The sequence below is a fragment of the Cervus elaphus genome, chromosome X (genome assembly GCF_910594005.1).
Source record: "Cervus elaphus chromosome X, mCerEla1.1, whole genome shotgun sequence".
Taxonomy (NCBI): domain Eukaryota; kingdom Metazoa; phylum Chordata; class Mammalia; order Artiodactyla; family Cervidae; genus Cervus; species Cervus elaphus.
Window position 1 is genome coordinate 39,155,885 of NC_057848.1, and position 121,896 is coordinate 39,277,780.

General features: G+C 42.6%; 1 long non-coding RNA gene and 1 pseudogene across 2 annotated transcripts; one reads left to right on the top strand and one right to left on the bottom strand.

Annotated features, from left to right (window-relative positions):
• Positions 1 to 58,123: 58,123 nt before the first annotated feature.
• Positions 58,124 to 81,377, bottom strand: LOC122689476 (annotated as a pseudogene).
• A 7,597-nt stretch (positions 81,378 to 88,974) lies between these two features.
• On the top strand, positions 88,975 to 118,614 carry LOC122690091. 2 transcript variants are annotated; one of them, XR_006339971.1, is made up of 7 exons: positions 88,975 to 89,098; positions 99,249 to 99,364; positions 100,778 to 100,893; positions 111,963 to 112,078; positions 112,801 to 113,008; positions 115,722 to 115,829; positions 117,770 to 118,614. It is a non-coding gene; the product is annotated as an uncharacterized LOC122690091 (long non-coding RNA). The 2 variants fall into 2 exon arrangements; XR_006339970.1 differs by lacking the exon at positions 88,975 to 89,098 and adding an exon at positions 89,105 to 89,323.
• Positions 118,615 to 121,896: the final 3,282 nt, after the last annotated feature.

The window sequence follows — 121,896 nt, forward strand, 5'->3', positions numbered from 1 at the left end:
GCCTGTATATTATCACCCTGCTTATTTAACTTTTATGCAGAGTACATCATGCAAAATGCCAGACTGGATGAAACACAAGCTGGAATCAAGTTTGCCGGGAGAAATATCAATAACCTCCGATATGCAGATGACACCACCCTGATGGCAGAAAGTGAAGAACTAAAGAGCCTGTTGATAAAAGTAGAGAGGAGAGTGAAAATGTTGGCTCAAATTTCAACATTCAGAAAACTAAGATCATGGTATTTGGTCCCATCACTTCACTGCAAATAGGTGGGGAAACAGCGGAGACAGTGACAGACTTTATTTTCTTGGCTCAAAAATCACTGCAGATGGTGACTGCAGCCATGAAATTAAAAGATACTGGCTCCTTGGAAGAAAAACTGTGACCAACCTAGACAGCATATTAAAAAAATAGAGACATTACTTAACCAACAAAGGTCTGTTAAGTCAAAGCTATGGTTTATCCAGTAGTCATGTATGGATGTGAGAGATGGACTATAGAGAAAGTCTGTGTGCAGAAAGGAAGACCTAAAGCAGCCAAAAAATATATATAATTTAAAAAGAATGTTTATAAAAGAAAGAATAAAAATAAAAAGACTAATTAAAAAGTGGGGGGTCAAAAGCTGGAATAAATATTTTACCAAAGATCTATGGATCACAAAGATACACATGAAAAAATATTAGTAGTCATGTAAGGAAATAGCCACCTAAGTCCAAGACCCCAGAGAGGCCTATACGGGATATCTTAAGGCTAAACACACCATGACACATATTAAACTAACAAAAATTAGCAAGGGAAGTGTGACAAGAAATGAAGAGGAACCCCAGGGACAGGAGGATTCCACCCCATTCACACTTGGGACTCACAGGGGAACACTGTACAATGACCCAACAATGTCTTTGGGTTGATGGGTAGCTGCAGTTTAGCAGTTTAGTTTTCTGGAGCTGATTTTGGTTCCTGCTCTGGCGCTGCTGAGATCCAAGGGAGGGATCTGCATCACCTGAGGAAGAAATGTGGAAAGGGACTGAATCCAGACAAAGCTTAACCAGGCAATGGGCCAGGACACCTTGCAGCTGAGGCTGATGAGTGGACAGACATCCCTGACCAAGGATGGGCTGGATGATGAGACCAAGATTCAGAAAGGTCTGCAGATGCCAGCAGGGTGGCTGAGGCTCAGTCATCCAGGGAGCACCGGGTCCACAGCAAGAGGAGGGAGACAAAAAGGCAAGTTTCACCACCCCCACCTGTGGGCGGTTCAAGTCAGCACCACCAACTGGAGCCAGGAGAGGAGAATCATCTTTCCCTCAGGGATCACTGAGGCCACTATGAGGAACAAAGTTGTGCCATGTTATAGATTCCCCCTCCAACATTACCCCGAGCCTTGCAAGGGACACATAGCCTTACCCCGTTGCTGAAAAAAGTAGAGAGCATTTTCACCAGAACAGACTGAGCATTTGTATCTGTGGATGTTGAGTTGGTTGCATGCAACCACACTTTCCAGGTTAAAAGTAAATTCAGTGGGAGTTTTCCCCTTACTAACCAGTATGAAGGGTGAACACTCATGGTAAAGATCAGATCAGCCAGGGAGAACAAATACACTGAAGTGCCCATGGAGTCTGAGGTGCATACACTGAGACTGTGATCTCAGCAACCTGCGCCCCTCACCACCACCCTGGCTCTTCCCGTGAACATGGGTTGCAGAGGCAGAATGGGGCTCAGAGGGAGAGGAAGTCTTCCTGGAACTCCACTGCTGCCTTGAAACCACCAAACTCTAACCCTCCTCAACGTGAAGACTCACCTGTGAGGATCATTCCAATTCTCCACTCTGTCTTCTAGACAACGTTCCTGATGATTCTTAGGAATTTTTGGAGCTTACATCTTGGTCTCTTTGGTTTGGTGAACAGAAAATAGCACACCCTACAAGCACACAACCCTCTACTTCCAATACCCTGTGCCTTAGATTCTTTTCAAGCCGTGCTTCTTGAACGTGAAGACTCCAGGAACATCCTTACCTGGTTACCTCTCAATTCCTCCTTCATGTGGCTATCCACAGAACATCCCCTTGCTAATGTCTCCCAAGAGTTCCATGGGCCTAACCATGGTAACCAATGCTATACTGGCCAAAGACACATTCCGTTTTCAAAACCACTTTTCTTGGTCAGAGTCTGTGACAGAAGCCCACCCTGGCTTTCCCCCTACCTCTCAGTCAATTACTTCTACGTCTCCTTGTCTGTCCACTTACTTTGATCCCCTCCTAAAGCTTGGTTTCATTTTCCTCTGGTTTCCAACCTCTGCCCCGTACTCTTCCATTCTATATATGACCCTTGGGTGACCATGTCACCCCCCAGAGCTTTTACCAATCTGACTTGTTTTCATCAGTATCCCCTGTGTGCTGATGGCTTTTCCTATCACCAAATCCACCTAAGACATCTCAACTGGGCCCCAGATCCCTCACAGGCTGAGATGCATGGGGCATCAGCACTCAGATGTCCCATAAGCCCTGTAGACCTGCTAGTGGCCCCAGGCCAACATTCCCTGTCTCATGCATGGCACTGCCATCCACCCAATTCCTTAAACCACAATCCCAGGCATACTGCTGGGTGTGATCTTCACCGTGCCATGACTTCCCCAGAGCTGCTCTGGAAAAGGCTCACCCGAGCTCTCCCTGTTGCCACAGGTGGGGATCAGTTCCTCTGCAAGGCCCTGTTCCTGCAGACATGCTCTGAAGATGTCCTGAGCACAGGCCATCACCCTCTTTTGGATCTCTGAGAAAACCCAGGCACTGTAATACACCTGAGAGGTTGAAAGCCCTGTCTTTAACAAGACAGTGAGTCAGGACACAGCAGTGTAAGCCCATCACTGGGAAATGTGCCAAAGAATATCCAGAAGAGATCCCTAAAGGAGAATATTTAGGAAGGTGGGTCTCCATGGGTGTACACCAAACAAGGGATTGCTTAACTGTGTTTTTCCCAGTAGACATTTTGTTCCTATTTGTTCTTCATCTGAACATGGGAGTTAATTTGATAACACAGGAAAAAGTTTAGAACTGCAACTGAGCACAGGCAGCAGATAAGCTGACAGATGTAGATCCTTCTACATCTACATCAACAGCTACAATTCTCAGCCATCTTTAATCTTTGAAGCACTATTCTGATCTGTTGCATGAAATTATCTCCACAGTATTTTGGAAATTTATTCAACTAACTAGGCATAAGGGATCCCAACAAGAACTAAAATGCTCTGAGTTTCATTAACAGCAGGGTTTAAACTGTAAAACTTTGGATTCAGGACAGGCAGCAGAGCCAGCACAAGGTCAGTTTTCAAACAAGTATTAATTTGGGCAAGTTGTCCGTTTCCTCAGCCTAAGATAGCCGTCAGGTCATGATGAAAGCCTGCTTTCCTATAGAGAGGAGTTGCAAATTTTCGATTTCCTCTTGTAAGAATGGGTTCTATTTCCATAGCTGCAATCTCAGCTTTCATAAGAGAACTTTTTCAAATAATGCTCACACCAGGGCCACATTTCAGAACTACTACTTCAGACTCTCTGGGGGTGTCCTGCCAACATTGGCTCTTCTAAAGCCTCTCCAGGGGAGATTTGATGCACAGTTTAGGTTGAGAAGCACAATCTCATGATGCTTCACCCATCCTGGTTTTAAGTAGAATCCTGAACTGAGAAGCCATGTTTGCTACTAATGAAATTTTTTTAAAAATTGCAATTACTTGTTTTTCCTTCTGAGAGGTATTTTTGATGTATTTATTCACAGCCATATTTAGGACAATTTCAATGACTCAGTGGTGTGGTTATGCCCCCAAGTCCCTTCCTTACCAGACACTCAGGCAGATGAGGGGAGAGGGAATGCACCTCAGTCCTGGGGGCAGAAGGAGGATGAATGGAGTTCCATTGTCTTGGTTACTGCTCTGCTGAGGATCCCTCCTGGGTTGCTGAGCTCAGGCAGGGGCCTCACACCTGGCTACAGGTATTCCTGTGAGCAGAGGCTGGAGCTAAGGGCTGAGATCTGTTACCAGGGGAATGGAAGCTGGGCTCATGTGATTTGAGAAGAATGGAAAAACAGCTAAGTAGAATTTCAGGTGCAGGGTGAGTTCTGAGAGCCTGTCCAGAGCCATTGACATGTGTTCACACAACGGGCAACTGTGCATGAACACAGAGACACACTAGACAGGTGTGCTCACTGGGGATTCTGTCCTGACGTGCACAGCGACTGTTTCTGGAGGGAGCATCTAGCACATGTGGAGGAGGCTGGACTCAGAACGTGGAAGGAGCAGGGGCACTCCTTGTTGTTACAAAAGCAATGGCATTTCCTTTCCCACATACCTCACTTGGACATCTGCATTAATTTCCTAAACTGCTTTACTGAGGTATATTTACATATTGCAAAGCACACCCATTCGATGCATCCAGTGCAGTGACTTTTAGTAACTTCACACAGTGGTGCAACCACCACCACAGTGCAGTTGTGGAACACTGCCAGCACCACAGAAAGGTTCTGTGTACCCATCAGCAGTCAATCCCCAATAGGACCTGCAGGCCCAGGCAGCCTCTCATCTAATTTCTGCCTCTGTAGTTTTGCCCTTTCTGGTCATTTCATACAAAGGAACTCCTGCAGGAAGTGGCCTTTTGTGTCTGTGTTCTTTCACTTAGCATAATGCTTTGGAGGCTCACCCATGTGGCAACAGAAAACAGAAGTTCATCACTTTTCATCCATCATGCTATTCCACTATATGGGTACAGAATACTTTGTTCACCACTCTCCAGCTGACAGACATTTAGGCTGCTCCACTGTTTGGAGATTGCAAACAGTGCTGCTGTGAAAGACATGTAAGGACAAGTATTTGTGTGGACATAGGTTTCATTTCTCATTTCTCCACATTTTCATTTCTTGCTTTGCACGGTGCACATGCTAGACACTTCAGTCAGTGTGGAATAGAGGTGGTTGAAGCAGACCTCCTATCCTTGGTCTGGATCTCAAGAGGAAAGCATTCACTCAACATTACTACATGTGGTGTGACGAGAGCTGGATATTTCTTGGGGATGTTCTTCAGCACAATGACGACGATCCCTTCTATCCCGAGTTGGTTGACCATGTTTATTGATTTAGTTAGTTACTTATTTATAGACTAACAGGTCTTGAATTGTGTCTTGAATTGAATGCTTTTTCTTTTTCTGTCAAGATGACAGGTGGTTTCTGTCCTTCATTATACTAATACACTGTTTCCCATAACTGAAGTTGAGTGTTGATCTAATACTGCAACCCTGGGATAAATCTTGTGCAACCCTTCACAAATGTTTCTTGATTTGGCTTGCTAATACTGTTTTGAGGGTGTATGCATCACTATTCATGATAGATATGGGTCTGTAGCTTTTTGGTGATGTCAAGTCTGGCTTTGGTAGTGGGGTGATATTGTTCTTATAGGATGAGTTAGTAAGTGTTCCTTCCTCCCTGCTATCTATTCAGGAAGAATCTGTGAAGGATGGGTGTTATTTCTTCTTAAAACATGTGATAAATTTCACTAATGAAATCAGGAGGTCGATGACTTCACTTTGTGGGAAGTCTTTAAGCATATGGTTCAATATCATTGCTTGCTACAGGTACATTCAGATTTGATATTTGGCCACTGCATTTCAACCAACTCCCATCCAGTATTCTCTGGGATGTTGGTTCCTATGGCTCAGACTATGGCCTACAATTTGACATGCTGGACATCTGCACATCACAGGAATTCTGGCTCCTACTCTGCAACTGGGGAGAATACACTGTCTCAGAAGTGACCCCCAGATCACCAACACCCAATAGGCAGGTTGGGGATACAGATTTTGAGGTGGGAAAGGGGTGGCACTGCTGATACCCTCATTCCCCCCCCCATCCATATTCTGGGTGCCCTCATGCAGGATGTGGGTAATTCTGCAGTTGGGACTGGCACAGCAAGCACCCAGAGTATCCTGTCCCCTCCCCCACCATGTCCACTTTACCCTACCCTGATCCTTCTCACTCCTCTCGTCTCCTAGCAATGCACCCTCAGAGGTGATCAATGATGCACTCACCACCACATCTAAGTGTGTCAGATCTCCTCTCTGCTTAATGACTAAACTCTCGAGGGCAGTGATGGGCCATTCAATTGCTCCTCACCTCCATGTCTCAATAGCCAGTCTGGCAGGGCATGGGGGTGAGGGGGCGGGTTGTAACAGATATACTGAAAACCTTCTTGATTCACTAAAGGATCAACCTGGGTTGGCTGCTGGAGTGAGCCCATGGCATCCCCACCCTGGGGAACTTGTGCCAGGTGGGGATGCCTATCTATGCCCCAGTGCATTGTGGGTAGCATCAATGACCTATCTTATCCAGACTTGGTGTGCAACCAGCTGTGGATGGACACTGAACTCACTGGGTCTTCTCACTTCACTCCAGCCTTTACAGAGGGTACAGCTGGGGATGTTCTGTCAGAAATAAACCTGTGCTCATATGGTCTATTACTCTATGATAAAGGAGCCAAGAACATACATTAGGGAAAATGTTGTCTCTTCAATAAACATTTAGGGGAACACTGGACCCCTTTCTTATACAGCATTCAAAAATAAACATCAACAACAAAACTTTAAAGATGAAAATTTTAGACCTTAAACCATAAGACTCCTAGAAGAAAACTCAGCCAGTATGCTCTTTGACATCGGTCTCAGCAATAGTTTTTTGACTTGTCTTCTCAGGCAGGAGCAACAAAAGCAAAAAGAAACAAATGGGAGTTCAACAAACTAAAAAGCTTTTACACAGCACAGGAAACTGTCAACAAGACCAAAAGGCAACCTACTGAGTGGGAGAAGATATGAGCAAGTAATATATATCCAAAAAGAGGTAGATATCCAAAATAGCTAAAGGACTCATAGAATGTATTATGGAAAAGACCCAAAACCCGATTTAAACCTGGGGCAAAGCACTGAACAGACATTTCTCCAAAGAGATACAGATGGGCTATAGACATGTGAAAAGATGCTCAACATCTCATCATCAGGCATTAAAAAATCAAGACCACAATGAGTACTCCCTCATACCTGTCAAGTAGCTATTATCAAAAAGACAGCAAGTAACAAATGTTGGTGAGAATGTAGAGCAAAGGAAACCGGCATGTGGTGTGGGTGGGAATGTACAATGGTGCAGCCATGATGGAGACAATGAGGGTTTCCTCAAAAACTGAAAACTGGAACTACCATCAGATCAGATCAGTCGCTCAGGCATATCTGACTCTTTGTAATCCCATGGACTGCAGAACACCAGGCTTCCCTGTCCATCACCAACTCCCGGAGCCTACTCAAACTCATGGTCATCATGTTGGTGATACCATCCAACCATCTCATCCACTGTTGTCCCCTTTTCCTCCTGCCTTCAATCTTTTCTAGCATCAGGATCTTTTGCAATGAGTCAGTTCTTTGCATCAGGTGGCCAAAGTATTGGAGCTTCAGCTTGAGCATCAGTCCTTCCAATGAATATTCAAGACTGATTTCATTTAGGATGGACTGGTTTCACCTCCTTGCAGTCCAAGGGACGCTCAAGAGTCTTCTCCAACAGTACTGTTCAAAAGAATCAATTTTTCGGTGCTCAGCTTGCTTTATAGTCCAACTCTCACATCCATACATGATTACTGGAAAAAACAAAGCTTTGACTAGACAGACATTTGTTGGTAAAGTCATGTCTCTGCTTTTTAAAATGTGTCTAGGTTGGTAATAGCTTTTCTTCCAAGGAGCAAGTGTCTTTTAATTTCATGGCTGCAATCACTATCTGAAGTGATTTTGAACCCCCCAAAATAAAGTCTCTCACTGTTTCCATTGTTTCCCATCTATTTGGCATTAAGTGATGGGACTGGATGCCATAATCTTGGTTTTCTGAATATTGAGTTTTAAGCCAACTTTTTCACTCTCCTCTTTCACTTTCTTTCTTTTTTTTTTTTCACTAGCTCTACTTGGCTTTATTACTGAATTTTCTTTTCAGTCCCATCAATCAGCTTATTCTTATACCAAAATCTTACTTTTAATGATTATGTCTTTTTTTTCTTTTTTTTATTAGTTGGAGGCTAATTACTTCACAACATTTCAGTGGGTTTTGTCATACATTGACATGAATCAGCCATGGAGCTACACGTATTCCCCATCCCGATCCCCCCTCCCACCTCCCTCTCCACCCGATTCCTCTGGGTCTTCCCAGTGCACCAGGCCCGAGCACTTGTCTCATGCATCCCTCCTGGGCTGGTGATCTGTTTCACCATAGATAATATACATGCTGTTCTTTCGAAACATCCCACCCTCACCTTCTCCCACAGAGTTCAAAACTCTGTTCTGTACTTCTGTGTCTCTTTTTCTGTTTTGCATATAGGGTTATCATTACCATCTTTCTAAATTCCATATATATGTGTTAGTATGCTGTAATGTTCTTTATCTTTCTGGCTTACTTCACTCTGTATAATGGGCTCCAGTTTCATCCATCTCATTAGAACTGATTCAAATGAATTCTTTTTAACAGCTGAGTAATATTCCATGGTGTATATGTACCACAGCTTCCTTATCCATTCTTCTGCTGATGGGCATCTAGGTTGCTTCCATGTCCTGGCTATTATAAACAGTGCTGCAATGAACATTGGGGTGCATGTGTCTCTTTCAGATCTGGTTTCCTCACTGTGTATGCCCAGAAGTGGTATTGCTGGGTCATATGGCAGTTCTATTTCCAGTTTTTTAAGAAATCTCCACACTGTTTTCCATAGTGGCTGTACTAGTTTGCATTCCCACCAACAGTGTAAGAGGGTTCCCTTTTCTCCACACCCTCTCCAGCATTTATTGCTTGTAGACTTTTGGATAGCAGCCATCCTGACTGGCGTGAAATGGTACCTCATTGTGGTTTTGATTTGCATTTCTCTAATAATGAGTGATGTTGAGAATCTTTTCATGTGTTTGTTAGTCATCTGTATGTCTTCTTTGGTCACTCTCCTCTTTCACTTTCATCAAGAGGCTTTTTAGTTCTTCTTTGCTTTCTGCCATAAGGGTCATGTCATCAGCATATCTGAGGGTATTGAAATTTCTCCCAGCAATCTTGATTACAGCTTGTGCTTCATCCAGCCTGGCATTTCACATGATGTACCCTTCATGTATATTAAATAAGTAGAGTGACAATATAAAGCCTTGATATACTCCTTTTCCTATTTGGAACCAGTCTGTTGTTCCATGTCCAGTTCTAACTGTTGCTTCTTGACCTGCATACAGATTTCTCAGGAAGCAGGTCAGGTGGTCTGGTATGCCCATCCCTTTAAGAATTTTCCACAGCTTGTTGTGATCCACACAGTCAAAGGCTTTGGTATAATCAATAAAGCAAAAGTAGCTGTTCCTCTGGAACTCTCTTGCTTTTTCAATGATCCAGCGGATGTTGGCAATTTGACCTCTGGTTCCTCTGCCTTTTCGAAAACCAACTTGAATATCTGGAAGTTCACAGTTCACGTACTGTTGAAGCCTGGCTTGGAGAATTTTGAACATTACTTTGCTATCGTGTGAGACAACTGCAATTGTACGGTAGTTTGAACTCTCTTTGGTATTGCCTTTCTTAGGGATTGGAATGAAAGCTGACCTTTTCCTGTCCTGTGGCCACTGTTGAGTTTTCCAGATTTGCTGACATACTGAGTGCAGCACTTTCACAGCATCATCTTTTAGAATTTGAAATAGCTCAATTGGAATTCCATCACTTCCACTACCTTTGTTTCTAGTGATGCTTCCTAAGGCCCACTTGACTTCACATTCCAGGATGTCTGGCTCTAGGTGAGTGATCACACCATCGTGATTATATGGGTCATGAAGATCTTTTTGTCCAGTTCTTCTGTGTATTCTTGCCACCTCTTCTTAATATCTTTTGCGTCTATTAGGTCCATACCATTTCTGTCCTTTATTGTGCTCATCCTTGCATGAAATATTCCCATGGTATCTCTAATTTTCTTGAGATCTCTAGTCTTTCCCACTCTATTGTTTTCCTCTATTTTTTTGCATTGATCCCTGAGGAAGGTTTTCTCATCTCTCCTTGCTATTCTTTGGAACTTTGCATTCAATGAGTATATCTTTCCTTTTCTCCTTTGCCTTTAGCTTCTCTTCTTTTCTCAGGTAATTCTAAGGCCTCGTCAGACAACCATTTTTGAATGTTTGCATTTATTTTTCTTGGGGATGGTCTTGATCACTGCCTCCTGTACAATGTCATGAACCTCCACCATAGTTCTTCAGGCACTCTGTCTATCAGATCTAACCCCTTGAATCTATTTGGCACTTTCACTGTATAATCATCAGGGATTGGATTTAGGTCATACCTGAATGGTCAAGTGGTTTTCCCTACTTTCTTCAATTTAAGTCTGAATTTCACAATATGGAGTTCATGATCTGAGCCACAGTCAGCTCCCAGACTTGTTTTTGCTTGTTTTGTTGACTAACATGTAATTACACTTCTTGGTATTTTTCTGAAGAACAGAAGAAACACTAGACACAAAAGATATATGTGCTCCTCTATTCACTGCAGCATTATTTACAATAACCAACATATGGAAGGAACCTAAGTGCCTATCAATAGATGAATCAAAAAGGAAAAAATGACATACACACACACACACACACACACATACACACACACTAGAATATCTCAGCAATTAAAAAATGTAATCTTGTCATTGGTGACAACATGGATGGACCTAAAGGGTATTATGACAAATAAAACTAGGCACACAGAGAAAGACAAATGCCACACAGTTTTATTTATGTGTGGAATATCAGAAATAAACTAAGAGAACACAGGAAACAAAACAGAAATAGAGTCAGAGACACAGAACAAACTGGTGTTTACCAGAGGAGGAAGGAGTAAGGAAATGTGTAAAACAGGGAAGGGATTAGGAGATACAAACGTCCAGTTACAAAATAAGTCATGGGAATGGAATGTACATACAGGGAATATAGTCAATAATCTCGTAATAAATCTCTATGGTGACAGATGGTAACCAAACTTATCATAGTAAATCATTTCATAATGTTTAAAAATATGGAATCACTTTGCTTTACCCTTGAAACTAATATAATATCATATGTCAACTTGGGGTTTCCCCAGTGGCTCAGCAGTAAAGAATCTTCCTGCAGTGTTGAAGCTGCAGGGGGTGTGGTTTTGATTCCTGATTCAGGAAGATCCCCTGGAGAAGAGCATGGCAACCCACTCCAGTATTCTTGCTTGGAGAGTCCCATGGACAGAGGAGTCTGGTGGGCTACAGTCATATGGTCACAAAGAGTTGGACATGATTGAAGTGAGTTAGCATGCATGCACAAATGGCAACCTTACTGAAGAAATAAACAGTATGGTCTCTGAATGGATGATGCTAAGATCTGTGGGTCACATTTCCTCTGACAACTTATATGACTGTGAGCATTCCCCTTACCTCCCTGTCCTCTGTTTTATCACCTCATCAATTAGGGTTGAAACCTTCCAAAATGATGGATCTATGAAAGTGGATTAAATAAGGTGACAGAATGAAATATATTAAATGTGGTCTGATATCTGGTAAGGATGAACAGCCTTGAAATTCCATGTTACCTCTGCTAAACATACCCACAGTGAGTAAATTCAGGCCTCTGAGTTTCAAGAAGAAAACCCTGGCCTGACTTACCTTCTCCCTTGAAGCTGGGAGACAAGTCTCGCAAGACAGGTTGAGCTCTGAAGCTCTCTGATGAGATCACAAGTTCAGACTCCAAAAATTCACCTGTTCTCAAGCGCCCCTGTCTGCAGAAGACTTGCAGATTTCTGCAGAAATATAGCTCTGGGGACTAGCTGAGAGCACAAAAAGACAGAGAGCAGAATTCATTTTCACTTTTGAAGAATCTCATGGGCACTTGCTGGGTACACAACACTGGGCTCTAGGAAAAGTAGATTTCATCACTCGTGTCTCCTGCAATGAAAAGGGAAGCTATTTGTTTTTAGGAGAAAGGTGTTTGTGAATCACAGTTCTGAGAAAAGTCTTATATTCAGAGTATGTAAAGACTTTTAAAATTACATAGGAAAAAGTGTAGTAAAGGAGGACTGATCCTTTTGCCAGGGATTGGGGTGTGGAAGGCAAAACCAGAAAGGGGCAGCACCTGGGCGTTTTTGGGGTGATGGACGTGGCCAGGGTCCATGGTGGTAGTCACTGGATTCTCTCTGGGTGTCAGTGCTCAGAGAGCTGTACACCCAAAGACAACCAGGCCAGGACTTCCCTGGTGGTCCCGTGGTAAAGAATTTCCCTGCCATATAAAATCAATACACAGAAATCCCTTGCTTTCCTATATGCTAACAATGAAAAATCAGAAAGAGAAATTAAAGAACGAATCCCATTCTCTATTGCAATGAAAAGAATAAAACACTTAGGAATAAATTTACCTGAAGAAACAAAAGACCTGTATACAGAAAACTATAAAAAAAAAAAACTGTTGAAAGAAATAAAAGATGACACAAACAGATGGAGAAATGTACTATGTTCTTGGATTCAAAGAATTAATATAATGAAAATGACTCTACTACCCAAAGCAATCTATAGATTCAACACAATCCCGATCAAACTACTAGTGGTACTTTTCACAGAACTAGAACAAACAATTTCACAGTTTGTATGGAAGCACAAAAGACCTGAATACCCACAGCGATCTTGAGAAAGAATGATGGAACTAGAGGAATCATCCTTCCTGACGTCAGACTATACTACAAAGCTACATACATCAAGACAGTATGGTACTGGCATAAATACAGAAATATAGATCAATGGAACAAAATAGAAAGCCCAGAGATAAATCCACAAAGCTATGCACAGGTTATCTTTGACAAAGGAGGCACAGATATACAGTGGGGAAAAGACAGTCTGTTCAACACGTGTTGCTGAGAAAACTGGGCAACTATGTGTAAAAAAATGAAAGTGGAACACTTTCTAGCACCATACACAAAAATAAACTCAAAATAGACTAAAGACTTAAATGTACGACAAGAAACTCTAAAATTCTTAAGAGGAAAACATAGGCAGAATCCTCTCTGACATAAATCACAGCAAGATCCTCTACAACCCACCTCCCAGAATTCAGTTCAGTTTATTCACTCAGTCGTGTCTAACTCTTTGCAAACCCATGGACCACAGCATGCTAGGCCTCCCTGTCCATCACCAACTCCTGGAGTTTACTCAAACTCATGCCCATTGAGCCAGTGATGCCATCCAACCATCTCATCCTCTGTCGTCCCCTTCTCTTCTCGCCTTCAATCTTTCCCAGCATCAGGGTCTTTTCCAATGAGTCAGCTCTTCGCATCAGGTGGCCAAAGTACTGGAGTTTCAGCTTCAACATCAGTCCTTCCAATGAATATTCAGGACTCATTTCCTTTAGGGTGGACTGGTTGGATCCCTTTGCTTTCCAAGGGACTCTCAAGAGTCTTCTCCAACACCACAGTTCAAAGGCATTTATTTTTCAGTGCTCAACTTTCTATATAGTCCAACACTCACATCCATACATGACTACTGGAAAAACGATAGCCTTGACTAGACAGACCTTTGTTGGCAAAGTAATGTCTCTGCTTTTTGATATCCTGTCTAGGTTGGTCATAAGTTTTCTTCCAAGGAGTAAGCATCTTTAATTTCATGGCTGCAGTCACCATCTGCAGTGACTTTGGAGCCCAAAATATAAAGTGTTCCACTGTTTCCCCATCTATTTGACATGAAGTGATTTGCCATTACCTCCCAGAGTAATGGAAAGAAAAACAAAAATAAACAAAAGGGACTTAATTAAACATAAAATCTTTTGCACAACCAAGGATACCATAAACAAGGTGAAAAGACATCCCTCAGAATGGGAGAAAACAATAGCAAATGAAACAGCTGACAAGAATTAACCTCCAAAATATACAAGCAGCTCATACAGCTCAATACCAGAAAAACAACAACCCAGTCAAAGAGTGGGCAGGAGAGCTAAACAGGCATTTCTCTAAAGAAGACATACAGATGGTTAATAAGCACATGAAAAAGTGCTCAATATCACTTATCATTAGAGAAATGCAAATCAAAACCACAGTGAGGTATCACCTCACAGTGGTCAGAATGGCAACCAACAAAAAGTCTACCAACAAATAAATGCTGGAAATGGTGGGGAGAAAAGGAAACCTTCTTACACTCTACGTGGGAATGCAAACTGGTATTGAAGAAGGAATTCATAGGGCCTGGACTCCATCTGAGGCTTGTCTGTGCTGATCGCGCTCAGCCACCTCTCCAGTGGACTCTGAACTCGCTGCTTAGTGCCTGTGGGAAGGACAATGAAAGGAGAACACCCCCTCCGGACAGGGGAACTTCGAAGATCGTATCCAGGTTACTCATCACCTAAGAGAAATATACCGTAATCACGCCTGCATCTGGACAGGTCATAATTTTTTTCTGTATCTATCAGGATGTAATCACAGGCTTATCGATTATTAACTGGTTGGAACATGACCATGGGCTTATTGATTATTAACTGTTTGGAATGTAACTGCGAGCTTATTGATTATTAACTGTTTGAACACATAACACGTTAATGAAGGGGTTATTGTAGTTGTATTTACCCTTCCTTTGTTTATGTAAGTTTCAAGGAATTTGGGGTGGTGGGTTTGGACACGTACACATGGGGTATAAAAGATTTTCACAAATGCTGGTCAGGGTCCTTGGCTAAGAGGAGACTCTGCCTTGGGCCCGCCTGTGTAATAAGCTGCACTCCACTATCTGCATTGTCCTTCTGAGTCAGTTTGTTTCCCAGAACGCATGGCTATAAAAGTATAGCCACTCTGGAGAAGAATGTGGGATTCCTTGAAAAACTGGGAATAGAACTGCCGTATGATGTAGCAATCCCACTGCTGGGCATACACACTGAGGAAACCAGAACTGAAAGAGACACATGTACCCCAATGTTCATTGCAGCACTGTTTACAATAGCTAGGGCATGAAAGCAATGTAGATGTCCTTCAGAAGATGAATGGATAAGCAAGTCATGGTATCTATACACAATGGAATATTACTCAGCTATAAAGAAGAACACATTTGAATCAGTTCTAATGAGGTGGATGGACCTGGAGCCTGTTAGACAGAGTGAAGTCAGAGAGAGAAAGACAAATAGTATATATTAATGCATATATATGGAATTTAGAATGACAATAGCAACAATCCTACAAGCAGGGCAGTAAAGGAGACAGAGACATAAAGAATAGACTTTTCAAGTAGGTAGGAGAAGGTGAGGGTGGGATGATTTGAGAGAACAGCAGTGAAACATGTTCATTACTGTAAATAAAATAGATGACCGGTGCAAGTTCCATGCATGAAGCGGGGCACCCAAAGCCGGTGCTCTGGGACAACCCAGAGGGAGAGGGTGGAAGGGGGGCTCAGGATGGGGGGACACATGTATACCTGTGGCCAATTCATGTTGATATACGGCAAAAAGCCATCACAATATTATAATTATCCTCCAATTATATTAATGATTAAAAAAAAAAAAAAAAAAGAATCCACCTGGCAATGCAACAGGCAAGCATTCGATCTCTAGTCCAGGAAGATTCTACAAGTTGCGGGACAATTAAGCCTGTGTGTCACAACTACTGAACTTGTGTGCTACAACTACTGAAGCCCAGGAGCCTAGAGCCTGTGCTCCGCAACAAGAGAAGTACCTGCAATGAGAAGCCCATGCCCCGCCACCAGAGAGTAGTCCTCCTTCTCCACAACTAGAGAAAGCCCTCGCACAGCAACAAAGACTCAGTCCAGCCAATGATAAACAAATAAATAAGAAAGAAAACCAGGCCAATTTTACTGTATGTTAATTTGAAAAATCCAATGGTAGATATTGAAGTAGGTGCATCTCTCTGTATTCCTTGAATAATCATATCTTGGGTGAAGCTAACAAAAATTACACCACAGGCTATATTAAAACCTTAGATCAGCTTCCCAGGCACTGCTCTTTTCTAGAGAGCTACTTTTCTCAGAGAACTGTTACTTAGCAACTTTAGTAACCGGACCTGCGGCCTCCAGTACATTCAAGGGCAGGAAACAAAACACATTAGGAAGAAAGGGTTCAAATCCTATGAGTTGCCTGTGACCACAGGCTAGGAGGAACACACATCCCAGAAAGAGCCTCTTCAGATTTCAGTAACTGAAACTTGTATGTCGACCACTTAGTTCAATTCTTTAGGGCTACTGCTGTCCCCTTATACGAACACATGGTGTGAAACATTTGGAAAATGACCTGAACCCAATCACTCCCAAATACTTTTCACATGTCACAGGGAGTCTCTCGCAATGATATTTCTTCACATACAAAGCCAATTCTCAGATAAAGAAAAGATTTCACACACACTCACACACACACACCACACTCACACACACTACACTCACACACACACACACACCTTGTGAATAAACACTGAGATTTTACAAACTGACTTACAACCGACCATTCTCTTCTCTCTTCTCCCTCCATCCACTCTGAGAAATGAATATTTGACCATGCTATCTGATTTGCCCACCAAGTTTCTCATAAAACATACATGATGTTGTTCCTCATGAACCTATACACAAGACATCAACAGCAGCCAGCCCGATTGAAGTCAGCTGCCTGGGGGCAAGGAGGTGGCTGGGGCAATAAATTCATCATCTCATTTCCTTCATCACCCCATCCCATTTCATTCCCTGAAGTCACTTGGCCCATATGAATAAAGATCTCACAACAAATCTCTGCTTCAGTCACCACTGCCTCAAGTTTCCTTCGTTATCTCATGTGGTTTCTGAGGCCAGGGAGCAGATTTTACTTGAGATGAGTAAAGCTAGACAGCCAGCCTATTGGCCAGAGATTCTGTTTGGGAGGTGATGTCTCTCAGTGTACTGCTTCCCCACGGTGATGAATAAAGTAAAAGTCATCTTGGTTTAGCTCTGGTGCCCCGTTGTTCAGATGTTAGCCACTAGATGGTGGGCTACTATGGTACTTTGTCTGTGATTCACACTGTAATAATTAGACTTTAATAGAAGTGCATAATGGGGGGAGGGGCGGGCAGCAGGGTGCGGGACAGTCTGTTCATCCAATCAGTTGAAAAACCTTAAGAGCAGTGACTGAAGCTTCCTGAGGGTGATACAATTTAGCCTCAAGAGTACAGCCTGAGAAACTCTGCATGAGATTCAAAGTTGCTGGCCTGCTCTGCAGATTTCACAATCTGGATGGCAACTTGGATTTCCAGCCAGCCGACTTGCCCTAAAGATATCAGAACTGCCAGCACCAACGAGTCCATGATCCAATTCCCTAAAATATGTCTCTCTCTATTTGGTTGTGTTTCTCTGCAGAAGCCTGACAGATACCCCCAATATGTCACATCTTACTCAGTCCAATCCAAAGACATTGACTGAGTCACCGTATTACCCCACACCAGGTGCTGTGCATTGAAGAAACTGATAGAGGGTACAGCCATTTATTTAGTGCCTTCCCCCTGCCAGGTCATGGGCGCTAGGTGTTTTACATCTGTTATCTCCGGTAGGTCTCCCAAGAAACCTCACCAACAGGTAGAGTTATTGCCATTTTATAGATAAGCAATTTGAGCGTGAAGGAGCCTGACTGGGCTGGTAGGGGCTGCACTGGAACACAGCTTGAGTGTTAACTGTGAACTGTGAGATGGAGGAAGATGACATGGGGAGAGGAGTTTGGGCACAGGCCCCAGAGAGTTTCAGTGCCATGGGGGAACAGGGAAACATCACACCCTTGTTATCAGTCCTGGGCATCCCCTTGCAATATAAGCAGCCCCAATCCATCTGAGAACAAAACTGCCATGTACAGAATCATGCATGCAATAGAAGATCAAGTCCGGTGGTGGTTTCCAGGTGGGAGATGTGTAACAGAAAAGCCAGTCTCCTGCTGAGGGTTCATCCAGCTGTGAGGGAAAAGCTTGAGGACTGTGGCTGAGAAAGAAAGAGCCTCTAGGACTTAGACACAGATATCTAATGTGACCTTGAAGTGCTTCCTGATGCTTGAAGGTAAGGTCTGACCTGCGACCTGCCCCATGGCAGCTCAGTAGTTGTTACAACAGGGAACAAACCAGCACATTTCTACGAACCTCATTCCATATTCACAATTAAAATCCGCTTAGTTCATGTTGTCATTAAGAATAATTCACCCGTTTTCAGGTGAGATAGTATGGCACAGCAGGCCAATTTAATTTCGCAAGATGATATGATAACAAGTGGCAGAACTGGGTTGAAAGCAAGGTTGTCTGAATCAGAGCTAGTGTCCTTAGCCACAACACTATAATGTTTCCTCATAAAAGGAAAAAAAGTAAAAATTTAAAAAAGGAAAAATGAAGGAAGAAGAATAAAAGGAGACCCAAGATGCTTACTATATTTGGGCATCCACTTTGGGCTGCTAGTGAAGAGAAAACTCCTCAAAGTGGCCTAATCAGAAAGGTAACTGACAATCACACAACATGAAGTTAGGAGACAGCTCAGGCTCAGGCACAGAGTACATGTGCATGGAGAGCAGTGGGAGCACAAAGGAGGGCACTGGGGAGGGTAAGGAGTACAAGCAGCTATGGAAGCAAGAGGAAGATGAGGAGAGCAGAGTGACAGAGCTCCTGTGGACTTGCCCAAGGACACTGATCAGCGGGTTCAAACCATCCATCCTACTGATGGCAGCCTGAGTGGAAGCTACACCTCTCACCAGTGAAATAAAGTAGCCTGGCTCTCTGAGCTGTATTCATCCAACAAGTATCCCCCCAGCGCCCACCTGGTCATCAATGCCCTCAGCACAGTGCTGAATGCAGCCATAACCTAGGAGACACCTCAGCCTCAGGATGCAAAGGGTTGTCCAAAACACAGAATAAAGGGCAAGCCAAGTGGGAAGAGACGGACACTAGACAGTCCTGTCAGAGTGGGGATAGAAGACAGGATGTCCCTCACCCACTCGAAGGAACAAAACCTTGAGCCAAGTATTTTCAGGGCTCAGTCACTGACAATTCAGTTAAGAAATGGCTGCTACATGAAAACTTCCCCAAAATGCAGAAGGAAATAGCCACCCAAGTCCAAGAAACCCAGAGAATCCCAAACAGGATAAACCCAAGGCGAAACACCCCAAGACACATATTAGTCAAATTAACAAAGATCAAACACAAAGAACAAATATTAAAAGCAGCAAGGGAGAAACAACAAATAACACACAAAGGGATTCCCATAAGGATAACAGCTGATTTTTCAAAAGAAACCCTTCAGGCCAGAAAGGAATGGCAGGACATACTTAAAGTTACGAAAGAGAATAACCTACAACCCAGATTACTGTACCCAGCAAAGATTTCATTCAGATATGAAGGAGAATTTAAAAGCTTTACAGACAAGCAAAAGCTGAGAGAATTCAGCACCACCAAACCAGCTCTTCAACAAATGCTAAAGGATCTTCTCTAGACAGGAAACACAGAAAGGTTGTATGAACGTGAACCCAAAACAACAAAGCAAATGGCAACAGGACCATTCTTATCAATAATTACCTTAAATGTAAATGGGTTGAATGCCCCAACCAAAAGACAAAGATTGGCTGAATGGATACAAAAGCAAGACCCCTATATATGCTGTCTACAAGAGACCCACCTCAAAGCAAGGGACACATACAGACTGAAAGTGAAGTTCTGGAAAAAAATATTCCAAGCAAATGGAGACCAAAAGAAAGCAGGAGTCGCAATACTTATATCAGATAAAATAGACTTCAAAATAAAGGCTGTGAAAAGAGACAAAGAAGGACACTACAAAATGATCAAAGGATCAATCCAAGAAGAAGATATAACAACCATAAATATATATGCACCCAACATAGGAGCACCGCAATATGTAAGGCAAATGCTAACAAGAATAAAGGGGGAAATTAACAATAAAACAATAATAGTGGGAGACTTTAATACCCCACTCACACCTATGGACAGATCAACTAAACAGAAAATTAACAAGGAAACACAAACCTTAAATGACACAATGGTCCAGCTAGACCTAATTGATATCTACAGGACATTTCACCCCAAAACAATCAATTTCACCTTTTCCTCAAGTGCACATGGAACCTTCTCCAGAATAGATTACATCCTGGGCCATAAATCTAGCCTTGGTAAATTCAAAAAAATTGAAATCATTCCAGTCATCTTGTCTGACCACAATGCAATAAGATTAGATCTCAATCACAGGAGAAAAACTATTAAAAATTCCAACATATAGAAGCTAAATAACACGCTTCTGAATAACCAACAAATCATAGAAGAAATCAAATAAGAAATCAAAATATGCATAGAAATGAATGAAAATGAAAGCACAACAACCCAAAACTTATGGGACACTGTAAAAGCAGTGCTAAGGGGAAGGTTCATAGCAATACAGGCTTACATCAAAAAACAAGAAAAAAGTCAAATAAATAACCTAACTCTACACCTAAAGCAACTAGAGAAGGAAGAAATGAAGAACCCCAGGGTTAGCAGAAGGAAAGAAATCTTAAAAATTAGGGCAGAAATAAATGCAAAAGAAACAAAAGAGACCATAGCAAAAATCAACAAAGCTAAAAGCTGGTTTTTTGAAAAGGTAAATAAAATTGACAAGCCGTTAGCCAGACTCATCAAGAAACAAAGGGAGAAGAACCAAATTAACAAAATTAGAAATGAAAATGGAGAGATCACAACAGACAACTCTGAAATACAAAGGATCATAAGAGACTACTACCAGCAGCTCTATGCCAATAAAATGGACAACTTGGAAGAAATGGAAAAATTCTTAGAAAAGTATAACTTTCCAAAACTGAACCAGGAAGAAATAGAAGATCTTAACAGACCCATCACAAGCACTGAAATCGAAACTGTAATCAGAAATCTTCCAGCAAACAAAAGCCCAGGACCTGATGGCTTCACAGCTGAATTCTACCAAAAATTGAGAAGAGCTAACACCTATCGTACTCAAACTCTTGCAGAAAATTGCAGAAGAAGGGAAACTTCCAAACACATTCTATGAGGCCACCATCACCCTAATACCAATACCAGACAAGGATGCCACGAAAAAGAAAACTACAGGCCAATATCACTGATGAATATAGATGCAAAAACCCTTAACAAAATTCTAGCAAACAGAATCCAACAACATATTAAAAAGATCATACATCATGACCAAGTGGGCTTTATCCCAGGAATGCAAGGATTCTTTAATATCCACAAATCAATCAATGTAATACACCACATTAACAAATTGAAAGATAAAAACCATATGATTATCTCAATAGATGCAGAAAAAGCCTTTGACAAAATTCAACATCCATTTATGATAAAAACTCTCCAGAAAGTAGGCTAGGAGGAACATATCTCAACATAATAAAAGCTATATATGACAAACCCACAGCAAACATTATCTTCAATGGTGAAAAACTGAAAGCATTTCCCTTAAAGTCGGGAACAAGACAAGGGTGTCCACTCTCACCACTACTATTCAACATAGTGTTGGAAGTGTTGGCCACTGCAATCAGAGCAGAAAAAGAAGTAAAAGGAATCCAGATAGGAAAAGAAGAAGTGAAACTCTCGCTGTTTGCAGATGACATGATCCTCTACATAGAAAACCCTAAAGACTCTACCAGAAAATTACTAGAGCTAATCAACGAATACAGTAATGTTGCAGGATATAAAATTAACACACAGAAATCCCTTGCATTCCTACATGCTAACAATGAAAAAACAGAAAGAGAAATTAAGGAAACAATACCATTCACCATTGCAACAAAAAGAATAAAATACTTAGGAGTCTATCTACCTAAAGAAACAAAAGACCTATATGTAGAAAACTATAAAACACTGATGAAACAAATCAAAGAGGACACAAACAGATGGAGAAATATACTGTGTTCATGGATTGGAAGACTCAATATTGTGAAAATGGCTATACTACCCAAAGCAATCTATAGATTCAATGCAATCCCTATCAAGCTACCAACGGTATTTTTCACAGAACTAGAACAAATAATTTCACAATTTGTATGGAAATACAAAAAACCTTAAATAGCCAAAGTAATCTTGAGAAAGAAGAATGGAACTGGAGGAATCAACCTGCCTGACTTCAGACTATACTACAAAGCCACAGTCATCAAGACAGTATGGTACTGGCACAAAGACAGAAATATAGATCAATGGAACAGAATTGAAAGTCCAGAGATAAATCCATGTACCTACGGACACCTTATCTTCGACAAAAGAGGCAAGGATATACAATGGAAAAAAGATAACCTCTTTAACAAGTGGTGCTGGGAAAACTGGTCAACGACTTGTAAAAGAATGAAACTAGAACACTTTCTAACACCATACACAAAAATAAACTCAAAATGGATTAAAGATCTAAATGTAAGACCAGAAACTATAAAACTCCTAGAGGAGATCATAGGCAAAATACTCTCTGACATAAATCACAGCAGGATCCTCTATGACCCACCTCCCAGAATATTGGAAATAAAAGCAAAAATAAACAAATGGGACCTAATGGAACTTAAAAGCTTTTGCACAACAAAGGAAACTATAAGCAAGGTGAAAAGACAGCACTCAGAATGGGGGAAAATAATACCAAACGAAGCAACAAAGTATTAATCTCAAAAATATACAAGTAGCTCCTGCAGCTCAATTCCAGAAAAAATTCCAATCAAAAAATGGGCCAAAGAACTAAACAGACATTTCTCCAAAGAAGACATACAGATGGCTAACAAACACATGAAAAGATGCTCAACATCACTCATTATCAGAGAAATGCAAATCTAAACCACAACGAGGTACCATTACACGCCAGTCAGGATGGCTGCTATCCAAAAGTCTATAAGCAATAAATGCTGGAGAGGGTGTGGAGAAAAGGGAACCCTCTTACACTGTTGGTGAGAATGCAAACTAGTACAGCCTCTATGGAGAACAGTGTGGAGATACCTTAAAAAACTGGAAATAGAACTGCCATATGACCCAGCAATACCACTTCTGGGCATACACACTGAGGAAACCAGATCTGAAAGAGACACGTGCACCCCAATGTTCATCACAGCACTATTTATAATAGCCAGGACATGGAAGCAACCTAGATGCCCATCAGCAGATGAATGGATAAGGAAGCTGTGGTACATATACACCATGGACTATTACTCAGCCACTAAAAAGAATTCATTTGAATCAGTTCTAATGAGATGGATGAAACTGGAGCCCATTATACAGAGTGAAGTAAGCCAGAAAGATAAAGACCAATACAGTATACTAACACATATATATGGAATTTAAAAAGATGGTAATGATAACCCAACATGCAAAACAGAAAAAGAGACACAGATGTACAGAACAGACTTTGGGACTCTGTGGGAGAATGAGAGGGTGGGATGTTCTGAGAGAATAGCATTGAAACAAGTATTCTATCAAGGGTGGAACAGACCACCAGCCCAGGTTGGATGCATGAGATAAGTGCTCAGGGCTGGTGCACTGGGAAGAACCAGAGGGATGGGATGGGGAGGGAGGTGGGAGGAGGGATCGGGATGGAGAACACATGTAAATCCATGACTGATTCATGTCAATGTATGGCAAAAACAACTACAATATTGTAAAGTAATTAGCCTCCAACTAATAAAAATAAATGAAAAAAAAAAAAAAAAGAAAGAAAGAAATGGGTGCTACAATGGTTACACACTAGGAAGGGGAAAGGTGGGTGTTACTCTGGTATAATAAGGTTCTGGATAATGTGGGGATAAAAGACACAACCAGCCCTGGACCAAAAGAAAACTGAGGCGATCGGTTTGCTCTAGCCACTCGTTTCATATATATTGTTTGCAACAAACAAATTGACAGCATAACAACAGCTGCATTGCTCTGTGTACCTCACCTTATCATCACTCAAAAGATGGTAAACGTGTTCTGAGCACCTGTGGGGCACCAGACTCCCAGACTGATGCTTTCCAGACTTTGCGCCCACAGGAATGTTTCATGTGGGAAAAGGGTCCTCAAGGAGTTCACAGTGGGCAGGGAGCCAGACTGGAGTCAATGGTGCAACAAGTGTGATGAGAGCCTTGGCCTCGGGAGCCAGCAAAGGCTGGGATCAGACGGTGACGAATGGGATTCGCCTGTGGATGTGATAGTATATAATATTATTGTCCCCATTTCAGACAAGGGAACCGAGGATCAGAGAGGGTGAGCATCTTACTCAAGGTCACACTGCTTGGTAGTGGTCCTGACCATTTTTCATCTATGTCTGCTAAAATTCATTACATATGCAATATTCACTACACCTCTCTCTCTCTCTCTCTCTCTCTCTCTCTCTCTCTCTCTTAATGTCGTCACCTATTTTAACTCACAATCACCACCTTATACATTCCCTTGGCTCTGCATCCCCCTTTATTAGATAAATAATCTACTGAACAAAGTATAGATTTCCTGTTAGCATATCCAGTCTCTCTACTGTATAAACAAAATTTCCTCGCAGGGCACATTGGCCCCACCAAAACTGATGGTTTACACTGGGTTTTTGCTGCACCCATATGCAGGGTAAAGAAAATGGATCACTTAGATCTGTAGTTTTACTCACCTATTTCACAGAATCTCAAGCATAATTTTAAATGTAGCCAATATGCAAGTAAGAATAGTAGAACCATGGCTTTCCTAAAATGACCACTCACGAAAGAGTTCATTGAATGTCAATATGTTCTAGGCAGGAGATTAAACCCCTTTCATAGGGAGTTGTGGAAATTCTTTCCCTTCAGTTAAGGAAATCCTTTCTTTTTATACATTTTCTTGGTTGCTGATTCCCTGAGAGATTCAAGCAAGCAAAGCCACTACACTTTTCACTTTTTGACAAAACAAACAAGCAAAGCAAGCCTAACACACAGGCACACAGACATATGTAATACACCTAATAGAGATATGTCAAATATAAGGCAATTGTATTGGAAATACAAGGGCTTCCCTGGTGGCTCAGTGGTAAAGAATTTACCTGCTAATACAGGAGACTGGGGTTTGATCCCTGGGTAATGAAGATCCATTGGAAAAGGAAATGGCAACCCACTCCAGTATTCTGGCTGGGAAATCCCATCGACAGAGAAGCCTGGTGGGTACAGTCCATAGGGTTGCAAAAGAGTGGGACATGACCTAGGGACTAATCAACAACAATTGAAATACAAATGGAAACCCCTAATGAATTATATACCCAAATTCCTGACCTCAGCAGAGGTCTACTGTCCAGGATCAGCTGTACTGCAGAAAACCAGACAACCAGATACTTTCCTTTTTAAATTACTATACACTGCCTCTTGTCCATTCATGAGATGAATGTTTGCAAAAGCATTGCTCAGGAACACAGGGCTCAAGGAGCCTATTAAAAATATGTACTTATTCCTATGTCACATCAGGGTCTGACTCACACACTTGGGAAAGGATGCCTGTTCTAATTTCAATACCCCTGACCAGTAATGCTGAAGAAGCTGAAGTTGAACAGTTCTATGAAGACCTACAAGAACTTTTAGAACTAACACCCAAAAAAGATATCCTTTTCATTATAGGAGTCTGGAACACAAAAGTAGGAAGTAAAGAAACACCTGGAGTAACAGGCACATTTGGCCTTGGAGTACAGAATGAAGCAGGGAAAAGGCTAATAGAGTTTTGCCAAGAGAACACACTGGTCATAGCAAACACCCTCTCCCAACAACACAAGAGAAGACTCTACACATGGACATCACCAGATAGTTAACATCGACATCAGATTATATTCTTTGCTGCCAAAGATGGAGAAGCTCTATACAGTCAGCACAAACAAGACCGGGAGATGACTGTGGCTCAGATCATGAATTCCTTATTGCTAAATTCAGACTTAAATTGAAGAAAGTAGGGAAAACAACTAGACCGTTCAGGTATGACCTAAATCAAATCCCTTAAGATTATACAGAGGAAGTGGGAAATAGATTTAAGGGACTAGATCTGATAGACAGAGTGCCTGGTGAATTATGGATGGAGGTTCCTGACATTGTCCAGGAGACAGGGTCCAGGAGACCATTGTCCAGGAGACAGGAGATGGTCCAGGAGACCATCCCCAAGAAAACAAAATGCAAAAAAGCAAAATGGCTGTCTGAGGAGGCCTTACAAATAGCTGTGAAAACAAGGGAAGTGAAAAACAAAGGAGAAAGGGAAAGATATACCCATTTGAATGCAGAGTTCCAAAGAATAGCAAGGAGAGATAAGAAAGCCTTCCTCAATGGTCACTGCAAAGAAATAGAGGAAAATAATAGATTGGGAAAGACTAGAGATCTCTTCAAGAAAATTAGAGATACCAAGGGAACATTTCATGCAAAGACAGGCTCAATAAAGGACAGAAATGGTAGGGACCTAACAGAAGCAGAAGATATTAAGAACAGGTGGCAAGAATACACAAAAGAACTATACAAAAAAGATCTTCATGACCCAAATGATGACTATGGTGTGATCACTCACCTAGAGCCAGACATCCTGGAATGTAAAGTCAAGTGGGCCTTAGGAAGCAGATTGAGTCCCACAGGCAAGGAATATTCAACGTGTCCAAGCTGCACCCATCCCGGTCACTCCCCGCACAGCTTTACCTCCTTTACTGTTGCCTGACTCAGTTGTTCAAGGCTGCCTTCTCCCCAGCTGCTTAGGACAGAGATGCTTAAAGCCATCCTTGTCTGCTGCCTCTCTCTCACCGCACTCTCAATCATCATCACCTCTCTGCCTCCTAAGTCTAAGTAAGATCCTGTTCTTTCTCTCCATCAGCACAGTGAGTTCCTTAGGCCAGGTCACCCTCGTCTCTCTCCTTGACAAGCACCATGTTGCCTAATAACACACAGTTCATAAGCAAGGAAATGTCATGTATCTTGCCTGAGATCATACACCTCAGAAGTGGAAGCACAAAATGATCAGCCAACTTATGTAAGACCAAACAGCTGAAAAGTGTGGAAGCACCTAGTGGTTAGGCAAATTTCCATGGTCACACAGCTCAGATATGGATGCACAAGAAGTTTTGGTACTTCCCCAAGACCGCTAGCTCAGAAGTGTAAGCATAGGGAAGTTAGACAACATGCCTCGTGTCACACAGCTCCTATATGGAAGCACAGAAATGTAAGGCAACTTCCCTAGGCCACATAGCTCAGCTGTGGAAGTCAGTAGTGGTCAAGCAATCTACCTAAGATATCAGAGCCCAGAATGGAAGGAAAGAAAAATCAGGCAAATTAGCAAATATCATGGAGCTCAGATATGGAAGCACAGAGAGGTCAGGCAACTTACCTAAGTTCACACAGCTCAAAAGTGGCAGCACAGAGAGGTTAGCAAGCTTGCCTAAGATCACACAGCTGACAAGGGGAAGCACAGAGAGAGCAGGCAACTTGTTAAAGTCACACAGCTCACATATGGAAGTACAAGAATTTAGGAAGCTTGTTGAAGACAACACAGCTCAGAATGGGAAGCACAGAGAGATTAGGGAACTTGCCTAAGATCACACAGCTCATAAGTGGAGTAAGGAGATGTCAAGCAACTTGCCTAAGATCACACAGCTCATAAGTGGAGTAAGGAGATGTCAAGCAACTTGACTAAGATCATACAGCTCAGAAGTGGAAGCACGGAGAGGTCAGGCAAATTACCCAAGATCACATCACTCATACATGGAAGCACAGAGAGATCAGGCAACTTACCTAAGTTCTTACAGTTCCGAAGAGGAAGCAGAAAGGTTAGCAAAATTACCTAAGATGACACAGCTCAGATGCAGAAACACAGAGAGTTTAGGCAACCTGCCTAAGTTCACACAGCTCAGATATATAAGAACAGTGCATACAGGCAACTTGCCTAAGATCACAGAGTTCAGAAGTGAACATACAGAGAGGTCAGGCAAACTGCTTAAGATCACACAGCTGAGATATAGAAGCACAAATAGGTTTGGCTACTTGCCTCTGATGGGATAGGTGCAATCTCAAAAATGACAAAATAATCTCTGTTCATTTCCAAGGAAAACCATTCAATATCACAGTAATCCAAGTCTATGCCCCAACCACTAATGCTGAAGAAGCTGAAGTTGAATGGTTCTATGATGACCTACAAGGCCTTCTAGAACTAACACCTAAAAAGATGTCCTTCTCATCATAGGGGACTGGAATGCAAAAGCAGGAAATCAAGAGATACCTGCCATAACAGGCAAGTTTGGCCTTTGAGTACAATATAAAAAGCAGGGTAAAAGCTAACAGAGTTTTGACAAGAGAATACACTGGTCATAGCAAACAAACTGTTCCAACAACACCAGAGATGACACTGCACATGGACATAATCAGATTGTCAATACTGAAATCAGATTGAATATGTTCCTTGCAGCTGAATATGGAGAAGCTGTAAATATTCAGCAGAAAGACCAAGAGCTGAGCCTAGCTCAGATCATGAACTCCTAACTGCCAAATTCAGACTTAAACTGAAGAAAGTAGGGAAAACCATTAGATGATTCAAGTATGACCTACATCAAATCCCTTACGATTTTACAGTGGAAGTGACAGATAGACTCAAGGGATCATATCTGATAGGCAGAGTGCCTGAAGAACTATGAACGGAGGTTCCTGACATTACCTAAGAGGCAGTGATCAAGACCATCCCCAAGAAACAGAAACATAAAAAGGCAAAATGTTTGTCTGAGGAGGCCTTACAATAAATGAGAAATGAATAGAAGTGAAAGGCAAAGGAGAAAAGGAAAGATATACCCATCTGAATGCAGAGTCCGAGAGAATAGCAAGGAGAGATAAGAAAGCTTCCTCAGAGATCAAGTCAAAGAAATAGAGGAAAACAGTAGATTGGAAAAGACTCAAGATCTCTTCAAGAAAATTAGTGATACCAAGGGAAAATTTCATGCAAACATAGGCACAATAAAAGATACAAATGGTATGGACCTAACAGAAGCAGAAGATATTAAGAAGAGGTGGCAAGAATACACAAAAGAACTACACAGAAAAGATCTTAATGACCCAGATATCCATGATGGTGTGATCACTCACCTAGAGACAGACATCCTGGAATGCAAAGTCACGTGGGCCTGAGGAAGCATCACTGTGAACAAAGCTAGTGGAGGTGACAGGATTCCAGTTGAGCTATTTCAAATTCTAAAAGATGATGCTGTGAAAGTGCTGCACTCAATGTGCCAGCAAATTTGAAAAACTCATCAGTGGCCACAGAACTGGAAAAGGTCAGTTTTCATTGCAATCCCAAAGAAAGGCAATGCCAAAGAATGTTCAAACTACCACACAAAGGCACTCATCTCACACACTAGGAAAGGAATGCTCAAAATTCTCCAAGCTAGGCTTCATCAGTACATGAACTGAGAACTTCCAGATGTCTAAGCTGGATTTATCAAAGGTAGGGAAACCAGAGATCAAATTGACAACATTCATTGAATCATAGAAAAAGCAAGAGAGTTCCAGAAAAACACCTACTTTTGCTGTATTGACTAAACCAAAGCCTTTGACTGTGTGGATTACTACAAACTGTGGAACTTTCTTAAAGAGATGGGAATATCAGACCACCTTACTTGTCTCCTGAGAAATCTGTATGCTTGTCAAGAAGCAACAGTTAAAAGCGGACATAGAACTACAGGCTGGTTCCAAATTGGAAAGGAGTATCACAAGCTGTATATGGTCACCCTCCTCATTTAACTTATATGCAGAGTTCTGCATGTGAAACAACAGGTTGATGAAACACAAGGTGGTATCAAGATTGCCGGGAGAAATAGCAATAACCTCAGATATGAAGATGACACCACCCTTATGGCAGCAAGAAAAGAGGAACTAAAGAGCCCCTTGATGAATGTGAAAGAGGAGAGTGAAAAAGCTGGCTTAAAACTCAACATTCAAAATGCGAACACGGTGGCATCCAGTTCCATCACTTCATAACAAATAGATGGAGAGACAGTGGAGAGAGTGACAGACTATTTTCTTGGGCTCCAAAATGACTGCAGATGGCGACTGCAGCTAGGAAATTAAAAGACGGTTGCTCCTTGGAAGAAAAGCTATGACAAACCAGGAGAACATATGAAAAAGTAGAGACACTACTTTGCTGACAAAGGTCAAATCAAAGCTATGGTTTCTCCAGTAGTCATGGGTGGATGTGAGAGTCAGATCTAAAAGAAAGCTGATTGCGAAAGAATTGATGATTTTGAACTGTATTGTTAGAGAAGACTCTTGAGAGTTGCTTGGACTGCAAGGAGATCAAACCAGTGCATCCTAAAGGAAATCAACCCTGAATATTCATTGAAAGGACTGATACTGAAGCTGAAGTTCCCTTACTTTGGCCACATGATGTGAAGAACTGACTTATTGGTAAAGACCCAGATGCTGGAAAATATTGAAGGCAGGAGGCCAAAGTGATGACAGAGGGTGGGTAGGTTGGATGGCATCACTGACTCAATGTACAGGTGTTTGAGTTGGTGATGGACAGGGAAGCCAGGCATGCTGCAGTCCATGGGGTCATAAAGAGATACTGCACTTAACTGAACACAGCACAGATAAGGAAGCACAGAGAGGTGAGGTAACTTGCCTAAGATCACAGAGCTGAGAAGGGGAAGAAGTAGTTGTCAGGCAACTTGTGTAAGGTCATAGAGCACAGAAGTGGAAGCACAGAGAAGTTAGCAAACTTGTCTAAAATCAGAAAGCTCAGAAGTAGAAGCACAGAGAGTTCAGGCAACTTGCATAAGATCACACAGTTCAGAACTGGCAGTAAGGAGATGTCAGGCAACATGCCTTATATTGTCTATTTTGATTTTCTTATATACTGACTAGATGTTAACCAAATCCATATTAGTACCAGTTGTAGTTGATTTGTTTACATACCCTGAAGTTTTACTTACAAGCATATATGTATTTTATCAGAATCTTGACTTTATTATGTGTCTTCTTCATATTGTTTTGATAAACTATATGCTCATTATTCAAGTTTTTTAATTGTCAGATGGTTAGCACATTCTTCATTACTACCCTTCTTGGGAATTGGGATGAGGATTGATATTTTGCAGTCCTATGGACACTGCTAGGTCTTCCAGATTTGCTGACACATTGAATGTAGCAACACGATGGCATAATCCTTTTGGGAACTGCATAGTTCCACTGGAATTCCATCGCATCCTCTAGCTTTATTAACAATAGTGCTTCCTAAGGTCCTCTTGACTTCACACTCCAGAATGTCTGGCTCTGGGTGACTGACCAAACCATCATAATAATCAGGTTCATTAGGATCTTTTTCATACAGTTCTTCCGTGTATGCTTTCCATCTCTTCTTGATCACTTCAGCATCTGTTAGGTCTCTACCGTTGCTGTCCTTTATTGTGCTCATCTATGGCCAAAATGCTCCCTTGATATTTCCAGTTTTCATGAAGAGATCTCTACTCTTTCTCCTTCTGTTGTTTTCTCCTAGTTTTATGCACTGTTCATTGATGATGGTCTTCATGTCTCTGGGTGCTCTTACTGGAATACTGCCTATAGTTGGATGCACCTTTCCCTTTCTCCCTTGGTTTTTGCTTCTCTTCTTTCTTCAGCTATTTTAAAGCCTCCTGAGATAATCACTTTGCCTTCTTGCTTTTCATTTTCTTTAGAATGGCTTTGCTCGCTGCCTCCTGTACAGTGTTACAGTCCTCCATCTGTAGTTCTTCAGGCACACTGTTAACTAGATCTAATCCCTTGAATCTATTTGTCACCTCCACTACATATTCATAGGGGATTGGATTTCAGTTGCACCTGGCTCTGCTAATGGTTTTCCCAGCTTTCTTTAGTTTAAGCCTGAATTTTGCTATGAAAAGCTGATGTGCAGAGCCACAGTCAGCTCCAGGTCTTATTTTTTCTGACTGCATACAGCTTCTCCATCTTTGGCTACAAAGAATGTAATCAGTTTGATTTCAATATTGACCATTTGGTGATGTCCATGTGTTAACTCGTCCTTTGTGTTATTCAGAAAGGGTATTTGCTATAATGAGTGCATTGTCTTGGCAGAATTCAGTTAGCTTTTGCCCTGCTTCATTTTGTTCTCCAGGGTAAACTTGCCTGTTACTCCAGGTATCTCTTGACTTCCTAGTTTGGAATACCAATCCCCACTGATGAATACATCTGTTTTTGGTGTTAGTTCTAGGAGGTCTTCTAGGTCTTCATATGACTGATCAGCTTCAGCTTCCTTGGCATCTGTGGTAAGGGCATAGACTTGAATTACTTTGAGGAGAATGAAATAAAAAAATACACCACACCTAAGTTAGGGGATGTAGCAAACTAAATACAAATAGGCAACCATAGGAAAAAATAAACATTAGAGCAAAATAAAGGAAATAGAGAATAGAAAAATGACAGAGGTACTCAACAAATGAAAATTTTGTTATTTAGAAAGGTCTAAATATTGGCACAACTTTAGCTATATTGATCAAGCGAGGAAGAAGACTCAAATTACTAAAATGAGGAGTAAAACAGGAAAACATATTACCAACTTTTGAGAAATAAATATCATTGTAAAGGAACAGCATGGCACTAATTAGAAAATTTAGTTGAAATGGATAAATTTCTAGAAATACACAAATGACGGAAATTGACTCAAGAAGAAAATGAAAATTTGAATAGCAAAGTGATAGAATTAGTATTTTTAAACATCTTGCCCAATCACCTCACAAAAGTCCCCCTACCATAACTAGACACAGATAGCCTCACTGCTGAATTCTACCTTACATTTAAACCAAAAGTCATGCCAATTGGCCACACATGCATTCAAAATGTATCCATAGAAGTGGAAAGGGACATTTCCCAGCTCATTCTATGAGGCAGTATAACTTGAATGCTAAAACTAGAGGCCAGTTATTTTGAAGAATTCTCTTTAACTTTGCTCCATCCAGTATTTGCTCATGATGAATATCATGTTTTTCATCTTTGACAGGAAAATGGTGGAAATGATACCGTGTTCATATCATCTCATTCTATCAGGTGGTTCATGATTTCAGTGTGTCCCAATATTGATGATGTTCCCTTGGATCACTTGATTAGAGTGGTTGCTGTCAAGCTTCTCCACTGTCAAGTTGCTTTCCCCTATGTTGTAATTAAAATATTCTTTTCTATCTTAAAGTATATAAATATTTTATTCCTCACCAAACTTTAGATTTATTTATTTAATTAAATTTATTTGATTAATAGTCTCTTATTTTACTAAAGGTATCATGAATTGTCACTATCATTATTTATTTTGATATTCATATTGTTCCAGCCTCGGATAGTGGGGACCTCCTTAAACTGGGCTTTCTGTCCTTTTGAAATCTCCCCATCATTCTTTGAACAATTTGATCCTTTTGGTACAAGATATTCTAAGCATGCCTTGTACTTTCCCTGACTGATTCATGGAATGAACAGTTTCTGCAGGAATTCCCAATATTTTTTAGTGGAAAATGAAATTTAGAATCCAATATATGAGACTTGTATGTACTCATTATTTCCCAGTTCCTCTCATTTGACAGAGTCTGGAAAGTGTACATGTGTGTGTGCATGCTTGTGTGTATGTGTATCCTCCCTATATAGCTCTGACTCGGATATCACAAAATGCTGGATTGTCCTCAACCCATGTGAATGCCTTTCTCAACATGTTCAGACGCTGGCACCCACTCCAGGCAACCCTTTTATAGATATACCCCCTTTACCCTGCTTGGGCTTTGATATTCTGCACTGGGTTACCCCCATGTACCTGCACCCATGTGCAGATACTCTCCTTGTTCCACGCAGCCTCTAACTGCCCACACAGGACTGCCCCACTTCCATGCCCTTCTCCTCTTGCTTGGCATCTGACTTCCTACATGAATCTGCCTCCTCTATGTGGATTTTCTCTTCTCTGGACTTAGGCTTTTACTCTGCATGCCTGGCCAGCCTCCTATTTAATATCCTCTGGACTAAACTGACTCTTGTGGCAGGCTTCTCTGCTCTGTGAAGGCCTCTTAATCCCACTTTGGTACTGAATACCCATGAAACGTCCTAGCACGGATATCCTGTTTTCTCTGCTCAAGTTCTCACATCTCATACTACACACCTCCCTTCCCTGTTCTTGTGGATCTTATCGTTTCATCCTATTTGAGTTCTGACTCTCCATACTAGGCTACTCTGTCTGCATGGATATCCTCTTCACCCCTACCATCTCATCTGGCCCACTATAGCACTATGCCCCCATGTCATGGATGCTTGTGCTGATGGATCTCACCTAATTGCTTTATGATTAGTTGCTTCATACTTTGAGGTATAATACCAAAGAATGACTTACTAATTTATTATGTTGCTCATCCTGTTATAGTTTTGGCCATTGGAAGCTCATTCCTGTCTTCTTTGACATAACCCCATTATTCCAGGGCATTTTTTAGCACTTCCTTTTTGATACAATAAGAACCCCTGGACTCCTCTTCTATATTTCTTCTCTGAGCCCTACAATCAGTAATTTCTCCTAGAAGCCTGGTTTCTTTTCTTAGAAAATAGTATTAGGAATGAAGATCTGTGCTTATTTCTACATCATTGTTTCTTTCATATTTTGGGAGTATCACTTCTCTTTGACCCTTTCAGCTAACAGAACAAAGAACTATATGTTATGTATGCTCATGTGCCATCTATTTAACTGTTAATTCAAGTATGCATGTGTAACAGTATCAAGATCGTTAACTAAACTAACTAAACTCTCTGGTAACCCTACGAGAGAGAACACTAACAACTAGATCAAGTGCTTTTATCTTGGCATTCAGTCTTGCAAACTCCAGTTCATTTCCAAAGGTACTTAAGTCAGGAGATCTTACTGAGGTGGTTGTATACATTTGCAATATAATTATATTGTTTAGTCAAATTCTGTATTCCATTCTTGATGCCAAAAATTTTTTTAGTATACATACATTGATTCGCTTTTGGTGCTGTAAGATTCTACTGGTTTTGACAAATATGCAGTGTCATGTATTTACCATAACATCATACAGAATAGTTCCACTGCCCTTAAACATCCTCTATGCCTGGAGAGAAGGAAATGGCAACCCACTCCACTATTCTTGCCTGGGAAATCACAGGGAAAGGGGAGCCTGGTGGGCACAGTCCATGGGGTCTCATAAAGCCAGACACGACTTAGCAATTTAGCGCAGTCATTTTTAGGAACAGTGTAGGCCACAGAAAACACATCAGTGGCTCCTAGTTGGTGGCCTCTCCTTTACTATCTCTTCTCCACTTGGCCCTCTGCTCCACAGGGTCATATGCCCATGAGTCTGCTCTGCTCACCCAGTGTCTGGATTTTACAAATGGAAAAATAAAAATAGAAGATGAACTCACCCTCCCAGTAGAGCACCAGGTTCAGAAAGAATACACTGGCAAAGAGATGACATTCTGTCATTCCCCACCTCTTTTTCGATTGCCCGCTGGAAATGTTGCCATTTCTCTTTAAGCCCTACTTCTAGTTGACCTCTGCAAGCCTCCTTATCCTGTGTCCTGAAGTCATCAGAATGGCCACATGGGTTCTGGCTGGGGAGGGGCCCTCTGTGACATCACCAAGGGCTCAGCCCTGACTGGTCTTCTGTCTCCAAGTGCCTGGGCAGACCAGAGCACCAGGGACCTTTTCCTCTCAGCTTACCATGTGGTCCCTCAAATGGTTACTGTGCTTATCCATGGGTGTTACCTATGTCTCCACCTTAATGTTTACTTCTCTGAGAGAGAAAGCTGAAGAATTCCAGGGGAAGGTCCTGTGCAGAGGGCACTTTTTAATTTGGCAGAATCTACCAGAGAATGCCCAAAACTAGCTTGAGATCACGTTGCTCTGGATTTTCTTCACTGTGCTGATGTACCTGACAGTGGAGTTGGCAGGAGAGAGCGGCTAGAGTAATGTGCAGAATCCTCTTGCCCATCAGAGCAGTTCATTTGGCTCTCCCAGAAAAGGAAAAGGAATCTCCCAACAAAGACTACATGTTCCAAACCTTAATCCTGTTCGTGATAGACCTTGTAAAATTTGTGTCCAGTATGTGGAATCTGAAACTCGCCACAGCAAACAGTAATTTCCTCAATCCTTCCAATGTCGACGTTCCTGTAGATGCACACAATATCACAGTATGTGAGCTCTGGGGCAACGAAGAATCCAATTAAGTGGATTTGTGCATCAAAGTGGGTGAAGAATTGTAGAGCGTTGACATACCTTATCCAAAATAATAAAACTATTCTGAAGCAAGAGGGAAAAAAGCCTCTGACATTTTTTATTCGCTCTACAGTTTTACTTTTTCCAGAATGTCATATAATTGGCAGCATGCAGTGTGTAACCTTTCCAGATGAGCTTATTTTACTTAATAACATTCATTCTGGTTTCATCCATTTCTATTTGTGATTTTATAGCTCATTTCTTTTTTATTTTTGAGTAATATTCTGTTATGTTGATGTACCGTAATTTGTTTATCCCGTCATATATTAAAGGACACTTTAAGTAAGTAAAGTTGCTCAGTCATGTCCGACTCTTTGTGACCCCATGGACTATAGCCTACCACGGTCCTCCATCCATGGGATTTTCCAGGCAAGAGTACTGAAGTGGGCTGCCATTTCCTTCTCCAGAGGATCTTCCCGATCCAGGGATTGAACCTGGGTCTCCCATATTGTAGGCAGACACTTTATCGTCTGAGCCACAAGGAAGTCCAAAGGACACTTTGGTTGCTTTTAATTTGTGTGTGTGTGTGAGACAGAGAGAGAGAGAGGATATAAACTAAGCTGTTATAAAATTCATGTGCTTTTTTTTTTTTTTTTATGTGGGCATTAGCTATCAAATCAATTGGTGAACTCTCCAGGAGCATAACTGTTAGATCATGTGGTATGACAATGTTTAGCTCTGTAAGAAACTGCTTCCAAAGTGACTCTACCATTTTGCATTCCCACTAACAACGAATGAGAGTTCCTGTTGTTCCTCATCTTTGTCAGTAATTGATTTTGTCAGATTTTTCTATTTGACCATTTTAGTAAATATGTAGTGGTATCTCACTGTTTAATTTCACCAGTCTACTCTAAAAAGTTGTCTTATTTCCATATTTCCATTGCAGCATGTCTATTGTGTTTCATTACCATAAATTCTTCAGGAGTTTTATCTTTAATCTGAGATTTAAATAGATCTTCTGCTCACCAGAATTCTGCTGCTGTTTATACCATCACTGATTACTTTGCTTAATTAGTCTTCTAATTATTTTTTCATGAAGGACTGATAAGTTAAAATCCTGTATATTGGAAAATATTTATTTTTAATTGAACAACACTGACAACACCTTCTTTTACTGAGTATTGCTTTGTCCACTAATGTTTAGTGCCTCCACACAAAAGTTTAAGTTCAGCATGAACTTCTCCCACTCCCCCCTTTTTTTTGGTTTGTTTTGATTCTCTTATATGCTTACTAGATGTTAACCAAATCTGTATTAGTACCAGTTGCCATTGCAACTGGACATTTACCCTGAAGTTTTACTACAACCGTATATATATTTTATCAGAATCTTGATTTTATTATGTGTCTTCTTCATGTAGTTTTGAAAAACTATATGCTCATTATTCAAGTTTTTAATAGTCTGTGCCTCTTCTCCATTGAGATTCAAATGAATCCATTTATATAATTGAAGAAAATATATTAAAAAGAACAGTAAATTGTTTGCTATTGGTAACAAAATAAATTTTCTCTCAGCATATTTTGTAATGATGAAAGACCAAATGCTTTTTCATATAGTCTATAAACAGAGAAGATAAATTAGCAATCACCTTGATCAAACATCGATTTATAGAAAATCTAATGTTTGGTTTTAACTAGTTTAACTAAGATAACTTCAGTTGTCAACATTCTTGCTTATCTGTCAGTAAAGAGAATGTGCTAGTTCTCTTGGGAGGAAGACTATTTTAATTAATAGTTTCTTATGCTTTTGATTTTCAAGAGAAGAGAAATCTTAAGACACTTGTTTTCGAATGTCTGGTACTGTGCCTAATGAAGATATTTCTAATTCATATGTTATCATCAGTAAAATGTACATTCTGCTTACTTTCAACACAATTTAAAGTGAGTTATGTGAAAAGACATATTTCAGTTAAATATGTTTGGGATTGACATGTACACACTGCTCTATTTAAATTTGATAATCAACAAGGACCTACTCTATAGCACAGGGAACTCTGCTGAATTGTCTGTAAAAACCTAAATGGGAAAATAATTTGAAAAAGAATAGATATATGCCTAACTGAATCACATTGCTGTACACCTGAAGCTAAAACAACTTTACTAACAAATAATACTCTAATATAAAGTAAAACATTAAAAAAAAAGAAAAACTTTCACAGAAGAGAAAAATAGAAATATAAATTAAGCAACGTTGAAGATGAGACAAAATATTATTATATTTCACAGTGTCCTAGTTTTATCAATATAAATATTAGCCATTGTTTAAAATGGACAGAAATTAATGCAGCATTACTCTTTCACATGAAGGCATATAAATATATATACAGATATAGATATAAGCATATAGAGGCATTTCTGTCAACCATTCATCTCCTTTTATGTAGCTCCATTATAAAAGAATCCGTGTTTGTTATCTCTCTTAATACAGAGGTATCATTTGTTTTCATACATCAGATGTTTTTTAACCAACTACTATGTGGTAGAGTTTTTCAGGTACTGGAGTTACAATGGAAAAAAAAATTACTTCTCATTGAATTTATATTTTATTCCCTAGTTAGGTATGGAATCAGAAAGAATAACTACTTGTTCTATATTTTTAATTTTTGTTACTAATATAGGAAATCTGAGACACTGTGGAACTGATGTTGAGAAAGTCATGCTCTGAATTAATTCTTGTTATTAATCAATGCAGGGTTTAAAGTAGACATGGTGAGTTTTTAGCCAAATGCTCAAAATATACATGGTCTCATGTATTTTAAATAAAATCTTCTTTTTTTTAAGTTGAAGTACAGTCCATGGGGTTGCAAAGAGTCAGAAATGACTGAGCAACTAAGCACAGCACGTAGTTGGTTTACAATTTGGTTTTTTTGTTTGTTTGTTTTTGCTTTTTTTAACTTTTTATATGCAGCCTTAACCATGTTATTGAAGACAGATTTCTTTTGTCCTGATGGCTATCTCTTGGTAGAATCTTAATAAGTTTGAGACTAGAAACAATGACCTTCCTGAGATGCATGTGGTCTTACTTCTTTGGCACATTTCCTATTGGATATTTTAAGTTATAGAAAAATAGCAGAGTAATCTTCTGAAAAATGATAATACATCTTATTCAGGATTAACTCTGGAACTTCACAAAAGAAGCCTATTTTCCTGCTGCTAATTTTTGCATGCCAAAAAGCTCATATCATTAGTCATTTCTCTGGATTATATCCTTGCAATACTTAACTGAACTGAGTCTATGAATTTGATGATTTTCAACTAGAAAATAAGATCATAAGGGAATGAGACACCAAGAAAAATGTGGGGTTGGAGCTAGTTTTGAGTATAGGTATAGGCCTAGGATACAAGATGTTCCATAGTATTTCAAAAACATGTGGGAGATACTAGTTTTGGAAGGACAAGCCTTGTGTAGTTTTTAAGGTTGTCTAGTGTTAGCTCATTTCTTGCTATGCAGTCAAAGTAAAAGTGTTAGTCACTCAGTTGTGTCTGACTCTTTGTGAACCCATGGACTGTAGGCCACCAGGCTCCTCTGTCCATGGAATTCTCCAGGCAAGAATAATGGAGTGTGTTGCCATTTCCTTCACCAGGGGATCTTCCCAAGCCAGGGATGGAACATGGCTCTCCTGCACTGCAGGCAGACTGTTTACCGACTAAGCTGCCGGGGAAGCCGTTGATACACAGAAGAATCATTATATCTTCATCCCCCCCCCCAAAAAAAAATAAATAAATAAAAAGAAAGTTAAGAAAAAGCTCATTTCTTCAGTCTCAAGAATGTGAGACAACTTTAAAAAACATGACCTTTAAAGACTAGCTCCAGTTTTTTACTTTCTTTTTTTTATTTTTTTTTCATTTATTTATATTAGTTGGAGGCTAATTACTTTACAATATTATAGTGGGTTTTGCCATACATTGATATGAATCAGCCATGGAATCTCCACAAGCTCGATGCATGAGACAGGGTGCTCAGGGCTGGGGCACTGGGATGACCCTGAGGGATGTGATGGGGAGGGAGGTGGGAGGGGGGTTCAGGATGGGGGACACATATACACCTATGGCTGATTCATGTGAATGTATGGCAAAAACCACTACAATACTGTAAAGTGTCGGGAGCCATTATGGGAGGTCCCGCCCGTGACGAGGTCATGAAGAAAATACCGGGCAGGCAAGGCCGTCCGGGACCCCATCCATGACGAGGTCACGAGGAAAAAACCTGACAGGCAAGGCCGTCTAGGATAAGGGACCCTCCAGGTTGGCCTCAGCCTCTACCCCACCCTGTATCCTCCCCCCTTTTCTGCTGCTGTTCTTGTTTGCCCTGCTGCAGATTCTTGTGTTGCCTGCCAAAAGCTCTCCTGCTCCTCTTTCACTGAATGAGGACCAACTTAAAACCTTAATTAATAAATCTCCTGGACGCTGGTACCCTGTGAAGGGGCCAGGGATGAAGGAAATGCTTCAATTCAAACCCTTTTGCTGGCATTCTGGCTTGTTTAATAAATGTGTGCTCTCATTGCACAAAATGCTCATAATTGTTCTAAACATCCTAAGCACAGTACGCTAACAAAAGAAACTATTAAGCATAGGTCCCTCCACGGGGTGAGAAAAGCTCCACAAATATTATAGCCACAAATGTGTCTAATAAAAAATAGTTTAGATAGAGATTAGCTCGTGACTTCTTGCAGGTAATTAACTTTTAGACTAAGAGCCTGTTTTGTGCCATATCTGCTGTTTTTGCAATCCTTTGCATTTTTGTTCTGTAAAAAATGTAATCCTATCTAGTTCCCATGGAGATGACACCTAATAGAAAGAAAATAGAATAACCACAAAAAAGACAGGGTCAGCTACTGAAGTTGCTTAAAGTTGCACCAGGTGCAAGCCATAAATTGTCAACAGGCCTGAAAGCCAAAAGATATTATACATAGAGATTAACCATAAAAAGGGCCCTAATAGGCACAGAGCCCTTTGGGGGGTGAGGAAGCCCTATTAGAAAATACAAAAAATATTGTTTTAAAAGTGGTTATTAGATCAATGGTTGATTGATGTTAATGTGCTGAGGTTGTGCAGTGGAAACTATTGTTAATATAGTTAAAGATATAGTAAAATAAGAATTTAGCCCTAGTGTAAAAACAATAAGATAATTATTAATTTTAACCAAGAGTGCTAAACAGGGGCTGCCTCACCAGAGCCACAGAGTCTTTGTGTGTTAAACTTTTTAGATAAATTTAGCTGAGAATTTCTGCAAAAAGACTGTCTTTTATGTCAACAGGATTGCATTTCTATTATGTTACAACTTGCTGTACCATGAGACTGCCACTTTTCTGTTTTCTGCTAACCTCAAGGCCAGAAGATAATGTACAAAAAATCTATGGGAAAAGACTCTCCTAAACAAAAAATATACAGAGCACACCTGGTTTCGTGAAGGACAAGCTGATATAATGTTAAACTAAGTATGTATGCTTATCTGCCCCTTAGAAATGTACCAACATAGGGTATAAAGGCTATGGTGAAAAATAAAGCAACTGCCAGACTCTGCTGCACATTCCTGGTCTGGTCTCTTTCTTTCTCTCTCTCTCTCTCCCTAGCAGACTTGGCCCTATCAAGGCCGGTCCTATGTGTCTCTCTCTCGCCGACGCCGTTCATCCTGAGGGTTCCCCTGGATCCTGCTGGGGCTGGACCCCGGCAGTAAAGTAATTAGTATCTAATTAGAATAAATAAATAAATTTTTCAATTAAAAAAAAAAGACTAGCTTCATTATTCGCACTGGGACTTTTATTGAAGACTAACTTTTACTCACTACAGCATTATATGATAAAAACATCTGACTTATTGAGAGTTAAGAGATACAGAAGGTATATTTATCTAATCACTTTGTTAATATTTTATCATTTTTTTATTATGAAAAATTCACAAGGACAAATTTGAGACAAAATCATTAAAGAAAATAAGAATGTAGGTACTTCCCCATAGACAGGGAAATGGTAGGCAACCCCATCCTTGGAAGCTAAGTGGGTCTTCAGGACCTAGTATTTCCATTTTCCCATTCAGAATATGCACAACAAGCTCTTCTAATCAAACATTTATGGACTCCCTGCCAGAAATGTAGAAGTCCCCACCAGAACTGGATCTCTGGTTCTGGCTAGGGTAGGCCAATAAACTGGCTATGCCAACCATGTGGCACCAAATCTACAAGAGTTAGGCCCTGAAAAAGGACCCCTGGAAGTCCTGACCTGCTAGCTCTACAGATTTATTAATCTTTAAGTAATGTGACCACAAATTTTCAAAAACTGTAGTTTGTAATCACACTTTTAAAATTTGTTTTGCATTTTGATAGGGCTTTAAAGTATTGCATATTTCCCAAATGCTTGGTATATACACAAGGCCCTAAGCCATGGTCCCTCTCTTGTCTATCTGTCTTTTGCCATCTAGGACTACCCTAGCCCCTTACTTTGAACTCTCCTCCCCCACCCCTACCCCCGCTTAGGCTCTTAGAACAATTAAGGGATAACAGGAGGAGTTCCCTAGGATCTTACCCTTGGGAAAAAATGAGTGAAGATGGGCTTCATGGGCTTGTGTTCTGTGCAATTACACCGGGCCTTATTCTTGGGTGCTTGGAAGGGCCTCAACTATGGTTTCATGATCTTCTGTGGCCATCTTGAAATTTTGAATCATTTTTGAAGCAGGGGCCCCATATTTTATTCTTTACCATATTCTGTCAGTTGTGTACCCACCCCTGAGATCCAGCATCCATTATAATTAGTCTGCTCAGTGAAATGAAGTGAAGTGAAGTGAAGTGAAAGTCGCTCAGTCCTGTCTGATACTTTGCAACCCCATGGACTGTCCATGGAATTCTCCAGGCCAGAATACTGGAGTAGGTAATCTTTCCTTTCTCCGGTGGATGCTGCCACGTGTGAAATTTGTGATCTGAGGCAAGTTGCCTGACTTTGTGTGCACCCACATATACAGATTAAACAAGTGATTTTTTTAAATGTATTTATTTTAGTTGGAGGCTAATTACTTTACAATATTGTAGTGATTTTTGCCATGCATTAATATGAATCAGCCATGGATTTACATGTGTTTCCCATCCTGAACCCCCCTCCCACCACCGTCCCCATCCCATCCCTCTGGGTCATCTCAGTGCACCAGCCCTGAGCACTTATCTCATGCATCGAACCTGGACTGGCAATCTGTTTCACAATTGATAATATACATGTTTCAATGCTATTCTCTCAGATCATCCCACTCTCTCCTTCTCCCACAGAGTCCAAAAGACTGTCCTATACATCTGTGTCTCTTTTTCTGTCTTGCATATGGGGTTATAGTTACCATCTTTCTAAATTCCATATATATGCATTAGTATACTGTATTGGTGTTTTTCTTTCTGGCTTACTTCACTCTATATAATGGCTGCAGTTTCATCCACCTCATTAGAACTGATTCAAATGTATTCTTTTTAATGGCTGAGTAATATTCCGTTGTGTATATGTACCACAGCTTTCTTATCCATTTGTCTGCTGATAGGCATCTAAGTTGCTTCCATGTCCTGGCTATTATAAACAGTGCTGCGATGAACATTGGGGTCCATGTGTCTCTTTCAGATCTGGTTTCCTCGGTGTGTATGCCCAGCAGTGGGATCACTGGGTCATATGGCAGTTCTATTTCCAATTTTTTAAGAAATCTCCACACTGTTCTCCATAGCGGCTGTACTAGTTTGCATTCCCACCAACAGTGTTAAAAGGGTTCCCTTTTCTCCACACCCTCTCCAGCATTTAGTGCTTGTAGACTTTTGGATCGCAGCCATCCTGACTGGTGTGTAATGGTACCTCATTGTGGTTTTGATTTGCATTTCTCTAATAATGAGTGATGTTGAGAATCTTTCCATGTGTTTGTTACCCATCTGTATGTCTTCTTTGGAGAAATGTCTGTTTAGTTCTTTGGCCCAGTTTTTGATTGGGTCATTTATTTTTCTGGAATTGAGCTGCAGGAGTTGCTTGTATATTTTGAGATTAATTCTTTAAACAAGTGAAAATCTTTAAACATTTGCTTTTGTGTGTTTGCAGCTAGAAAACTGCAACTACGCTGTTGAATCAAGGAAGCATCCTGTCAAATTCTCCCTGGTTGGCATTGGAGGGCAAGACCTGAAAGATGGAAATCAAACCCTGACTTTAGCTTTGGTCTGGCAAATGATGAGAAAATATGGTACACAATTTTAGCTATATAGCTTCACTATCATACAGGTCTGTGATCTAGTACTAACTACTTTTAAGGAAATGTATTGACTGCACCTTTGAAATTTTTGTGTTTAGACTCTGAAATGAGCTTAAGTAATGTATATGTGTTGGATGGTCAATGGGAAATGCTTTCTTGAAAGTGAGGCATCAGAACTGTGAATATTTCCCTTTTTTCATAGGAAGCCTGACACAGGCTTAAGCCTCATTTAGTGTTGGTGAATAAAAATAGCAACAGTTATAGACATGTATACATTTGAGAAAGAAGGTCTCTTAAGTGTAGTGCTAAAAAGCAATTCATTATAGCTGGGTTCCAGCCAAAGCACAACTTACTTTAAGTCGTTACCATGGGTTAGCCTAGTACAAAGTGAGCCTGCAAGACTGGTGGACTTACTCATTAGAGCACTGAAAGTCTTCCTGCCACCAGTGCAAATGGCATCTCAATGTCAAGCCACTACTACTTCAGCTTTTTTTTTTTTCATATAGTGTGACTCTCTTCCCATGAAATCTTTAATCTCTCAAACCTAAGGAAAATAAATAAAAGATAAGGGCACAATAAAGGACAGAAATGGTATGGACCTAACAGAATCAGAAGATATTAAGAAGAGGCAGCAAGAATACACAGAAGATATATTTTTTAAAAAATCATAATGACCCAGAACACCACCACCGTGTGACCACTCACTTAGAGCCAGACACCATGGAATGTGAAGTCATGTGGACCTGAGGAAGTATCACTATGAATGAAGCTAGTGGAGGTGATGGGATTCCAGTTGGGCTATTTCAAATTCAAAAAGATGATGCTGTGAAAGTGCTGTACTCAATATGCCAGCAAATTTGGAAAACTCATCAGTGGCCACATGACTGGAAAAGGTCAGTTTTCATTAAATGCCAAAGAAAGGCAACGCCAAAGAATGTTCAAACTACCGCACAATGGCACTCATCTCACACAGTAGTAAAGGAGTGCTCCAAATTCTCCAAGCTAAGCTTCAACAGTACATAAACCAAGAACTTCCAGATGTTCAAGCTGGATTTAGGAAAGGCAGAGGAACCAGAGATCAAATTGCAAACATCATTGGAGCATAGAAAAAGCAACACAGTTCCAGGAAAACATCTACTTCTGCTTTATCGACTACCAAAGCCCTTTGACTGTGTGGATCACAACAAACTGAGGAACATTCTTAAAGAGATGGGAATACAAGACCACCTTACCTGCCTCCTGAGAAATCTGTATGAGGGTCAAGAAGCAACAGTTGGAACCAGACATGGAACAGCAGTAAGGTTCGGAACTGGGAAAGGAGTACGACAAGGCTGTATACAGTCACCCTCATTTAACTTACATGCTGAGTATATCGTGGGAAACACTGGGCTGGATTAAGCACAAGGTGGAATCAAGATTGCTGGGAGAAATATCCTTAACCTCAGAGATGCAGATGACACCATCCATATGTCAGCAAGTGAAGAGGAACTAAAGAACCTCTTGATGAAAGTGAAAAAGGAGAGTGAAAAAACTTGCTTAAAACTCAACATTCAAAAAAACGAAGATCATGGCATCTGGTCCCATCACTTCATGGTAAATAGATGGAGAAACAGTGGAAAGAGTGACCAACATTACTTTTTTGGTCTCCAAAGTGTCTGGAGATGGTCACTGCAGCAAGCAAATTAAAAGATCACACAGCTCAGAAGTAAAACCACAGAGAATTCAGGCAACTTGCCTATGATCAAAGCTCATAAATGGAAGCACTGAAAGGTCAGATTATGGACTAAGATCCAACTGATTAGAAGGTGAAGCACAGGGAAGTCAGGAAACACAGCTAAGATCACAGAGCTCAGTGTTGAAGCACAGGGAAGTCAGGAAACAGCTACGATCAAAGAGCTCAGATAGTGAAACACAGAGAGATCAGGCAACTAGCCTAAGATTAAAAAATTCAGATATGGAAGCACAGAGAGGTTAGGCTACTGTCCTAAGATAACATAGCTTAAAGCTGGAAGCACAGAGATTTCAGGCAACTTCTCTAAGAACAAACAGCTCAGAACTAGGAGTACAGAGAGGTTAGCAAACCCAAGATCACAAGGCTAAAACAGGGAAGCACAGAGAGGGTCGGCAACGAGGTAAGATCACAGAGCTGACATATGGAAGCACAGAGAGGTCAGGCAACTTGCCTAAGATCATAGAGCTCAGATGTGTAAGCAGAGAGGTCAGGTAACTATCCTAAGATCACACAGCTTATATGTGGAAGCACAGAGATGCAGGCCACTTGCCTTATATCAGAAAGCTGAGAAGTGGAAGCATAGAGAGTTTAGGCAACTTGACTAAGATCACATAGCTCATAAGTGGAAACAGAGAGTCAGGCAACTTCCCTAAGATCAAACAGCTCAGAAATAGAAGCACAGAGCAGTCAGGCAAATTGATGTAGATCACAAGGCTCTGAAGGGGAGGCACAGAGAGGTTAGGCAACTTGTCTAGGGTAATGCAGCTCAGCGGAAGCAAATAGAGGTTATGAAACCATCCTAAGGTCACACACCTCAAAAGTTAAAGCAAAGAAGAGTTTAGGCAACTTCCTTAAGATCAAACAGCTCAGACGTTGAAGCACAGAGGTCAGCCAACATTCCTAATACGACACAGCACAGAAGGGGAAGCACAGAGAAGCCAAGTAACTTACCTAAGATCACAAAGTTCAGAACTGGAAGCACAGAGAGTACAGCCAACATTCCTACGGACAAACAATTCATAAGTGCATGCAAGGAGATGTCAGTGATCATGCCCAAGATGACACAGCTCAGGAGGGGAAGCACAGAGAGGCCAAGAAACTTGCCTAAGATAAAAAAGCTCTGAAGTGGAAGCATAGAGAGTTCAGGCAATTTGCCTTAGATCACACAGCCCCAAATTGGAAGCACAGAGAATTCACACAACTTGCCTAAGATCACACGGCTCAGAAGTGGAAGTATAAAGAATGCAGGCAACTTGCCTAAGAACACACAGTTCAGAAGTGGAAGCAAAGAGATGTCAGGGAACTTGCCTAAGATCATACACCTCAGAAGTGGAACGACAGAGAGGTTAGAAACTTGCTAAAGATCAAACAGCTAAAAAGCAGCATGTAGAGGTTAGGAAAGTTGTTAATGTCACACAGCCTACATATGGAAGCACAAGACTTTAGGAAACTTAGGAGGTTGCCTAGAACAACACAGCTCAGTAGTGGAAGCACAGAGAGTTCAGGCAACTTGAATAAGGTCACACAGTTCAAAAGGAGAATCACAGAAAGGTAAGGCAACTTGCATAGTGTCACATAGCTCAGTTATGGAAGCAAAGAGAGGTCAGGAAACTTACCTCAGATCACACAGCCTATAAGTGGAAGCACAGAGGGGTCAGGCAACTTGCCTAAAATCACACAGCTCACAAGTGGAAACACAGAGAAATCAGGAAATTTGCCTAAGATCATCCAGCTCAGATGTGGAAGCATTGAGAAGTCAGGCAACTTGCCTCAGATCACAAAGCTCAGAGATGGAAGCACAAATAGCTTAGGGAACTTGCCCAAAATCGTAGAGTTCATAAGTGGAAGATCTTGTGTAAGATCAAACAACTTAGTGGAAGCGCCGAGAGGTTAAACAACTTGCTAATGTCCCACAGGTTAGATATGGAAGCACAGAGAAGTTAGAAAACTTTCTTAAGACAACCCAGCTCAGAAGTGGAAGCATAGAGAGGTCAGGCAACTTTCCTGAAATACACATCTCAGAGGTGGAAGTAAGGACATCTCAGGCAAATTGCCTAAGATCACATAGCTCAGATATGGAAGCACAGACAGATGAGGCTACTTACCTCCAATGGGATGGGTGCAATCTAAAAAATGACAAAATAATCTCTGTTCATTTCCAAGGGAAACCATTCAGTATCACAGTAATCCAAGTCTATTCCCCAACCACTAATGTTGAAGAAGCTGAAGTTGAATGGTTCTATGATGACCTACAAGGCCTTCTAGAACTAACACCAAAAAAGATGTCCTTTTCATCATAGGGGACTGGAATGCAAAAGCAGGAAGTCAAGAGACACCTGCCATAACAAGCAAGTTTTGCCTTGGAGTTAAAAATGAAAAGCAGGGCAAAGGCTAACAGAGTTTTGCCAAGAGAATGCACTGGTCTTCGCAAACAACCTCTTCCAAGAAGACCATAAATGACTGTACACGTGAACATCACCAGATGGTCAATACCAAAATCAGATTGATTAGGTTCCTGGCAGCTGAAGATGGAGAAGCTCTATACAGTCAGCAAAAAGAAGACTGGGAGCTGACTCTGGCTAAGATCATGAACTCCTAGTTGCCAAATTCAGACTTAAACTGAAGAAAGTAGGGAAACCATTAGACAATTCAGGTATGACCTACATCAAATCCCTTGCGATTTTACAATGGAAGTGATAGGTAGATTCAAGGGATTAATTCTGATAGACAGTGCCTGAAGAGCTATGGACAGAGGTTTGTGACATTGCACAGGAGAATGTAATCAAGACCATCCCCAAGAGAAAGAAATGCAGAAAGGCAAAATGGTTGTCTGAGGAGGCCTCACAATAAGTGAGAAAAGAATAGAAGTGAAAGGCAAAGGAGAAAAGGAAAAAATACCCATCTGAATGGAGAGATCCAAAGAATAGCAAGGAGAGATAAGAAGGCTTCTTCAGTGCTCAAGGCAAAGAAATAGAGGAAAACAGTAGAATGGGAAAGACTAGAGATCTTTTCAAGAAATTTAGAGACACCAAGGGAACATTTCATGCAAAGATAGGCACCATAAAGGACACATAATGTATGAACCTAACATAAGCAGAAGATATTAAGAAGAGGTGGCAAGAATACACAGAAGAACTATACAGAAAAGATCTTAATGACCCAGATAACCACGATGGTGTGATCACTCACCTAGAGCCAGACATTCTGGAATGCAATGTCATGTGGGACTGAGGAAGCATAACTAATGAACAAAGCTAGCGGAGGTGATGGGATTCCAGTTGAGATATTTCAAATACTGAAAGATGTTGTTAAAGTGCTGCACTCAATGTGCCAGCAAATTTGGAAAACTCAGCAGTGGCCACAGGACTGGAAAAGGTCAGTTTTCACTGCAATCCCAAAGAAAGGCAATACCAAAGAATGTTTAAGTTACCGCACAATGGCCTTCATATCCCACATTAGCAAAGGAATAATAATTATCCAAGTTAGGCTTCATCAGTATGTGAACTGAGAACTTCCAGATGTCCAAGCTGGATTTGGCAAAGGCGGAGGAACCAGAGATCAAATTGACAACATCCATTGGATCATAGAAAAAGCAAGACAGTTCCAGAAAAACATCTACTTCTGCTTTAATGACTACATCAAAGCCTTCAACTGTGTTGATAACCACAAACTGTGGAACGTTATTAAAGAGATAGGAGTACCAGACCACCTTACCTGCCTCATAAGAAATCTGTATGATTGTCAAGAAGCAGCAGTTAGAACCGGACATAGAACTACAGACTGGTTCCAAATTGGGAAAAGAGTACGACAAGGCTGTATATGGTCACCATGCTCATTTAACTTACATGCAGAGTACATAGTCCGAAAAGCCGGGCTGGATGAAGCACAAGGTGGAATCGAGATTCCTGGGAGAAATATCAGTAACCTCAGATATGCAGGTGACACCACTCTTATTCAGCAAGGGAAGAGGAACTAAAGACCCTTTTGATGAACGTGAATGAGGAGAATGAAAATGCTGGCTTAAATCTCATTTAAAAAACAAAGATCATGAATGGGGAACACATGTAAATCCATGGCTGATTCATGTCAATGTATGGCAAAAACCACTACAATATTGTAAAGTAATTAGCGTCCAACTAATAAAAATAAATGAAAAATAAATAAATAAATAAATAAAAAACAAAGATCATGGCATCTGGCCCCATCACTTCATGGCAAATAGATGGGGAAACAGTGGCAGACTTTATTTTCTTGGGCTCCAAAATTACTGCAGATGGTGAGTGCAGCCAGAAAATTAAAAGATGCTTGCTACTTGAAAGAAAAGTTATGAAAAACCTAGACAGTGTATGAAAAAGCAGACATTGCCAACAAAGGCCATTTAGTCAAAGCTAGGATTCCTCCAATAATCATGTATGGATGTGACGGCTGGACTAAAAAGAAAACTAAATGCCAAAGAATTGATGCTTTTGAACTGTGGTGTTAGAGAAGACTTTTTTTTTTTTTTTGAGAAGACTCTTGAGAGTCCCTTGGGCTGCAAGAAGATCAAACTTGTCCATCCTAAAGGAAATCAATCCTGAATGTTCATTGGAAGGAGTGATACTAAAGCTGAAGCTCCCTTACTTTGGCCACCTGATGCGAAGAAGTAACTAAATGGAAAAGACCCAGATGCTGGGAAAGATTGAAGGCAGGGGGACAAGGGAATGACAGAGGATGAGTAGGCTGGACAGCATCACTGATTCGATGTATGTGAGTTTGAGCAAGCTCTGGGAGTTGGTGATGGACAGGGAAGCCTGGCCTGCTGCAGTCCATGGGGTCTCAAACAGTCAGACAAGACTGAGAGACTGAAGTGAACTGAATACAGCACAGATATGGAAGCACAGAGAGGTGAGGTAACTTGCCTAAGATCACAGAGCTCAGAAGGGGAAGCAAGGAGATGTCAGTCAACTTGCCTAAGGTCATAGAGCACAGAAGTGGAAGCACAGAGAGGTTATCAAACTTCTCTAAGATCACACAGCTCATATGTGGAAGCACAGAAAGATCAGGCAACTTACCTAAGATGAGAAAGCTCAGAAGGGGAAACACAGAGAGCTTAGGCAACTTGCATAGGGTCACATAACTCAGATATGGAAGCAGAGAGACGTCAGGAAACTTACCTAAGATCACATAGCTCATAAGTGGAAGCACAGAGAAGTCAGGCAACTTGCCTAAGATTACACAGCTCATAAGCGGAAGCACAGAAATGTCAAGCAGCTTGCCTAAGATCATACAGATCAAAAGTAGAAGTAAGGAGATGTCACACAAATTGCCTAATATCATTTGCTTTGATTTTCTTATATACTTACTAGACATACAGATGTTAACCAAATCTGTACTAGTACCAGTTGCAGTTACAGTTGTACATTTACCCTGAAGTTTTACTTACAAGCATATATGTATTTTATATATTTCAGAATCTTCACTTTGTTATGTGTTTTCTTCTCATGGTTTTGAGAAACTATTTGCTCATTATTCAAGTTTCTTAATTGTCAGATAGTCAGCACATTGTTCAGTACTACACTTCTTGGGGATTGGGATGAGGATTGACCTTTTGCAGTCCAGTGGACACTGCTGGGTCTTCCAGCTTTGCTGACTCATTGAATGCAGTACCATGAAGGCATAATTCTTTGGGGCTTTGCATAGTTCCACTGGAATTCCATCACATCCTCTAGCTTTATTAACAATAGTGCTTCCTAAGGTCCTCTTGACTTCACACTACAGAATGTCTGGCTCTGGGTGACTGACCAAACCATCATAATAATCAGGTTCATTACGATCTTTTTTGTATAGTTCTTCCTCGTATGCTTTCCAACTCTTCTTGATTCCTTCAACATCTACTAGGTCTCTACCATTGCTGTCCTTTATTGTGCACATCTATGGCCGAAATGCTCCCTTGATATTTCCAGTTTTCAAGAAGAGATCTCTAAGATTTCTCCTTCTGTTGTTTTCTTCTAGTTTTATGCACTGTTCATTGATGAAGGCCTTCTTGTCTCTGGGTTCTCTTCTTCAGAATGCTGCCTTTAGTTGGATGCACCTTTCCCTTTCTCCCTTGGTTTTTGCTTCTCTTTTTTCTTCAGCCGTTATAAAGCCTCCTTAAATAATCACTTTGCCTTCTTGCTTTTCATTTTCTTTGGGATGGCTTTGTTCACTGCCCCCTGTACAGTATTATAGAGCTCCGTCCATAGTTCTTCAGGCACACTGTTTACTAGATCTAATCCCTTGAATCTATTTGTCACCTCCATTGCATATTCATAGGGGATTGAATTTCAGTCACACCTGGCTATCCTAGTGGTTTTCCCCACTTTCTTTAGTTTAAGCCTAAATTTTGTTATGAAAAACTGATAAGCAGAGACACAGTCAGCGCTAGGTCTTGATTTTTTCTGACTGCACACAGCTTTTCCATTTTTGGCTACCAAGAATGTAATCAATTTGATTTTTTTATTGACCATTTGATGTCCATGTGTAAACTTGTCTCTTGTGTTGTTCAGAAAGGGTATTTGCTATAATGAGTGCACTGTCTTGGCAGAATTCAGTTAGCCTTTGCCCTGATTCATTTTGTTCTCCAGGGCAAACTTGTCTATTATTCTGGATATCTCTTGACTTCCTGTTTTGGCATACCCATCCCCACTGATGAATAGAACATCTGTTTTTGGTGTTAGAGGTCTTCTAGGTCTTCATATGACTGATCAGCTTCACCTTCTTTGTCATCTGTGGTAGGAGCATAGACTTGAATTACTGTGATGTTGAATGGCGTGCCTTGGAAAAGAACGGAAGTCATTCTGCCATTTTGGAAGTTGCACCCAAGTAGTACATATTAGGAATCTTTTGTTGATTATGAGGGCTACTCCATTTCCTCTATGGGATTCTTGTAAACTATAGTCGATAGTCATCTGAATTAAATTCACTCCTTCCCTCCAGTTTAGTTAATTGTTTTCCAGGATATTGATGATTATTCTCACTGTCATGTGAGTATAAATCTGAAGTCGAGCTAATATGTTAATATGGATATGGAAAGTCCTAGTGCAGTCACTAAGAAAATAAAATGTAAACTATATCATTAAAGTAAACCAAGCTTCACTGAAAACATTAATTTACTAATGAAGGCAAAAAACATAAAAAGGACAAAAAATATGAATTTTAGATAAAACAAAAAATAAAATGGCAGTCCTATATTTGATCATGTTAATAATGATACAAAATATAGATAAACTGAACAATCTAATCAAAAAGCAAACATTTTGAGACTAGATAAAAAACATAGATCCAACTATATGCTATCTATAGGAGACATAATTTAGAGTCAAAGGTATAGATTTTAAGTGAAATAACTGAAATATATGTATCATGTAAACATCAACCAAAGAACGAATTGGATATACTGTACTCATGTCAACCAAAAATGATTTTTATTAAAAACTGTTACTAGGGGTAAAGAAGAACATTTTATAATGATAATCAGGGGACTCTATTAGGAAGACACAACACACCTAACAAGACAATCGAAAAATGCATGGAGGAAAAAAAACGATAGAATTGAAGAAGTAGACAATTCAACAATAATTTTCTAGACTTTACTAATAACAATTTCAAAGAGGGATAGAAAGACTAGGTAGAGGATCAGCAACGAATAGAAAATTGATTAATAATGTAAATCAGCTAGACCTAACAGATGTTTATAGAGCAATTTATCCAGTACAGGATAAGCATTCTTAAGAGTGCAGGGAACATTCTTCAGGATAACCTATATGCCAGGGTGTAAGACAAACCTAAATAAATATTGAAGAGTTTAAACCACATCGAGTATGTCCCTTGAATATAATGAAATTAGAAAACAAAACACTTTGAGAAACAGACAAATATGTGGAAGTCAAGCAACATACCCCTAAATAATCAAAGCGTCAAGAAAGAATCAGAAGAGAAAGCAGAAAATACAGTTGATCCTTGAACAATGTGGGGCTTAGGGCACCAACCTTTTCTGCAGTTGAAAATCCATGTATAACTTATAGGCGGCCCACTACGTGGTTCTTCCACACCCGGGATTTCACCTCTACAGGTTCAACCAGCTGCAGATGATGTAGTGTTGTAGTATTTACTACTGAAAAAAAAAATTTTTGTATAAGTGAACCTGCACAGTTCATACTGTTGTTCAAGGGTTAAATTTACTTTGAGAATAATGAAAGCAAAAATACACTACACCTATGTGAGGGGAAAAAGCAACAGAGTTCCAGGAAAACATCTATTCCTGCTTTATTGACTATACCAAAGCCTTTGACTGTGTGGTTCACAATAAGCTGTGGAAAATTCTGAAAGAGATCAGCATACCAGACCACCTGACCTGCCTCTTGAGAAACTTATATGCAGGTCAGGAAGCAACAGTTAGAACTGGACATGGAACAACAGACTGGTTCCAAATAGGAAAAGGAGTATGTCAAGGCTGTATATTGTCACCCTGCTTATTTAACTTATATGCATCATGAGAAATGCTGGGCTGGAAGGAGCACAAGCTGGAATCAAGATTGCTGGGAGAAATATCAATAACCTCAGATATGCAGACGACACCACCCTTATGGCAGAAAGTGAAGAGGAACTAAAAAGCCTCTTGATGAAAGTGAAAGAGGAGAGTGAAAAAGTTGGCTTAAAGCTCAACATTCAGAAAACTAAGATCATGGCATCTGGTCCCATCACTTCATGGGAAATAGATGGAGAAACAGTGGAAACAGTGTCAGACTTAATTTTGGGGGGCTCCAAAGTCACTGCAGATGGTGATTGCAGCCATGAAATTAAAAGATGCTTACTCCTTGGAAGGAAAGTTATGACCAACCTAGATAGCATATTAAAAAGCAGAGACATTACTTTGCCAACAAAGGTCCATCTGGTCAAGGCTATGGTTTTTCCAGTGGTCAGGTATGGATGTGAGAGTTGGACTATGAAGAAAGCTGAGCACCGAAGAATTGATACTTTTGAACTGTGGTGTTGGAGAAGACTCTTGAGAGTCCCTTGGACTGCAAGGAGATCCAACCAGTCCATCCTAAAGGAGATCAGTCCTGGGTGTTCATTGGAAGGGCTGATGCTGAAGCTGAAACTCCAGGACTTTGGCCACCTCATGCGAAGAGAAGACTCATTGGAAAAGACCCTGATACTGGGAGGGATTGGGGACAGGAGGAGAAGGGGACGACAGAGGATGAGATGGCTGGATGGCATCACCGACTTGATGGACATGAGTTTGCGTAAACTCCGGGAGTTGGTGATGGACAGGGAGGCCTGGCGTGCTGCGATTCATGGGGCCGCAAAGAGTCGGACACGACTGAGCGACTGAACTGAACTGATGTGAGGGGATGTAGCAAACTAAACTCCATAGGCAGCATAGTAAACAATAAATAGTACAGCAAAATAAAGGAAATAGAGAATAGAAAAAAACACATATATACTAAAAAAATGAAAATTTGGTTTTTTGGAAAGTCAATAAATTGACACAACTTTAGTGATATTGATCAAGGGAGAAAGAAGACCCAAATTACTAAAATTAGAAGTAAAAAAGGACAAATTGCTACCAACTTTAGAGAAATAAATATAATTGTAAAGGAATAACATGGCACTAATTAGAAAATTTAGATGAAATGGACAAATATCTAGAAATACACAAATGACTGAAATTGACTCAAGAAGAAAATGAAAGTCTGAATAGGAAAGAGATAGAACTAGTAATTTTTAAACTTCTTGCTCAACCTACCTCATAAAAGTCCCCCTACCATACCAAGACCCAGATAGCCACACTGCTAAATTCTACCAAATATTTAAATGAACATTCATGCCAGTTCTCCACATATGCATTCTAAATGTACCCATAGAAGTGGAAAGGAACATTTCCCAGTTCATTCAATGAGGCAGTATTACTCAGATGAAAAAACTAGAGGTCAGTTATTTTGAAGAATTCTCCTCAATTTTGCTCTATCCAATATTTGCTAATGATGAATATCATCTTTGACAGGAAAATGACGGAAATGATGCTATGTTCATATCATCTTATTCTATCAGGTGGTTCATGATTTCATTGTGTCCCAATATTAATGATGTTCACTTGGATCACTTGATTAAAGATGTTACTGTCAAGCTTCTCCACTGTCAAGTTACTCTTCCCATTGTATAATTAAAACATTACTTTGTATTTTAAAGTACATAAATATTTTAATTCTCACCAAACTTAATTTATTAATTTAGCTACCTATTAATTAATAGTCTCTTATTTTACTAAAGTATTCATGATCTGTCATTATTATTATTTATTTTGATGTTCATATTGTTCCAGCCTTGGACAGTGGGAACCTTAAGCCGGGATGTCCTTTTGATAGTTCCCCATCATTTTTTTGCACAATTTGATGCTTTTGGTACAAGATATTCCAGGCTTATATTGTACCTTCCCTGACCTAGCCATGGAATTAACAATTTCTCCAGGAAGTCCCAATTATTTTTACTGGAAAATACTATTTAGAATCCAATATTGAGCCTTATATGTACTCATTACTTACCATTTCCTTGCACTGAACAGAGTCTGGGAAATGTACATGTGCGTGTGCATGCCTGTGTATGTGTGTATCCTCCCTATATAACTCAGGTTCTGATATCACAAAGTGCTGGATTGTCCACAACCCATGTGAATGCCTTTCTCAACATATTCAGACTCTGACACAAACTCCAGACAACCCTTTTGTATACATACTCCACTTATCCTGCTTGGGATTTGATACTCTGCACTGGGACACCCCAGTGTGCAGATACTGTCCTTGTTTCACTCAGCCTCTAACTGCCCACACAGAGCTGGCCTATCTCCATCCATGGATGCCCTCCTCACCTTGCTTGGCCTCTGACTTTCTGCACAAATCTGCCTCCTCCTTGTGGATTTCCTCTTCTCTGGACTTAGGCTTTTACTCTGCATGCCTGGCCAGCCTCCTATTTAAATCCTCTGGACTAAACTGACTCTTGTGGCAGGCTGCTCTGCTCTGTGAAGGCCTCTTAATCCCACTTTAGCACTGACTGCCCATGACACATCCTAGCATGGATATCCTGTTTTCCCTGCTCAAATTCTAACATCTCATACTACACACCTCCTTTCCCTGCTCTTGTGGATCTTATCATTTCACCCTATTTGAGTTCTGACTCCACATATTAGGCTACTCTGACTGCATGGACAGCTTCTTCACCCCTAGTTTACCTCTAGCATCTCATCTGGCCCACTATGGCTCTATGTTCCCCTGTCATGGATGCCGGTCTTGATTGATATCACCAAATTGCTTTATGATGAGTTGCTCAGCAAGAGAGAGAAGGGGAAGGGAGAGGGCAGTTCTTGAATTGAATTTTGATGCATAAGTGAGCATTGCCAATCAAAGACAGATAAACCACATTTCAGGTAGTGAACTTGTATGTGAAAAATGGGGTATAATAAAAGAAATTCTTCAAGTTTTTATTTTTTTTCCAGAGGGTTACTGAATAATGCATCAAAACCTTTTGAAGAAACTTTCTTCCCCCAGTGTAAAATGACCCCTTCTACCTTTATCATATTCTTAATGTGTACATGTGTCTATGTATCTTAGTCTATCTGGGCTGCTGTAACAACATACAAATCATGGAGGTGCTTGTGAACAACAGAAAAATTTTTTTTCTCACATTCAAGATCAGGGTAGCACTATGGCCAGATGAGTGTCTTTTTCTGAGTTACAGACTTCTCTCCTACAGGAAGTCTCCTGCATGACATGTCCCTATGACAACAGCTTCACAAGTTCATGGAATGCATTTTTCACACCTGCCCAAGAGGTAGATATTATGACTTCATTTTGCAAATGAGGAAACTATAATGGCCCAAGTTCTCAATGTAAGGATCTGGGATGGGAGCCACCAAACTAGACAGCCTATGTCACCAGTGCCTAGAATGAACAGGGCAAGTATGGACACAGTTCAGACCTGGGTTGTCTCTGAGAAGACAGAGAGTTGGAGGGGAGGGAAAGAGAGGAAAGGCGAGTGGAGAGGAGTGTACCAGAGGGAAATTGGGAGGGTTCTGTTGGGGGGAGCCATGACGAGGAGAGGGAGCAGTGGGCATATGTGGGGAGGGGTCTCCACATACTCACCTTCCTTGAACACCCCGTTGACAGAGAAGCAGAGCATCATTTCCTGAGAGAGAAGAGCCCAGTTACTCAGCACCCCCTAAACATCATCCCTACATGTGGCTTCCTGCCCCGCCCCAAAAGGGAGGAGAAGATTTTCACCACCTGGAAACACATGTCCACCACAAAGAAGCTGAAGTCATGCTGAGTTTTGGGCAATGCACAGAGGGCATGCATAAAGTCATGTTTTGTGTGTTTAAGCAGCTGGACATGCAGGTCTGTGGGAGAGGACAAGAAAGTGAAAATCAGGCCTGCCATGCCATGGACACTGTGATTGCTTCCCTCACCACCTTTTTCCACCCAGTCTTCCCACTGGGTCCTTGAGATTCTTCATATTTCTTTTGTCCAAGAAGTATGCACACATGCTGCTTTAAGGAGACACAGAGGAACAGTGGGTGGTGGTCTGGCCAGCATAGGTGTCAGCAGGAGCTAGCCTGTGTCTTCTGGGGAACCACAAGACTTGTAGGAGAAGTCTGGGCTGTGATACTCACAGGGCTGTGTCCTCTGGTTGGAATGGAATGGGCAGGGAAAAGCAGACCTCCTCATGCTAAGCACCCAGGAGACGGTCCCCATAGTCATGGATCAAGTAATACCTGAGGGGGGAGCAGTGAAAACAGTCTATCTCTCTGGTATAGAGCTTGGGTGGCCTCCCTTGTCCTAGCCCTCCCCTTGCTCAGATTCTCAGGAGTAGTTACTGCTGCAGGAATTGCAGGATTAGACTCTTCAACTCTTCAGATCCAAAGAAGTTTCCCTGGAATCAAAACAGTCCTCAGGACCAAGGCTGACATTCCCTCATGTACTACCTAGAACCCTGCTGGATCCTTTGTGCTCACCTTGCATGTTGTTAAGAACTTGGGGGCTTCAACAGCACACTTAGACACTGAGGGTGTCTCCTGGCCACCCTGGGGGAGGGAAGAGGAAGTCAGCAGTGTATTCCAGGTTATGGTTTTGGATGATCAGGCAAAAGGATGGGCCCAGGATGGTGTGGGGGTCTGAGGTCAGGGGCGACAGGGTCCTCAAAATGCCAGCGGCTGGGCTATATCTTCAATCATCTCCATGGTGTCCCCAAAGCCTGTGGCGAACATGGCTGAAAAATATCCAGAGACTCAGATTCCCACAGAGAATGGTACACTCCCCTCCCCCAGGACATTCAAGGGTCAGGTTCAAAAATGGAACTTGAATAGGTCCTAATGGGTTTCAGAGTAGTTTGTAGGCACTGTCAATGCTATTTAGAGGAGACTGTGATCAAGGAATGCACTTACCAAGCTTAGTAACCTTGGAAACAATTCTAAGGATGGTGCTGTCAAAATCAAGACAAAAGAGAAAGGTCAGTGAATCTGTGGAGGTGATCCTCCTTATGGGAGCAAGTCACTTACAGCAATCACAGCCCTGTGTGCCCTCCACAGAGCAAAGTATCCTAGCATTCCAGCACCCAAAGGTCACCTCATCCAGGTCACAAATCCATGGATTGACCCAGAGGGAGACTGTTCCTTCCATTCCTTCCTACCATGCCCTCCTTCATCTCCTTTCCCCTGGGTAGCTCCCAGCCAGACTGTTCTGACTCCCTTCTTCAGTACGACAAGGGCCAGCACTTAAAATCCAGTCTGCTGGCCTTTCTTCCACTCCCTCCCTTCTTCCTTCCTCCAGGGCCCAGTGAAGGCTGTGAAGAGAAGATGATATGGGGGGGATTGGGGGGATAGCCCAGTGCTTTGCTACCTCACTGGGGGTTCTGCATTCTTTCAAGTCAGGACATACCTCAGGGATGGCCCAGTATGCTGTGGCAGAGAGGTGAATGAGGTGGGGCTCAGGAGGTAGGGAGGGAGGTGGAGGGGGATGAAGACAGGGAGTGGACAGAGAAGTGGAGAGGTGAGAGAGACATAGGGGTGTAGACACAAGGCAGAAGACCTTAGGGTGGTTGACATATCAGGGAAAGTGGTGCACACATTGTTTCTGTCTGCACACATCCCTTCTGGTTCCAGCTGCTGACCCTCGTCCATCTCCCCTGCAGCCTTCACCTGGAATTATGGGGAACACTCACATGGACCAGATGGCTCTGCACCCACACCCTTCCTTTCCCTACAAACCCACTTCTGCTCCTCTGTCACCACCCCATGAGCCCTCCCACGTTCCTTTCAAAGGAGGATCTATCTGGGTGCCCCACCTCACCTCAGTGTTGGAGAGGTTCACATTCTTGGTGGTGGAAGCATTCTCCATAATGGTGGATAGGCCATGCACCAGGTAGTGCTTCTCGTTGCTCAGATCCAAGGAGAAAAGCTATGATGAGTAAAGAGAGTAAGGATCCCAAAGGGAGTAACTGAAACCAATCTGCTTTTTCTACCTGATCTATCTGACCACCCTCACCATCAGGTCCAACACTGGGCCTAGGTCCTCAAGTTGGGCATGATCCCTGGATGGATGTGCAGTGAGCAGCCATGCCATTTCTATAGTTCCATGTCATTCCAATATTACAGGTCATCAAGACTCCAGAAAGCCAGAACGAGGGAGGCAGAGGCTGAGAGGGTCCCAGCTGGTGCACTTTCAGCACAAACTCCTCCCCATGATTTTATCTCTGAGTGCTCTACCCAGACAGACCCTTTACCATCACCTGCCCTACAATTACTGCTGTAGCCACACCAGGGCCAAGGTGGAGTCTCTGGATATCAAGAGATTAATGGCAGGCATCGTATCATTTGTTCATGGTCAGTGCAGAGTTAGGGACGGGGATCAGTGGCTTTGAGTCTGAGGGTGGGGCGGGGGGGGAAGAGGAGTGTCTGAGTATGAGTGTACAGCTTGTGTTGAGTCTACATTCCCTTTATCTGCTCCACCTTTTCAGACTTAAGTGCCCTCTGCACAGATTGGGATGTGTCACAGGGCTCAACAGAGATAGATATCTACAGAGAACACAAGAGGGGCTGGGTAAGCATCAGGAAATATGTACACAGGATCAAGCAAAACCATGCCCCTCCCCTGCCCTTTTCATCCTCACTGAAAATCTTGCCAATGTCATTCTTCAATGCACAGGCAATGTTGGCATTCTCTACAAAGAATTGGGCTTGCATTTTCTCATAGTGAAACTATAGGGAGAGTGACAAGAGAAACAGAATATGAGACTAGATCCAATCCTCTGTGCCTGCCACCTACCCCATTTCCTCTCATTGCCTCCACGTCCTCTCTTACTTCAATTGTAATGAAGGGCACACCGCATTGTTTCTGAATCAAATTAAGCAGCCACTTCTCATCATATTTTATACCAAAGGAAATCTGGGAGCCAAAGAACAAATGGGAAACAAAACTGATACAATAGAATAAAAGGTTAATGTAAGACCTGACTCTGTCTTTCAATAAGACCTTTTATCAGGCTTTAAATCATTTTTGAAGGTAGGACAATATCTCTTATCATTAACTTTGGCACCAGACATGGATTTTCTGGGTAACTTTTTTTTTTCATTCAACTACTTTCTCTGAAAAAATCAAGTTAGTAGGTTTCACAGGTGCTTCCTTTAATAAAGTTCCACATCAGGTACACCTCTGCCTGCTCCTCGGACATGGACCCCAGAGACTCAACCGCCTCCCACACCCATCTAGAGCCAAACACGTGATCTGGTGTGAAGTGCTCCATCTCCCTGGCAGTAGTTTCCTCCTTTGCTTTTAAACAAGCTCGCCCATGTTCCTCCTTACAGGCAGTCTGTTTCCTTTCTATTGCTTTTCTGAACTCACCCTTAGAAGAACTAAGAAGATACCCCCTAGTAATAACAAGAGGGATTACCAAATCTAATGTCTCAGAAAAGTTCCCAGCATCTCTAAACAAATCCAACATGACTCTCTCATGTCATCTTCTACACATTAGGTCCATTTAGCCAGTACACTCACTATGAACTTGAACCAGCTCCCAAAGATCTTATCCTATCTGTTTCTCTCCATTCTTCTCTCTGGAGGCTTTTGCTTTGTCTCTATGTTAATATGCATTTAGTCTTGTTTCCGAAAACTACTTCTCTGAGGATGGGGCAGAATGGCATATGGAGCACTGTGGGGAAGTTGAGAGAAGAAAGTGGTCCATATAGGCTTGGAAAGTCTTCTCTACATATTCCCAAATTATTCCAGAGCTACAATGAAGAGTGCACAAACACTAAGCTCATCCCATCATTTTTCATTATGCCCGGTTGGAAAGAAGAATGACATGTTTAACTGTAAGGTTTTGATTTTCACTGATTGGTACATGTCACCCCAGCTGACTGGTCACTTACTATCTTGCTTGGTTGTCCATATGGGCATCACCTGCTTCTGAATGTCTATCTTGCTGCTGCCTGGAAGTAACCTATCCAGACCAATATTTGTATTGCCTTTGGTAAATACCCCAGCTTCATGCTCTTCTTTGTAAAAGGTTCACTTTATCAGTGTGCTATAAAATTGACAACAACAGATCAGTGATCTCAGTACCAGAAGTCCTCGGAAAATATCATGGCTACTGAAGAAATATCATTGACTTTAGAATCTGAACAGAAATGTATCACAGTGCTAAAAATAAAGGCTGAGAGACCTCACTGTGGCTCCATTTTTCAGGAAATGAGAGGTAGGGAGAAATCACAGCCAATTAGAAAACAGGCACTGGGAAAAGGGTCTGGATCTAGAGTGTAGTCTGTGATGTTAGACCCTGCTCTACTTGGTTCAGGCTAGGTGACCTGGGATAAGTGGCTTTTCACCCCCATGTCTCATTTCTCTGCTCTGTTCTAGGAGGACAATAAAACATACCCTTAAATCTACCACAGTGTGATAGTTCAAGAGTCAAAGTGATCTAGCTCCCTGAAGGAAGAATTAGAGAAATTAAAGATAAGTCTGATGAAAAGATCCAGAATGGAGTCTGGAGAGATACAATATGGAGATTACAAAAGAAAAGTATAGAGAATTACAGGTGATGCAAGGAATATACCTAACACATGGCTAATGTGAGTCCCAGAGAGGAGAGGGAATAGTGGAGAATAGTTATTTGAAGAGAACTTGGTTGAGAACTTTTCAAAAGTAACAAGACATCAACTCAGTATAAGAATATTAATAAGAGAAAAAGTATAGTGGAGGAGAAATATTCTTAAAAGAATATACATTCATTTCATAATCATGTAGCCAAAACTTGGAAATTTGGGACTAAAGGTTTCAATCAATCTAAAATAAATACTATAGACTCTTTCTGGGGCAGAAGAAATATCATCCCTAGTAGAGGCACACAAAGACTATTAAAAAATTACATTGTGAATATATAGGCAAATTTAAATGAGTATTGTCTATAGAACATGATTGAAATTTCCTCTGGGGATTTAAATATGTAGACAATGATAATGTGTGACAAAAAATATGGAGACAGTTTAGGGAATCAAAGTGTCTCATGGTCCCATAACTGTCTGAGCAGTTTTTCTTTTTTCTTTTTTTTTTTTTATCTGAGCAGTTTTAAAAAGATAATTAACTAGTATTAGATTGTGAAAATGCAAAAACGTCCATTGTAATCTGAGGGGTGAACACTACAAGAATAGCAAAAGAATGTTTACCTAGATAGCCATGTGAGCAAACGATTTAATACCTACAAAACATTAACCATATAAAAGGAAAGGAAAGGGAAAGAAACTTAGAAGAGGCAAAAATAAATATACAATAATATTATATACAAAAACAAATTATATCCATTTATATTAAAAGATTCAGGCTAAATACTCCAAATAGAAAGGCATTTTACCAGACTGGACAAGAAACCTTTCATCAAATACTCCTGAAAGAAACACATGCAAAATTTAATCATCAAGAAAATTAGAACATAAAAAATGGCAAAATGTACACCTTTTCCACATTAACCTCAGAAAACTGGTATAACCATTTCAGTAAAAGGTACACTTTAAAGGGAAATTTCTTTATGATAACAAGTTCGGTGCAATAAGAAGATAATAATGCAGATTCTAAATTTGTGTGCATCTTAAAGCCAACACAGAAAGCAAAAACTGACAGAAATAAATAATGGACAAATCCACAGTCACAGTGGGAAATTTTAAAACATCTCACTGAGTGACAAAATCTTGGCTAGAGGGAGAAGATTTTAAAATATGACTTTAACAAATTTATTGAATTGACATAGAACAATGCACATAAATACTCATCGAACATTCCAGAATAAATCACATGCCAGGCAATAAAGCCTCAAAAAGTTTCTACGGACTAATACAATTTACCCTGACTAATTAGTGTAATATTCAGTAGTAATGGTGAGTTTTCTGCCCTTCCCCACCTCTACTATAAATCCAGAGAATATTAGTTTACATAATCCTACCCTCCACCTAGGTGACCCTCGCCAGTGCCCAAACCTTACACCTGAGAAGATCTCTTGTCTCATACCTATTCCTTAGCCAGGGAAAGATATTCATGTCAGCCTTGGCCATTTTCACTAGAGGGAAGGTTTACCACATGGAATCAGGATGGGTGTGTCAGAGCCCCCTTGGTCCATTTCCTCAAGAGACTAGAAAATAATCAGTCTGGGCCCTCTCCCCACTTTCCCTAAAGGACGTCAACTGGTAGGTGGGTCCTGTGGTTTGGGGAGGGGAGGGAACCCTGAAACCTTCCTGCTTTCAGGAGTTCTGAAGAGAAGGTCTCATGCATACCATTCATCCATAGGGTGGCTTGAAGGCAGAGATCTGTCACCACCGTCCTCACAGGCTGCCCTAGAAGAGAGCCTGTGGGTCTGAAGCTGGAAGTTTGTAGAATATCAAGGAAGGCTGCTGAGGAAGGAGAGCGCAAGCCCCAGACCACATTGTCATAGCCACACAAAGAAGATGGCATCCTGCATTCCATCAAAATGCAGAAAAATACACCTTTTTCTCAAGTGCACATGGAACATCCTCCATGATAGACCACATCTTGGGTCACAAATCAAACCTCAGTAAATTTAAGAAAATTGAAATCGTATCAAGCTTCTTCTCTGACCAGAATGCTATGAGACTAGATAGCAATTACAAGAAAAACACTGTAAGAAACACAAACTCATGGAGATTAGGCAACACATTTCTAAATAACCAACAGGTTACTGAAGAAATGAAAAGAGAAAAAAAATCTAAAAACAAATGACAATGAAAACATGACAACTCAAAATCTATGGGATGCAGCAAAACAGTTCTAAGAGGGAAGTTTATAGCAATACAATCCTACCTCAAGAAACAAGAAAAACATTGAATAGACAACCTAACTTTACACCTAAAGCTACTGGAAAAAGAAGAAGAAGAAAAAAACTAAAATTAGTAGAAGGGAAGAAATCATAAAGATCTGAGGAGAAATAACTGAAAAAGAAATGAAAGAAACAATAGTAAAGACTAATAAACTAAAAGCTGGTTCTTTGAGAAGATAAACAAAATTAGCAAACCCTTAACCAGACTCATCAAGAAAAAAAAGAGAGAAGAATCAAATCAACAAAATTAGGACTGAAAAAGAAGAGGTTACAACAGACAATGCAGAAATACAAAGGATTATAAGAGACTGTTATAAAAGTTATATTGCAATAAAATAGGCAACCTGAAAGAAATGGACAGATTCTTAGAAAAGTTCAATCTTCCAAGACTGAACCAGGAAGAAATAGAAATTATGAACAACCGAATTATAAGCACTGAAATTGAAGCTGTGATAAAAAATCTTCCCAAAAGACAAAAGCCCAGGACCAGATGGCTTCACAGGAGAATTGTATCAAACATTTAGAGAAGAGCTATGCCTATCCTTCTAAAAGTCTTTCAAAAAATTGCAGAGTAAGGAATGCTTCCAAACTAATTCTATGAGGCCACCATCACCCTGATACCAAAACCAGACAAAGACAACACACACAAAAAAGAAAACTACAGGCCAATATCACTGAAGAACATAGATGCAAAAATCCTCAACAAAATTTTAGGCAATAGAATTTAGCAACACATCAAAAAGCTCATGAACCACGATCAAGTTCAGTTTAATCCAGGGATGCAAGGATTCTTCAATATAAGTAAATCAATCAATGTGAAACACCATATTAACAAATTGAAAGGTAAAAACCATATGATCATCTCAATAGATGCAGGAAAAGCCTTTGACAGAATTCAGCACCCATTTATGATGAAAACTCTTCAAAAAATCAGCAGAGAAAGAACCTACCTCAACATAGTAAAGGCCATATATGATAAGCCTACAGCAAATATTATTCTCAATGGTGAAAAAGAGAAGGCATTCCCCATAAGATCAGGAACAAGACAAGGGTGTCCACTTTCACCACTATTACTCAATATAGTTCTGGAAGTCCAAGCTACAGAGAAGAAAAAGAAATAAAAGGAATCCAGATCGGAAAAGAAGAAGTAAAGCTCTCACTGTTTGCAGATGACATGATACTGTACATAGAAAACCCTAATGGCAGTATCAGAAATTTACTAGAGCTACTCAGTGAATTTAGCAAAGTTGCAGGATACAAAATCAATACATAGAAATCACTTGCATTTCTATACACTAACAAAGAAAAATCAGAAAGAGAAGTTAAGGAATCAAATCCATTCACCATTGCAACAGAAAGAATTAAATATCTAGGAATAAACTTACCTAAGGAGACAAAAGAACTGTACACAGAAAATTATAAGACACTAATGAAAAAAATCAAAGATGATATAAACAGATGGAGAGGTATTCCATGTTCCTGGGTTGAAAGAAGCAATACTGTGAAAGTGACTATACTACCAAATGCAATATACGCAATCCCTAACAAATTACCAATGACAATTTTCACAGAACTAGAACAAAATATTTTACAATTCATATGGAAACACAAAAGACCCCAAATAGCCAAAGCAGTCTTGAAAAAGAAGAATGGGACTGGAGGAATCAAGCTTCCTGACTTCAGGTTATACTACAAAGCTACAGTCATCTAGACAGTATGGTACTGGCACAAAAACAGAAATAAAGACCAGTGGAACAAGATAAAAAGCCCAGAACTAAACCCATACACCTATGGGTACCTTATTTTGACAAAGGAGGCAAGCATATACAATGGAACAAAGACAGCCTCTTCAATAAGTAGTGCTGGGAAAACTGGACAGCTACATGTCAGTTCAGTTCAGTCGTTCAGTCGTGTCTCTTTGTGACCCCATGAACCACAGCATGCCAGGCCTCCCTGTCCATCACCAACTTCCGGAGTCCACCCAAACCCATGTCCATTGTCGGTGATGCCATCCAACCATCTCATCCTCTGTCGTCCCCTTCTCTTCCTGCCTTCAATCTTTCCCAGCATTGGGGTCTTTTCAAATGAGTCAGCTCTTCACATCAGGTGGCCAAAGTATTGGAGTTTCAGCTTCAACATCAACTATAAGCAACTATAAGCAAGGTGAAAAGACAACCATCAGAATGGGAGAAACTAGTAGCAAATGAAAAAAACTGACAAAGGATTAATATCCACAATATACAAGCATCTCATACAACTCAATGCCAGAAAAACAAACTGCCCAAACTAGTCAAAAAGTGGGGAAAAGACCTAAACAGACATTTCTCCAAAGAAGACATGCAGATGGCTAACAAACACATGAAAAAAAAAAATGCTCAACATCGCTCATTATTAGAGAAATGCAAATCAAAACTACAATGAGATGTCACCTCACACCAGTCAGAATGTCACTCATCAAAAAGTCTACAAACAATAAATGCTGGAAAGTGTGTAGAGAAAAGGAAAGACTCTTGCATTGTTGGTGTGAATGTAAATTGATACAGCGACTATGGAGGACAATATGAAGAATCCTTAAAAATCTTGGGCTAAAACCACTATATGACCCAGCAATCCCACTCCTAGGCATATACCCTGAGGAAACCAAAATTGAAAGAGACACATGTATCCCATTGTTCATTACAGCACTATTTACAATAGCTAGAACATGAAAGGAACCTAGATGTTCATTGATAGATGAAAGGATAAAGAAGTTGTGGTATATATGCACAATGGAATATTACTCAGCCATGAAAAGGAACACATTTGAGTCAGTTCTAATGAGGTGGATGAACCTAGAACCTATTATACAAAGTGAAGTGAGTCAGAAACAGAAAGATAAATACTGTATTCTAACACATATATACGAAATCTAGAAAAATGGTACTGAAGACTACTTACCAGGCAACAATGGAGAAAAAGACATAGAGAATAGACTTATGGACATGGGGAGAGGAGAAGAGAGGATGAGATGTGTGGAAAGAGTAACTTGGAAACTTACATTACCATATGTAAAATAGATAGCCAATGGGAATTTATCGTACAGCTCAGGAAACTCGAACAGGGGCTCTGTATCAACCTAGAGGGATGGGAGGGATGGGAGATGGGAGGGAGGTTCAAAAGGGAGGGGATATATGTATACCTATGGCTGATTCATGTTGAGGCTTGACAGAAAACAGCAAAATTCCGTAAAGCAATTATCCTTCAATAAAAAATAAATTAATTAAAAAGACTAACAACAACAAAAAAAGGAAGATGGCATCCTAACAGGAAGTCTTTTCCCCGAGGGCATTGAGGAGGGCTAGAGGAGACTAAACTTCCTGTAATTACTGCCCTCTGAGATCGCTACCAGCCTAACATCCAGGGGACTCTTTCCAACAGTATCACCCCTGCAGAGGAGGCCAACTAGAATCAGGAGGCTTAGGAGATCTTGATACTTGCAGCTACAAACACACAGAACTCTCTGTGCCAGACTCTGCATCAGCTACATTACACCATGTTACTTCACTCTGCAGACCCAGAGAACTGTGAGGGTCAGCAGTAGGAAATGCTCAGTACTTGCTACGTTGCATCTGTTCTTTCCTGTATTCGCCACAAGGGGATTCTGATATCAGAGTCATCAACTTTCCAAGGTTACTGAGGCTTACAGACGTACTGCCCTTGTCTAGGTTCATTCAGATGCTACTAAGAGAAACACAGTGGAATTGAACTCCATGGAATTGAATATGACTTTTCCAAGCATAGCTTTACTAAATACTTGGTGCGATGTAGGGGATTTTCTGAAGTTTATGCAAAGTACCTGACTATTCTAAAAGTAATCAAATGTCTACAATTAACTTTAACCCACTCCAGAAAGATCATACCAAAACAACAGCAACAAAAACCTTGAAAATATAAAGGAAATACCAAACAGAGTTTGGTGGGTTACTGCAGTGACAGTAGGGAAAAAAAAAAAAAAAAAAAAGTTGACTTTCCTTTAAAAAAAAATAGCTGTCTACATTGACTGTCATAGCTGTCAAGTATCCCCTAGTGCAGGGCTCCCCAACTCCTATTGGGAACCGATCTGCACAGCAGAGAGTGAGCTGAGGAAGGAGTGAGCAAGGAAAGCTTCATCTGCTGCTCCCCACAGCTCCCCATCGCTGGCTTTACTCTCTGAAACACCCCCTTCCTTAGAACCAGAACTGAAGTTCTGAAAGTCTCAAATCAGAGGTTTTCTGAAGATGGCAGTAGGGAGAAGCCTGGGCTCTACTTCATGAGCCAGAATCTTCTGGACATTTTTTTTTTTCATTTATTTTTATTAGCTGGAGGCTAATTACTTCACAACATTGCAGTGGGTTTTGTCATTTAAGATCTTCTTTCCTTTCCAGTTCTCTGGGACCTGAGAGAAGTCCAATGCCTGGGAGAGGTGAGGAAAGACTTCATATGAGTGTGTGAACATCTGAGGTGAGGGAAATGTAAGATGCAAATGCATAAGAATACACAGATACAAAAAGTTGAAATTTTTGACTTTTTATGAAACAACATCTTGGGAACATTTTTATAACATGTAAATATATAGGGACTTTTTGTCAATTACTTGTTATTTTCAAGTGTTCCTCTGAATAAATTATCCTAATCACAAGATTGCAAACATTAAAAATGTATACTTAGAAAATAAAACTATTCCTAACCTTCCATCTACATGATCACCTTATCATGACTCACACATACACAAGATGTCCAATGTAAAAAGATTAGGGCATATTTTCCAGATGTTTTTCTCTTTGGGCAATGCATATACCTATGTTAAAGCATTTGTGTAGGTATGTAGTTCTAGATATAATGTTGTTTATAATTTTCAATTACAGGGACATCCCTGATTGTCCAGTGCTTAAGACTCTGCACCCCTAATGCATGGGACACTGGTTTGATCCCTGGTTGGGTAACTAAGATCACACATGTAGCAAGGTACAAAAGTAAATAAATAAAATAAAAATGTAAGTTATATAAGTAAATGTATGCAAATTAATTTTTCATTTATTATGACATCTTCAGGTTTTCCCTTCTTCAGTTAATAGTTTGGCATCTTTCCAGATGATTACTGAAGAAGCATTTTGGTTTTTAGATGAATTGAATTGCTTGTGATTATTTTTTGTCTTTTCTCTATTGGTTATCAGAAATCCTGTTTTTTCTTGCATATGAGCAGAAAATCTGTAATTCTGTTTGAAATGATGTCTCCCAACTTTTCAATCTTTTAAGTTTTTTTCTTTTGACAGTAAAAGAATTCCTTTAATTTTCATGGATTTTTTCAATATAAAAATAACACATCTATGATTGAAAAGGGCATCCCAGGTAGCACAAGTGGTAAAGAACCTGCTTGCCTGTACAGGAGACATAAGACACAGGTTCGACCCCTTGGTTGGAAAGATCCCTTGGAGGAGGGCATGGAAACCCACTCCAGTACTCTTGTGTGGAGAATTCCATGGACAGTAGAGCCTGGCAGTGTTGCAAAAAGTTGGACATGACTGAAGCAACTTAGCATGTATGACTGAAATTCTACTGAGAATTCTAGATTCAAAGACTTGAGCGCCTCAGAGCAAAATGGAAAAGAGCTTTAGACCAAAATCTGCATTGCTGAATAATGGGGAATTATTTAAATATGTGTTTGCTTATAGAAGATACTATGTAAAGTACATCTGGCCTAATATACCTCCATAAAGGATCATTTCCTTCCCGCCATTGAGTCTAATTTCCTCTGCTTCAACCTGAGACCCATGCAAATCCCTCAGGACCTTTCAATTCCTGGGGCCTTATATCCAAGGAGTGGATTTCACCTACATCATCTTCAAGACCAAGACATGGGGGAGAGTGTTGTCAGAGGACACTATCAACATGGCATTGACACCAGGACAACCAAAACTAGATATGTGACACAAGAAAAGCTTAGAGCTCTGTTACAAAGTTAATTAGAGCAATTGAAGGGAAGCTAGAAAAAAAGCCCAAGTCTTTTGCAAAGCAAAATGTCACATATAAAGGAAATCAAATTATTGGCAAAATATTTAGAACATATTTTAGATCAAAGGTTTATTATTATATAATACAAATAAATCTGATCAGTAAAGAAGGTCATTTAAAGTCTCTTAAAAATTTTGAATGAGAACTATGATTCACAAGCATATAAAATCAAGCAAATACAGAAATAATTATATACGCAAGTATATATACGTGTGCAATGCTGGGAAAGATTGAAGGCAGGAAGAGAAGGGGATGACAGAGGATGAGATGGCTGGATGGCATCACCAACGTGATGGTCATGAGTTTGAGCAAGCTCTGGGAGTTGGTGATAGACAGGGAAGCCCGGCATATTGCAGTCCATGAGGTCGCAAAGAGTCGGGCAGGACTGAGTGACTGCACTGAACTGATATGCGTGTACATATACTTACACATGCATATATACATAATCATGCATATATGCAAATAGAACATAGTATTTATGCATACTGTGAGCAAAATTTGGAAGAAAAGTTGTTCATGGACACTTACTTATCTAATATTGTACACAGAGAAATATATCTGTGGAACATAAACTAAATTATCAAGAATATACTTCTTGTTATGGAAAAAGACTGACTGAAAAAACATAAAACATTTTCTCTATCACATACACATCCCTGCACCTCATTAGTTTTGAAAAGAAAAATATTAATTTGAAATCAGAAAATTAAATAATGTAAATTTTATAACATTGCAGTATATACTTAGTTGTGAATTTCATTGCAAAAAATAATATATGTGACTTAACTGTATTTGGGACCTATTTTAATGGCCCACAATGCTGCACATCATGTTCCTACTCATTGGCTGGTTCCAGCCTGGAACCCACGCCTTCTGAACCTAAACTTTACTCTTCCTACCAATTCACTCAGCTTTGCCTCAATTATAGATACAAGTATATGTTGGAAATATTGTGAGTTGGTTGCACACCACTGCAAGAAAGCCCATATTGCAATAAAGTGAAAAACAATTTTTTTGGTTCTCCATGTCAAGTAAAATTTATGTTTATACTGTACTGTAGACTATTAAGTGTACAATAGCATTGTCTAAAAATCGAAGTATATATCTTAATTAAAAATACTTGATTGGTGGGGGGAGGAGCCAAGATGGCGGAGGAGTAGGACGGGGAGACCACTTTCTCTCCTACAAATTCATCAAAAGAATAACTGAACGCAGAGCAAACTTCACAAAACAACTTCTGATCACTAGCTGAGGTCATCAGGGGCCCAGAAAAGCAGCCCATTGTCTTCGAAAGGAGGTAGGACAAAATATAAAAGATAAAAAGTGAGACAAAAGAGCTAAGGAGGAGATCCGTCCCGGGAAGGGAGTCTCAATAGAGGACGTTTCCAGACACCGGGAAACCCTCGCACTGGCGGGCCTGGGGGAAGTGTTTGAATCTCGGAGGGCAACCTGACTGGGAGGGAAACAATAAATAAAACCCACAGATTATGAGCCTAAAAGCAACTCCCAGCAGAAAAGTACCCCAGACACCCGCATCCGCCACCAGCAAGTGGGGGCGGAACGGAGAGGAGCCGGCGGCATTGCTTGGGGTAGGGTCGGGCCTGAGTGCCCTGAGGACAATCGGAGGGAGCTTTTGTGAGTTACCAACTTGAACTGTGGGAGAGCAAAAGAGAGAGAGAAAATTAACCGGCCCGAACACACTGCCGGCCGTTCACGGAACAAAGGGACCGAGAAAGTCCAGAGAAGAGCTCACAGGCTGCGGACCGGCCCAGCCCCGCCGGAGGCAGGAGGCAGGGGGGAGGGGAAGGGGGCAGGCTCAGCCCCAAGGACCGCATCCCCTGCTGCACTGCAAACAGGCCTCCAGTTTCTAATCAAAGACCTCCTGAGATCCTGGATGGTTGACATCCGCTGGGAGGGTTGCGGCGAGACACAGGGCACAGGCACCCGACCGGCGCGGGCAGGGACAGGGGCTGGGGATGCGGAGGGCAGAAGGCGCACGCACCTGTCTGGCGCCGGCGGAAACTGAGACTGGGACCGCAGAAGGGAGTGGGTGCGCCGCACCCGGGGAGAGTGCGCCAGTCAAGCCCCTGGCTGCCTGGACCGCTCTGACGGGGAAGGCACAGAGAGCAGGCGCAGCTTTTTGTTCCGCGCTTTTGTGGAACACCCGAGGGCTGGAACCGTGCGCAGCGCAGGGCACGCTCCATATAGAACAGCCGGGAGCCTGAGCAGCGCAGACGGAGAAAGCAGCGTCAGCCCCTCCCGGCAGCGCCAGCCCCTCCCCGCAGTGCCAGCCCCTCCCCACAATGCCAGCCCCTCCCCGCAGCGCGACGGAACTAGCTACCTGAATAAGAGTCCACCTCCACCCGCCTGTGTCAGGGCGGAAATGAGGCTCTGAAGAGACCGGCAAACAGAAGCCAAATAAACAAAGGGAACCACTTCAGAAGGGACCGGTGCAACAGATTAAAATCCCTGTAGAAAACACTGACTACACCGGAAGGGGCCTGTAGATATCGAGAAGTGTAAGCTGGAACAAGGAGCTATCTGAAACTGAGCCGAAACCACACTGACCGCAACAGCTCCAGAGAAATTCCAGGATATATTTTTACATTTTTTTTTTAAGTAAGAAAAAATACTAGTTTTTATTTTTTATTTTTTCTCTTTTATTTTCCTTTAAAATTCCCTATTACTCCCCCATTATTCCTTAACTTTCATTTTCATAGATTTTTACGAATTTTTTAATTAGGGAAAATTTTTTTTCTTTCTTCTTTTTTTCTTCCTTTTTCTCTTCTATTTTCTATTTTTCTTTTTCTCTTATTTCTTTTAAAGTCAGCTAGTACTCCACTACTGCTCCTTAATTTTCATTGTCAATACACTATAACCTTACCAAAAAAAAAAAAAAGAAGAGAAGCCTTATTTTTAAACTGAACTCCATATATATTTCTAAAAATTTTTGTGTGTGTTTTGGTTTTTGTTTTTAATATAGTATTTTTAAGAGTCTAACCTCTACTCTAGATTTTTAATTTTTGTTTTTCAGTATATGATATAAATTGTGAACATTTAAGAATCCAGTATTCAGTTCCCATTTTTATTCAAGAGTGTGTTGATTATTCTCACCCAATCTTGACTCTCTGTTTTCTACATCAGAACACCTCTATTTCCTCCTTTCCCCTTCTCTTCCCAATCCAATTCTGTGAATCTTTGTGGGTGTCTGGGCTACGGAGAACACTCTGGGAACAGACAGCTGCGTAGATCTGTCTCTCTCCTCTTGAGTCCCCCTTTTTCTCCTCCTGCTCATCTCTATCTCCCTCCTCCCTCTCCTCTTCTTCATGTAACTATGTGAACCTCTCTGGGTGTCCCTAATGGGGGAGAATCTTTTCACCATTAACCTAGAAGTTTTATTATCAGTGCTGTATAGTTGGAGAAGTCCTGAGACTACAGGAAGAATAAAACTGAAATCCAGAGGCAGGAGACTTAAGCCCAAAACCTGAGAACACCAGAAAACTCCTGACTACATGGAACTTTAAGTAATAAGTGACCGTCCAAAAGCCTCCATACCTACACTGAAACCAACCACCACCCAAGAGCCAATAAGTTTTAGAGCAAGACATACCATGCAAATTCTCCAGCAACGCAGGGACATAGCCCTGAACGTCAACATACAGGCTGCCCAAGGTCACACCTAACACATAGACCCATCTCAAAACTCATTACTGGGCACGCCATTGCTCTCCAAAGAGAAGAAATCAAGTTCCACGCACCAGAACACCGACGCAAGCTTCCCTAACCAGGAAACCTTGACAAGCCAATCGTCTAACCCCACCCACTGGGTAAAACCTCCACAATAAAAAGGAACCACAGACCTCCAGAATACAGAAAGCCCACCCCAGACACAGCAATCTAAACAAGATGAAAAGGCAGAGAAATACCCAACAGGTAAAGGAATATGAAAAATGCCCACCAAGTCAAACAAAAGAGGAGGAGATAGGGAATCTACCTGGAAAATAATTTAGAATAATGATAATAAAAATGATCCAAAATCTTGAAAACAAAATGGAGTTACAGATAAATAGCCTGGAGACAAAGATCGAAAAGATGCAAGAAATGTTTAATAAAGACCTAGAAGAAATAAAAAAGAGTCAATTAAAAATGAATAATGCAATGAATGAGATCAAAAACACTCTGGAGGGAACCAAGAGTAGAATAACGGAGACAGAAGATAGGATAAGTGAGGTAGAAGATAAAATGGTGGAAATAAATGAAGCAGAGAGGAAAAAAGAAAAAAGGATCAAAAGAAATGAGGACAACCTCAGGGACCTCTGGGACAATGTGAAACGCCCCAACATTCGAATCACAGGAGTCCCAGAAGAAGAAGACAAAAAGAAAGGCCATGAGAAAATACTCGAGGAGATAATAGCTGAAAACTTCCCTAAAATGGGAAGGAAATAGCCACCCAAGTCCAAGAAACCCAGAGAGTCCCAAACAGGATAAACCCAAGGCGAAACACCCCAAGACACATATTAGTCAAATTAACAAAGATCAAACACAAAGAACAAATACTAAAAGCAGCAAGGGAGAAACAACAAATAACACACAAAGGGATTCCCATAAGGATAACAGCTGATCTATCAATAGAAACCCTCCAGGCCAGAAGGGAATGGCAGGACATACTGAAAGTAATGAAAGAGAATAACCTACAACCTAGATTACTGTATCCAGCAAGGATCTCATTCAGATATGAAGGAGAATTCAAAAGCTTTACAGACAAGCAAAAGCTGAGAGAATTCAGCACCACCAAACCAGCTCTTCAACAAATGCTAAAGGATCTTCTCTAGACAGGAAATGCAGAAAGGTTGTATAAACGTGAACCCAAAACAACAAAGTAAATGGCAACGGGACCACACCTATCAATAATTACCCTAAATGTAAATGGGTTGAATGCCCCAACCAAAAGACAAAGATTGGCTGAATGGATACAAAAACAAGACCCCTATATATGTTGTCTACAAGAGACCCACCTCAAAACAAGAGACACATACAGACTAAAAGTGAAGGGCTGGAAAAAATATTTCACGCAGACGGAGACCAAAAGAAAGCAGGACTCGCAATACTCATATCAGATAAAATAGACTTTCAAATAAAGGCTGTGAAAAGAGACAAAGAAGGACACTACATAATGATCAAAGGATCAATCCAAGAAGAAGATATAACAATTATAAATATATATGCACCCAACATAGGAGCACCGCAATATGTATGGCAAACGCTAACGAGTATGAAAGAGGAAATTAATAGTAACTCAATAATAGTGGGAGACTTTAATACCCCACTCACAACTATGCATAGATCAACTAAACAGAAAATTAACAAGGAAACACAAACCTCAAATGACACAATGGACCAGCTAGACCTAATTGATATCTATAGGACACTTCAGCCCAAAACAATCAACTTCACCTTTTTCTCAAGTGCACACGGAACCTTCTCCAGAATAGATCACATCCTGGGCCATAAATCTGGTCTTGGAAAATTCAAAAAAATTGAAATCATTGCAGTTATCTTTTCTGACCACAGTGCAGTAAGATTAGATCTCAATTACAGGAAAAAAATTGTTAAAAATGCAAACATATGGAGGCTAAATAACACGCTTCTGAATAACCAACAAATCATAGAAGAAATCAAAAAAGAAATCAAAATATGTATAGAAATGAATGAAAATGAGTACACAACAAGCCAAAACCTATGGGACACAGTAAAAGCAGTGCTAAGGGGAAGGTTCATAGCATTACAGGCTTACATCAAGAAACAAGAAAAAAGCCAAATAAATAACCTAACTCTACACCTAAAGCAATTAGAGAAGGAAGAAATGAAGAACCCCAGGGTTAGCAGAAGGAAAGAAATCTTAAAAATTAGGGCAGAAATAAATGCAAAAGAAACTAAAGAGACCATAGCAAAAATCAACAAAGCTAAAAGCTGGTTTTTTGAAAAAATAAACAAAATTGGCAAACCATTAGCAAGACTCATTAAGAAACAAAGGGAGAAGAACCAAATCAACAAAATTAGAAATGAAAATGGAGAGAACACTGAAATACAAAGGATCATAAGAGACTACTACCAGCAGCTCTATGCCAATAAGAGGGACAACTTGGAAGAAATGGACAAATTCTTAGAAAAGTATAACTTTCCAAAACTGAACCAGGAAGAAATAGAAGATCTTAACAGACCCATCACAAGCAAGGAAATCGAAACTGTCATCAAAAATCTTCCAGCAAACAAAAGCCCAGGACCAGATGGCTTCACAGCTGAATTCTACCAAAAATTTAGAGAACTAACACCTATCTTACTCAAACTCTTGCAGAAAATTGCAGAAGAAGGGAAACTTCCAAACTCATTCTATGAGGCCACCATCACCCTAATTCCAAAACCAGACAAAGATGCCACAAAAAAAGAAAACTACAGGCCAATATCACTGATGAACATAGATGCAAAAATCCTTAACAAAATTCTAGCAAACAGAATCCAACAACATATTAAAAAAATCATACACCATGACCAAGTGGGCTTTATCCCAGGAATGCAAGGATTCTTTAATATCCACAAATCAATCAATGTAATACACCACATTAACAAATTGAAAGATAAAAACCATATGATTATCTCAATAGATGCAGAGAAACCCTTTGACAAAATTCAACACTCATTTATGATTAAAACTCTCCAAAAAGCAGGAATAGAAGGAACATACCTCAACATAATAAAAGCTATATATGACAAACCCACAGCAAGCATCACCCTCAATGGTGAAAAATTGAAAGCATTTCCCCTGAAATCAGGGACAAGACAAGGGTGCCCACTCTCACCACTACTATTCAACATAGTGTTGGAAGTTTTGGCCACAGCAATCAGAGCAGAAAAAGAAGTAAAAGGAATCCAGATAGGAAAAGAAGAAGTGAAACTCTCGCTGTTTGCAGATGACATGATCCTCTACATAGAAAACCCTAAAGACTCTTCCAGAAAATTACTAGAGCTAATCAATGAATATAGTAAAGTTTCAGGATATAAAATTAACACACAGAAATCCCTTGCATTCCTATATACTAACAATGAAAAAACAGAAAGAGAAATTAAGGAAACAATACCATTCACCATTGCAACAAAAAGAATAAAATACTTAGGAGTATATCTACCTAAAGAAACAAAAGACCTATACATAGAAAACTATAAAACACTGATGAAAGAAATCAAAGAGGCCACAAATAGATGGAGAAACATACCGTGTTCATGGATTGGAAGAATCAATATTGTCAAAATGGCTATTCTACCCAAAGCAATCTATAGATTCAATGCAATCCCTATCAAGCTACCAACGGTATTTTTCACAGAACTAGAACAAATAATTTCACAATTTGTATGGAAATACAAAAAACCTTGAATAGCCAAAGTAATCTTGAGAAAGAAGAATGGAACTGGAGGAATCAACCTGCCTGACTTCAGATTCTACTACAAAGCCACAGTCATCAATACAGTATGGTAGTGGCACAAAGACAGAAATATAGATCAATGGAACAGAATAGAAAGCCCAGAGATAAATCCATGTACCTGTGGACACCTTATCTTTGACAAAGGAGGCAAGGATATACAATGGAAAAAAGACAACCTCTTTAACAAGTGGTGCTGGGAAAACTGGTCAACCACTTGTAAAAGAATGAAACTAGAACACTTTCTAACACCATACACAAAAATAAACTCAAAATGGATTAAAGATCTAAATGTAAGACCAGAAACTATAAAACTCCTAGAGGAGAACATAGGCAAAACACTCTCCGACATAAATCACAGCAAGATCCTCTATGACCCACCTCCCAGAATATTGGAAATAAAAGCAAAAATAAACAAATGGGACCTAATGAAACTTAAAAGCTTTTGCACTACAAAGGAAACTATAAGTAAGGTGAAAAGACAGCCCTCAGATTGGGAGAAAATAATAGCAAATGAAGAAACAGACAAAGGATTAATCTCAAAAATATACAAGCAACTCCTGAAGCTCAATTCCAGAAAAATAAATGACCCAATCAAAAAATGGGCCAAAGAACTAAACAGACATTTCTCCAAAGAAGACATACAGATGGCTAACAAACACATGAAAAGATGCTCCACATCACTCATTATCAGAGAAATGCAAATCAAAACCACAATGAGGTACCATTTCACACCAGTCAGGATGGCTGCTATCCAAAAGTCTACAAGCAATAAATGCTGGAGAGGGTGTGGAGAAAAGGGAACCCTCTTACACTGTTGGTGAGAATGCAAACTAGTACAGCCACTATGGAAAACAGTGTGGAGATTTCTTAAAAAACTGGAAATAGAACTGCCATATGACCCAGCAATACCACTTCTGGGCATACACAGTGAGGAAACCAGATCTGAAAGAGACACGTGCACCCCAATGTTCATTGCAGCACTGTTTATAATAACCAGGACATGGAAGCAACCTAGATGCCCATCAGCAGATAAATGGATAAGGAAGCTGTGGTACATATACACCATGGAATATTACTCAGCCATTAAAAAGAATACATTTGAATCAGTTCTAATGAGATGGATGAAACTGGAGCCCCTTATACAGAGTGAAGTAAGCCAGAAAGATGAAGAACATTACAGCATACTAACACATATATATGGAATTTAGAAAGATGGTAACGGTAACCCTATATGCAAAACAGAAAAAGAGACACAGAAGTACAGAACAGACTTTTGAACTCTGTGGGAGAAGGTGAGGGTGGGATGTTTCGAAAGAACAGCATGTATATTATCTATAGTGAAACAGATCACCAGCCCAGGTGGGATGCATGAGACAAGTGCTCGGGCCTGGTGCACTGGGAAGACCCAGAGGAATCAGGTGGAGAGGGAGGTGGGAGGGGGGATCGGGATGGGGAATACATGTAACTCCATGGCTGATTCATGTCAATGTATGACAAAGCCCACTGAAATGTTGTGAAGTAATTAGCCTCCAACTAATAAAAAAAATTTAAAAATTAAAAATTTAAAAAAAAGTCTGAGGTCAGAGGTTGATGAGGTCATAAGGGGTTTATGACACTGACCACCCTCTCTCTTCTCCCCTCATCTCTCCCTGCCCCAACTGCTGAGTGAGAGAACATAGATGTCATAGAAAGCTACAATACAGCACACAAAGTCAATGTCTGCTGAACTCTCATCCACTCGCCCACATCAACAGGAGAGTGTGCCAATGATATGGTCCAGAAGAGGTGACTGGCCAGTAAAACTACTAGAAAACAGTCCCTTGTGACTCCCCCATCAAACTAGTATAAATTTCTAAATCACCTGTATGTGTTACTATTAAAATCACAAAGAGGACATCATAAATAATAACCTATTACTCTTTCAATATTACCGTGCATGCCCTAAGCTATAAACCAGAGGAATAAGATAGAACAGGCATTTGACAGCTCTAGTTTTCTTCCTGTAATGAAATGACAAATGAGTTTCTGCTGGATCCTTCCCAATAGAGATTTCAACAAAGGAACAAAGCTTCTAAACTAGGAGGCCCTATAGCAAAGTATGTTTGCTATGGGAAAGTTACACATAGTATAACTTGGGAAGTTACACATAGTCTTCAGGGATTCCAGCACAGAATGAAAAAAGGTCCTTCCTTCAGCAACTGAGGGGACAAACATGATCACCTCAAATTCTTTCCTAGCTCTGGGGTTTGTGAAAATATCAGGATATTTTGATAGTTTTAAAAGGTCTCAGGTTTCTGAAATAACCCTGCCTTTGCACAGTCTTAGCATTAAGAACCCACCTCCATGGAATCGGTATAAAATCGATTAAAATCTTCAGAAACTCATCTTTATAACTCAAAGGAGTAAATACACACAAAGTAAACCTGGCAGTTCTATTCCATACCTATCAGATGTGACAAAGTAGCTCCAGTAAAATACTGGCCTTTTCTGGACTTTGAGTTTAAAATGAGTTCAGTGCTGTTGGAACATACAAATAGGTCGATATTTAAAGCCCACAGGCAGAACTCCTCTGACCATTACAATGAACAGCTATAGCGACTGAACACACTACTAACAAGACAATAACCTGAGGAAATTCGGTGAGAGACCTGCCTTGAGAGAGGAGCCTACTGTACAGAAGGGGGAAACAAAGCACAACTGAGGCCTGTATTACATACCTATCAGAAGTGTGAAGTCAGTGTCCGCTCTTCATCTGTGCTTGCACTCTGGGTCCACATCAAGGCAATGGATGAGCTATTGATCACACCCTTTGATTATCTTAACTGCACCTGAAAAGAGAGAAAATATGGTTGAATACCTTTGCCACAGATGCAAATTAATTTCCCTCAGTAGGAATTCAGGAAGAAAAACATAAAAAACAAAACAAAAACACACCAGTCTTCTAGTTCCAAAAAAAAAAAAAAAAAAAAATCCAGCCAGCCACTACCTACCCTGAGGAGAAATAAGCCTAAATGGACAGATGGTCTGGACTTTATGCTGCAAAGCCATTGTGATGTAACCCACTGTGACCATTTAGTCACTTCATAGAGTAATTTGCTGGGACTGAGGTTTGTGGTGAAACATACTGATATACCTGAATCTCACTGAGCTTACTTTTCAGTCTCCCCCACTAGAATGTGAGCCCCATGTGAGCAAGGATTTATGTCTCTTTCATGTCTGTATTTCCAGCATGAGGAAGAGTAGCTGGCCCATAGTAGGTGCTCAGCAAATGATGAAGGTTGCCTTTGGCCACCAGCCCCAGTTCATGCCATTCTCAGAGCTGACCCTGTTAAATGTACAGTGTGTATCTTCCAGAATTTCCTCCCCATATTTACATTCTCACACAGGGATCATTAGAAATAGATACCCTATACTATAATTAAGCAGTCGAATAATTCTACGCTATTTAAAAATCACCTGTTTCCAGTCCTAACTGGAGATACAACCAACTACATCTTTGTAATGCAACCAGAATCAACTCTTTCAGGTTGGTATTTTCACCCATATTACTCAATAGCATACTCAAAATGCTATGACTTATCAGTTTTCATTGCATAGTTGCTTTTGGACAGTTTTAGCTCTTTATCATGAATCATTTCAAACAAAGCCTATACAACAATATAACAAGAATTCTATGTCAGTTAAGCAGTTTTAACAATCAACATGTCTTCAATTTTTTTTCTAACATATTCCAAAGCATATTCCTCATATTTTACTATACCATGTGTAAACCTAAAGAAGTTATTATCTCCACATACTCTACTGTAACATAAACTATAACAAATAGGACTTTAAAATATATAACCAAAATACTATTACTACATTTAAGAAAAAATACAGTTATCCCCTAATGCCACATGAAGCCATTCATGTCCAATATACCTGTTTGATCTAAATATCTCTCTTAGTGAAGTAAGCCAGAAAGATAAACTCCAATACAGTATACTAATGCATATATATGGAATTTAGAAAGATGGTAACGATAACCCTATATGCAAGACAGAAAAAGAGACACAGATGTACAGAACAGACTTTTGGACTCTATGGGAGAAGGCGAGAGTGGGATGATCTGAGAGAACAGCATCAAAACATGTATATTATCATGTGTGAAACAGATCACCAGTCCAGGTTGGATGCATGAGACAAGTGCTCGGGGCTGGTGCACTGGGATGACCCAGAGGGATGGGATGGGGAGGGAGGTGGGAGGGGGGTTCAGGATGGGGAACACATGTAAATCCATGGCTGATTCATGTCAATGTATGGCAAAAACCACTACAATATGGTAAAGTAATTAGCCTCCAACTAATAAAAATAAATGGAAAAATAAATATCTCTCTTAAATTAGACTTGCTTTTATTAGGATCTGAACAGATAACTTACATAGCATTAACTGAAATAGGACTTGGTCCTCTTTTCACCTATAACAGCCCCTGCTCCTCTTTTTTTTTTTTTTTGCTATTCTTTTGATGAAAAGACTGGATTATTTGTCCCGTAGAATTACTCACATTCTGTATTTATCTATATGCATCCTGTCCTGAACAGGCTCCATTAGAAACAGAACATTCCCTAGTGAGATCTATGAACTTGGTTAGATGCAGGCTCAGTTATTCTAGCCAGAACATTTCGGATGTGATGCTTCGTACCCCTATTGTATCATATCTGAATACCCACATTGTAACCCACACTTTAATGTAAAGGCTGATTAGTGAGTTGTAGTATTCTAACCTTAATTCACCCACATTATAAAATTTTCCATCAACCTTTTACTGAAATTTTATTAAATGTATGTGCTGGCTTACTATTTAAACTTTTGATATGCTCTTCACATACCATATAATTCACAATATTAAAATGTACTGGTTACTGATTTTTAGTATATTCAGAAAATTGTGGATCCATGACCACAATACATTTTAGGACATTTTCAACACCCCCAAAGAAAGTCTATACTTATTATCAATGACTGCCTATTCTCCTGATGGGACTGATAACCCACCTGAATGGTACAAAGATAAGTTCAAGTTGAAAACATCTGAGCTACAAAAGAGGCAGAAATAAATCATTTCTGAACTTGCCTTTATCTGACTAAAGCTAAACTTTGTAAGAGACAGCTGTTACATCCTCACCCACACTGCCAGGAGGTGGGGGTGGGGGTGGGATGTATGTATCTGATCAGGGAGGCCTGAACTTGGACATTGGTTTAGTAGTTTAGTTGCTAAGTCCTTCCAATTATTTGTGACTCCATAGACTGTAGCCTGCCAGGCTCCTCTGCCCATTGGATTCTGTAGGCAAGAATGCTGGAGTGGGTTGCCATCTCCTTCTCCAGGGGATTTTCAGACTCAGTTCTTGCACTGCAGGTGGAGTCTTTACCAACTGAGCCACCAGGGAACATTTCAAAAGACTGCATAAATAAGCCTCATCAGATGCTTTCATCCATTGAAGTTCTAATCCACCAAGCCCCTTGAAAAGTTGGTATATAAACCCCTATCTCTAGCCCTTAAGGGAGCCTCTTTCATCTGAAAGTTCCTACATAGTTAATAAACCTTTCTCTTATTAATTTACTGTTAATTAATTTTCAGGCCTCTAGCCAGTTGAACCTAAAATGGTAGAGAAAATTGTTTCTTCCCAATGTTCCCTTCTCACCAGCCTCTGACAACCATGAGTTGATGTTTTATCTCTCTAGATTTCCCTGTTCTGGATAGTTTAAGTGAATGAGATCTTACAATGTGTGTTCTTCGGTATCTAGCTTTTCTCATGTATCAGACTTCCAAGATTAATCCATATTTCAGCATGTATCACTGCTTTGTTTCATATTATGGTTATATGGTAGGGGTATAGCATAATTTGCATAAAACCTCAAAAGTCAATGGACATCTGGGTTGTTTCCTCCCTTTTGGCTTTGAATAATGCTTCCATAAACACTCATGAACAACTTTTTTTGAATATTTGATTTCAATTCTCTGGGATATACCTCTAGGAGTGGAAGTGCTGCTCATGTGGTTACGCTAGGTTGAAATTTTGGTGGAAGTGCCAAACTACTTTCTAGAGTGTCCCCATCATTCTACATTCTCACCAGCAGTGTATGAGGAGTTCAATTTCTGAATATCCTTATTACACTTCTTATTTTCATTTTTTAAATTAGAGCTGCCCTGGTAGATGTAAAGTGGTATCTCTTGGGATTTTCATGTTGATTTCTCTAGTGACTGTTGATGTTGAGCATCTTCTCTTGCACTCAGTGGCCATTTGCACGGAGAGAGCAGTGGATCTGCACCATGAGAGCCCCCTGTGTGTGAACCAGGTGACAAAACCATGTAGCCTCTTTGGACCTCGATTTCCAGGCACAATGAGTAGTTATTGAATCTGTGTTCATGCAGGGAAGGGACACATTAAAAAAAGACTTTGACTTGGATCTCTGTGTGGAGAAACAGCCACTGCTAACTAGAGTGAAGGAAAAGAAACTCACGGAGGAATCCAGAGGGGCAGCTGAGATCCAGAGCCCAGAGGCTGGTCAGGTAATTCCACCTGGAGAGGACGTGGACACTCCCTTCCCTTTCCACCCTCAATAAGGCGGGCAAATTGTAGCAGGGCATGAACTCTCTCTTCACTCCTTAGGAGTTGAAGGCTGCAGGGTTTTGTGAAATTTCCTTGTTGACCTGAAATGCATGGAGGCAACTGCCTGGGCAAAACTAAGCACCTGAGGGTCCTCATTGTCCTTCTCCTTTCTGCCCTGGAAATCCCCACCACCTCTGCCCAAAAAAATGGAATGGGGGAGAAAAGGGGCCGAAAGTCAGGTTCTAAGTCAAGATTGGGATTAGCCAGACAGCAGGTTGGTCTTGGGGGCCCTGAGCCTGTGCAGGTCCTGTGTGGGGAGCAGAATGGGGACAGGAAATCCTGAGGCATTAGGGGTAGGCAGCAGGCCAGTTGTGCTGCCCTGCAGTGGGTGCAGAGCTCATGGGTTTACTTCAATTGTTTCTTTGAAGGCTGGTTACACTGGGGAATAGATCTGGGTAGGGGTGACTTCAGTTCTCCCTTGAAAAACTTCTGCATTTGTGATGATGTTTTTGCTTAAAAAGTAATCAAGCTTGAATTACATTTGTCAATGGAAATAATCAGTTAATAAAAACATCTTCACAGTCTTGATCATTTTAACCACCAAAATGCTGCAGGTTACTCGTGTTCCTAGAGACAATCTTTATTTGTATCAATCTCCTGCTTTCTAAGCTCCACTAACACCTCTGTAAGGAACAGAGGTGGACATAGAGGTATCCGCTGGACACAAGGCCCGATTTAACATCTGCCATCTCTGAGTGGAGGCATTATCTGTTATCTTCCTTTCTCGTCTGTGCTACACGTGTCTCCTCTGCCTGCCAAGTCACTTCAGTTGTATCTGACTCTTTGTGACACCATGGACTGTAGCCCGCTAGGCTCCTCTGTCCATGGGATTCTTCAGGCAAGAATACTGGAGTGGGTTGCCATTTCCTTCTCCAGGGGATCTTCCATACCCAGGGATGGAACCCCCATCTCCTGATTTGCAACTGGATTCTTTACTGCTGAGCCACAGGGAAGCCCATGTCTCCTTTATTTGAATGTTATTTCACTAGAGGAGAATGTTCTTTTCCTTCACAGGAAAAAATTAGACAAGGCACCCGTCAGGCAGGAGAAAGATGTTTGTCACTGTGACTCTTTAGGACCCAGGACATCCCCCCAACCAAGGCGGTGTGGACACCACCTGAGAAAACGCCAGGAAAACCCGCTTAAGAGGCGGTGGCTCCCTAGCAGGCCCATGACAAAGAGTGGGAGGTGACAGAGGCCAAGGAGTTTCTGCTCTTGGGACACTGCCTCTCACCTAAGGTCAGAGTAATTCAAGTAATAATGACCTCAATTATATGAAGGATACGATAATAGACAAAGAGAGACACAATAAAGGACAGCAATGGTATGGATCTAACAAAAGCAGAAGAGGTGGGAAGAATACACAGTAGAATGATACAAAAAAGATTTTAATGACCTGGATAACAACAATAATGTGATCACTCACCTAAGGTCAGACATTCTGGAGTGTGACGTCACGTGGGCCTTAGGAAGCATCACTATGAACAAAACTAATGAAGGTGATGGAATTCCAGCTGGGCTATTTCAAATCCTAAAAGATGATGCTGTGAAAGTGCTGCACTCAATAGGCCAGCAAATTTGGAAAACTCAGAAGTGGCCACAGGACTGGAAAAGGTCAGTTTTCATTCCATTCCTAATGAAGGGCAATGCCAAAGAATGTTCAAACTACTGCACAATTATACTCATCTCACACGCGAGCAAATTGATGCTCAAAATCCACCATGCTAGGCTTCAACAGTACGTGAACCAAAAACTTCAGATGTTCAAGATGGATTTAGAAAAAGGTAGAGGAACCAGAGATCAAATTGTCAACGTCCGTTGGATCATAGAAAAAGTAAGAGAATTCAAGAAAAACATCTACTTCTGTTTCACTGACTTTGCTAAAACCTTTGACTGTGTGGATCACAACAAACTGTGGAAAATTCTTAAAGAGATGGGAATACCAGACCACCTTACCTGCCCCTGAGAAATCTGTATGCAGGTCAATAAGCAATAGAACCAGATGTGGAACAATAAACTGGTTCCAAATTGGGAAAGGAGTATGTCAAGGCTGTATATTGTCACCCCGCTTATTTAACTTATATACAGAGTACATCATGTGAAATACCTGTACTTGGGATGAATCCCAAGTGGGAATCAAGATTGCCAGGAGAAATATCAATAACCCCAGATATGCAGATGACACCATCCTTACGACAGAAAGCGAAGAGGAACTAAAGAGCCTCTTGATGAAGGTGAAAGAGGAGAGTGAAAAAACTGGCTTAAAATTCCACATTGAAAAAACAAAGATCATGGCATCTGGTCCCATCATTTCATGGCAAGTAGATGGGGAAAAAATGGAAGCAGTGACAAACTTTATTTTCTTGGGCTCCAAAATCACTGTGGACGGTGACTGCAGCCATGAAATGAAAAGAAGCGTGCTCCTTGGAAGAAAAGTTATGACCTACCTAGACAGCATATTAAAAAGCAGAGACAATTACCCCACAATAAAAAAGAAAAAACAGTAAAAAAAAAAAAAAAAGCAGAGACATTAGTTTGTCGACAAAGGTCCGTCTAGTCAAAGCTATGGTTTTTCCAGTAGTCATGTAGGGATGTGAGAGTTGGACCATAAAGAAAGCTGACCAGAGAAGAATAGATACTTTTGAACTACGGTGTTGGAGAAGACTCTTGAGAGTTCTTAGGACTGCAAGGAGATCAAACCAGTCAATCCTAAAGGAAATCAGTCCTGAATGTTCATTGGAAGGAATGATGCTGAAGCTGAAGCTCTGATACTTTGGTCACCTGATGCGACGAGGTGACTCACTGGAAAAGACCCTCATGCTGGGAAAGATTGAAGGCGGGAAGAGAAAGGGACCACAGAGAATGAGATGGTTGGATGGCAACACCGACTCAATGGACTCAAGCTTGAGCAAACTCTGGGAGATGGTGAAGGACAGGCAAGCCTGGCATGCTGCTGTCCATGGATCGCAGAGTGGAAGGGACTGAACGACTGAGCGACTGATGAATGAACGACTGAGCGACTGATGAATGAACGACTGAGCGACTGATGAAGGATACAAACTTGTAAAATCATCTGCAAGTATACTTATATAAACTGTTTCTCTAAATAGTTTTGAGACTATTGAACAGTAAAATTTCCGTTTTACCGTTCATTCACTTCTGTTGTTGGAGGCAGGGACCCTACAAGGGGGACAAGGTGGCTCTCGCGAGGTGTCCTGTCACTTTCCCAATCTCACCTCTCGCACTCGCGATTCCTGCTAGAGGTTGTCTCAGCCCTCCCCTGGGCGGGGCCAACAGCGAGGAATCCAGATTCCCAAGCCCTCCCACTTAAGCGCCCTACCTCCAGAGGAGAGGCCCACAACGCGGGGCGGGGGTCGTATTCTCGGGACAACGTAGGCGACGCTTTACGGCAGGGGTGAGCGGGGTCGCAGTCGAGTCTCGCTGGCTCCCGCGCGAAACTCTGAGGGGACCGACTCTTTCTCGCCGGAGCGTGGCCTCAGCCACGTTGGTCCCCTCAGGCTCCTTCGTGTCCTTTCCCTGGGGCAACGCGAGGCGACGCGGGCCGGGACCGGCAGCCTTTCTGGTCCCAGGGACCCTCCCCATCCTCTAACGTCTGAGCAGCCTGTACCCTGCGTGCAATGTAGGCCTGTGTTGGCTGCAGCCCGGCCGGCCTGGGGGAGGCGGAGACGGGCAGCGGGGCGCCGCGTGGGCCAGGCCGTGGTTCGGCGTTTAGGCTGGGCTGGGTGAGCGTGGGCACCGGGATTGTACTGCCGTGTGTGTTCTGTGCCCTCGCGCCAGTAGGGAGAGGGTCCAAGTAGAGCCTCCTGGGCCTCCCGGTCGGTGGGCCTGGAAGCGGTTCCCAGTGGGCAGAGGGCGGGGCGGGCCGGAGGAGTGTGGGAGGCTCGCCAGCTGCTTTTCCCTTCCTCCCCATTTATGTGGCCGCCCTGGAGTCCGCTTGGTCGGGTGAGATTGACGTGCTGCCCACGGGGACTGGGCATCTGGGAATGCATCCCTAGAGAAGTAACATTTCCTTTCATGGGTTTTTGACCTAAAAAAAAAAAAAAAAAAAATGTAGCTCCATTCTCAGGTATGCATTGAACCACGTGGAAGAATGTGCTGTGCTTAGTCGCTCAGTCGTGTCCGACTCTTTGCGACCCCGTGGACTGTGCCCGCCAGGCTCCTCTGTCCATGGGATTCTACAGGCGAGAATACTGCAGTGGGTTGTCATGCCCTCCTCCAGGGGATCTTCCCAACCCAGAGATCGAACCGGGGTCTCCCGCATTGCAGGCAGATTCTTTACCTACTGAGCCACTAGGGAAGCGAGGGCAATCGAAATAAAAGGGTTACGGATTTTCATGTAAAGGACCGTACATTGTTTACAGTGGGATTATAAGCATTTCATGGGTAAAGGGGTTTTGGGGCCACTTGAGACAGTTATAGAGGTAAGGGATTGTCAGGTAATACGGGCCCGTCCGAAAGGGCAGGTCTTGGTTGGGAATTCATACTTTGTATGAAATTATACCATAGTGTAGTTTTTGTTTGTATTTTCTTTATACTAGCATGTTATATAATATATATTCATATATGTGTCTGGGGAATATTTTTGTATATTTAAGAGCCTTTTGTGGCTCTTTTTTTGTGAACTATTAATTCTTTTTCTCTTGGTTGTTACTGTTTCTAAACGGATATCTAGAAGCTAGTTCTCTATATGTTAGGAAGACTACTGAAGTGAATTAAATTTTTTTCCCATTTTTCAGTGCTTTTCTAACTTAGAGTATGCTTTTGTTGTTGTTAGCATGGTAAATTTTATGTGTTCACATTTATCTTTTTTTAAACGGATTTTTGTGTCATGTACAATAGACTTTTCTTGCTCCACAGCTGTAAAGGAATGTTGCCCATTATTTCTGCAAATAGATGTGTGGTTCTGTGTATTGTCCATTTAATTCTTGGATCCCTGTACAGCTTATCCTGGTTTATTGTGAGAGGTGTGGCGCTATGAGCCTGTTCTAAATGGGTATCACTTTGTCCCACAGCTGACTATGCTCTCATTGATTTGGGAGGCTGCCTCGTTGTATACTCAATTCTGGTATGTTTTCAGGTCTGTTCTTGAACTTTGTGTTCTACTATATATTTTCACGTATGGTATGAGTAGTTCTTGCACAACATGGCTATTCATTGTCATAACTCTCTTGGGTATCCCTGCCTATTTATTTTGCCTTATGAACAATAGAAAATAACTAAGTGTTGAAAAGCCTTTAGATTTTCTTTGAGATTCGAATGCATTGCTTGATTTACTGATGAATCGATATGTTCTTGAGCCTAAGTGTCTTTATTTGATAATATAGTACACCTTTATTCTTTTTGAGTCTACTTTTCTGTCTTATAGGAATTTTAAAGTTTTCTTCCTGTAAATTTTCATATTGTGTTTTTACATTATCCTAAGCATATACTCTTTCGTCATTGGTCACTTAGAACCCTGTAAACATTACTAACTGGATATTTATTTATGAAATTGGCTTATAAAAACCATCTATAAGACACTTAATTACTAGCAATTTTATTAATTTTCTCAGCTTTACTGAATGGTATATTATCATGTTCTAATCAATGCTTTGAAAGAAGTCTGGAGCCACATAAACTTCCTACCCAAGGCTGTGAACAAGGTGTGCCTTTTTGACCAAAGTTAATGCCTGGGCATATAAAAATACACCAGATAGACCATCTGCTTGAGGTCCCAGATGTCTTTCCAAACAGGAGGATCTTGAAATAAGTCGGAAACAAGGAATTAGGCACTCAGTTGATTATTATGGACAAGAAATATTGGTAATAGACTTTGATCCAGTGATTCCAGAAGAGGATGAATATCTCAATAAATGTATAATGAAAGCATAGAGACATCCTACCCAATACATCACAAAATGGGCTAAGAAAGTCTGGAGACTAAGACCCAGACATTAAAAAGGTCCAAACAAAATAACCTTGATATATTTGCATTACCCTTCCTTTGCATTGCTGAGAAAAAGGGGTAAAAATCTTCTCTATTGAAACAAATTACCAAATACTGATGATTTTCTTCTTAAAAGACTTCCATTAATATTATCTGTTCTTTTATGATACATAGACTCTACATTAGTGATTAGGGGTGGATAGAGGGGGGAAACATAAAGTGTTTTCAAACAGGAAATGCTAGAACCTTGCATTACCTAAGGATGGGGCTTTTGACACTCCTTTAGAGGAATTTATATTTAATTTCCGGCACTGTGTTAAACAGTGGTAAACAGGGTGACCCTGCAGCAACTCTGGTTCCTTTGCTGTCTCTGATATGAACGTACCTTGTCTGGACAGACCGTGTGTACAACCGTCAGGCTGGCCTCTCTGTGGCTCTAGAGACAGTACCTCAGCTGCACTAGTCAACGGGGTAGGACCATGCATGATGCATCTCCTGAGGTCTCTTGTGCTGCCCCAGTGCTAAAGGCACAGTAACGGAAAGGGGATAGGTTCAGATCTACTGCTACCTTCCTGGATGAGGATCCTTTCCTCTTCTGGTCAGCAAGGCAGGCTGAGGACCCAACAGGGATGAGGCTCCACTCATCGACATGTGGAAAGGCTCCCCAAATGTGGCCAAGACAGTAAGCTGCCATGTTGGAGTCAATTTGGACAGGGGTTGGACAGGTTTTTTCCCCCTCGCATAGGGCAAAGGGACAGGTCTTGGGGATTGGGGGGTGGGGTGGAGAAGAGCAGAATGGCATTTTTTTGTGCACTGCTGCCATCGTGAGGAACTCCTCATCACATCCCACTGTACTGTCTTTTAGAAACTATGCAGAATGAAGTCAGAGTCCCAGGCAGGACAGGGGACCAGCTCTGCCTCCACACCCCCAGGGTCCAAGCTTGGCCCGGCCTGGTGAAGTTTAGGCCAAGAGCAGCCGAAACTGGGAAAATTCCAGGCTCCAGGAATGTGCTACCGCATAACACATAGCCCAGAGATAAAGTAATTGGGCCCTGGTGGCCACCTTGTCTGGGCAGGACTAGTGGAAGCTGCTGTTTTGCAATGCCCAGTGCTGCTCTGTACTGACCCGTGTGTGCCACCGTCCACACCTGAATCCCCCTGGGCCCCTGTAGGAGAAGAGCCAGGTCCTCGGTGGCCATCCATCCATCGTCTGACCAAAGAAAGTTGACGTCAACTGTTGACACCCGTCCAGTGCCTCTGGGCCGCCATCCTTTGTGTCCCTCTGTGACCCATGAGAATGGGGCTCTCCAGCCACTGGCCAGGTGTTATTCTATCTGTGTGCCCGCATTCAGGATGTTTCCCGAGGTCTTAGGCAGATGTAGGTGCTAAAGACACTGCTGCAGGTCCACTGCTGGGTGCCTGCATGGGGAATCTTCACTCTTTTGTGAAGAGGGCAGACTGAGAGGATGCCACGGAGACCTGGCCCTGCAGACTGGAGTGCCAGAGGCACACCCCTCTATAGTGGCCAGGCTGTTGAGCCATCTCTCTTTGGCCAGGTTGGACAGAGCTTGATGTTTCTTTTTTACCTCAGCAAATGGCAGAGGGAAACATCTTAGGGTGAGGGAAGGGGAAGGGCAGGTGGCCATTTCTGGTGCAGTGTTGCCATCAACAGGACAACGGGTCCACCAAATCTGTGAACCCTGTACTGTCCCTTCCTGGGTAGGAGTTTTAAGGGATTGAAAAGACAAGGGACAGTGGCCTCCAGGAAGTGCAAAGCTCTGCCAGGGAGGTGCGAGAAGCAGGCCCCAGGGTTGGGTGGGGTTGTGGAAGCTCCAGGGACGCCACCAGGACAAGGGGCATGGCCAGGGTGCCTGCCCTGTGGGGTACAGGAAGTGGAGTCTCCATGGACCCTGGTGGCCACCATGTCTGAGTGGCACTAGAGGAAGCTGCTCTGAAGGAACCCAGTGCGGGGCTGAGGACATTAACCCACTGGCCCCTTCCCCTGGGAGCCAGAGCAGGATGGGCCTGGGTGGGCCCAGAGCCCCAGAAGCCTCTCTCTGGGCTACAGCCCAGGCAGAGACCACCCTGGACAACTGGAGTTCCGCTGCCATCAGGGGCGGAGGCAGGCCTAGTGACCTTCTGTCCAGTGCCGATGACATGTGGATCCTGGCTACCCAGTGCCAAAGGAACCCGAGGCCCAAGGATAGCTCCCGGTCAGCCTCCAAAGGGAACAGTACTCGCCCGACACAGGAGGCACTGCAGAAGGCGCCCTTGTCCTGAGCCAAAGAATCTCATTGGCGGGTGCAATGTCATCTTCCAGGGTCTCCAGGATGCTGGCCCTGGCCAGTCTTGTCCCCAGGTCTCCCAGAGCCACGTCCCAGAGAGCAGAGAAGAGCCCAGCCAAGTGGATCCCCGGGCCACGTCTTTGCAGGCTTCAGCTTTCTCCTCAAAAGGCCCTGAGCCTCAGTTCAGCGACGAGAGGAGGACGGGCCCTACTTTCCATTCAGCCCTGGCTCTCCAGGTCTCAACCCTGTGCTTGCATCCGCAGCCCAGGCAGGACATCAAGAAGAAGAGGTCTAAAGAAACTGCCTGGAGCTCACCTCTACTGGACCGAGAGAAACGCCTCCTGCTTCCTTCTCTTTCAAGACCACCACTCTTCCAGCTTGTCTGCCAAGGCCAGGAGCCTGGTGCATCCCGCCGGGCACAGGGTTCTGCCTTCTAGTCCCCGGCTGACCCAAAATGCCACTTCTGGAGCAAGCTCTGGGGCAGCTCATGCCTGCCCTTTACTTGGCTCTAACCTGCCTGAGGGGTGGGGGTTGGGGTGGTTTTGTGGTGAGCAACAGGGCTGAGGGGGGATGGCTTCCAACTGGAAAGAAATTTCCATGCGGGAACACTACCTCTTCCAAACATACCCCCTCACTTTCACCCCTCCTCGAAGGGTGCTGAATGCCACCCCATGCCCCTTCTTTCACACTACTGAGTTGCCCGAAATGTTGTCATGTGAGGTTATGTGGGCAGAGCCTCCCTTAGGACCAGGCCCTGACCAACCTATGGGGTCTGATGGGTCAGCTGGCACAGGTGGTCTCCTTGTGCCCCTGTGCCCAGGACCAATGTCTGCACATGCAGAACACGGAGCCCCTCATGAAAAACCACAGCAGTCCTCCCCAAGAAGAGGACCTGGGTCCTCCACAGGGAGGAGGGCTGAGGAATAGGGGCTCCCCTGGTTTCACAGTTCCATTCCTGAAATAGAATGCCAAGGAAAACAGATCTTTATCCCCTCGCTGGCTGCAGATGGTGACACCCAACTCAGCGTACCAGTCTGGGGCCAGTTTCATCCCACTGGCTGTATACCCTTTGTCTAAGGGCACGGAAAGGGCCTCATGGGACCCCATTTGACGTGGGACCCAGACTCTCTTTGGCAGTAACAAAAGTAAACAAAAACTGAACTTCCACCAGGACATAAAGTACACATATATTTGTCTGGGTCTGTGACCAAGCCTTCATCAGGCAAAATTCCACATCCTGTCTGCTGGATGTTCACCCCTGACAGGGTGGCCACCTCTTCTCCTTTTGGCTTCCTCCATGTCACCAAGAACAGTGACTCCACCAGGGCAACAGTTCCTGGGTCCCCAGTGGCCCGGAGACCTGAGGTACCTCACTGGCGGTCCTTGCTCCTGCAGGACTGGTGAGGATATCCTGGCCAGAGGCCCTGGGGCTAGAGCTTCAGCTCCTTGTTCCTAAAAATAGCTGATGCTGAGGCCATGCCCCGGAGGCCCTGGCAGCCATGGGCTCCTCAGTGGGCGAGCCCTGACCCAGAACACTACTGTTGCTTCCACACCAGCTCTGGAGGTGTGCCCGGTGGCCAGGTTCTCCCAGAATCCTCTGTGTGCTCCAAACCCTCCCTTCCTCCCCTCAAAAGCCTTCCTCAGCATGTCCAGAGGCAGGACCTGGAGACGAAGCTCAAAAAAGCTTGCGCTTGATGGCACTGTTGCTCCAGAAATGCCATCCACCCTCTGGAGCCTGGCCTCACCCTCCACCCTTTGCAGGTCAGAAAAGGCCCATGGAGGCCCAAGAGTCTTCCAAGCCATCCACTGGAGTGTCATGGGAAGAGGTGTTTCCTCCATTGGGAGCTTCTGCTCTGCAGTAAGAATGTGCAGATAAGGACAAGCAAAGGAAGCCATCCATTTCTGGGTGCATGTCCATAACACTCTAAGAGATTCTGGGTCCGCATGGCCTGATCCCCATTTCCTGGAGACCCAGACGTGTTTTATTTTGTCACTTTGTTTTTATTGGTCAGGATTACGATAGAATTACCTTGATGTTTTACATAACTAATGATTGGTTGAAGACCTGTGCTACTTGGGATAAATCCAGGTTCTAGCCATGCATACAAAGTGTGCTCCTGTAATATGGATCCTTTTGGAATATGCGTCAAGATTGGTCCCTACAGAATATTCTTACTTAGTGTCTCCGTCCAGTTTTTGTAACTTGTTTCTAACTAGGTGACAGAGAATGCTGAAGAAACCCCAAACTGTTATTTGTCCCTTGTGCCAGGACACTCATCCCTCATGGGAATCAATAAGTTGTAAGTGGGAGAACATTTCTGTATCTGTGGATGCAGGGCTAACAGGTTATTTATTTCGGGAACCTCAGGGCCAGTAGTTTAGGTAAGCAGAAAAGCTCATCATTGTGTTCAATCCTAGCAAATTACTGTATGATACTAAATGCTCACAGTGGGTTACATCACAGATGGTTTGCAGTATAAACTCCAGTCTATCAATATATTTAGGCTTATTTCTTTTAAGAGTAGGTAGTGGCTGGCTGGATATTTTTTTCTTTTTAATGGAACTAGAAGACGACATGTGTTGTTGTTTTGTTTCTTATGTTTTTCATGCTGAATTTTTACTGATGGATATTGATCTGCATCTGTGGAAAAGGTATTCAACAGTATTTTCTTTTCAGGTCAGTTTGGTAAGAAAATCAAAGGGTGTGATCAACAGCTCATACATACAGTGTCTTGGTGTGGACCCAGAGTTCAAGCACAGATGAAGAGCAGACACTGACTTCACACTTCTGATAGATAGATATGTAACACAGCCCTCACATATGCTTTGATTCTGTTTCCCTCTTCTGTACAGTAGGCTCATCTCTCAAGGCAAGTCTCTCACCAAAATTCCTTGGGTTAGTGTCTGGTTAGTACTGTGTGCAGGTGTACTTAGTTGCTCATAGTTGTTCATCATAATGATGAGAAGATTTCTGCCTGTGCGATTCATATATCAACCTATTTGTAAGTTCCAACAGCCCTGAACTCAGTTAAAACTCAGAGCCTTGAAAAGGCCATTATTTTACCGGAGCCAATTTCACACATCTGATAGGTATGGAACAGAACTCCCAGGTGTACTTTGTGTTTTACTCCAGTGCTTTTTACAAAGATGACTGAAGTATTTTAATCCAGTTTATACTGATTCCATGGAGGTATATCATTAATGGTAACACTGAGCAAATGCAGGGTTACTTCAGTAACCTGAAACCTTTTAAAGGAACTTCAGTTCCTTGTTTCTGAACATGGCTGCTGCCGAGGCCACACCCCCGATGGCCTGGCAGCCAGAGGCTCCTTGGTGGGCAAGCCAGGCCCCAGAACACTGTTGCCTGTCCCTTCCACACTTGCTCTGGTGGAGTGCCAGGGGGCCAGTTTAGCCCTGAATCCTCTGAGTTCTCCAAACCCTCCCTTCCTCCCTCACAGGTCTTCCTCAGCAGATTCCACATGAAGGGTCTGGACACTGTGCTCAAAAAACTGCCGCTTGATGGCACTGTTGCTCCAGAAATGCCAACCACCCTCTGAAGCTGGGCCTCTTCCTCCTGTGCATGTCAAAACAGGCCCATGATGGCCCAAGAACCTTCCAAACCCTCCAAGTTGTGTTGGCTCCACTGGAGTACTGGGGAAGAGGTGTCTCCTCCTTTGGGGGCTTTTCCTTGGCAGTATGAACGGACTGAAAAGGACATCCAAAGGAGCCGTCCATCTCTGGGTCCATAGCCACAGCACTCTAGGAGATTCTGAGCCATTTGGCCTGGCCACTGCTTTCTGGTGAAAGGTTGTTGCTGAACCGTGAAAGATGCTGAAATTCTTGGCCTCCAGAGGCAAGAAATTCAATCTGGGGCCAGTGACGAGTCTTGATCAGTCAGAGCTTTGTAATAAAGTTTTATTAAAGTATAAAAGAGATAGTGAAACCTTCTGACATAGACATCAGAGAGGGGCAGAAAGAGTCTTTAGCAGTAGGTTGTATATCTACTAGCAGGCTGCTAATTAGAGAAAGGAAATGTCTCAAAACTCAGAGAGTGGTACCAGGCCCCTCACCCACAACATGCATTTTGAGATAAAATTGGCACAAGGTGAGTCATCCCAGGCCATAAAGCAATTGACTTGAATCTTGAAGAAAGGCAGGTTTCCAAGCAAATACCTAGTCTCATTAACATACCTTAAGAGAACATTTGCATGAGTAAAACTTACTGTTTGTTGAGTAAAACATGCTGGTTTGTCAAGTCATTTCTGAGTCTTAGGCAGAACAGACTTGAAGAAAGACTATCTAAGGTAAATACATAGTTCATTAGCAAAGCTTAAGAAAAACATTTCCATAAGAAAAATGCATTGGTTAGTTCAAGGTTTGAGAAAAGTTAAGCTCAGGTGGAACCAGATGTTGTCATGGTAACACTGAATTTTAAAGGAAACCTTTTATTTTGTGTAGAGAAGAGAAAAAAAACCTGACACTTGTAGTTTGTTTCCTCCTGCTGCTTAAGAGAGAGATAAAAAGTGTCTTGACACTTGCAACCTAATTCCTCCCTTTGGGGGCCCCAAGGCTTCCTACCTATTACCCTCTCACGGGGGACCAGGATGTGATGTATTCTGTCACTTTGTAATGATTGGTCAGGGTAAGGGCCAGAATTACCTTGATGATTCACATATTAGGGTTTGGTTGAAGACCCTTGCCACTTTGATTAAATCCAGGTTCTAGCCACGCATACAAAGTTTGTGCTCCTGTAATAATGGATCATTTTGGATTATGTGTCGAGATTGGTCCCTACAGAGCATTCTTACTTAAGTGGCTCCATCGAGTTTTCTAAGTTGTTTCTAGCTACGTGACTGAGAGTGCTGAACAAACCCCAAACTGCCATTTGTCCCTTGTGCCAGGACACTCATCCCTCGTGGGAATCAATAAGTTTTAAGCGGGAGAACGTTTCTGTATCTGTGGATGCAGGGCTAACAGGTTATTTATTTCAGGAACCTCAGGAGTAGTAGTTCAGATAAGCAGAAAGGCTCCTCATTGTGTTAAAGGACAAGCAACAATCCCAACAAAGCACTCTCTGAAGTGACTAAATGGTCACAGTGGGTTACATCACAATGAGTTTGCAATATAAAGTTCAGACCATCTGTAAATTTAGGCTTATTGCTCCTAAGGGTAGGTAGTGTGGCTGGATTCTGGTTTTTTTTTTTTTTAATGGAACTAGAAGACTGCTGTGTTTTTTGTTTTGTTTCTTATGTTTTTCAAGCTGAGTTCTTACTGAAGGATATTGATCTGCATCTGTGGAAACGGTATTCAACAGTATTTTCTTTCCTTTTCAGGTCTCAGTTTGCAGAAATAATAAAAGCACATCATCAACAGCTCATGCATTGCCTTCATGTGGGCCCAGAGTACAAGCACAGATGAAGAGCAGACACTGACTTCACACTTCTGACAGGTATGTAATACAGCCCTCAGTTGTACTTTGACTGTGTTACCCCCTTCTGTACAGTAGGCTCCTCTCTCAAGGCAGGTCTCTCACCAAATTTCCTCAGGTTAGTGTCTGGTTAGTACTGTGTTCAGGTGTACTTAGTCGCTCATAATTGTTCATCGTAATGATGAGAAGATTTCTGCCTGTGTGATTCAAATATCAACCTGTTTATAAGTTCCAACAGCCGTGAACTCAGTTTAAACTCAAAGCCCAGAAAAGAACCAATTTCACACATCTGATAGGTATGGAAGAGAACTCTCAGGTGTACTTTGTGTCTTACTCCAGTGCTTTACAAAGATGATTTTCTGAAGTGTTTTAATCGAGTTTATACTGGTGCCTAGGAGGTGCGTCCTTAATGCTAAAAGGGAGCAATGACAGGTTTACTTCAGTAACCTGAGACCTTTTAAAGCTATAAAAGTAGCCTTCCTGCAGGAAGAGCTAAGGATCCCCTAGCCAGAGGCCCTGGAGGAGGAGCCTCAACTCCTTGTTCCTGAACATGGCCACTGCCGTGGCCACGCCCCGTTAGTCTTGGCTTGCAGGGGCTCCTGGGTTGGCAAGCTGGTCCCAGAACACCACCACCTATTGCTTCCACACCTATCTTGGAGGCCTGCCCAGCATCCAGATTCACCCAGAATCCTCTGAGTGTGCCAACCCTCCCTTCCTAGTCTCACAGGACTTCCACGGAGGGATTCACAGGCAAAGCCTGGAGACCGTGCTCTAAATGCATCCGCTTGATGGCACTATTGCTCCTGAAAAGCCAACCACCCTCTTTAGAGCAGCCTCTCCTTCCGCCCTTTGGGTGTTGTAAAACGCCTTTGGAGGCCCAAGAGCCTTCTAAGCCCTCCAAGCCTGGTTGGCTCCACAGGGGTGTTGTGGGATGCAAAGTCTCCTCTTTGGGGACTTTTCCTCAACAGTAGGAATATACAGATTAGCACATGTAAAGGATGCTGTCCATCTGTTAAGTTAAAAGTGGGAGAACGTTTCTGTATCTGTGGATGCCGGGCTAGCAGGTTATTTGTTTTAGGAACCTCAGGGCCAGTAGTTTAAGTAAGCAGAAAGGCTCATCATTGTGTTAAGCCACAAGCCTCAATCCCAGCAAATTACTCTATGAAGTGACTAAATGGTCACAGTGGGTTACATCACAATGGCTTTGCAGTATAAGGTCCAGAGCATCTGTACATTTAGCCTTATTTCTACTAAGGGTAGGTAGTGTGGCTGGATAGGTTTTTGTTTTTTGTTTTTTTTTAAATGGAAATAGAAGAAGACTGGTTTGTTTTTGTTTTGTTTTGTTTCCCGTATTTTTCCTGCTGCATTCTTACTGAGGGAACTTAATTCACATCTGTGGCAAAGGTATTCAACAGTATTTTCTTTCCTTTTCAGGTCACAGTTTGCTAAAATAATAAAAGGGCGTGATCAATAGCTCGTACATTGCCTTGGTGTGGACCCAGAGTGCTAGCACAGAGGAAGAGCAGACACTGACTTCACACTTCTGATAGGTATGTAATACAGGCCTCAGTTGTCCTTTGATTCTGTTTCCCCCTTCTCTACAGTAGACTCCTGTCTCAAGGCAGGTCTGTCACCGAATTTCCTCGGGTCTGTCTCTGGTTAGTAGTGGGTTCAGGTATTTTTTGTTGTTATTCAGTCACTGAATCATGTCCAGACTCAGTCGTGTCCGACTATTTGTGACCCCATGGAATGTAGCTCACCAGAGTTCCTGGTCCTTCATCATCTCCCAAAGCTTGCTCAAATTCATGTCCGTTGAGTCGGTGATGCCATCCAACCATCTCATCCTCTGTTGTCCCATTCTCTTCCTCCCTTCAGCCTTTCAGATATACTTAGTTGTGTGGCAGTTTTGCACTGAGTAATTCTCACGAACACACAGGATTATGAGAGAGCAGGGAGAGCTCATGGAAAAGCAACTCCCAGAGAACAGGCTGAGCGCACATTTTATTGGTAATTTATCTTGTAATCCTTAACTAAGAGCAGTAAAGCAAGACAGACCAGAACTCTGGGATTAAGTAGGCTTCCTTCTGGAGGTCTGCAGGTAATCACATGAGAGTTGTAAAGAAAGGACTTGGTAGATAAGGGGGTTTGTTCTGCATGCAGAACAGCATCTAACTAGAACAGCATCTGACTAATGCTGATGTATCACCCAGAATGTCTAGCTTAAGGCTGGGGATGGTGGTGGGGGGAGGGGGAGAGCAAGCAAGGAAGAGGGAATAAATAAGATTAAATTCTAGGTGACATTTCTGAGAAAGCAGCAAAACATGGTTCCCACATAGTCGCTATGGTTGTTTATCATAATGATAAGAAGAGTTCTGCCTGTGCAATTCAAATATCAACCTATTTGTAAGTTCTGAACTCAGTTTAAACTCAAAGTCCAGAAAAGGTCATTATTTTACTTGAGCTGATTTCACACATCTGATAGGTATGGAACAGAAGTCTCAGGTGTTGTGTTTTACTCCTGTGCTTTATACAAAGATGAGTTTCTGAAGTGTTTTACTCGAGTTTATACTTAATGCTAAGGTGGAGCAAAGGTAGGGTTACTTCAGTAACCTGAGACCTTTTAAAGCTATCAAAGTAGCCTCCCTGCAGGAAGGGGAAAGATCCCCTAGCCAGAGGCCCTGGGGCAGAAGCTTCAGTGCCTTGTTCCTGAACATGGCAGTTGCTGAAGCCATGCCCCCGAGGGCCGGGCAGCGAGGGGCTCCTTGGTGGGCAAGCCCGGTCCCAGAATGCCACTGCCTGTCCCTTCCACACCTGCTATGGAGGGGTGGCCAGTAGCCAGATTCGCCCAGAATCTTTTGAGTGCTCCAAACTTTCCCTTCCTCCCCTCATAGGCCTTCCCCAGTGGGATCCACAGGCAGGGCCTGGAAGCATCTGCTTGATGGCACTGTTGCTCCAAAAATGCCAACCACCCTCTCCAGCATGCCCTCTGCCTCCGCCCTTATGGAACAAAAAAGCCCATGGAAGCCCAGGAGCCTTTCAAGTGTGCCAAGCTGTGTTGGCCCCCCTGGTGTGTTGGGGGAAGCAGTATCTCCTCCTTTGGAGCGTCACCTTGGCGGGAGAAATGTGCTGATAAGGACATCCAAAGGAAGCTGTCCATCTGTGTGTCCATCTCCACAGCCCTCTAGGAGATTTTGAGTCCTCATGTTCTTCCACACACACCCCTACCCTGTTTCCTTGCAACCAGGACCTTGTTTCTGTACTCTTGGGGACGTGCATCCATCTGTGTCATCTCGGGTAGAATCCTAGCTCTCTTGGGACACTGATTCAGAGCTGGAGGTGGCACAAGGACCTGAGTTTGTCCTCTTTGCTACTTGATTGCCTCTCTGCTATTCTCATCCAGCTACCTCATGTGGCTTACACGTTCAGGAGTAGGCCCAAGAAAGGGTCTAGACCACTATGACAGCTGGAGAAACTGATAGGGACCCAGGGAACTGTGGTAGATTGCTCACCTCCAGGGGTCTCTAGGCAGTCACTTTGCAGGGTTGGAGGGGCGTTGGTGGATTGAAGTTCATGGGACAGGCGTAGATCCTGGTGGCTCCTGCCGTCCACACAGACAAATGGCCCTTGATGAGGGCCAGTTGTTCAGCAGACCCTTTTGGGGAGCTCTCCACGGGAGTCAGTACTCTAGCTTCAAACCCCCCACTTGTTGGTCAGTTCCTTCACTTGTTCCTTCCTCCATTCGTACAAATGAATGAACCCAAATGTGAGTATGTTATATATATGTCATATATAAACATATGTGTACACTTAGATAGCATGTACATGTGAGCATGTTATATGTATGTCATACGTAAACATATATATGTACACGTAGATAGCATGTACATAATGTCCCTTCTCCTATGTTCCGGGTGACCACCTGAGGGGTGCCACCATGGACAGAAATTTCTGCCAGTCAAAGCCAAGGCCCTCACCTTTGCCCGATGGCCATTCCCAAGTTGTCCCTCTGCCTTCCAAACATCCCACCCCACCCCGCAGTGGGAAACACACATAACTGCTGTGTGTGTGCTTCTGGGGTTGAATGTAGGTTAAAGCAAGGGGATGCAGAGGGCTGCGTGCATTTTGTCTGCTCCCAGGCTGCAGCAGGCTCATGTAGTGATGTGTACTCTCTTGTGTATGGCTGCTCTCACAGCATTATAAGTTCCCCCGGCCTGGGCATGTGTCTGCAGAGGCTGCGTCCTGTGCTGGTTGGTCCCCTCCATTTCTTTTCTGACACTTGCCCAGGGTCAGGTGCCCTTGTCTGTGCTTGGCGGTAGGAGCACGGGGTATTTCACGTGTCCCTTCTCTTTGGATGGGTGGGTGGGGGCTCCCATCTTGTTCCTTCCTCCCATCTTCTGTCTTCCACAGAACTGGCTACAAGGGGTTAGCCACAGAGTCGTGGTTGCCGGAGTGCCACTGTGGGTGACTGGATTCATTTTCTAGCATCAGCATCTACCCAGAGGAAAACACAAGGGTGAATGATCACTTGGCCACATCCCAGAGCACACACCCTTATCCCCAAAAAGTCAGTATGATGGATCTGTGTGCAGCAAGACAGGAAATGCGTTGGTGCCCATATACCTGTGTCTCATAGGAGCTGCTGGTCACTTGTGGAGGACTCACGCAAGACATCTGTCAGTGTCCCAGCATAGTCCCACAGGTGCAGAGCCGAGGAGACAAGCTCTGCGCCTGTAAATGCCATGGCCGTGGCTGTGGTTCCCACTGAAAAGTGACTGTGGGGGAAGGTACCATCAAGGGTTTCACCCAACACGCTTCTTTCTGTATGAACTGCTTCTGTCTCATGGCCTGGGATGGACCTGTGCAATTTCCGAAGGATGGGTGGAGATGGCTTTTCACACTTGTGCTTTATTCAGAAGTTTTGGTTGACCCAGGGTGCTGGTATGAGTGAATGAATAGTAACCAAAGACACTCTCAAGGTTGCCCGGACAGGGGTGTATGCAGGGCTCCTTCTTAATAAGCTGCACCGGGGTGGTCCCACACTGAGTGAAGGGCGTTCGGCTCTTTTCGTTGCAGAGGAGGCAGAGTGAAGGAGAGGATGAGGAGGGAAATCGGGATGTCAGTCATCTCTGGGTGCTGGTGTTGGGTGAATGAGTGCTCTTTGTTCACTTCCCTACCCTCTTCCAAAAGAATCTGTTTCATCATAGGAGAAAGTCAGTGATGCTGGTAGTTCAGCAAGCCTCAAGGAGGGACTCCAGGTAGGGTTGTGGCATGGGGACATTGGTGTACAGTGCCAAAATTCTCAGCCACACTTGAAAAGGCTCTCGAGTCAGGGCCTGATTGGGGAGCTGGAAGAAGGAGATGCATGGGTGAGCATCTAGATCATCTGTGTAGCATTACCCTAGGTGATGGGTAGGTTGCAGTCAGCATCCTGCGGGCCTGGGGAGAGTGGAAAAGGATTGGTCCTGGGCCTCTGGCAGCTGCACCAGGACTTGGTTTGAGCTCCAGCCTCCATGAAGCCAGCTGCCTGGGACATGTTCACTGTGCTCACTCACAAGAAACAGCAGTCCCAGCCCAGCCCGACATGGGGGTCGGGGTTGGAGATCCTTTAAGGAGAGCCAGGCCTCTTGAGCTTTGGGCCTCTTGAGCTTTGGGTCTCTGTTGCTATGAGTGGAGCCCTTTACACCTATTCGTTGCATCCTCTCCTGATGACTCTTAGGCCTAGTCTCTCCACTGTGGCCCTCTGCCAAGCAAGGTAGGCCTTGGGAATCTGCTCTTGAAGGATTATTAAGAAGGTGCACTCCGGCTGGGTGGCATGGAGGTTTGGGACAGTGTGTGAGGGATGTTGGTGGTGGTGGTGTGCCCAACGAGGCAGCCCACTGTAGGTCTGTCTTCTTGTACTCCCTGAGTCTGCCTCTGGACAAAGCGAGGAACGTGAAAGTGTGAAGCCTCCAGGAGGTGTACTTCCCTTCCTCAGGAAGGGAGGCCTTTTCCTTTCCGGCACACGTGACTGGATAGGAGTTGTACGGCTACCCAGACCTGAGGAGTCCAATGCCTCCTGGTCCCCAGAGCATTGAGGGGGGCCACGTGGAAATGTGGCCTGAGTGTGTGTGCACATCACCAGCAACCGGAGGTGTTTTCTTTCCATCTCTGTTTCTTCTTCCTCTTGTCTCCTCTTGAAACAGTCTTGCCATGAGGAGGATGCCTCCTGCTGTGGCTCAGAGTATTTGCAGGCCTCTCCAGGCGGGCTGGTGAGGGTGTGGCACCGTGGTTTAGCAAGGTGTTGGACACTGGTTGGCAGCCTGGCTGACATTTTGTGGTTAGGAAAGGGCAGAGGCAGGGTCCCAGCAAGGGCAGAGTGACATTTCTGGGGCACCTCTGCCTTCAAGAGGAACCCATTTGGCCATTCCAAGAGCCCTTCATGGGAAGATCTGGGCATTGAGTCAAGTCTTTGGTCTGGGTTCTAGTCTCTAGGCAGGAGGAAAGAAGCAGCCATGTCACCTGCAAAAGGAGCCTTCGGCTGTGACCACCGACTCTCCCTTCCCTCCCCTGCGCCCTGCCCCACTTGGCTCTCCTGTAGGGCAACCCAGGGACAGGGACGGAATACAAATGCTCCCTGCGCTCTGCTCTGGGGACCAGGAGGCACTGGACCCCTCAGGTCTGGGTCGCTGTACAACTCCTATCCAGTCGCATGTGCCGGAAAGGAAAAGGCCTCTCAAGACGTGAAGCTGCCTGTCCTATGCGGCGTGGATCCCATCTGTGTGCAATAAAGGCTGCAGGCAGACAGCTGCATGTCTGCGTCTGCACAGGTTGCAGTGGGAATAGAGAGAACACCCCTGAGCCAGGCTCACCTTTGTTGTGGAACACCTCTACCCAACATGATGGGGCTCTTTTGAGCTTTCCTCTCAGCTTGAGAGTTTGGCCAATGCCCAGAAGCACAGGACATTCAGAGTTACAGAGAGGAAGACGTGCTCAGAGAAAATCGAGGGAAAAGGACAGAACCTGCTCATGTCATGTCACATCACGTCATGTCATGCTGGTTCGATCCAACGGGAGTATGCAAGGCTTCTGGAGGATGCAAGGTGCTTCTGGAGGCGGTGGACCAGAGCTTCTGGTGGTGGATCAGAGCTCCAGTCTCTTTCCACAGCCTCCCAGCCGGAGCACTTGGCATCCAGAGTGTGTTCCTTCAGCCAATGTGGGTGGATACAGGGGGTGGCGGCAGTACCTCCAATGGCATCCCCTGCCCTGTACCCAATTGGGCAGGTGCTGAGAGGGCACGTAAGGGCAGGAGCTTGTGCCTACCCTACACACCCCAGTACACCAGAGAGAAACCAAGGTGCATCCCCAGTGGCTCCTAGCCGCCTGAAGTGTAAACCACACTGAGTTGGCAGGAGCCTACTGACCACAAGCATACACACACACACACACACACACAACACACACATCCATGTGTAAATCACACTGAGTTGCCAGGGACCTACCAACCATAACCACACATACCCTTCCTTGGATGGCTCCCATCCCTGGCCTTACCCTGGGTGTTGTCAAAAGACTGACTTGCTCTGGGGTCTCTGGGGCAGCACCCATGGCCACTCTGGACTGACCCGTGTGTGCCACCATCCACACCTGAATACCCCAGGGCCCTTGTAGATGAGCCAGGTCCTTGGTGGCCACCCATCATCACACCACAGTAAGTCTACATCACTGTTGACCCCCGACCGGTGCCACTGGGCCGACATCCTTTGTGTCCCTCTGTGACCCATGACTGGGCCTCTCCAAGCACTGGACAGGCGTGACTCGATCTGTGTGCCCACACTCAGGATGTTTCCCGAAGTCTTAGGCAGATGTAGGTGCTAAAGACACTGTTGCGGGTCCACTGCTGGGTGCCTACATGGGGAGTCTTTGCTCTTTTGTGATGAGGGCAGACTGAGAGGATGCCATGGAGAGCAGGCACCGCAGATGGGAGTGACAGACTTTGAGGAGTGCCCCTCTGAAGTGGCCATGCTGTTGAGACATCTCACTTTGGCCAGGTTGGACAGAGCTTGGCGTTTCTTTTTTTCCTCAGTAAAGGGCTGAGAGAGACATCTTAGGTTGAGGTAAGGGGAAGGGCAGGTGGCCATTTCTGGTGCAGTGCTGCCATCAACAGGACAAGGGATCTGCCAAATACATGAACCCTGTACTGTCCCTTCCTGGGGAGGACTGATAAGGGATTGAAGGGGCAAGGGACAGTGGCCCCTGGAAAGTGGAGAGCTCTGCCAGAGGAGGTGCAAGAAGCAGGTCCCAGGGCTGGGTGGGGTCGTGGAAGCTCCAGGGACGCCACCAGGACAAGGGGCATGGCCAGGGTGCCTGCCCTGTGGGGTACAGGAAGTGGAGTCTCCATGGACCCTGGTGGCCACCATGTCTGAGTGGCACTAGAGGAAGCTGCTCTGAAGGAACCCAGTGCAGGGCTGTGGACACTGGTCCACTGGGAGCCAGAGCAGGATGGGCCTGGGTGGGCCCAGAGCCCCAGAAGCCTCTCTCTGGGCTGCGGCCCAGGCAGAGACCACCCTGGACAACTGGAGTTCCGCTGCCATCAGGGGCAGAGGCAGGCCTAGTGACCTTCTGTCCAGTGCCGATGACATGTGGATCCTGGCTACCCAGTGCCAAAGGAACCCGAGGCCCAAGGATAGCTCCCGGTCAGCCTCCAAAGGGAACAGTACTCGCCGGACACAGGAGGCACTGCAGAAGGCGCCCTTGTCCTGAGCCGAAGAATCTCATTGGCGGGTGCAATGTCATCTTCCAGGGTCTCCAGGATGCTGGCCCTGGCCAGTCTTGTCCCCAGGTCTCCCAGAGCCGCGTCCCAGAGAGCAGAGAAGAGCCCAGCCAAGTGGATCCCCGGGCCACGTCTTTGCAGGCTTCAGCTTTCTCCTCAAAAGGCCCTGAGCCTCAGTTCAAGTGACGAGAGGAGGACGAGACCTACTTTCCATTCAGCCCTGGCTCTCCAGGTCTCAACCCTGTGCTTGCATCTGCAGCCCAGGCAGGACATCAAGAAGAAGAGGTCTGAAGAAGCTGCCTGGAGCTCACCTCTACTGGACCGAGAGAAACGCCTCCTCCTTCCTTCTCTTTCAAGACCACCACTCTTCCAGCTTGTCTGCCAAGGCCAGGAGCCTGGTGCATCCCGCCGGGCACAGGGTTCTGCCTTCTAGTCCCCGGCTGACCCAAAATGCCACTTCTGGAGCAAGCTCTGGGGCAGCTCATGCCTGCCCTTTACTTGGCTCTAACCTGCCTGAGGGGTGGGGGTTGGGGTGGTTTTATGGTGAGGGACAGGGCTGAGGGGGGATGGCTTCCAACTGGAAAGAAATTTCCATGCGGGAACACTACCTCTTCCAAACATACCCCCTCGCTTTCACCCCTCCTCGAAGGGTGCTGAATGCCACCCCATGCCCCTTCTTCCACACTACTGAGTTGCCCGAAATGTTGTCATGTGAGGTTATGTGGGCAGAGCCTCCCTTAGGACCAGGCCCTGACCAACCTATGGGGTCTGATGGGTCAGCTGGCACAGGTGGTCTCCTTGTGCCCCTGTGCCCAGGACCAATGTCTGCACATGCAGAACACGGAGCCCCTCATGAAAAATCACAGCAGTCCTCCCCAAGAAGAGGACCTGGGTCCTCCATGGTGGGGCAGTGGGGGCGAGGAGTAGGGGTTCACCTAGCAGTGCAGTTCCGTTCCTGAAATAGAATGCCAGGGAAAACATACCTGGATTGCCTTGCTGTCTGCAGACGTTTTCGCCCAATTCAGCTTCAACATACTGCTCTGGGGCCAGTTTCATCCCACCATGAGTAGTGTCCGGATACCCTCTGTCATAAGGCAGAGGAAGGGCTTCACGGGATCCTGTGGGGCATGGGACCCAGACTCTTTGGCACAAGCCAATGTATACAAAAACTCATCTCCAACCCGGACATAAAGTGCACATGCATTTGTCTCAGTCTGGGACCAAGCCTTCGTCAGGCAAAATTCCACATCATGTCTGCTGGATGTTTGTCCCTGACAGGGTGGCCACCTCTTCCCCTTTTGACTTTGTTCATGGTAGCCAGGCACAGTGCTTCTGCCTGGGCAATAGTTCCTGGGTCGCCAGTGGCCCTGAGACCCCAGAGACTGTACTGGTGGACCTCCCTCCTGCAGGATGGGCAAGGATCCCCTGGCCACAGGCCCTGGGATAGAGCCTCAGCTCCTTGTTCCTGAATATGGCGGCTGCTGAGGTCAAGCCACCAAGGGCCTGGCAGCCATGGGCTCCTCCATGGGAGAGCCAGGTCCCAGAACACCACTGCCTGTTGCTTCCACACCTGCTCTGGAGGGGTGTCCAGCAGCCAGGTTCACCCAGAATTCTCTGAGTGCTCCAGACACACCCTTGCTCCCCTCACAGGCCTTCCCCAGCAGGATCCACAGCCAGGGCCTGGAGGCCAGGCTCAAAAATCTTCCGCTTGATGGTGTTGCAGAAACCAGTACTCAAGAAACCAAGCACCACACTTGGAGAGTTGGAGAACTCAGGTTTATTATGCCGGTGGACCCAGGGGAGGTAACATTCCAAGCTCTGAGCCCCCACAAAGGGGTTACAGAGTTCTTAGACACAGACAGGCATGATTAAGTGGGTTTGTGGGTTTGCAGGGGCTGGGCGATTGCAAACAGCAGGACAAGGGTGAGTGAGATAAGCTCCAGTTCCTAGTATTGTGAGTCCCCACTTTCTGAGACCTATGTGATCCAGACTTTGCAAGGAGCAAGCTGAGTTACAGAGGCAGGAATAGGAGGTTATGTAAAATTTTAACCTTTCCTCTTCAATGCCACTGTTGCTGCAGAAATGCCATCCACCCTCTGGAGAATGGCCTCTCCCTCCACACTTTGCAGGTGAAAAAACGGCCCATGGAGGCCCAAGAGTCTTCCAAGTGGTCCACAGGAATTTTGTGAAAAGAGGTGTCTCCTCCTTTGGGGGCTGCTCCTTGAGAGTAAGAACATAGCTAAAGGTGAAGGAGGAAAGGAACAGGCCACACTGACTCCATCTTGAGAAGGAAACTCCCTCTTGCATTCTCGGTGAACTTTGAACTATATGCCTGGTAGCCATGGAGACTGGAGAAGGCAATGGCACCCCACTCCAGTACTCTTGCCTGGAAAATCCCATGGACGGAGGCGTCTGGTAGGCTGCAGTCCGTGGGGTTGCTAAGAGTTGGACATGACTGAGCGACTTCACTTTCACTTTTCACTTTCATGTATTGGAGAAGGAAATGGCAACCCACTCCAGTGTTCTTGCCTGGAGAATCCCAGGGACAGGGGAGCCTGGTGTGCTGCCTTCTATGGGGCCGCACAGAGTCGGACACAACTGAAGCGACTTAGCAGCAACAGCAGCAGCCATGGAGACAACATAGGTACAGCCGAACAGGCCTCCCAAACTGATAAACACCAGATTCCATACCAAGATTTCCTGTCGCCAGAAGGAATGTAATAATCCCCTATGTAGTCAGTCACCTTTGTAATCTTTATGGCACCCGTTGATGTAGGCTACAATATGTAACCAACTGACCCTTCTGATTATGAATCATGACTATAACCTGATTGTATCTCCCTTTGACATTTTCCAGAGTAGGATTGAGGAATTCAGGGATGTGCACTTGTGCACGTACACTTAGGGTATATAAGGTTTTCACAAAAATTGTTTGGGGTCCCTGGCTAAAGAGGAAACTCTGCCTCAGACCTGCCGTTGTGATAAACTGCACTCTGCTATCCACGTTGTCCTTCTGAGTGACTTTGCTTCCTGGAGCATTCGGCTACAACAAAAGGACATGCAAAGGAAACCATCTGTCTCTGGGTCCATGTCCACAGCACTCAAGGAGATTCTGAGTCCACATGGCCTGATCCCCATTTCCTGGAGACTGGAATGTGATGAATTCTGTCACTTTGTTATTATTGGTCAGGATTAGGGCCAGAATTCCCTTGATGATTTACATAATTAGTAGTTCATTGAAGACCTATGCTTCTTGGAATAAATCCAGGTTCTAGCCATGCATACAAAGGGTGTGCTCCTGTAATATGGATCCTTTTGGAATATGTGTAGAGATTGGTCCCTACAGAGACTCTTAAGTGGCTCTGTTGTGTTTTCTAACTTGTTTCTAGCTACGTGACTGAGAGTGCTGAACAAACCCCAAACTGTCATTTGTCCCTTGTGCTAGGACATTCATCCCTCATGGGAATCAATAAATTAAAAGTGGGAGAATGTGTATCTGTGGATGCAGGGCTAACAGGTTATTTATTTCAGGAACTTCAGGGCCACTATTTCAGGTTAGCAAAAAGGCTCATTGTGTTAAACCACAAGCCTCAAACCCAGCAAAGTACTCTAGGAAATGATTAAATGATCACAGTGGGTTGCATCACAATGGCTTTACAGTATAAAGTCCAGGCTGTCTGTACATTTGGGCTTACTTCTCCTAAGGGTAGGTAGTGTGGCTGGATCTTTTTTTTTTTTTAATGAAACAAGAAGACTGGTGTGTTGTTATGTTTTGGTTCTTATATTTTTCATGTTATATTCATGTTTCATGAAGGATATTGATCTGCATCAGTGGCAAAGGTATTCAACAGTATTTTCTTTGCTTTTCAGGAACCAGTTTGGTAATAAAATCAAGGCATGTGATCAACAGCTTGTACATTATCTTGGTGTGGACCCAGAGAGCAAGCACAGACGAAGAGCAGACACTGACCTCACACTTCTGATAGGTATGTAATATAGTCCTCAGTTGTGCTTTGATTGTTTCCCTCTTCTGTAGAGTAGGCTCCTCTCTCAAGGCAAGTGTCTCACCCAATTTCCTCGGGTTAGTGTCTGGTTAGTTGCATTTTCAGATACATTTAATCGCTATAGTTGTTCATATTAATGATCAGAGGAGTTCTGCCTGTGGGGTTCAGTTGTCAAACTGTTCTTAAGTTCCAACAGCCCTGAACTCAGTTAAAACTCAAAGCCGAGAAAAGGCCAGTATTTTACTGGTGCCGATTTCAGACACCTGATAGGTACGGAAAAAAACTCCCAGGTGTACTTTGTGTTTTACTCCTTTGCCTTTTACAATGATGATTTTCTGAAGTCTTTTAATGGAGTTTATACTGGTGCCATGGAGGTGTGTTGTTAATGCTAACACTGAGCAAAGGCAAGGTTACTTCAGTAACCTGAGACCTTTTAAAGCTATCAAAGTAGCCTTCCTGCATGAAAGGCAAGGATCCCCTAGCCACAGGCCCTGGGTCTGGAGCTTCAGCGCCTTGTTCCTGAACATGGCCACTGTCGAGGCTACGCCCCCGAAGGCCTGGCAGCCATGGGCTCCTTGGTGGGCAAGCAAGGCCTCAGAACACCACTACCGGTTGCTTCCACACCTACTCTGGTGGGGTGCCAGGCAGCCAGGTTCGCCCAGAATCCTCTGAGTGACCCAAACCTTCGCTTCCTCTCCTCACAGGTCTTCCTCAGTAGGATCCACAGAAAGGGACCGATGCCATGCTCCAAAAGCTTCCACTTGATGGCACTCTTGAGCCAGAAATGTCAACTACCTTCTGGAGCTGGGCCTCTCCCTCCACCCTTTGTGTATCAAAAAAGGCCCATGGTGGCCAAAGAACCTTCCAAACCCTCCAAACTATGTTAGCTCCAGTGGAGTGTTGGGGGAAGAGGTGTGTCCTCTGGGGGCTTCTCCTTGGTGGTAATAACATACTGAAAAGGACATTCAGGGGAGCCCTCCATCTCTGGGTACATGTCCACAGCACTCTAAGATTTTCTGAGTCATGTGGCCAGGCCCCTCTTTCCTGGGAACCAGGATGTGATGTATTTTGTCAACTTTGTTATTATTGGCCAGGGTTAGGGCCAGAAGTACCTCGATTATTCACATACTAGGGATTGGCTGAAGACCCTTGCCATTTTGAATAAATCCAGGTTCCAGCCATGCATACAAAGTATTGCTCCTGTAATAATGTATCCTTTTGGAATATGAGTAAAGATTGGTCCCGAGAGAGCATTCTTTAGTGACTCCATCTAGTTTTGGAACTTGTTTCTAGCTAGGTAACTGAATAAGAGTGCTGAACAAACCCCAAACCATTCACATGTCCCTTGTGCAAGGACACTCATCCTTCATCAGTTAGTTCAGTTCAGTTGCTCAGTCGTGTCCGACTCTTTGCGACCTCATGGACTGCAGCACGCTAGACTTCCCGGTTCATCATCAACTCCTGGAGCTTGCTCATAGTCACGTCCATTGAGTGGGTGATGCTATCCAACCATCTCATCCTCTGTCGTCCCTTCTCCTCCTGCCTTCAAGCTTTCCCAGCATCAGGGTCTTTACCAGTGAGTCTGTTCTTCGCATCAGGTGGCCAAAATATTGGAGTTTCAGCTTCAGCATCAGTCCTTCCAATGAATATTCAGGACTGATTTCCTTTAGGATGATGGACTGGTTGGATCTCCTTGCAGTCCAAGGAACTCTCAAGAGTCTTCTCCAATACCACAGTTCAAAAGCATCAATTATTTGGCACTCAGCTTTCTTTATAGTCCAACTCTCAATCCCTACATGACTACTGGAAAAACCATAGCTTTGACTAGATGGACCTTTGTTGGCAAAGTAATGTCTTTGCTTTTTAATATGCTGTCTAGGTTGGTCATAACTTTTCTTCCCAGGAGCAAGTGTCTTTTAATTTCATGTCTGCAGTCACCATCTGCAGTGATTTTGGAGCCCAAATAAATAGTCTGTCACTGTTTCCATTGTTTCCCCATCTATTTGACATGACATGATGTGACCGGATGCCATGACCTTAGTTTTCTAAATGTTGAGTTTTAAGCCAACTTTTTCATTCTCTTCCTTCACTTTCATCAAGAAGCTCTTTAGTTGTTCTTCTTTGTTTTCTGCCATAAGGGTGGTATCATCTGCATATCTGAGGTTACTGATATTTGTCCTGGCAATCTTGACTCCAGCTTGTGCTTCATCCAGCCTGGCATTTCACATGATGTACTCTGCATATAAGTTAAATAAGCAGGGTGACGATATACAGCCTTGATGAACTCCTTTCCTGATTTGGAACCGGTCTGTATTCTATGTACAGTTCTAACTGTTGCTTCTGGATCTGCATACAGATTTCTCAGGAGGCAGGTCAGGTGGTCTGGTATTCCCATCTCTTTCAGAATTTTCCACAGTTTGTTGTGATCCACACAGTCAAAAGCTTTGGGTAGTCAATAAAGCAAAAGTAGAAGTTTTTCTGGAACCCTCTAGCTTTTTCGATGATCCAGCGGATGTTGGCAATTTGATTTCTGGTTCCTCTGCCTTTTCTAAACATCTGGAAGTTCTCAGTAAATTGTAACTGGGAGAAAGTTTCTGTATCTGTGGATGCAGGGCTAATAGGTTATTTATTTTAGGAACCTCAGGGCCAGTAGTTTAGGTAAGCAGAAAGGCTGATCATTATGCTAACCCACAAGCCTCAATCCCAGCAAAGTACTCTATGAAGTCACTAAATGGTCACAGTGGGATACATCACAATAGCTTTGCAGTACAAAGTCAAGACTATCTGTGCATTTAGGCTTATTTCTCCTAAGGGTAGGTAGTGTTAAGAGGAAAAGTTAAAATTTTACACAACCTCCTGCTCCTTCTGCCTCTGTAACTCAGCTTGCTCCTTGAAAAGTCTGGGTCATTTAGGTCACGTAGTCTCAGAAATTGGGGACTGAAAACACTAGGAACTGGAGCTTCAGCTCCTTGTTCTTGAACATGGCGACAGCCGAGGCCATGCCCCCAGTGGTTTGACAGTCATAGATTCCTTGGTGTGCCATTCTGGGCCCAGGCAGGATGACCTGTCCCTTCCACACCTGCTCTGGAGGCGTGTCCTGCAGGGAGGTTTTCCCAGAATCTTACGAGTGTTCTGATACCTCCTTTCTGCCCCTCACAGGCCTTTCCCAGCAGGACCACAGGCAGGGGTGGGAGGCCATGTTCAAAACGCATCCACTTGATGGCACTATTGCTCCAGAAATGCTACCATTCTCTCCAGCATTCTCTCTCCCTCCATCCTTTGTGGGTCAAAAAAGGCCCCTGGAGGCCCAAGAGCCTCCCAAGCCCTACAAGAGGGTTGGCTCTACTGGAGGAAAGAGGTCACTCTTTGAAGTGACTAAATGGTCACTGTGGGTTACATCACAGTGGGTTACATCACAATGGCTTTGCAGTATAAAGTCCAGATCATCTTGACATTTAGGCTTATTTCTCCTAAGGATAGGTAGTGGCTGAATTGATTTTTTTTTTTAATGGAACTAGAAGACTAGTGTGTTATTTTATTTCTTGCTTTTCTTGCTGAATTCCTTCTGAAGAAAGTTAATTTGTACCTGTGGCAAATGTATTCAACAGTATCTTTTTCTTTTTAGGTGTAGTCAGAAAATCAAAGGGCGTGATCAACAGCTCATTTAGCCTTTTTGTGTTCCCAAAGCACAAACAGAGACGAAGAGCAGACACTGACTTCACACTTCTGATGGGTATGTAATACAGCCCTCAGTTGTGTTTTGATTCTGTTGTCCCTTCTGTACAGTAGGCTCCTCTCTCAAGGCAGGTCTCTCACCGAATTTCCTCTGGTCAGTGTCTGGATAGTAGTGTGTTCTGGTACTTCTGCTCAGTCCTATCCAACTCTTTGTGACCCCATGGACTGCAGCCCACCAGGCTTCCCTATCCTTCACCATCTCTCAGAGCTTGCTCAAACTCCTTCTGTCCATTGTGTCTGTGATGCCATTCAACCATCTCATTCTCTGTCGTCCCCTTCTCCTCCTGCCTTCAGTCTTTCAGGTATACTTCGTTGCTATACTTTTTCATCGTAATGATGTCATGAGTTCCTCCTGTGTGATTCAAGTATCAACCTATTTGTAAGTTCCAGCACCCCTGAACTCATTTTAAACTCAAGCCCTGAAAAGGCTATTATTTTACTGGAGCTGATTTCACACATCTGATAGGTATGGAATAGAACTCCCAAGTACACTTTGTGTTTTACTCCTTTGCCTTTTACAAAGATGATTTTCTGAAGTGTATTAATCCAGTTTATACTGGTGCCATGGAGGTGCATACTTAATGGCAAGACTGAACAAAGGCAGGGTTACTTCAGTAACCTGAGACCTTTTAAAGCTATCAAAGTAGCCTTCCTGCAGGAAGGGCAAAGATCACCTAGGCAGAGGCCCTGGGTCAGGAGCTTCAGCACCTCTTCCTGAACATGGCGGCTTCTGAGGCCTCGCCCCCGAGGGCCTGGCAGTCTTGGGCTCCTCTATGTGAGAACCAGGCCCCAGAACACCACTGCCTTCCCTTCCACACCTACTTTGGAGGGGTACTTGGCAGCCAGGTTCGCCCAGAATCCTCTGAGCACTTCAGACACTCCCTTTCTCCCCTCACAGGCCTTCTCCAGCAGGATCCACAGGCAGGGTCTGGCGGACTAGCTCAATAATCTCCTGCTTGATGGCACTGATGCTCCAGAAATTACATCCACCCTCTGGAGCATGGCCTCTCCCTCCACCTTTGCAGGTGAAGAAAGGCCCATGGAGACCAAGAGTGTTCCAAGTGGTCCACCAGAGTGTTGTGGGAAAGGTGTCTCCTCCTTTGGGGGGCTTCTCCTTGACATAAAGAACATAGATAAGAGGACATGAAAAGGCAGCCATCCATATCTGAGTCCATGTCCATAGCCCTCTAGGAGATTCTCAGTCATATGGCCTGGCCCCTGTTTCCTGGGGACCGGGATGTGATATATCCTGTCACTTTGTTATTATTGGTCAGGGTTAGGGGCAGAATTACCTTGATGATTTACATATTAGGGGTTGGTTGGAGACCCTTGCCACTTTGAATAAATCCAGGTTTCAGCTATTCATACAAAGTGTGTGCTCCTGTAATATGGATCCAGTATGTGTAGACTGTTCCCTCCAGAGCATCTTAAGTGGTTCCGTCCAGTTTTGTAACTTGTTTCTAGTTAGGTGACTAAGAGTGCTGAACAAACCCTAAACTGTCATATGTCTCTTGTGCCAGGACACTCATCCCTCATGGGAATCAGTAAGTGGTAAGCGGGAGAATGTGTATTTGTGGATGCAGGGCTAACAGGTTATTTATTTCAGAAATCTCTGGGACAGTAGTTTAGGTAAGCAGAAAGGCTCATCAGTGTTTGAGCACAAGCCTCAATCCCAGCAAAATACTCTAGGAGGTGACTAAAGGGTCACAGTGGGTTATATCACAGTGTATGTGCAGTATAACTTCCAGACCATCTGTATGTTTAGACTTATTTCTCCTAAGCGTAGCTAGTGTGGCTGGATCGCTTTTTTTTACTGCATCTAGAAGACTGGTATGATTTTTGTTTTGTTTCCCCATGTTTTTCATGCTGATTCTTACTGAGGGAAGGTAATTTGCATCTCTGGCAAGTGTATTCAACAGTATTTTCTTTCCTTTTCAGTTCACAGTTTGGTAAGAAAGTCAGAGGTCGTGATCAACCGCTCATACATTGCCTTGGTGTGGACCCAGAGTGCAAGAACAGAAAAAGAACAGACACTGACTTCACACTTCTGATAAGTATGTAATACAGGCCTCAGTTGTGCTTTGATTCTGTTTCCCCCTTCTGTACAGTAGGCTCCTCTCTCAAGGCAAGTGTCTCACCAAATTTCCTCGGGTTATTCTCTGGTTAGTAGTGTGTTCAGGTATTTGTTGTTTTTGTTCAGTAGGTCAGTCATGTCTGCCTCTCTGCAACCCCACCGACTGCAGCATGCCAGGCTTCCCTGGCCATCAGCAACTCCTGGAGCTTGCTCAAACTCATGTCCATTGAGTTGGTGATGCCATCCTAACATCTCATCCTCTGTGGTCCCATTTTCTGCCTGCTTTCAATCTTTCAGGTATACTTAGTTACTATAGTTGTTCATCGTAGTGATGAGAAGAGTTCTGCTTGTGCGATTCACATATCAACCTATTTGTAAGTTCCAACACCCCTGAACTCAGTTTAAAACTCAAGCCCAGAAAGGCCATTAGTTTACTGGGTCCGATTTCACACATCTGATAGGTATGCAACAGAACTCCCGTGTGTACTTTGTGTTTTACTCCTTTCCCTTTTACAAAGATGAGTTTCCTAAGTGTTTTAAACAAATTTATACTGGTGCCATGGAGATGCGTTATTAATGCTATTAGTAAGCAAAGGCTTTGACTGTGTGGATCACAATAAACTGGAAAATTCTGAAAGAGATGGGAATACCAGACCACCTGACCTGCCTCTTGAGAAACCTGTATGCAGGTCAGGAAGCAACAGTTAGAACTGGACATGGAACAACAGACTGGTTCCAAATAGGAAAAGGAGAACATCAAGGCTGTATATTGTCACCCTGCTTATTTAACTTATATGCAGAGTACATCATGAGAAACGCTGGGCTGAAAGAAGCACAAGCTGGAATCAAGATTGCCAGGAGAAATATCAATAACCTCAGATATGCAGATGACATACCCTTATGGGAGAAAGTGAAGAAGAACTAAAGAGCCTCTTGATGAAAGTGAAAGAGGAGAGTGAAAAAGTTGGCTTAAAGCTCAACATTCAGAAAACTAAGATCATGGCATCTGGTCCCATCACTTCATGGCAAATAGATGGGGAAACAGTGGCTGACTTTATTTTTCTGGGCTCCAAAATCACTGCAGATGGTGACTGCAGCCATGAAATTAAAAGACGCTTACTCCTTGGAAGGAAAGTTATGACCAGCCTAAACAGCATATTAAAAAGCAAAGACATTACTTTGTCAACAAAGGTCTGTCTAGTCAAGGCTATGGTTTTTCCAGTGGTCATGTCTGGATGTGAGAGTTGGGCTATAAAGAAAGCTGAGCACCGAAGAATTGATGCTTTTGAACTGTGGTGTTGGAGAAGACTCTTGAGAGTCCCTTAGACTGCAAGGAGATCCAACCAGTCCATCCTAAAGGAGATCAGTCCTGGGTGTTCATTGGAAGGACTGATGTTGAAGCTGAAACTCCAATACTTTGGCCACCTGATGCGAAGAGCTGGCTCATTTGAAAAGACCCTGATGCTGGGAAAGCTTGAAGGCAGGAGGAGAAGGGGACGACAGAGGATGAGATGGTTGGATAGCATCACCGACTCAATGGACGTGGGTTTGGGTGGACTCTGGGAGTGTGTGATGGACAAGGAGGCCTGGCGTGCTGTGGTTCATGGGGTCACAAAGAGTTGGACACGACAGTGACTGAACTGAACTGAACTGAGTGAGCAAAGGCAGGGTTACTTCAGTAACCTGAAATCTTTTAAATCTATCAAAATAGCCTGATATTTTTACAAACCCTAGAGCTAGGAAGGATTTTGAGGTGATCTTGTTTATCCCCTGGGTTGCTGAAGGAAAAACCTTCTTTCTTTCTATGCTGGAATCTCTGAAGAACGATATGAAACTTCACATGTGAAATGTACTTTGTTATATAGCCCCTTCTAGTTAAGAAACTTTGTTTATACCTTATTTTTTTATTTATACCTTATTGAAATCTCTGTTGAGAAGGTTCCAGCAAAAACTCATTTGTTGTTTCTTTATAGGAAGAAAACTAGTTCTGTCAAATGCCTGTTCTGTATTATTATTCTGGTTATAACATGGGGTAGGCTCAGTAATATGAAAGAGGAATAGGTTATAATTTGTAATTGTAATATTAGGTTATTGCAAAAATGCACTTTTGCATTGTTGAACTTTGCCCTATATATTGGCATACATTGTTTAATAAATGTGGTTATATTATATATCATTTTAATGTACATTTCTTGCCTTTTTGTGCTAATGACTTATGTTTATTTATATTTATGTCTTTATTTTATATTTATTTATTTTAGACTAGGAAAATGTTAGACAAAAGGAGAATTCAAGCAATTTTCTTATTTAGGTTCAAAATGGACTTCTCATGTTCAAATATGCTCTGAGAAAGAATATTTAGCCAAGAATGCTTTTTACTTCACAGACTCTAAAGACAAATATAGTTAGCAATGTGTATCACTTTTAGAAATAAATGATGCATATATACATAGTTTTCTAAAATGTCTGACTCGAGGTGACATTTGCAAGAAGGGGCAAATAAGATGGAAGTGTTATCCATACATAGCTAGACTTAAGCTTTGTTCGGTATAAGTATTCTGGCTTGTTTGAACCTCTTTAGAGGAGTGATTAGGTAAAACTGGGACAGGATTCACCAGATCAATGTCCCTTTTAAAAGAGGAAAAAAATTCTGGGTTCTATACCCAGAACCCTATAAATTTGACTGGCCAAAGACAGATTATGAAGAGAAAAACAAATAGAAGTTTATTAACATAGGTACTGCCCAAGTAAATATGGGAGTGTTCATCAGTAACCCCTAATCCCACTTCTGGTTATATATCTGAAAGAAAAAAAACCATTATCTTGAAGCGATACCTGCACTTCTATGTTCATTGCAGCATTATTTACAATAGCCAAAACACAGAAACAACGTAGGTGTCTAATGAGGGAAGAATGGATAAAGAAAATGTGATATAGGGACTTCCCCAACAGTCCAGTGTTTAGGACTCTGCATTTTCACTGCCAAGGGCCCAGGTTCAATCCTTGGTCAGAGAACTAAGATCCCACAAGTTGTGTGGTGCCCCCCTCCAACAAAATAGCAAAGAAAATGTGATACACACACACACACACACACACAAACACATACAATGAATTACTGTTCAGTCACAGAAAAGAAGGAATTCTACTACTTGCAGCAACATGGATAAATCTTGAAGGCATTATACTATGTGAAATAAGTCAGAGAGACAAATAATATACTTCTTTATATGTGGGATCTGCTAGGGACAGGGGAAGTAGGTGAAAATAGTCATAAAGTACAAATTTATTCTTTTTTTTTTTCCAGTGGGTTTTGTGATACATTGATATCAAATTTATTCTTATAAGGGATGAATGAATAAGTGCTGGAGATTTAATGTACAGCACAGTGAATTTTTTGTACACTTGAAAGTTGCTAACAACAAATCTTAGCTAACTATGTGAGGTGATATTAACTAATCTTATTGTGGTAATCAGTTTGCAGGATATATGTATAGAGATCATCATAGTTGTACACCCACACAGTGTTAGAGGTCAAAGTTAAATAAGAGTTCGTCTTCCTTTTAAAGGAGACACACATTTTACAAATGAAAATTTCTCTTATAAATGGAAATTTCCTTTGTAGAAGGAAAGCCTGTGCTGTTTTTGGAGCTTTTCATGTGTTGGGGCCTTTACCTGAAAATATTACAAAGAGGCAGGTTTTGGGTTGGCATACTCTTAAAAGACCCTATTCAGATGGGTGTCTTTTACCTAGTACCCACATTTTAACTTCTCACCTTCACTCTCGTAACTTTCTATACAAGTGTTTTAGTTAATCATCATAAAGCATGCATCATTCAATAGTCAGATTTTGGGGAGCATCTCATTTTGGATACTCAGTGAAGGTTGTAAAAAGATTCCAGTTTGTATTATTGTACAGTGCAACCTCTTTTCAAGGTTACACAGTTGAGAAATGAACTGTCAGAGCTTTTTTAAAAATTTAATACATTTTTAG